This window comes from Hippoglossus hippoglossus, chromosome 22, assembly GCF_009819705.1.
Source record: "Hippoglossus hippoglossus isolate fHipHip1 chromosome 22, fHipHip1.pri, whole genome shotgun sequence".
In the NCBI taxonomy this organism is placed as follows: domain Eukaryota; kingdom Metazoa; phylum Chordata; class Actinopteri; order Pleuronectiformes; family Pleuronectidae; genus Hippoglossus; species Hippoglossus hippoglossus.
In genome coordinates, this window is record NC_047172.1 from 7,682,137 (window position 1) to 7,800,890 (window position 118,754).

Here is a 118,754-nt window from a genome sequence, read left to right on the forward strand (position 1 = left end):
TCTGGTTTTTTTTCACCTCGGGAAGTTTGCAGCTGATCACTTGCACGTTGCAGAGGGACTCGATAAGTGTTGTGTTCGTCATTATTTGTCATGATAACGGCCGGTTACAGTTTACAGCAGATGTCCTTTGGGTCAGTCAGGAACAACAGATCCACTTGTGGCTAACAAGCAGCTGCTTTGTAATCAAATGTGAATGTTTCTAATTTCAAGATTTAACTGAAAACACTTTGAGGTCGTCTGGCTCCACGTCTCCGTGCGACAGTAATCTGCTACAAACCTCCGCCCTTGTAAGGTGTCGGCTATGGCTCAGGAGGTAGAGCGAGTGGTCCACTAACCAGAGGGTTTGTGGTTCGATCGCCGGTCATCCTCTAGTCTGCATGCGGAAATGTCCTTGGGCAACATAGTGAAGCCCAAATTGCCCCTGACAACAACAGTGTGAATGATGTTGAACCCATTTTCTACTGGTCAAAAACTCACTTATACCTCCTGACATCTGGCTTCTGTCTGCAGTGGGAATGGGCACAATCGGCATTGAGTCCCGTGATGGAAACGAGAAACCCGGGTGAATGCGTTAATTTGCCAAGACAGATAAGTGAGAGAGAGCCTCAGTTTTTGTTGCGTCTGTGACATCAAACATGAAGCACTAGGGGAAAAAATCTGAAAGACGGAGTCGACCTCCTTTTGTTTAGAGAGTTAACTCGCGTTGATAAAAACTTGCGTATACCCGCTAATTTTGGGGTCAAACAGGTATAAGCCTTTTTCCATCCATCTATTATCCTTTGAGGGACGCAGGGGGAGCTAGAGCCAACTTTGCTTATTGCGTATCGTAGGACCAACGTACAGAGACAAACAACCATTTACCCTCAGATTGAGAGTCCAATTAACCTATAATCCCAATCGGCAGGGCAGTACCTGGAGAAAACGCACACACAGACATGGGGAGAACATACAAACTCCACACAGAAAAACACCAGCCAAACCGGGATTGGAACCGGGAACCTTCTGCGAGGCTTTATAAATACAGTTCATTTATCATGTGAGCAGGACCAGCTGCATAAAGGGGAGATGTCATATACTTTTTCACCAACTAGCATCATTACACTGACAACAGCTTAAGATCCTTGATAAATACGTCTGTAATCCACAAAAAAACAACAACATCAGACTTGGACATTGGCACAACAATAATCAAATGTGGATGTTCCTTATTTTTCTCCGGCCCTTGAAGCTTCATCTGGATCATATTACAGCTTGTCTGGCTCAGTGAGTCCACGCTGCAGCGAGCTGCTCAACCATCTGCTGCAGCATGTGGAAATAGTTCAATTGAAGAATTTAGATTTGAAAAATGTTTGCCGAGTCTTCTGAGACGTTTACCTCCAGACAATCCGCTTTGATATCCACATGCAGGCTCTTCTGCTGTGTGTGTGTGTGGAGATTTGGATGTGAAGGGGGATGTTTTGCTGCTTTGGCTCGGGGGGGCCACGGGGACCGAGCTGCACTCTCTAGACCGTGGCACTGTAGAAGTAATGAACTGTATATCTGTGCTCCCCTGCACGAGCAAACACTTTCACAGTAATGAGTCACTTTTTCCAGGTGGAGGGGAAAAGAGCAGAATGCCGAAGGGGGAAAAATGATGCATTACACACTTACACACACACACACATACACACATGTGCAAACACAGAGTGATGCACACCAGCAGAGAGGGTTAAAAGGGCATTAGCTGTTTCCTGCCGGTGCGTTTGGGATTTCAGGCAGTTGAGTCTCTCCAGGGAAACGCTGGCTGATGATTTGTTCCGATGACAGAGGCGAAACACTGAACCACGTCCGGGTTTTGTATTTGTATGGCACCGCCAGTCTCAGTCTGCCGAATGAGCGGCCAGCAAACACGTTGAAAGCTTGCACACAGCTTATTGCTCAATCCAGTCCTGAGGTTGGGCTCTGGATCCATGACACACCGCAGAGACGGAAACATCCTCCAGGTTTTGCTCTTGTGGCCTGAAGTTTCCGAGATGTGTTATAGGATTGGAATCTTTGGGAACGGCGGGGGGAAAGTAACCAATCGCGGCTCTCCTTGTGGATTGGTTTGAATATTCTATGCAGTGGTCATATGGTCTCACTGTGCTAGGTTTTTTTTAACACCACGCCAAATTTACAGAATGGTTGAGCTACTCCTTTAATTCTCTGGAGCACCTTTGTTTCCCATGACCCTGAGCACACGTCATTATGAAAAATGTATCTTCCAATTGTTCCCTTTTGAGTTTCCATTAGCTTGTTTTTAAAAAATTTAATAATAATGCACTTTGATATCATGTGTACCTGCTTGTGGCAGTGTATAGAAAGATGGACGACATGACGGCTCCTCAATAGTGAAGCCAAAACGTATAGGACGCCATCTGCTGGCCGGCTGCAGTATAGGTCATAAATCCTGCCTCCTCCATGTTAATGGATGGGCGATGGACCAAACTAAAATATCAAATTGGTCTTGAATGATTCCATGTTTTTTAATCTGTTACTTTAGTCTTTTCCTCTGTCTTTTTCTCTTGCATAGTTTTTGATTCTATCGTTGCACTACTTCCTGTTGTTGTTGTTCTTTTCCTGATTGACTCAACTCCCTGTGTTTTTAAATTGCTCTATATTTATAAACGACTTGATGGAAAATCATACATCCCTTTCCCTTTATACAGGTTTCAATTCTGTTTTAGGTATTTGGCATTATTTAAAACCTTTGAATCATGTCGGGAATCTAAAAAGCATCTGTAGGATTGAAGGGTTAATCAGTGACTTCTCTCTGAGTCCATCACTGAAGCACTCCCACAGAAAGCAGGAGCTCTACCTGGTGTTTCATCCCCTTTTCCTCCCTCTCTCTGGGCGCCCTCTCTATCCCTCATCCGAAAAATCCTGGAAAACATAAACATCCTTCCTGCCTGTGACATCACTCACGGAGCAGTGCGCGCTGGCTGGATTAGGGAGAAGGAGTTGCCTCAGTCCCCGTGGCGAGCAGGGTAAACATGGAGATCTGACGATGGAAGAATGGAACGGTGCGAGGGACCCTTTGCTCGGAACCACCAGCTGCCTCTCATCTCCCCCAAATGGCCAGATGGCCGCCATACACTCACACACCCAACACACTTCATCGCCACTTTTTTCCCCCTCCGACTCTCTGCTGCACTTATCAAACATTGCATTCATGTGGTTTGATATTTACTCTTCACAGTGTGAGGCATGAAACACACACACATCACACACTGGTTATACAGAGCTGCACTGGGGAGAAAAACATGTCTTTTTATGGTGGAGCTGACATGCATACATTACTTCAAAAAGGGACTGTGTGTGTGTGTGTGTGTGTGTGTGTGTGTGTGTGTGTGTGTGTGTGTGTGTGTGTGTGTTGTTGCATGTTTTTATTTGAGATTTCATTGCAAGTCTGTCTGTGTTCCAAGTGGGGAAAATCAAACAGTACGTGTTTGATTTTCTCTCATCGGTTTGTGTGTGTTCGTGGTTTCTCGGTAACTTCGTGGAACTCGGCACATTCAGGGAGGTGGGAGTGTGTTTATATGAGGAGGGGGCAGTTGCGGATCTTGGATTTTTCTAAATAAGGGGCCATACAGGGCCCCTCTGTGTAAATCCACAATTTACATATGTCCAACATCGATACACGATTCCTTGTTTTCTGTTAGATCTATAGCAAAGCCTCACATCATTGAATATATTGTGAAATTTCTAATTATTTCATGAAAAAGCTTAGAAAATAAATAATCTTTTTTGTTCATATTTATTGTTTGTATTGTTAGTAAGTGACTTGTTTATTATATTTAAAAAAGACTGCTGGGAGGAGAGGGGCACTCTAGGGGTCAATCAGATTTTAGCTGGGGCCGGTGCCCCCTGGCCCCACCCCTGGTTTGGCCCCTGGGAGGAGGTCATTTGAAACCAATCCTTTCAGGTTCACTTGTCAAGTAAGAGGATCAGAGTGTGTGTGTGTGTGACGACCCTCTCATTCTGCCTGCCGGTGTGCCTTGCTCTGTGCTGGTGGGTGGAGCTACTGCCACCTACCTGCCCATAGGGGTGGGCCTTTCCAGAATGCATATAAGTCTGCTCTTCTGGGAGTGTCTCTCTCTCTCAGCAGGGCCTGCTGCACCAGCCTGAACCTGGATCCTTTGTTTGGTTTGCTGCACTAACAAACACGCATCACGCATCTGTGTGTGATCTCCCTTTTTGTTGCCAGCCTTGAGGTGTGTGTGTGTGTGTGTGTGTGTGTGTGTGTGTGTGTGTGTGTGTGTGTGTGTGTGTGTGTGTGTGTGTGTGTGTGTGTGTGTGTGTGTGTGTGTGTGTGTGTGTGTGTGTGTGTGTGTGTGTGTGTGTGTGTGTGTGTGTGTGTGTGTGTGTGCGCGCATTTCACATTATCGAACCAGGTCAAGTGTAACAATCCACTTTGATAATATTTGAGAGGCGTAAAAACAGAAAAATCAAATACCTCAGATCTGGTATTGATTTCACTTGCAAGTGTCCTGATAGAATATCTCTCACATGAGGCCACTAAACGATCCTGTTAGATTCACCAGAAGCTGAATAAATGACATTTTCCTGCAATACTGAATCTCACCTATTCCTCATGTTCAATTAGCTTTCCTCGCCTGAATGCGTTTTGGTTTAAATCCTCTGCTAATCAGCCTCAGTTGGGATGCACTTGCAGAAATCATTTTTCTTTTTTTCAAGCAGAATTGGGTTCAGTGTAGCACGGAAATACAAATAAGATCTCTCTCTTGAGCAGAACCAGTTTTCACGGCCATTTTCTGAAGCCATATCTGCATTTATTTTTTACAGTGAGTGACTCTGGGTCAATAGTCGTAACAAGGATTCATCTGATTAGTCCAGATGATCTGTCACATGATGGGAATCATGCACATGACCTATGAGACACTGCTGGAGCAGAGGCACCTGTCGTTTCTTTTAAAAACATCTTTTCCTAACTGCGCACATGGACATGGCTTTTGAAACCTTTTCAAGTGTGGATTTAGGGATCCGTCATTGGAATATTTCTGTGCCAGCAGCAGCCACTTTAATTGTCTTTGAAGCAAATATTAACCATCCATCATGTGAACGCCAGCCAGCCTCAAGTAACCGCTTTCATACTCGGATCAATCATAGCTGCTTTGACACTTCAGAAAATATGGCAAAGAAAGTTGTTCTGAGTCCCAGTCAGTTTTTGAATTGTGCATTAGTAATAGAGATTGTTGTTCAGCCGGTGACGTATTTAGTTTTAATATGTATACAAAAATAAATATTTAATCACATTCAGGCGGCTGGTTTATGAGGGAAAGAGGGAGGTATCGCTAACACAACAATATTATTCTGTTTACCTGATCTGGTTGGACAGGTTTTTGTCTTTTTCTTGAAGTAAACCATCTCAAAAATGTAACTTCTTCTCTCCCACTCTAACCTGGTCGAAGTTTTTCCTATTAATTGTGATCTCAGGACTCAACTACTGTGACTCATTTTTTTTTCTCTGGCATAAATCAAGTCACGCTCTCGCCTCCAACTAGTTCAGAGCGCAGCAGCTCGGCTTCTTACTGGTTTTAATCGACAAAGTCACATCACACCAATCCTGGCTTCTCTCAATCGTTGGCTCCCTGCTCGGTTTGGAATTGATTTTAAGATTTTACTGATCACTTTCTAAGCCCACCTGGTCTGCCCCCAAACTACACAGCAGAGATGCTGAGGCCCCAGATCAGAGCCTTGTAAGGTGGGAGCCTTCTGGTCGTCCCACAGTCGGGACTTAAGTCTAAAGGTGAGCGTCCATCAGGGTCCCTCAGTCTTTTAAATCACTTATTAAAAACCTTTTTTACAGACTTGCCTAAATGTGATGTCATCTTTTAAACTTTTTATCGTTTTATTGCTTTTATTCTTTTTATTTGTACTTAATTACTTTTATATAATGTCAACTTTTTATTGTTTTTGCGTGATACTGACTTCTAATTGCTTATATTTCTTAACAGTTTTCATTAGTGTGACTTTTAATTCCCTCTGTCTGCTTTGTCTGTCTAAGCACTTTTTCTGATTTCACATATCAGATTGTCACAGTATGAAATCGGTGCCAATGCAGTTAACACAACGTCAATACAACTGATTGTAAGTGATCATTCTCTACATCTGGGGTGTTATGAAAAGGACATTTTTGAAGTGAAAATGGTAAATACATAAACCCTCGTATTGTAAGCCCTACATCTGTTTCACTACAGAGTACAAAGGGAAATACCAAGTGGAATACAAAACAGTGAGATGTGTCTCTCAGTCTGACTTCTCTGTTTCCTCCTCGCCTGCTGTTACGCATCATGCCAACACTGGAGAAACATTTAATCTCACTGCTCCCACAGGCGGCAGCTTATACGCTTTCGGGAGTGAAAACAGGATTTTCAGAGGGAAAAACCCGTCCTGAATCAGAGTGAATACTCTGGGGTGTGCTGAAGTCAGATTTCTGAGCAACTCTCCGGGTAGAAGACTCTGTAATGGAGCCACACGCCATTAAACACCTCAAACTATATCCATCTCCATCGTGGCAGTCAGACAGCTGAATGATAGATGTGTGGGGGAGTGGGTGGTTGTGTGTGGGGCATTTCTCAATGTACCAAGTCACCTCTGTTACTATAGAGGGTTCAGACCCCATGTCTCAGTTATATTGAAGAATACGACCCCTTCACTTTCTTCAGCTTCAGTGGTCGATGACTGATTGAAAATGTCGGGACCTTGTTGGGAAACAGGTGCTATTTCCATGCATCAGTCAGTGTTGGTTATAACCTTTGAGGATTCATCCATCTATCCATCCACCCATCCACCCATCCACCCGTCCATCCATCCACCCATACATCCATCCATGCCTTGCCTATACCACTAATCCATTTGAGGGTCACGTGGGCAGCTGGGCATTGACAAACAGCGAGAGTATCACAGGGTTCACATTCACACCTACGGTCAGTTTAGAGTCTCCAGTTTACCCAGCCCCAATCTACGTCATTGGACTGTGGGAGGAACCCGGAGTTCCTGGTGGAAACCTGCATTCAGACACAGAAAGACCGCAGCAAGTCGTGTCTCCACCATCCTCTCTCTCCTGTCTCTGCTGCTCTGCCAGTAAACCCACTCCCTCTCCCCCCTTTTTATCCTTTTGTTGGCAGATGACAGTCAAAAGCACCTAATTTGGCCGATCGATGAACAGGGCCCCTCTGGGTAACACAAAAAGCCAAGAATCCAATTTTATTTGCGAGTTCAATTTGGCCTTTTTACTGTCGCCGGACAAGCGGTGTCACTCGGAGACAATGTCACACTCGTAACACCGCAGAGCTGCACACAGGGGGCTCGGAGAGTTTGAGATTAACACAGACCTGTTTCTTATTAAGTCTGGGAACAATTTGAGGCAAACGTAATAAAAGCAAATGGATGAAACTGAAGACGAAGGCGCCAATGAGGTCCTGATATGTGGTGAGGCTTGTGGATCCACAGGGATCAATTTATAAGCAGCTGAATTATCTGAGTATCTGCCACGGAGCCGGCTTAATTGAAAGTTGCCCCTGGTGTCCCATTTGAGCCTCTGTTTGCTCTTTATTTCCTCTTTTTAAACCTGGATTCCATATTGACTTTTGCCATGTTATGATTTGGATGAAATATCTTCCCTGGATTTGTTTCCTTCTTTTAGGAAAACTCAGCAGATTGATGCTCCCATCGTGCACCAGGCAAAGACAGGTTCCTTAACCACCACGTAAAGCAAACGACAAAGTAACCTGACACTTTGTCTGTTTGTCTTCCAAAACAACGTCAGGCCTCGAAATTGCATTAACTCCGCAGAAAAACTGGATTTTGCCAAACACAACAGGTTTTAGTGAGTGATGCAAATTACCCAATTTTGTGCAACAGTGCTTAAAGCCAGAGATCCCCCCCGCGGGAGAAGTGCATTACTTTAGAAGACTCCACAGCAAATAGCCCGAGAGAAGATTCAACTTGAATTTGTTATGTGAGCTGGAATACACAACATCTGTAGCACAACACACTCACAAACGCCTGTGTGCTTATACTAGCGTATGTATGCATGACCGTGCAATTCTTGCGTGCTGCACAAAGTGATGATCTTAGCATCTTGGCTCACAACAGTCCCATCTCATCTCTTTAAACACCATGTGACATGACCTCATCAGCTGAGAGGACACCCTGCGGATCGGCTCGGAGACTTTAATGACATGCTTAGAATTTCTGCAGCGGCACGCGTGATGTCCCAGACGGTACGGCAAGACTAACAGAGCGCATGACCTCAGGCTTCCACGTACACTCCAGATGCAGCGGCGCAGAATGTTGTTTATAGATTCAACTGTTTCAGGTTTCATACGAAGAGAAGAACACACGTGAGGGATCGTCTCTGCAGAAGATGTAGATGGAGTCAGGGAGAAAAAACGTCATGACGATAACTTGTTTGTAAACTGTTCTTCCTGAAATAGAAACTAAAAGCTCTTGACCTGTTACATCTGTTAACAAATGTCACTGACATGACTTAATTAATGGTTAAATTGGACATGATTTTCTGGGCGTATTAAACTGTTGTTCTAGGCTTTGAACCAAAGAGAACTTTTTCTTTTTTTTTTTTTACCAGATCCATGATTTCCTGGAGCCTTCAGGCTCAGTTTAGCAGCTCCAGAGTAGAACTGATGACATCAAGATAAGAGTCTTGGCTCTCGTCCGTGTTCAGCCCAGACTGAGCCTTTTCCACTGAAACATATTTAAACCGAACCGTCGGAGATGATGAGAAGAACATATGTGAGGTTTTTTAAGGTAGAATTTGCTGGGAAAACAAAGAGGTCAAACACAGATTCTACGTAGGGAAGGGACTGTAAATCATCATAACGATTACTTTTTGCTTTTTATGGCAAATAAACACTTTTAATATCTGAGTAAGAATCCAAAATGGTTTGACTTGCAAAACTCTCATGAGGGGATGAATGCAGCAAACACATCCAGCTACTTAGTAATTAAAGTGTTTTCCATTTGCTATTGATTACAAACCAAAATATCCAAGGCTCTCAATTATGCTGAGAAGAATTTTTACTTTGAAAAGTTAAATTATGGCTTTTGATTAAAGTAGATATATTGGAGCGTTTCTTGCAACCAAAGTAAATTAAAGAGAAACAGGGAAGCAAAACCTCTCAAGACTAAAGGTCTGCATCAAGTGGTAACCATGACCTCACTCACTGGTTTGTGAACAGCCGCTTTGAAGCCTCCAGTTTGACATTTTGTCCAGCAGCCACTCTTGGCTAATCTGAACCAGGAGTAATCATATGGGAGCTGAACCTGACTGAAAGCTGCACGTCCCCTACAGCTGCACCCATTGGGTGGTACGAGCTGTCAATCATACGGTATCCACGACTCAATGCATATGGAGCTTTATCGTCTGTTTGACTCTAAACAGGACCATAATTTACTAAATGAACATCATGTTGTGTTGAAGAAGACTTGAAACTAGCGATTGAGACCATAAACTTTTAATGAAGATGTTTACCAATGTTATAAATCAAGTGAGAAGTAGTTTTCACAGAGACATAGACTTCTATAGAAACTGACGTCTTTTTTTTGCAACCAATGGAGTCGCCCTCTGCTGGTCAATGGAGATAATACAGGTTTCAGGCACATTGGCTTCACATTTCACACGAGTCTAAGTCCATTTATATAAATATATATATATACAGTCTGTAATATACAGTCTCCATCCATTACAGCGTCAAGATACTTTGAGCTAAATGCTAACAGGAGGACGCTTAAACGTTCCCGATGCTAACATGACTTGAAGGACAAAAAGTTTATAATGCTCACAATTTTTGTTTAGCATGCTAGTACGCTCACAATCGCTTATTAGTAAATTACAACTGAGGCTGACGTGAATGTCTGGAGAAGACAAAGGAGCGTCACAGTCATTTAAAGTCATCTTGAGAGGAACATCTCTGCATCAAATGTCGTGAAGATCTAATAATTGTTGAGAGATTTCACACATAACCTCATGGTGGCACTAGAGAAAATTACATTTAACATCAGGGGACCATGGATGTAATTTAAAAAGAAATCTGGTGGCGATCCATCGAGCAGTTGTTGAGATATTTCAGTCTGGAGCAAAGCGGTGGAGGGACGGACAGACCAACATGGGCGTCCCCAGAGAAACCTGTAAGATCTCATCTCTTTCTGTCATCGTGACAGCAGCTGCTTTCACCTGCAGCCGCCACGAAGTGAACTCTGAAAATTACCTCCTGACAGTTGGTGACAGTGGAGAGAGAGAGAATGTCTTTTAAAAAGCAGTTGTTCCTCGACAAGGTCAAAACGTCTGAAGGGAATAAGAGTGAGATTCTTCAAGCAAAATTTCAATCTGCACTTCAGCTGCCGTGTCTGACATCGTCTTTAAAACTCCACTCACTGCAGGAGAGAGAATGTGAGAGAGAGACAATACCAGTGACTGTACTGGTGGTGAACGTCAGGAATGATGCTATCAATGTTCCCCTGAATCTGAATGATGCCATTTGTTTACCCAGGAAGTTGCAGTTGAATGGTTCCCGGCACTTTGCTCCTTGTCCTGTGCAACATCTTTCATGTTTTCACTTCCTGCATTTTAATTGTTTGTGAGCAGTACAGTCTGCATCAGGTCTCCTCCCACATTTTCACATCAAAGCCTCCGTCCGGCTCCGTCCTCCAGAGGTCTCTGAGGAATTCCTCGTCACTAGGTGGGGCTAGAGTCCCTCAGAAATATGTGCTGTACAGGGAGCATTAAAAGAGGTTTTAAAGGAACAGTATAGCAGCTTTTCAAAATCATTTTGATGGTTCACTGACTTGGAATCAGGAGAATGGTGACGCTCCTCACCCTGAACACCTGCTCTCGCTCTATGTAACAGCTCAGATTCCAGGAATCAGGCCCAAGTTCAAGAGTGACGTCGAACAGTAGATAAGTCAAAAAGTCTTAAAGTCTTAAATCTATAAAATCCAGTGTCTATGTCCTTCTTTAAAATATGAAGAACTCTGACCAGACTTTGTTGGATTTGTTGCAGTGGCAGCTCCTCTGGTTCATGGGTAATGTCCACTGGTTAGTTGTGTTTCAGCTGAGTGAGTGTTACTGGGCAGTCAGAGCTCCAGTCAAAGGTTGATAGGCTTTGTCTTTTCTCCACATGAAATCCACTATTTCGTACTACATGGTTTTTAACCAGATTTTCGACAAATTTTGGAACTCGCTGACAAAAGGAGCCAAGTCTGTGTTTAGTTTCGATAACAGAAACATGTAATCTCTTCAAGATGCTCGCCGACACATTTCCTCTTCCGACTGATATCCAAAGTCTAAATATATGAACAAATTGGCCAATCAGAGCAGACCGGACATACCAGTAGAGGGTTTCTCCTGATGAAGATAACAAGTTGTTAAGTTATTCGCTCGGACACAGAGCATCAATCACCACGTGGGGCTGCAGAGGGCGCTGTTGCTCTGTAAGAGTGTTGCTTTAATATTGTGGCTGACGGGTGAACAGGGGACCTCGTTCGAAAGCTTCCTTGAAAGTTACTCCTGTCAAACACAACAGTGTAAGTGTTGTACTGAGACCCGTCTTCAGGAAGAAGAGGATGTTGTTGCAGAGCTCAGCTTCATCGCTCCCACTGCGCCGCTCATCTGATCTCAGACGTGACTGGAAGCTGCAGAAATCTGTGTGTCAGCTGTAACTGAAACAATACTTAGAAACTGATAAATCTAAATATTAGATGCACAATAGAAGAGTGGACATTCACATGTTCCAGCAAAGACTGTTGGGTTCTTACTGCACCAACAAGAGAGAAGAGCTATTGTTCTTTAATGCAGAGACACTAATGTCTTTTCTAAATGACACTGCAGTGGACATCAGGGGGTGGAAGCAGCCACCTCTATACCCCAGCTGCTCAGCAGGGGACAGCACTAATATGTGCCACGTCAACTGTATGTATGTGTGTGTGTGTGTGTGTGTGTGTGTGTGTGTGTGTGTGTGTGTGTGTGTGAGTGGGGGGGTCTGCGAATAGACAGCCTGTCTGCAGGCGGCTCTGATCTAATCTCCTCCTCAATCTGCCGCTCGGTCGGTGCTGGGACTTCAGGTAAACATGTCAGATCTGGAGAAGTTTGGACAGCAGTGAGGATGAGGCCTCAGAGGGAGAGAGCACAGGGGAGGAAGGTTGTTGCACACTGCCCTCTGATGGACAAACATCACCAGTGCACACGCTATAGATATATACATGTTGCAATAGATCTTCAGTTTGCCATTTTTAAACTAAAAGATTTCAGACTGATCTCTACACAAGGTCTAGCTCCTCTCTGATATCTGTAACTGTTTGGTGTAATTTCTCTAAACTACCATAGTTTCAGTTTCTTGATCCAACTTTGATGCATTTTACTACAACTTTGCACAAATTGATGGAGCAAGACTTGTCACCAGCTGCACTTGCTCAGTTTTTTATATCCTGGCGCTCCTGTGTGGATTTAAAAAGTGGATTATACCTCATCTGACAGCTGGTAGTGGTACGTAGACGTAACAGAAACCGAGGTGCAGCCGATTGTAAATCTCAACCCAATATGAAGCTAATTTAGATATTTAAGCATATTTTACAGGGAGTGTCAGATATCACCCAGTGGTGGTAACTGAACGTGGCTTAAAGTGCATAATCAAGGCCAGATCACACCGAGTTTAAATAAAAATTACTTTATTATTTTTTAAAATAAATGCATTTTTACAGTCAAAAAACAGAGCAGCAGGACATGCACTGCTGCTCCCGACACTGGAGGCAAACAAACACATCAGACAACAAAGACGAGGCTTGATTTTCCTCCCAACTTCATTTTTTGCTGATTTGTCTCAAACTCCAAGGTCTAAGCAATGTGGGTCTCCTTCATATGGACAATTATTAAATGGCACACTTCGGTTGTGACACAATATCAGACGAATAGGTGAAGTACTTCAACAACAAAAAAAAAAAGGCACAGAGCAAATTAAATTTGCAGCGAAAAATGCACGTAAAGTTTCACCGTCAGTCGAAAGAATGAGCGTAAAATGCGACTCTGGGCCGCAGGTGGCAGAAGAGAAAGCAAAAAATCAATAAAATTAAGCAGTAATACAAGAAAACAAAGAACACATTGAAAAGGCATACGTATCTGTATTTTAGAAAAAAATATATATATGTACTCGACAAACATCTTCATCAAATCTGGAGTTTGAGACTAGTGTTATCTTCATATATAATCATATATATCTTCATCTGAAAACCCGGTAAGACCACAACATGAGCAGGCACGGTTCTGAATACTACACGTTGACAGATGACACCCCACTCTTTTTTTTTTTTTTTTTTCCTGAAAGGAAATACTTCCAACCCCCCCCCAAAAAAAGCAGAAAAAAAACTGTACAATTTCTATAAAATGTTTGTGTTTTTACATTAGTTACAAAAAAATAATACTTTACTGACTGATCCTTCATAACTGAGAACAGAAGAAAAGAAAAAACATTTTGCATATTCATTCTTCAAACTCAGTGACCTTTTGCTGGTGTGTAATGATAAAAATAAGAATAACAACAATATTAATACTATACGGTGTGAGAGACAGAAAGGCGAGAAGAGGAAAAAGGTGGCAGAAGGGAGCGATGATCCCTCGTGTTATGTAGTGTCAATGCACAGAGCAATGAGATGTCAGGGCTTTTAAATGTAATCGAAAGCATGATAATGTGATTTCCTTCATTTTCAAATGCAGCCAAAAACACACACGTCTGGATAAATGTTAATGCACATTACTTATAAATCTGCACTTTCAGGTCAGGAGAGGAAAGAATGTGGTCTAAGAGACGAGCTTAAGGTTGGAGAACGGGCACTTTCCAGGTCACATGATGATGAAAGAACATTCTAAACTTTGGGAAACGTAGTGGACATGTTGACAAATCATTTAGCTTCTTGAGTGTTTAAATATTAAAAAAACAAGGATAAAACCTGTCGATGGGATGAGACACTTTAAACACACACTGACAACTTGTGACATTATTGATTAGTGTTTATAAAACGTGTTTTGAGAAAACACTAAATGTTGCGAACATGAGAATTAATGACTTTTTAGACTGAGCTATTTTTGCTGTTAGGTCGACTCGTGGAGGTCCAAAACGGTCTTGATCGCCCCCTGGTGGTTGGCGGCAGTGTAAGGTCCCTGCCTCCTCTGTGTTAGTGGATGGGACATGGATAAAAATAGGTCATTTTAGGTAGTTCTTATCACACATGCTTGTTGAAGTGTTTTAATGAGTTATTTGATGCTATAAAAATGGGGTGAAACTTCATGATTGGTTGCGCGCGTGCATCGGCAGGACCTCATAACAACTACTACTGCCCAGACTCCGGCTCCAAATCAAGTCAAAAGTGCAAGATGGCCGCATTTTAGATATTTGAGCTTCATGTTTGTACAACAGGAGGAAGCGGCGATGTCCATCTTTATTTTCCGGTCTATGGTTTGAACCCAGATTTCCGAACAAACGGGACGCTCGTTACAGTGCACTGAGCTGTAGTGTGTTTGCAGACATGCTCACTATCAGCAGTCCGTTAAATACAAAAACTAAACTGAGGCTCTCAGTGTCGCACCTGTCAGAGAATACGATGAAAGTTCATAGGAGGGACTAGACTGTCTCCGGTTGTGGAGACACAGACATCGAAAGAAAAAAAGGACACTTAAAAAAAAAAAAACAGCTTATTCAAAAACAGGACTGTGTAGTGTAGAAGTGCTTACACGTGACTTCATAGAGATTAAACCCTTCATAGAGCGGATAGGATGTACACTGCTGTTTACAGATCCCCCCCTTTCCATCAGACTCTGAGGAGGTCCGTGTTTTAGGATAAATAATTAGATGACTGTGGGTATCTGTGGCACTAAATCACAACATGTTTCAACGACAGTTGGACATCAGCTCTTTAGTCCGGTTCTAGAAGAGAAAAAGGAAAAGACAAAAGAGTGAAGAGGAAAAAAGAAAATCAAAGGATCTTTGGGATTAAATTTGGTGTTTGATTGGTGTTTAAAGGGAAGTCATGGACGTTAAGTTGATGGCCGTCGGTCCAGGAGGAGGAGGAGGAGGCGGCGGGTGGTCATAGTTAAACAGGCTTCTGCTCAACCACAGGAGTTTAAGTTCAAAGTTCGTCTGAACTGATTCAACCACAATTTAGTGTTAGAACAAGTGACCTCGTCGGCAAAACAACAGAGAACACGGTTGTCGGCATGGCAACGGTTGCTGCTCTGGACTCTTCAGCACAGCTCAAAAAAAACTTTAAAAGACTGAGAAAAGTAGAATAAAATAAACCCATACAACGTGGTTCCACTCCCACCGCTCCCCTCCTGGCCCCCCCGGCCCACAATCGTTGACCCCTGGCTTGTTCGGGGGGGTGGTGGTGCAGCTCAGACCCAGCCGCTGGTCAGCTTATAGAACATCTCCTCGTCTAGAGACTCGTTCTGGTCCTTGGCGCGCGTGGACAGGAAGATGTAGCCGCCGATGAACTCGTGGACGACCTTACAGTCCACCTCGGCGCAGATGAACGACAGGCTTGGCTCGTCGGCGAATTCCACCGTCACCTGCGCGCACAGAGCGGAGCGTGTCACATCAGACATTCCTTGTCAAATCCTCACAGATATTAATGATACGTGTCGTGCTGATTTGGAAAAGCTAATCCACCACATTGTCACTTTTTATATGTTCCTACCATCTTGATCTCCCAGTTGACATTCCACTGCTTCATGTTGCTAAAGCGCCAGGTCTTGATGGCATCTCCGGTGCCGCCGTCCATCCGGATCAAACGGTTGTAGGTGATGCCGATCAGCTCCTCCCTCTTTCCTCCCTGGAACCTGCAGAGAAGAAGTTGGAAAAGAAGTTGGCGAATGAAAATGTGAAATGACCCAATGAGTCGGTGTCAGGACGTAAAACTGAATGTGTGCTTAAAGGAGATTAAAGTATAAAGCAAATGAGCTATTTATTGAACTTACTTTGCGAGGAAATGAGTCATTCCAAACTCGGGGAGCGACTGCCACGCCTGGATGAAACGCATCTTGGCCTCGATGAGACTCATCTGTGCCACGTTCTGGTGGGCTTCCAGGATCCGTCCTGAAATCTGACAAGCACACAATCATACACATTACATCCACAATATCTCGGTGTGTTCCCACCATCTGAGTCACCAGAAACACTGAGACATTCCCCAAAGTAAACAAATGTTTCCCATCACCACAACATCGCCACATTTGAAACCCAATACACCCACATCGTCACACCCGCTGTATAAACAAGCTGAGGCCAACTGCACAGAGCCATCAGCGCACACAGTGACAACAGATAACCAGAGAGGTGTCACAAGTCTACACACAGCTAGAAAACACACACACACACACTTATGAATTCATGAGCACCTGGGGAGCCAGACTACGGTTAAAAAGCAAAGAGAAGTGTTTAGTCTGTGTGCGTGTGCATGCATGTGTGTATTCATGTCCTTAAATCCTTTTCTTTTGTCCTTAACTAATTCAAGTTATACTTCACGCAACATGAGGATTTTGACTTCTCTGTCTAGAGACACACTGCTGATTACTTTCTAAATCAAATTAAAGTTATGCATGAGAACGTAGCTTTCCTTTCTCGAGTTGAGCTCAACATTTAAGTTTAACAACATTCCAATCAAATAATTAAAGTAATTACTGAGCTTCACTGTGACGGATCACTTACCTTCAGCAAGTGTCTAGTCTCTGCTTTTTATATTAAAACGAATGAATTAAAATCCGTATCAGCCTTCAGGGTAAGAAACTTTCCAAAACACATTAAAACTATGTAATAACCTGTGGTGTGGTTTGATAAACGGTCGGTGGAAATGAATATATCATGTACCATCACTACTTGTCCCTTCCATGTAATGTAATAAGACATAAAAACACAACAGTGATGCCCCCTGATGTCACATCAATAGAGTTAAATGTAATTTTTCTGTCTTATGTCACCCTGAAAACTTGAGAAGATACAGTAAACTATTAAGAAGGTTTCTAATTATTCTACTATATCGGCCACTATGATGACTACGTCCAATGTTTCCCACACAGACTTTACTTGGGCTGAATGCACAGGTGTATCAATGGCTGTCAAATGTATTTGGTGACACATCTTGGTAGTTTTCTTTCATTTCTATCCAACGGAAGAATGTGATCAGTTAATTCATGGAAACCCTCCCCTCGCTCTAACCCTCCTGTACAAGCAAGGACAGAGCAGGTAAAGCAAAAGTTTTTCTCCTTATTGTGTAATTATGTTCTCAGACATTAGTAACAACAATACTCTGCATTGCTGGCTTCAAGACTCAAGAGTCTATTCAGTGCACAAATCTGTACCTTGGCTTTCAATCTGCAGCAGCGCCGCTTAATCTATGTCTCCTTTGTCAACCTGGTGATGGATTTTATCTTTCTTTCAGCGCCAAATATTTTGCATCTCATTTTTGTATAGTTAAATTAAAGCCAAGCATCTGTTTTTCGTCTGTTTATTCAAATACTGACGGCAGAAACAGACTGAGGAACACCTGGCTGCTTGTCTGTGGATATCAATGAATGGACGAGCACTAGATGTATTCACATACGCACAAACACTGGAGCTCTTGTTTGAAAAACCCAGAAAGACAGAGTTTTATATTCTTAGTTTTCATGTGGGTAAATGGAGGGGAGGGTTCGGTTATTCTGGATCTGTGAATTTAAATTATTTTAATTTAAATATATATTCAGTGCATTTTAAAATGTGAAAGGTCACACTTATTTCCAGTTTGTCCCATGTTGAACACCATTTTCTCATATTCACCAGCTACCAACACAAGTATAGTTCTGACCTGTGGGAAACACTGATTTCCTACAACTACTTCTCTGGTAAAGTGAAGAGCTCAGAGCTGAGACAATCATGCACATATCTAAGGTTTGCTCGGCACCCAGTGGACACACAGCTCAACTTACCAGGTCCCTGATATAGCCTGGCTGAGGAGGGAGAGGTGGGGATGGAAGGAAGATGCAGAGGAATGAAGGAGATGCATAGAGAAAAAGACAGAGTGGATAAAGAGAACAAGCAGATAAGATAAATGTTGAGCGAGGAAAAAGACAAAATAACAAGTAGACAATAACTGTAATAAAAAAGAAAATAAGAAGTTGGAAGAGAAGGGTTTGGCATGTCATGCAGTGTTTGGCCACAAGAGGGGTGTATAGCAGCAATAACACAGTGTATCATTTTGAGATTTTTTTTAAAGGGAGAAAGTTGAACAACATTTGTGTATATATTTCAGGTCTAGATAGTGTCTGTTTATTCTTTATAGACTTTCACATTGGGTCATGGTAGGAATCACACATGTTCTCTGCAATTCCTCTATCATCCACAAGATGGTGATATATACCAAGCAACACACTTCGGAAGCACCAGTGTGAAGGAGTGCCATGTCTCCAAGATCCAGGAGTTTATCATTGTGCCTTTATCATTCGTTTTCTCTCATGTAAATGTATAGATCTGATCATCATGGTGAAGTGTACAGTGTGTGTGTGTGTGTGTGTGTGTGTGTGTGTGTGTGTGTGTGTGTGTGTGTGTGTGTGTGTGTGTGTATCCGCTGGGAGCTGCAGCCCGGAAGTCTCCTCGGACAAATCTTACCACAGGAAGTCCAGTTTGAGGGAGGTGGGGAGGGGTCACAGCTGACTGAGAGCTCACGGGCTTTTCCCAGACACTCCCGCGCAGCACTCCCAGGAAGGGCTCATTTCCTGCTGCCTCACACTAACTGCATGAGTATGTGTGTACATACACATACTGTACATAATGCCACCATACTTTCATGTTGAGCCTGGGGACACCCGCTATTAGACTGGGGTTTGAAGAAGCGATTGGACCTGAGCCAGAAAGAACCACAGACACACACCCTGCTGGGGTCATTCTCTCGTCCACGTCCTGCCTCCTGTTCAATCTGGCCTTGGGTTCCAGGCACTGAATTAAGCCAAAGAGGTTTATTTTCCTTATTTGTCGTAGTGAAAAACACTGAAATATGAAACTGGAGTCTTCTTTACAAAACTGGGTCAGTAAACAGTGAACTGTGATATTTGAGCAGCTTATCGTTGTAAGGAATTTGTTAGTTTTCAACAATAACAACTCCCATTACGGTTTGATAGAACGCATATGGTTCACGGGAGCTTTAACTCTTAAATGCTCCCAAATATAGTATTCCTTCATCTCACTGAAGTGATGAGCTCCTGAAATATTCGATCAGGAAATCTATATATAAGGTTTCAGCTTTTCAGTGGGAAAAAAGCACTAATGATTCAAAAAAATCTATATTTATGGAACACATTGGCTCCAACTATATTTAAGGGGTTGTCTAAAAGGAGACATACAGAAAGAGTGAGAACTGAAGCCACAGTTGGTATTTGGATAATTCAAACTTTTAACTTTAACACGTTTCCTGTATGACAAAGTATCAAAGAAATGAGAAACAACACTGGTGTTTTACTCGTCTACTATCGAAGGTGTCTGCTGGAATCGTCTTTCTCCTGTATTATCAGTCACTGGTTTTGTATATAAAACACACGCCTAGATCCTTGTGGTGCATCATTTCTCAATCTTTTTCCATTCCCCTCTAATCTTTCCTCACTTTCTGGACAATCATTATAATTCTGACCATTTCTGAGTCATTACCTAACATGTACCAACATCTCTCCAACCCCCTTGCACCGTTCTACTTTTCTACTATGACTTAAATAAAACCAGGCTGGGTGAGTAAGCTAATGCGAGCAGACCCCTCCCTCTCTTCCTCATCTAACACTGCCATGGCGTTCGTGTACTCAGCTGTTCCAGTGCACACACACCAGCCTATTGCTTGCATGCAAATCTGCTGGGCACATCGTAGAATTTACCTAACGCCTACAAAGATTCATTGTCAGTGTTTGAATGTTACACCTGGTTATTAGGATGTTTGCTACTGACAGCTACTTATAGTCGCTTCTACCTTAAAAAGACAAATAAATTGAATTGTCTCGTCTTGGGATCTCTTCGCTATAAGCCCTTTTGTCTACAAGCACAAAGACTGGGAGCTGAGCTTAAGTATCTGTTTCAGTCTGACATGAGCAGCTCCACTGTGTGCAGCCCTGAGTGGTTTGGATGACTGCTGTCCTGGTTTCCCCTCGGACAGAGAGGGGTGGGGAGGAGGAACCGAAGGAAGAGGAGGAGGAAATGTAAAGGAGGGGGAGTAGAGGAGAGGTTGCATTCCATCGCAAGACAACCCTGATGCCAGGAGGCGCCCATCTGGGAAGCATCAAACGCTGCTCGGTCTAACCCCACAAGCAACTCATCAAACAAGTAAAGAGCTTCGCAGAAAACACACATGACCACAGATAAGATGTTGTCTTCTTTCTGTCTCTTTCCGACAACACACTTAACTTTGCTCAGAGTTGTAATATGGAAATTGTGTGACAGCTCCCGACAGAAACGCTTACCTGCTTGTTCTTGTACTTCTTCAGGTAGCGCGGCGACACCAGGCATTCTGGGTTGATGTCGGTGGTGATCGGCTCAATGAACTGAGGGTCGGGGTTCATGTGCTGCATCTTGAGGAAGGACAGAATGTTCTGGACTTCCAGGTTGTAAGAGCTGTCAGCCATGGTCTTCCCTTTGGAGGCCAAACGACACGCGGCCATCCAGTGGGCGTACTGCTTCTCCTGAAGATGAAAATCAAACAAAGCTAATAATCAAAAACCCGTCAAACCACGAGAAACTGTAGTGAACGGTGGATCAATGTCAAGTCTTACTGTGTCACACCGAAGCCAGATCTCGTTCATGCCATCAGCCACAGGGATTAGCAGCTTGATGTTGAATTTCTGACCCGAGATGTTAACATCTGGAGTTACCTCACAACCTACACATGTGAAGCCATAGTGCAGAGAGGAAAAATGGGTCAAAGGTGCAAAGAATGCATACTTGCAGTCGAAAAATAAAGCATTAAATTCTTGTATGGGTGTGAAGTGATTTAAGCTGCTTTCAGACATGCAGTGAATTCTGGATAATCTCCTGTTATTCTCCTGAGGGGCTGTAAGTGAGAACGCAAACGTCCGAGTGAGAGGCTCCGGACTTTCTCTCCTGCCAGCCCTCAAGTAAAAACTCTGGATAATGTCCGAATGAGCCCTTGTAAGAATAAAGCAGGAGATCACCGCAAGCGAATGAAGGTATTGATGACGTTTCTAATACGTGACGGATGCAAAAATGAAAAATAACAAAATTAAGACAAATATCTCAGGAGGAAAAAGGGTGTCAAGAGAACATTTTGGTGATAAGGGCGAGCGCTGGTGACGACTATTGATCTATTTGCGCCACCTCTCGCCTAAACACTCCAGAGATTTATCGGAGAATCTCCTGCTCCTTCTTATATATATATGGAAGGCAAACTCTGGAGAAAGTCCGGACCCCATTGTGCCGACATTCTCTGGAGTGTCTGAAAACAGCTTTTATTTTGGTGTTTCTATGTAAATTGTATGAGGGTCTGCACCTCTTAGATTCATTTGTAGAGCAGGTGTCCCGTGCGCCTCCTCTTTACTCTTGTAACAGGAAACTGTGATATCCTTGAATGTGCACCAGTACTGCTTATAGCCCTTCAGCGTCAGTTTCTTGGGTCTGGAAAATATGTAAGACACAGAGGGAAACATGTCATACTTCAGATGGAAAAAACAACAACTTTTTCTTATTATTAATGGGGGAGGGGAGATCATAAGTGAGTACAAAGAGGGAGGAGGAGTGGGAGGAAGGGGCTGTTCTCCAGTGCAAAGTCAGCGAGGTGAACAGGAAAGGAACCAGCGTTGGACATGAACATTAACGGAAAACCATTAAAGAGGAAATGCCTCTCGATATCGTCCCCCCCCCCGCCTTGATGGTTTAGACATTTTATGAGACAACCACCCCAGGGGCCACCTGCCTGTCAGCAAAGACCTACAGCCAAAAATTATTGTGGTTCAAAATATGCTTGGTCCAACTGTAATCACTTAGAAAAAGAAAAGAACGAAACTGCAAGCTCAGCCTGCAAATGTCCTCTGGCAAACAACCTGGTCTATTACACTGATGCAAAACAGGCAAGGGCGCTCGTATTTAGCCAGAAGATGCTATTTCCTCTAATAGATTCAACATCTTTTTGACAAACTAAATCATTGCACAAGCACTCATACACAGTTGTTACACGCAGGTTTTTTTTTTATAACATTGAAAGTGAATGTGGACTTACTTGAAAACTTTCACGTAGTCAGCTAGCTCAGGAATAGATGTGATATCACCCTGGAAGGAAAGGAGACATTTTAGTAAAAACACAGAACATGAGAGAGTGGTTGAAATCAAAACAATGACTCAAGGATCAACGTTGTTCATTTTCAATGTCATTAGTCATTGGAATATTCTAAAGAAAACACTTGTTGCGTAATATCTCAGAGCTCAGTTTCCTCTGATAAGCTGTATAAACTTAATTCTCACAGTGAATGTCATTGTTAATTCCCCCCCCGGTCAGTGTGCAGTGTTTACGTAGGTTTATGCTCCTGTTTAATGTGACGTATGAAAGGAGACTTCATCAGACTGAAGTAGAGAAACAAAGTGAAAAAAAAGCCCAGTGCAATTAATCCATAGAGGCTATTTCCTCCAGTGCATGTGATGATGTGGCAGTGTCGTCGTACCAGTGTGTTGGACGTCTTCCCTCCTTCCAACGTGATCTCCAGGTCTGACAGGGCTGCATCCACCTCGTCCACCTCCTTCTCACTGTTGTTCATGTGGTTGTCTGAAGCCATGATTGACAGTTTGTTGATGTGGTACTGACGGAAAAGAGAAAATACACCAGTTACACCAGTTTTCTGCATTAAACCAGGGTTTCTAACATTTTTAGGACAATCCATGATATTTTCAGAAATTCCACATATGAAAAAATGTCACAGTACAATGGACTGACAAACATGAAATATTATAACAAGTGACGGTGATATTCTACAATTTTACACTCAGACTTGCACATGAACCAGTCACATACAGAGAAATGTAAGAATATTTATTACAGACTTCCTTTCAGACACACGTGTGCAATATGTACTTCACTGGAGGTTTAGGATCAGAGGCGAGTTGTAGCAAAAGTCTGAAGTACTATGGAAAATGGTTTCACATTTATTATCCTCACAGCACAACTAAAACCTAAACTCTTCCAGTTACAAAAGGTTTCTATCCAGCAGATAAATGGAAGCCTTCCAGAAGAAAAAGAAAAACAGCCTCAGTCAGAGACGGACTTTAAGTAAAATAAGAGTAAGTTGCAGAAACACTTTACTAGCAAATGTGAGCTACTCCAACACCTTTGTCAACAGTTTTGATTTCCTGCAATGTGTGCGACTGGTGCACAAATACTAAAACTTTGCATTATAAAAGGGAACTGGTCTCGGCTAATTACCATTTCAATAGTGAAAGGCTTTGTTTGCATTTATGTTAGCAAATAATGCCACTGCGCAGCATTGAGTTCAGCAGTGATGGGACAATGTCCTTAAAGATGAGAAGACTAGTTTCAGGAAGAGGGGAGAATAAAGTGCTTGGTGGTGATGATTCACTGAGAGAAATAGTTTAGACGATTTAGACAATGTGTTCTCAGCAACTATAACAGCCTCGTGAATCGTTTTTTTACTGGGAACACATGTGCAACTGGGCCAATGGGATGTGATAAGAGACAGTGTGCTCTTGTAACAATGGAGACAGCAATTCATCAAGATGGGACTCATTTCTGAAAAACCCGCCTGTGGCTTCCTCTTACTGTGAGTCACAGATACTAAATACAACTTGTTGACAAATGGTATTTATAATGTCAACCCATCACCAACCCCCCACCAATATATGAATGAACAGCTGTCGAGCAGATGAGAGAAACAGAGACAAGAGTTTGACAGAGATATGTGAGGCTTTAGTCAGCTAAGGTTACAGAATGTGGGACAAAGGGCCCTCGATAACCCTCCATGCTTTCACAGTGAGGGGCTTGCTTCCTGTTTGTGTGTATAAATGGCTGAACCCAACTGTTTATCTACTGAGATACAAAGTACAACCCGTGCCCTAAGTTTCTCCTGTGGGCAGCGTGACTCTGAGGTCGATTACTGTTCTCGACTAATGATCACCTCACGTCTATGTTCTGCCAAAGGGACACTTCCAGGTGATGGCACAGTAGCACAGGCCAGCAACATGCTGGAAGTGGACAATCATTGCTCTTAATTTAGACCCTGTGTATCCACTCTCAACGATGAAACATTAGCCCACGCCACCCAACTGAAACATAGTGGTAGCTCCCCAAAGTGCTAACAGACAGGTAGCAACAGTGTAGTAGATTAGCATCTCTCTCAGGAAATGAAACAAGAAACTAGTTAAGTGTAATTATAACCAGCCTGATGAGACACACCTAACACCTCAGAGTGTAAAAGGGCTTTTAGAGGCATGTGAGCAGATCTGTCTGGGAGACAGTGTCATGATGGGGTGGGTGGTCTGGGCTGCAGCGCTGGGTCCCGGGACCAAGATGCTCTATAATTACCCTGGGGGTGCGGACAGGATGGCGTCCTCAGGTCTTGGCACCCACAGTTTATGAGGGTCAGAAATAGCAGGGGCACCAACCCCAGATTGAAGGGGGCATCCTGAGGGGGGCAAAGGTGCTCACATCTGTATATCACTTCCACTGATCCCCTTTAAAGCCACTTGTTGTCATTTCACTTTCATCTGATCGTCCTTTAAACTTGTCTCATAAGAGAAAGTTTGTCTGATGCCACGATTGTCCAGGGCAGAGCAACTCAGTGTGAGTGGCTATAGCAAGAGGCCCCGAGGTTGGCAGAAATGACTTGGTCACATGAAGCTAAAAGCCTCGGCAGAGAATACAGTGAAGAATACAGCTCTGTTGTTACTTACTAGATACCAACAAGGATGCTAATGAAAATAAGAATACTCCTGTTATTATTCACTCTGTTGAGCTAAGTACGGAAAGTCCATTAAAGTTACTTGTAATTAATTATTCATAAAGGATTTTCGGTTTAAAAGCCTAATGACTCATTTTTCCATTGACTAAGTCAGATATAAATGGAATTGATTGATATCAAAGCATAGTGATGAGTCCATTGGGAATCTGTGCGATAATACCCCTATTGACTCCTTCTGCAAGACTGTGAAATAGCCAAGTTTTAGTATGCATGCTGCAGCAGAGCTGGCAGCCATATGGCTCAGCTCTGGGCTGGAAGCCCATTCCGTTTATTAGCTTGCGGTTGAGAAGGAAATGTGCCCATTGGCCGATGAAGAGAAGTGTACAGATCTTCAAATTTCAGACCCTGACTAAACATTGCTGAAACAGGAAAAAAATAGGATCAGGGAAGGACACAAACATGCTGAGTCCTCTTACCTGCAGGGCAGCAAACATCATCATTTCCTCCTCCGTGCACTCGATTTCCTCCAACAGGATGGCCCACTTGGACTGTTCATAGAGCTGGTTCACTCGGATGGCATCATACTGTGGACAGGCACAAACAAACAGTAAACAAACTAACGCTGTCTCACAGTCCAATACACACAGGACATCAGTAAATCTGGTGATGCAATATTTAAAAGGTTGTATGTGTTATATTCTACCCTGATTTTTGTTGTCATAAAAATATTAGGTCAGTTGAACTTCAAATGTCATAGATGGTCAGGGTCAGTATGATGTAATATATACTGCAAACTACACAGGTTAAAACTTCAGGTTAAAAAATGAAATGTTTTCAACAGACTGTAAGGTTAAGTTGTTGTGCTTTGTCTGTGGGATGTACCTTAGGGTTGAGGTCAAAGAAACTGTGGTATTTGAACCTCAGCAGCAGCACCTCATTCTCCTTTACATCCTGCTCCATCAGAGACCTGGATGAGTCCAACCACCTGTAAAGAGACAGTGAATGAGCTGCTTAGAATTTGTCTTTTAAAACAATCTTTCTGGAAGAGATGCGGCCTCTTGCAACTGTTTTGTTCAATTGAAAAACTTAAACCAGTTTAACCAAAGGGCCAAACCACTGAGCAGAGTTCATCTCACCCCTGGTTGATTTTGGCTTTGTCCAACAGAGACTGGGGCTTGTACATTTTCGCCAGGATGTCTGGTGAGGAGATTGGCTGGCTGACGGCGAGGATGCTGGGATTGCCTTCGGACAAGGGGCTGTCCCCGAACCAGGCAGAGGTGGGCGACAGCGGACTTCCGTCCCTGGAGTCGTAGGTGGGGGTCATTGTCTTACTGTACAAGCCTGGACTGGAGTAGATGCTCCCTGGAAACACAGAGCCATCAATCAGTTCTTGTAGTGCAAAGAATACACACAAAGTACTTATTAAATAAACATAATTTTGACATTTTGCTTTAGACAATCCAATTAGGTGCACAATCACAAATAGATCATTAAAAACAGCTATGGGGTAAAATGGTGAACGCCTTCCAAAAAGCACACACACACTTGCAGCCTATAGCCAGGCCAGCTAGCAGTCAACAACAACCATGTGACTACGCGCCCACACTTTGCAGATGAGTGACTTCAACCATCCATGTCCTCCTGCTGATGGTGGGATTGATGTGGATCAGCATGCAGATGATGCACTACATGATCGGGGTCACCCGCTTACTCACAGTCAAAAAACCTGCAGGAATGCACCGCACACAGCAAACAACTGCACAACGTGCTGCAGAGAGGAGAGGAGGAACGCAAAGATGTGGGAGGAGGATGCCTGGATTACAATAAGATGTAACTGTAAATTCAAATCCTCATGAAATTGTCTAAATATTTTGAATGTTGTTTTTCCAATAGATTTGAGGTTTAGTTTATCCATTTGTTTTTTAACCTTGGCTTTTGGCTCCAAACAAAAGCAGGACACCAATGAGAAGTTATCTGCATTTCCTGTTGGCTGCGCCTTGTGGAGTATTTTTGGCCCCACACCCCTCCGTTCCCTCTCTCCCTCTGTAGGGCTCAGGTCAAGAAGCAACACTGGCTAAACCACTAAATCCCTTCTGAAATCAGGAAGTGGGCTTGGCTTGTGTCTGTGAGTGTGTACATGTGTGTTTGTGTTTGCAAGCTGAGGTCATGAGAACAGGGTGCCGGCTATGGCCACCCATCCCTTGCGGGGGAAGGCTTTATTCAGTGACTCTATAAAGGGTTTTCCCCCTGATGCTGAGTTCATCGGGTCAGGGAGAGTACTCCCATCTCCCGTAGGGGTTCCTCAGGAATCCCAAATATTCAGAGACACCATGTATAAGGTGAAAGCTGGCATCCCACTGAACAACAAAACTGGTCCTCCTCCATCCTGTTTACTGACTCTCCAATACAAACGAAACTACACAAAGAATGTCAACATGACTTGACTTCCTAATGCTCCCACACTGGGGATTTGTAGAGGGCTTATATGGAAGGAGCTGGACCACCATGGGCTGTTAAGACGAGAAGTAAACCAAGAGAGGGTTGAAAAATAATGAGATGCGTCTCTGGTGGTTTTGATTTTTATAAGAAAGTTTTTGTGTGGGCTGCACTAACGAATGTACAGTAGTGGACCAATATGAATCTTGGACTAAATGTATAGCAAAAACCATACTGTATATAAGGATGGACAACGGGTCTCAGCTTCCTCTGCTATACAAGAATGTAACTAATATGTCCTAAATGAGGGTGTGGTCATGTTGCTCTTTCGACGTCGTTTGGAGCCAGAAGCTGCGCAGTAGTGATCATAGCATAGAGCAGCGTTAAAAGGTCCCATCAAAACACGAGCTTGACCAATCGTGAGTAGGGTTTGGTACCAAAATCTGGTGCCAATTACGCACCAGTTTCTATACGGCAAGTACATATCGGATTGAATCCCACTGCAAATTTTGGTGCATCATTTTGGTGCCTGAGCTCTGTACTGAAGTAGTTTCCCATGACTCTGGCAGCATGTGAAGTTAGCCTACAGTCAGCTAGCAGCTACCACAACAAAATATGCCTAAAGCTAAATGGTATAAAGTGTGGCTGTGAGCAGACCTGGAGTAGCTGTAATGAAAAAAGTGAGCTTTGAGCCAATTTCTAAGGAGAGGCAAAGTGTTTACATCATGTGACCTTTCAAACCAGCTGACTTCCTCTCGAGGAGCGGTCAGGTGACTCGGCCGCTAGTCCCAAAGGTTACAGATGTCATGTGACCTCAACACTCTGGCTGTGGGAGGGGGGTGGAGGGTAGATAGGAAGGGGTGAGGAAGCAGTGTTGAAGAGTAAAAGGACAGAGGAAGAGGAAAGCTTACCTTTGACAGGTCCGATGTATACTATCTCAGAGGCTAGGATGGAAAGAGAAAGAGTAAGAGAAAGGAGGACAGGAAAGGAAGCAGAGGGACGAAAAAGGAATGGAAAAAAAACATCAAGTGGACAGATTTGAGACAAACTGGGCGGTGAGGACACAGAGGAGAAAAGACAAAAAAAAATAGAGAAATAGAAGAATGCCAACTGCTAGCCTCAGAGCGGATGACTCAGTTTACCCTCTCTACAGAGGGAGAACACCCTGGCATGACTAGCGAGGTTCTGTCGTTTTCCATCCACACGTTCATTACCATCCAGCGCAACTGATTGAAAGACCAAGCAAGACGTTGGTCAGTGTGACCCAGCCCTGCACGTATTAACTGCAGCACAAATATAAAGTGCTGGGAGACATAGTGGGTCTCAGGCTGAGTCAAAACAACAGCTGAGGATTAGTAACATGGCTTTTTCTACCAAAATGAACAGTTCTGTGGGCACTTGACACGAGCGTGCAGACAGACAAGGGACACAGAGTTTCCAAAATGGTACTTTTAAAGACAGAGATTGAGGTTATGGAAAATAATTGCCAGTCTTAAAGTGGAAATAATTAGTCACCATCTATATAAAGTTGCACATACTCTATACTGTATGTTTCCGAGCTGTGAAATGGTAATTTATCAGTTTTAACAGAAATGCCAGTTCCACAGTTTTGGGTTGTGGGAGAAAATGAAGTAGAAAATATTATTACCTCCACCAAGGAGGGAACAAATCAGGCACATTTGGGGACAGATATCCGAGTGTGCTCAGTATAGTATTTACTTAACGCCATGGCAAGCTACAGTGAGCTCTCCTCTCTTTGTCCCCAAAGTGGTGTGGACTATACATGAGCCTTTAGCTGCACAGGAGAGCACCGGGATTCTGATTGCATCGCTGCCTGTGTGAAAAACCTTGTGATTCCTATCAAGAGACCCGAGCTGAGAGGTCAGCCCTTCCCCACAAGCGACAAAACAACGCCTTTCAACTTGGCCAGGAAATACACCTTCTGACTGCAGCATGTGACTGATCTGATGGATAGGATGACAGGAAGTGTGTGGGTGAAGTGACATTGAACAAATTCTGCACATTCCTGATGGAACTGTTATTTTTGCACCACCTAGTATTGTGACCACAGTTGCCCAATGGGAAAAAAATGTATCCACAATAGAGGCATCAACACAGCACACCCATGAAATGTAATGGTGCAACTTTGGGTGTGACTTTCATGAGCTGTGTCCATAAAAATGAACTGTAAAAGAAAAAGAGTGAATAAGTGTACTTCTTTTAAGCCTTTTCTGTCACTCATATTTCTATACATGGGCAGTGAATCAATTCTGCACATCAGCATTATCAGCCTTTCTTTACTGCAGGGAATTGTGAGGGTTCACCAAGTTCGCAGTAACAGTTCAGGCCTTTTTCCACTCACATGAGTGTCTATATGCATGTTGAGCCGGGTCTGAGGAGAAAGAAGACAGACTCGACGGCCAGAGCAGAGCGTACAAAGAGTCCCATTCACCCTGTCTCATAGAGTTTGCAGTTTTGCTCAATGCTAACTCTGTGACAGCGGTGTACCCTGTTTTGTTCTGCCCCTCTCTGCTCACATGGTCGTAACCCTCCCATCAGTGGCAGAAGGAGGGAGGCGTGGCTGGTGTAGATGCAGTCGTGCAGCCTGGTTTGGGTTTAAAATGGCAGCGTGACCAACTATGCGTGGAATCTCAACCATTCTTCGTCCTCCCTGCCAAGGAGCAGGAAGCCTAGGCTGCAGATCACATGCAGGCCTCAAACTTACACATTCATATTTGGTCATTAGAGGCAGGCTGCAGAAATCTGGAGTTATCTTAGCGGGTTGTTTTGAACCACAAGTGCAATCAAACTAAAAAAAGAATGGAAGATGCTCTGTAGCAGCCAGTGGAACCTGTTATTCAACCCTGCTGCTTGAGGGAAATTAGATTATTGTTTTTCAAAATATACAAAAATGAAACCTATAATTATTTCACAGTAGATCTGAACCTAAAGACCTGATTCCTCTGACTTACATTTGTATAAATTCACCATTTTCATCTCAGCAGAACTGGCACTTGTCTCATATTTTCCTTTTCTGCTAAATAATCTTTAAATTCTATTCCTCCTTCCTCATATTCAGCTGGAAAATACTGTAGCAAGTGGTTTGAAGCCATACGTGCTTCATCTCCACATTAGTGTCGGAGTTACTGTCCATCAACACACCTGATCCGGGGGTTAACAGTGGACCCTCCAGCTCAAGATCATCCTCCTCTGCCTCCTCCAGCTTTTTCTTCTTCTTCTTAGGATCACGGGGCTTACGCAGTAGAGAAAGCTCCTCTGGGTGGCGAATATCTGGAGAGGGAGAGAGAAAGAAAGTTCATTTGATGTTACATAAAAATAACCTTGAATAACAATGAAGCAAAAGCAATGTGGACACCAGGATGGGCAGGTTTTAATGTTAGAATCCTACTAAAAGCATACACTTATTTATATGTTGTTCAACTACAGGCCTCATATAAACCACACAACCTCTTGCATGGGCTATAAATGCATAGACCTAGTCTTATATGTGAAAATAAAGATGCTAAAGAAACTTGAACTGAAATGAGTTGAGAGGCAAAAAAGGGAGAAGGAGTAAGAGAAAGCAAAGGGATGGAGGAGATGAGCAAGAAAAGAGCTGAGCACAAGAGGGGTGGAAAATTGCAAATCCCTTCTCTCTGGGCCACAACAAATCTTTCTTTAACTGTATCCAATCTCCAACTGAGACACATGCCAGACACAACCTGGATCATTCTCCTCACACACATGAAACCAGAACCAGGAGGAAGAGAGCGCAGCTTTCACAAATACAGAACAAAACTGATGGTCCTCGGATAGGATAAATTAAATAAACACCCACGACTTAACTCTGCGTGCGTAAAGAGTTGTGTGCAAGATCCCGATCAGAAAATGAGATACCGCACTGAAGATAATGACTAAAACAGAGTAGCCTCTCTCCCCCGACCTCTCTCCCCCGACTTCTCTCCCCTCTTTTCCCTCCTACCCTTGAGCTTGGAGGCCAGGGAGCCATCACTCAGCGGCGGCAATGACGTTTTAAGATGAGTTTGGGTTGGTTCTGATCTAGTGGGTGAGACAGTCAGAAAGTGTCAGAACCAGGAGACATGCGGCTATAGTCTATATAGCTATAGAAGCTTTAGGAACATCTGGATCCTCAGCTGGATTTGGTTTTGTCAAAGATTCCATATGAATTAAGGAGTGAGCCGATATCCGAGAATCTTATTTCATTATTTTCACTTTGTTTTAGACAAGAATGTTAAAAAAAGAAAAGGTTTTCTCCAAGGTCAGTTGAAATAAACCTCTCTTGATTTTCCAAAGATGAAGAATTGACAAGGTGTTGCACACTAATTAAAAAAAAGTTGCTGAGGGCCGGTGGGGGAAAAGCTAAAACGTGTGAGGGGAGAGAGCGAACGTCTTGGCTTGGTGAGAGATCTTGTTTGGTTTGTGTAACTAAAGCAAAAGCATTCCAGGAGTTTTAAGAACTACCAGATGGGAGCTCACCCTCTCTCTTCGTCTCTCGCTGACTCCCTCTTCCCTCCTCCCTCATTCTTGCTCTGCTGCAGTGGTGGAGTGCAATCCCTGTGCCCTTATACAGCCATGTGAGTTGCAGGCGTGCTGCCGAGCTTCAGCCCCGCGGAGCTGTGCAAGCAGCCTAATACACACAGTGGAGTGTGTATCAAATTGTGTATGTACACAGGGCTCCTGTCTTTTGTTGAGGCATTACAGAGGCATGTGGTATTCTACTACAAAGTTGCTTTAATTGTTCATACATATGACCTCATTGTCCACACAGGAAGTACAGTATGAGCCATCTACAGAACAAGCTGACCAGTGTAATAAGTGATAATAACAGGGTTTCTGCCGCTTTCAACAAGTTAAATTTAAGGGTATTTAATACCATAATGAATTAAATTTAAGGCCTATGTCAAGTATGACAGATATGAAGGAATATGGAAGTCCCAGAATTACTTAGACTTCCACATAATTGAGGTTAAGGTGAAGTTGCTGAGTTTAGAATAACACTCGAAATGCCACGTTAACTTGGACACTAGAGGCAGAGACATGGGTTTTCATAATCTTTCCCTTAACTAAGACGACAGTTCCACGTTTGTCTTGGTTGTAGTTAAATTATGGCGTGTCAATATCTGTATCTAAAATGTAAGCCTAGAATTCAGATTACTGAATTTTAGAATGTTTTTAGACCCTGTGTAAATAAATGTTATACATAGAAATAGAAAGTATTTCAATGATACTGTAGCTTCCTAACATTGACGAATATTATAACCATCTATAGATGAAACGTGTGGCTCAAAAGCATGGATTTTGGTCACAAAGACGTTTTAACCAATTACTCAGTGTGATGAAAAAAAAGCCCATTATCAGAGGAGAAAATTAATATACTAATGTTCCTGTAAAATCAATATTTTAGACCCATTTACTAGATTGCTGTGCCCCAGTGTGTGGGAAAGAGGGAAGATGCGGTAAATAAATTGACAGATGTACTTATCACTCCTATGAAAGGAGTGGAGGTGTAACGGATGTGTCCTGAAGCACAAACACCATCCAAAATATAAAGAAGACAAAAACTATATAAAAACACTCCACTAGACAGGAAACAGTCAGTTTCTGCTGACATACCCAGACGAGTTCTGAATTGTATGTTTATAGAGACAATTTAGGGAAATCGTGAACTGGTGGGAAAGACTGCTCCTGCACAAACTGCATACTTGTGGCCAGTGTCAGGACGAGGAGGAGGAGTGAGTGATGGTTTGAGTGCTTACAAAAGCTTGGTCGACTTCCATTAGCAGAAATGACACCTTTGACAATAAGACCCCCCCCCCAATCCTCCATCCTGCAGACTCCAGGCCGGGAGCCAGAGGAGAGGGGGGTTGAACTGGAGCCAGCTGGGCTCGCAGGACCTACTCCTTGGAACACATGATTCACTGCAGTGAGTAAGGCCAGCCGCAGAAGAATCACAAACACCGTCACAGTCTAATTTTACAGCACTAAGGTTTACAGTACAAACAGATGGAGACCCTACATGGACAAAAAAATTATAGAGGAGTGATTTCACCAACTATTTCCCCCTTTGCACATTTCTTACTGATTCGAAGAGGCACTCGCTGGAATGATCAATACTGTGGAACAATAAATTTGTCATTTGTTCCAGGGAAGACACAATAAAACCAGGGCTAAGAAAGGACTGACACATTCTGGGTCTAAACGGAAACAGACAACATGATGTGGATTTTTTTACATTTAAGGAATTCAGCTTGTGATAAAGTGCAGTGAGGTCAGATGTTTGGCATCTGAGCTGAGTCAAGTGATGCTTTGATTTAATACAATAACATGAGACAGACGTCACAGACCAGTTTTAGTGTTTTTCAGTCCAACTTTAAGGACAAACGATAACAGGAATTGGCGTCTGAGGAGTCCTTCACTTATCAGACAGGAGACTGAAAAGGTGCTAAAAGGCCATTCAGAAAGAACAATAATGCACTTTCATTTAGGAACCGGAGCCGAGGCCACACCGCACTCCTCCTGTGTTATGACAACAGTGGCTTGGGCCAGTCAAGCAGACCACAGGCTGATGTGCCACAAATCTGTTGGACCAAGACGATGGAGCAGCAGTGCCACACATTGAGAAAGGTTTCTGGAGGACAGTGCGCAGTGAGCAAACACTTCTCAACTCATCCTCCTGTGCCCTCTATGTTCATCCCTGCTACCTCCACTTGCAGAGAAGTTACAGTAGCGTTGCTGCCCCTTTCCATTTTCCACCGAACGCTTTGGTGCCTCAGGTTTCCAACAAATGGTAGCAAAGCAGTTCTTACCAAAAAACACACAGTGCTTAAGTGGAACAGCCTGATTCCTGTTACCCTGAAGTGGTGCTTCGGAGAGAGCAGCGGCCTCATTTTGTACCGCCTCGAGTCCCAGGTCCACAGTCATGTGTTAGTCAGTTTGTGAAGAGTACATTTTGTGTGCTGGCCCACAGGAAGAGTAAAAAAACAGCCTCCTGTTAGAGGGAGGACGTGTGTGCGAGTGTGGAAGTGAGTCCAGGTTGTCTAGACAGGAGAAGCTTATGTCTGACTATGAGTCTTCACTTGGCAAATCATTGTTTAGAAAAGCCAGGATATCCAATTCATTGCAGACCTAACTTTATATAATTCATTTTGCAAATTATTAGTTGATTATTTGATTTTTTGACAAAGATCATTATATTTGTACATTCTGACTTTTTTTAATGTGAGTATCCATGGCTGATCTCTATTTTAGAAAATTGTCAAATAAGAATTAGGGGTTTACAGCCATTGAGACAAAACAAGCCATCTTAATATCTGATTGCTGACATGCACTGAACTCCGGATATCTTCTTGAGTTACCCCAGACATTTTCCAGAACTTTTCCTGCCAGTCACCTAGTAAAATGTCAGGTAAAAGTCAGAGTGAGCCCATGTGAGAATACAGCAGGAAAAGGTAAGCAAGTTGATGGCGTTTATAACTAAACAAAAAAACTAAAAGAATACAAATATCTCAGGATGAAAAAGAGGTGCCATACACGTAGAAGATGCAGACGAACATGTCAACTTGAAAAACCCTACAGCATTTCTACAGGGTTTCAAGTGGCACCATTGTGCAACAAATTCAGAAACATCTGAAGGCACAAAAATATGCAGAGAATTCTCTGAATTGTCAGAGTTCATTCGTTATCATAATGTTATCTTGCAACTATAAATGGAAAAGCCCAAATTCCTTAACCGTAACTATCTTGTAAGCAGAGCAGCACAGGACGTAGGAGCTGCCTAATGGAAACAGAGGTCAGAACAGGAGTGAAACTGATTTTCATCTGTTACAGTACATCGACCTTTCGCACAGTCCTCCTCATTCCCAGCCGGGCCAGATGGACTGTGTCTCTGTCAGGACCCAGCTGCTATGGACATGGGAGAAGTACAGCAGTGATAATTGGTTTTATGCTTTTAACTTGGTAGTGTTATGTTGATTTTATATGCTTTGGTCCTGTATGGGAAGCTCACTTACATAATCTAAGTTGTGCTAAAGAGAAAATAGAAAGTTTGTTGTTTGTTTATACAAATTGTTTATATTTTAAAATAGCAGAGTGTTGATGGCTTAATATTAATCTTAAATTGTAGAGCATAATAGGAAAAAATCCACCATGAAGAGGGCGGGGATAAAAAAACTGCCAAATACTTCACTGGAGGACTGAAATCCAAACTTATTTTGGAAGAGGAAATAGCTTCTGTGTTACCAATTGACTGGACTTGCCAGAGCAAAAGAAATTGAAAACAATTTAGAAACAATCCCCACTGTCTTTCCAGGATCTCTGCCACTCCCTTTCTGCTGTCTGGAGTGAAGGCCAGTTGGAAAAGGCTTGGTCTCTTCCTGTCCCCTCCGATTCTCTGTGCTGTGCAGTTCACAGGCAGTCAGCAGAAAATATGTCCAGGAAATTGTAAATCTCAAAAGTTGCCCAGATAACAAAATTAACCAATTCCAAGCCAGACCAGCTGTAAATCAGCTAAGTCAGTTGTCATACCCTCTTTAACAGTGTAGAGCTTCCCGCTGTCCGCTAACTTAAATTCTGCTTTTTACAAGCTATAATACACAGTGATTCAAAGAGTAGAAGCACATCTCACTGTGGGGCCCTTTACAGCCACCATACTTGTTGCAATGTTCTGGCACACAACAAAGTCAGCCAAAAGCAATTTGTCCTGAAATAGATTTATTAGAGAAGCAACAGACATATTTCTCATCAGGCCTGGCTGAGAACAAGACTGCAGGCCGGTTTCTCCCCCGTGCCCCAGCAAAACAACCTCTTTGTATTTACACAAAGAGGTGTAATGTGCTATTTGTTCTTGATCAATCATTTAAATGTTCCATTCGTACCAAAGTAAAAACAAGGTTAAACCCTAGAAGCCAATAAAAACAGGAGAGCAACACTGCAGCTCCTGATCCTGACTGCTCGAGATGACCCTGCCTGATAGAAGGATTTTGATGTGTGGGTGTTGTCCAAACCTGCAGTCCGCACTGCAGACACCGACTACGAGTCAGGGGCAAGTGGGCGAGAGCTGAGCCAAGGAAAAGTGGGTGTTAGCAAGTCAGGGGGTCCGCAGGGTCCAGGGTGTGACCTCTGACATGTCTCTGACTGGACACCGGGGTGCCCATGATAGAAGCTATATACATGTGAGCCCCTCGGTATTACTTACGCCATGTGGGACAGTTAAATTTGGAAATGTTATTAGTGCAAGAGATGGTAGGTAGGTAAGTCAGACAGTGAGAAGGAGTTATTTACATGTGCATGAATAAGTCTGTTGGTGTGCGTCTGTGTTATGATCCAGAGACGGATTCATAATCTCCGTTTACTAAACATTAGTGTAAAACAGATGGAGCCCAGGTTCCAAGGACAAGACGCCACAGTTGAACGGCGGACTGCCAGTCAGGAGAAGTGACTCTGGTGCACGGTGCACAGAGCTCAGAGCGTGTTTAATAAACACAACAAATTGGTGGAGATGAAAACAGTTAGAGGAAGAACATGATTAGCTCTGTTTGCTTTAGATAATGTCCAAAAACTTTCCAAAAATAGTATAACTGGGGGAAGTTGAGGTTGAGCCCGGTGGACACCTTCAGTAAGACTGAACTCCACATCACCACCAAATATATGAACACTGCCTCGCCTGCTGTTCTCTAAATGATTCCTGCATTCGCTCCACTTACTGAAAGTTTTGCAGATGTCAGACACAGCCTTGAAGACGCGGTCCGAGAAGTTGACCTTGACCTTCATGTGCTTCATGTTGGGCAGCTGGAGGCGCAGAAGTTTGTGCTGCGGCGTGAAGAGCAGCCTGGCATCAGCTTGGATGCCGTACTTGTCCAATGTCCAGTGGGTTTTCAACAGCCATGTCTTTTTCTTCTCCCACCACAGAGCATGGTCTGACCAGTCCTTCTTCACATCTGTACAGAGGAATAAAAAAAATAGAGTGGATTAGTTTTAATAAGAACTGCAGGGATGAAAATAAAAACAGAAACACATCATATCTCATAACAAGGCAATGGCTACATCAATACTACTACATTTTAGTTTGGAAACCCTGGCTCCTATCGATAACATGACCCCCTTCCAGAGGAAAACAACCGGCATTAGCCTCGACTACCAGTGTAGGACGCAACATGGATAATCAATTGCAAGTGTTGCTAACCCTGTTGTCGTTGCTAACAGCCGCTGCTACAAATGCTTACATGCATAGAAGACAAGCAATTCTCGTGTACACTGGCATGTGCCTGCCCAGTGCACTTGAGAGGTCACGTGATATGCGTTTTCAAGTGTGTTAGTATGGACGGGGATTAATACTGATATGGAGCCAAAATGCTTGTGTGGACAGAGATTGTTTTATTTTGAAAAAGCTGTTTTCAAACTACATGTAGTAGTATGGATGTAGACTATATTGGTGGTGACCATTTGTGTGTCACTTGTGTCACCAAGGTAAAGATATTGTAGGCAGAGGGAAGGTGTAACTAGAGCGCTCAGGCTGTATCCCTCTCACTGTACTGACCTAAGCTCACCAAATTTGTCCCTTCAGGGGGCAGGGGGTCACATTCAGGATGAAGGGGGGGGTGGCAAGAAAAGGTTTGCACGGGGGCGGTGAAGTCAAAGTGAAAGGGAGGAGACAACTGAGTGCGTGAAAGACGTGGCTGTTTGTATGACACTGTGGGGATATCAGTTTCATACCTCCCTTTTTGTTCTATAGTCACACTATGATCCCTCCAAAGCAGACACAAGCCACCCAAAACCCCACATAGCTCCCAGGCTTTTGCTCCGCAGGGGCTCAGAACAATGGGGACGGACCTGTGGTCTCATGATGTGTGTCTGACTTGTGAAAACAGCAGGGATTTAAGGGAACTCGAAGCAGCTGGTTTTCAGGATCACCTTGCTCTGGTTTCTGTACGAACAGCTAGTTATGGGCTGAGGTTGGGGTTTGAGCTGCAGTTCACTTCAAAGCTAAAAGGTAAAAAACGCAGTAGTCCCAAACTCAAGGAGAGCATTTGTTCCTCTGCTTCCAAGTCATATTTATTTAACCCTCTAATGGCAGGCGGCATCTGTGGCTAAGGAGGTAGAGCGGGTCGACTACTAACCAGAAGGTTGGTGGTTCTGGGCCGCTCCACATGCGGAAGTGTCCTACGGCCGGATACTGAGCCCTAAATTACCCCTGACGGCTGTATGTGAATGGTGATGGTTAAAGAGCAGCATATAGTAGCGCTGTATGAAATAAGAGCATGAATGGGTGAATGTGGCTTGTACTGTAAAGCCCTTGAATGGTTGAGAAGACTAGAAAAGCACTGTTTACCTTCACTGAATAGCTAAGTATGCTAGGCTGCAGGTCCAAATGAATTGCAGGTTAGCTGGCACAAGAACAGAAGTCTTGGCTGTTTACGTGTTCCCCACGTCATGCATGTTGCCTTGTGCAGATTATGATAGATAAGAATGAGTGAACAGGCCGATAGTTTTGAAGCTAATTGTACTTCCAGATATCCCCCTGAACATTGAGGTCATTACTCTAGCATTAGTCCAGGAAGGCACTTCCTAGAACAGTGTCTCATTTCCTCCACCCACACACCCCTTCATCGCTTCTCCAGCCTTACTGCATCTTACTCTGGGTTTCTTTTTCTCTCTCTCTTTCTCTCTCTCCTCTCAATGAGTCAGTGTCCAGACACAGACGTTGGTTTCCTTAGTCATCGTTTAATCAAAACATTTAATCTGAACTGTGTTAGGTCTTTAAATCTGCTGTGTCAGTAGTTCTGATAAGGGGGAAAAACCTGATCGAGGAGAAAATGTTGTCATGTATTGTCACAGCCAATGTTTAATATCACAAGAAACATTCATCCTAAAAATTTGACTTTGAAACACATCACTAGAATGTGAACCTGTCCTTTAAGTGAATAATGTATCACTGCATAATACAATAGTTATATTACATACATTTTTCATGTCAGGTAGCCTTGCACAGTGCTATAGGGCCACAATCAGCCCCATCACAAGCTTTGAGAACTCAAGGTCACATTATCAAACAGTCCACAATCTGAAAATATTCCCTTTACAATTATATAAAAGACAGAACAGCAGAAAAGTCTCACATTTAGGATGTTTAAACCGGCACATATTTGGTATTTTTCCTGAATAAATAATAATAGTTATCAGACTTGTTGGAGTTTCTTTCAATCGACAAACATATGAATCTATTTATTGTTTCAGCCGTACCATTGTAATGAGTAAAGCTGGGTGATAGGAATTTAAATCACTATTGCGATTATTTAAAACTTTTACCACGATAACTTTAAGCCACCCCGCCCCCCCCCCCCATCCCCCAGATCGTGATCTGCCATAGTAATGAATACATAACAGTGAGTCAAAAATAAGAATGCTTTAGGTCAAGGAATCCCAGCTCCATTTTGATCCCCATGAGGAAACATCTATTTGTGTTCAAGGCTGGTGGCCCATTAGCTAAATGTGGTATATATACACACACTACAAGAGGAAGACCACAGCTACAAATGGACAAACTGAAACCATAATGCACTACTAATACATAGCGTAGTGAGCAAACAGCAGTTACAGCAGGGCCTGAGTGGAGTCTTTCAATTTAAGCTTCGGCTGTTGCAATGGTCATTCATGTCCAATAAGAAATAGTAATGCAACATTATTTGTAAGAGTTGGACAAATTACCTGCAAGATGTAAGAAACAGCTGATCTGTAACTCCTAAAATGTCCAAGTTTTTCTATTACGAGTAAATGCAACCTACATGCGTCATAAGTATGATGCTGATGTTACCCTCTGGTGATCTCCTCTGTCTGTCAATCAGGCTGCTTGGTGCCATGGAAACCTAAACCTTGAGTGGCCTTCCGTTTTCCACCAGTTGCTATTGTTTTTCCTGACCTTAACTTTACATAGGGGCATTCGTATGCATTGTTGACACTCTCCTGCTGATCCAGTTTATAAAGCGGAGTGAATGGGATTAGCGGTTGAATTGGTGAAACAACAGATTGGCTGCTTTGACCCAGGAAACATGACGGCTGCGACGAGGGGGAGATTACACTGGTGATTGAGATGGGGAGGAAAGTTTGAGAAGAAGAGTGGCCGACAGCATCTCAATGCACATGTCACTGTGAAGGCCTTGTGTGAACTGCATTGGGTTGTTTGTCAAGCTGTTGGGTTTTATACTGTTTACTCCGATAGGCTGACACTTGGGTGTTTCACTCAAGAGAAAACATTCCAAGCTTTCTTTGACCCTCTGTGAGTTGCTCTAGCAGCATGGGGTCTAGCTGTCATCGCTCCATCCTCATGCCTCAGCTGTGCAGAACACAGCTTCATTGCCACCGTCGGGAAAAACTGTTCCCTTAAGTATACAGCCGCTATTAAAGGCTGAAATAATAAGAGGGGAAAAAGGAAGGGGGAAATTGAAAATAGAGCTGCGTGTATTTTTATAACTCTTCTCACTGTTTTTCCTCTCACAAACTTATAATTTCTGGTGTCTGGGAGAAATGCTAAACAGCTAGCATTAACATTTGGCACTCCAGTATTCACCACAGACGTTCTATAGCAGCGTCTTCATACTCAGCATGCATGACCACCATACAGTCTGTGGCAAGGCATGAATGCACATCTTGGCGGGTCTCAGTTACCCTCAACACACTCCCACTGGCCCCTGCTCCACTGTGTCTCTGTCACTGCTCACCACCAAAACCTCACTGGACATATTCTCTCCTACTGCTTCCTACACGGTGGTTCGAGGTGCTGTGATTGGACAAGGGCAGCTGGGAAAGGCGTCCATTGGGTTCTTTCAGCAACAAGGTGGAAACTCAATCCACCGAGAAGGAGGGAGAGAGGGCCAATGGCATCTCCCAGCTAAAAATACAGCCTGCCAAGCCTGACGTAATGCAGCAGCCAGAAGAGCGGGAGTGGGGGGTGGCTTAAGTAATTGGTTGCATTAAATGTGGACCCACAGACCCCGAGTGGACTGATGCATGCGTGTATGTGGGTGTGTGCACGAGGAGGGCCTGAGAGACAAGGGGAGGGGAAACAGAATGACAAAGACATGTTTTATGACCTCTGCAGGACGTGAAAGATGATACGGAGTGTGTGTGTGTGTGTGTTATGCGTGCAGAAGTGTGTGCAGGTTTGTCGGAGGGAGGGTGTTCTTATCCATCCATTAACGGCATTAGCTCTGTGTGTTTGTACGTGTGTGTGCTTTAACAAGCTAAATTAATCCATAAATTCTGTCAAACAGTTATTTTCATTCAGCGCCATCAACGCCGCAGCTCTTGACCCAGACGTCTTCCTCTGGTTTGTGCACCCGATGACACAAATAGAGATGCTGCTTCCAAAACACATGGATTAATACTGTAATATTCTAAGTAGCATTTTAACAAGATAAAGGAAAAATCAAAACATTTAAACTGAGATTAAAAGCACTGTTGGCACCAAAAAAAAAAGGAAACTGAACTGTCCCTCTCCTTCCAACCACTTTATTCGCAACGTCCCTCCCCTCCTACTCGAAGTGGCAGCTATGTTTGTAGAAGCCTGTCTGTGAGGGGGAGGGGACAGGACAAAATTGGAGAGGATGAGACAGAAGGAATGAGAGAAAGGGCATGGAAAGGAGAGAAGAGGAGGATGAGCAGAGGACAGGGAGGAGCTCAAACCGGGGACGAAACAATATCAGAGGGAGTCGGAGCAAGTCGAAGAGAAAAAACTGCTGTATTTAATTCAATACTAGAATTTTTAGTTTGTGTACATTTCATACAACATATAAAACAATATCCATAATTATCGCACAATAATTTTCATCAATAGCAACAAAGAAATAATGTGACATTTATCTTGACAATTATCCAAATTGACTGATGTTGACATGTTTTATCTTGATATCCATTTCGTCCAGCCCAAATTTCCAAACATTACTTCCTGAGGGATTGATGACAAAGCCAAAAAAAAGTGATGGTGGTTAGAAAGTGATCCTGGATCTGCCTCTTTACCTGCATATGCAACAAAAATGTTCATTGCTTCTTTCCTGACTCATCCCTCCACCAAGTTTGGTGCAAATCTTTTCAGACGAACATTTAGTTTTTCTCCTTACAAGGTTTTGTCTCGAAAAGCTGTGATAGTCAGCTGACGCCTAAAGCAACACGCAGGCTCATTTCTAGCATCACTGATGGAGGCGATTTGAGAGGAGACACAATTTGTGTCAGGACCTTTCACTGTGTTTGCATAGTGAGCGCTTTTATAATAATGTTTTTCACAAGAGGTCAGAGCAAAGCTGTTGTTGTCAGTGATAACCAGTGGAAGGCTTTGTCATTTTCCACCATCAGCTGATAAAAACATTACAAGGGGGTGAGGCTGGTCTCACTGTTTCCTTGGTGACTCCTGGCTGACGCCCCAGGTGCAATGGTGCATGGCGACAATGTGTTTTTATATATAACAAAGCACACACAGCAGCAGGTTTTTGTCTCTCACACACACACACACACACACACACACACACACACACACACACACACACACACACACACACACACACACACACACACACACACACACACACACACACACACACACACACACACACACACACACACTTCATCCCTCTTTACAACATCAAAGCCCTTCTCTTTCTAAATATATTCCACGTCTGATGCAGGGTGAAGGTTGCTATTGACAAGCTAAGATACAGGAAGCAAGTGTTCTGTCCCTTCCTCAAATTAGATCTGTAACTGTAAATGGCCTTTAGGCAGCCGCTCGCTCGTGCAGTCACGCCAGATTATATCGCCATCAGATACACAACATGTATACAACAGGTTCGATAGAGACAGGCGATGATGTTATCTGTCTCGCAGACATGAGATAGTGGCACATTTACAATGGGAGATTGAAGTGATACAGGAAATTCAACAACCATTGGACCAGAAACAACCAGCATTTGTCGACTCCGCTCCATCTGAGGAGCAGACAAACGCGTTTCTGGACTTGTGACAAAGAGATGGAAAGATCATCTCACTCATCTTTTTCAGTGCATCTGTATCATCTATTGACACAGCTGGCTACACGTCTTGTTGCCAGACTCCAGACACCAGCAAAGGTGAAATCATTGACTAAAGTGTTGATGTATTTCAGTCAAGTCCCTCGTGTATTCACTAACCAATACCACTTAAACCCAAGTGCTTTCCGTTTACAGGCCCAGTTGACTGAGGTTAGCTGAGCATATTTCAGTCAGTTATTATACAACAGCTCAGCTTTCTGCCAACAGTCAATAAAATTCAAAACAGGCCATTTATCACAGGCATTACTATGCAAGACACATTGTATTCAGACGGAGATTTTGCAAACAGGCTTTTCAAGCAGGTTAATCCTTACGTGACAAAGCATTTGGACAAACAGAAAGACGCTGGTGTTCAAGCTTCTTCAGATGCAGAAATGGGAAACAAAAGTTCATCATGGTTGTGCCCTGTGTCAGTGATACACACACAGCTCATGTCATCTTGAAGATTTCACTGCTGGTTGATTTTGCAACAGCTCTATTTAGTGGTGGTAACAGCGAATAAGGTTTAATATTAGAGGTTAGGTTTGGAGGGAGTAAAACAAACGATTGCTTTAAGAAAGAAGTCCGTCATTCTGTAAGCAACTGTGATCTGATTTCTTTCTGCACACGGCATGAGTTTGGAAACAGCAGGACACAGTGAAAGGAGTTGGTTACCTCACAGGAAAATCTGAGGTGTGCAGGCCCTCGTCTGCAGCTCTTCATCTAACCACTCACTATGGCTGCTCCTCCCTGATCCATTACTTTCTTTTGATCGACTGTCAAATACAGCAGAAAATGACTGCTGTCTTGTTTTGTAGATGCAGTTTTAATGAACAACAGCAGTTAGTGCTTAGATCTCTGAAAAAACACACTGCAATTCCTGTGGTTTCTTCATAATAAAATTAAACATGTATTTCACCTGTTAAATGCTTTTATTGTGAAGCTGTGGAGACAGGAATCTTTTTTGGGGGATTGGCAGCAATTAAACAAAGTTGTTTCTGGGAATGTCACCATGGACACAGTTTACAACACAATTCAAAATACTATACAATACTACAAATACTAAAATATTGCAATACTTGCTTCAGTGGGCCATACACCTCATTCAGATAGTGAAAAATGTAGTTTTTTCCACACAGAGACACAATCCGGTCTAAAACTACATAACTTGTTGTATATATTTTCAGAATGCAACATTCTGCCGGATTACACAACACACACATGTACTCTCACACACCTATAGGCTAAAGAATGTAAGATGAGCCTGGGCTATGCTTCAGGATAAGCCTTGTAAACAAGCTGTTAACACTTGGGCTTCAGACCAGATCTCTGGTGCACCAAGGTTCACATCTTAGCTCATCTGAGATCTCCAGAGGATGAGATGAAACCGTTTTGCTAGAGCTCAGGTCGACAGAAGAGCTGGGACAAAACACAGAGGCCTTCAGGTGAAGATGTGGAGGCCAACTGATTGATAGAAAACAGATATTTTCCTGTGTGAGTGTAGTGAAGCAGAAATCTTAAAAGGAAATTTAGGAGCATCCATTGAGAGCAACAGTGCTGGCTCTGATGTATTAGTAGAGGCCTGGACGGCCATTAGAAGAAACCTCCTTGGAGACATATAGTTTGTATCCATTTGTGTCATAATCCAAACACATCCAAACAGAGGGAGTACTCCCCTCCGCCCTGACACAGCTTTACACAATTAAGCGTTCAGGGACCCGCTGGAATAATGACATTACAAACTCTGTGCCTGAGATCAATGGTGCAGTTAGACAATATTCATCTCTCCTTGTACCCATGTACACATCCTGCCAGACAACCCCTCAGGACTGTGATAAGCCATCCCAGTGATGCATCTACGAGGTCAACAGGAAGCTCAGTCGCTCGACAGATTCTTGCTGCACATTTCTAGAAAACCTCATCAGAGTTTGCACGTTAATGCGACACTTTGGAATATTCGAGGCCACTAAGTGTGATTGGTTTCAGGTTTAATATCTGGAAAAACTGCAGCAATGCAGAAATATAAAAATTATGAATATAGAATAGTAAAGTATCAAGTAGTAAATGAGAAAGACTTTGATAATAAATCAAATATTTACTAGTTACAGCTTTTTAATTGTGAAAAATGTGCTGCTTTTCTATAATTTGTGACAGGACAAACATTCACAATGTCGAGCAAAGACAATTGCCGCTTCTCAGGCTTTGAAGGAGCAGAAATTAAGGATGGCCACTGCTTATAGAGGTTAATCATTACTTTAAATATTCAAACATAGTTTTAAAATAAGAAAGACTTAGGGTAAAAGCACAATCTAGTTAAAGGTATAAAAAGAAGTGTAAAATAGAGACAATGTCATGTATTAACTTAAGAGTGACAGAACTGTAGAGCAAACTCCACTAAAAGAGGATTTGAACACAACCTCCTGCTGCTTTGCTCTGTGAAGAGGGCGAGTACAGAGAGAGGCTGCGAGGCGGGAACAGGTTTAAATGAATGAAATGGGCTTATAGCCTCAACAAAAACTCCAGCTCAGTTTACTCCATTGACACACAGGTGTGGTGTTACAACAACAATGTGCTCCTCTAACATTTCCTTCCACTGGAGCCACTGGGCTGCCGGCCGCTACAGGAACTAAAAAGCAACAGACTTCAGATTCCCCAGAGGAGCCATGAAAGTTTGTTCCACTGCATGTTAGCAAGCACAGTGAGCTTCCACAAAAACTGGACAAACAGTGAAAAGCTACAGATATTTGATCATGCTGTGTTTTTCATCGATAAATTTGTAAAATGGCAAAATAGTCCAGAGCTGACTGCCTCGTTCAGATGAATGCATCTTGTGATATTTGGAGCACGAAGCAGCTGATACTGTTCCCACATGACTCTTCATCAAGGGAGTGAAAACCACCAGCTGTCAAAGTCAAGTTTGGTTTAGTTTAAAGTCATGTGAAAGTAGCACTTACTTACAAACTGAGTAGCACGGCGCAAATTACAGCTGGTTCTCTTACTTGACATGATCTCTTTAAGATGCCCGATTAGAGCGATTTGTTCAGGGGAAAAAAACGTAAAAGGCCCTTTTCCACTGGTCAAAAAACCCACCAACACTCACCAACATCTGGCTTGTGTGTGCAACGAGAAGGGAAACAATCTGCATTCACTCCGGGGTCAAATAATTTAGCTGTGGACACAGTTTTTTTATTTTAAAATCAGTTTCAGGTCCTATCGACAGTGATGGAAATATTTTGTCTTCTTCTTTATTTTGGAAGTCTAAGTGCTGATGCTGAACCTTTTCCACCACAACGTTATGTCGCGCATCGAACTTCCGGACATTGGCACGCAAACAGCCAAAAACATTTGAGTACTTATTGTTTTATACACAACAGGCTGCGGCATCTTTTTCTTTGTATCGCACAAGATGCAACACTGGCAAGGCAGCAAGTTTCCGACTTGTTCATGGCTGAACTGAAATGCAAACTCCTCTAATGGCAATGGAGAAGGAGTCATTGCCTTTTGCAGCAGGTTTACCCACTTTTGGTGTAAAAGAGGTATTAGTCAAGCTCTATATGGTGTCTTCGTCTCATTAATGTGCTTGCCAAGTCTGGTTTCTTTACAGATTAACGGCTGATTATTATATTGATTAAATGTTGGGGTTATAAAATGTAAGAAAGTGGGGGGAAATAAAATTGGTAAACCCAGTTTTGTGTGATCTACTAATGAATTCATCAACTGATAGTTACACTCAAACTTTTTTAGTCAATCCAAAGTTGTAGCTGCATTGTGGATCAGAACATGAAAGTAAACAAAAATAGATCTACTTTGCTTGGATGCCAAAATAAACAAACTCTATGAGAAACAATGAGTATGCATGGAAATGTATAGGACAAGGAGTCTCAGTATGATTACATATGTGGACGTCTGATTACAGAACAGCACAATCACTGCAGCATCTTGGAGTGAAACAGGAAAGCTCTGGCCTGGGCAGGACTGCTACTTAGGCTAACTACTTCCTGTCAGAGAGATTAGAGAGCAGGACGATCACACAGGCTGCCAGGACATTTCACACTTCATAATGCCAAGCCTTTAGGATGGCTCCACAGTAACGGTTTATTATGGCAAGATTATGAGCAGAGGGAAATTGGACTTGGCCAAAAAATACTCCTCTCCCCTGATTTGTGATATTGGAGGACAAGATTCATCTTACTCTCTGCAAAATCATGTCCCTTAAAAAACTTGAACACACTGAGGGGCAGGAAGGTGGGAATGTAGGGAAGGCAGAAGGGAGAACGCGTACAAAAAAAGCCAAGAGGAAGTTCAGCATCCTGTGTTGAATCGTGTCTGTTTCCTAATGAAATCTGTGCTCCATTGTCAAAAGCAACAACTGGCCACCACAACTTCAGCAGACGGCCTCTTAGCATGTTAAAAAGAACACGGAATTTTCAAATAGTTGGCGGGAAAAAAAGAGTAATATCATGAAAACAGGAAACATTAAAGTCATTCTTAGTTGAACGTTAAAACAATAACTGGATTTTAGTTTCCTGATGTTTTGTCAGGGGTTCTGAACAGAGGTGTAGAAATGAAAAAACTAATACTAGTACAGTTCCTGCATGATTCAATGCAACAATTGAAATAAATGTGGGATGATGAAATTCAATATGTGGGTTATCTCAAATGAAATTTAAAAAAAAAAACATTTTCTCTGACAGGCAGGGAAAGTTCTGTGGCTAACTGGTGCTACAGCAGCCAAAAAACGTGAGGCCCCTCACTGGAAACAAGCACATGGACTATCAGAGTCAGACCAGAGCAATTAGTTTGCTCATGTTCTATTTAAGGAACAATGAACAGTCACTGTATATGAATCTGGTTCTGAAATCATGACAAAGTGAACAATGTGAACTTTCCTATTGATAGTAAGGCCTCGCTACGTGGCTGGAGCAGTATATGGTGTCAAAATACTAAGCCATGGCTGCAAATGCCTAGAAGAAGTGAAACTAAATCATAAAAATAGTTTCCACAACATATATTTAGAAGAAGAAGGACTAATAAAAGAGAGAACGCGGGAGAAAGGAAAAGAGGGAGGGCTGACAGGGAGAGAGAGAGGGAGTAGGGGCGTGTGTGAAGTAGTCAGCAGAGAATCCAGCAATGACGACAGTGACCAGAGAACAACATGCCAAACCCTGGAAGTCATTTCCTGCTCCATCGAAGACTTTTATGGAATTCTAGCAGCATGGCTAACGTCACAACGAAAGAGAGGGACAGAGGAGAAGAGAGCAGGGCAGCCCTCACTCCACACGCCTCACTCCTCCCCCTCTCTCTGTTTCCCTCCCTTTTTCTTCTCCATCCCGTCCCTCTCCCCTCAGCTGTCTTGGTGAGGATAAGCAGAGCCTGCAGGAGAGCAACTGAAATATCAGTCTCTCCCCATTTCCCAACACGCTACTCATTCCAAGATTGCCTCTACCGCAGTTTTCACAATTAGCTAAAATGCAATCTCGTCCATAGGCTAAACAGCATCCTTGACATTTAGCCCAGGCTGCACTTAAAAAGCTCTTGTCCACCTGAAGCATTTGCAAAGTGGCGATGTATTTGTGTGAAACAGATACTCCAAACACTTACTGCAAGCCGAGGTCCTGAAAGCTATGTAACTTGGGAAAAACCCCTTTAAATCCAATAAAATTTCCGCTAGCTAATGTTGTTTGTGATTTATTTGCTTTCCCTCTGTAATGGAGCAATGTTTGCGATCAGAGAGGGCGGCAGAGCTTTTAGAAAACATCAACTAAGGCAGAAAAAGCAACGATGATGGAAACCAGCAGAGGGATGAAATGATTACTGGAGCTGGGGACCAGAGGGTGGTCAATCAGTTTGCTTTAAATACTCCCCTTCAAGGGTTTGCAGGGGAAATGGAGGCAACGTTCACTGCCGTGATCAATAGCTAAGTGCCTTCCTGGCATTTGTCTATTTAATCCATTATCGAAGGCCATCTGAGCCTGCGATGTGGACGGGAGACCTGCGGCCGACAGGAAGAGCCGAACGAGGGAAGCAGGATACATGTGGAGGATACACACCCACCGACCCACACAGCTATGTTCACATGTGGAAACACGTGCACTAATACTACTAATGTGAACACTGGTAGTTGCGCAGACGAGAGCTGACGTCAACACACATCCACACAATTGTGAAAGCTACAGACATAAATTTTCACTGGACAAAGAAAAGTATCAAGGAACAAATGTTGACCATAGAACAAAAATGGCAGGGTCAGCCAATTTCTGAACACAAGAGGTCCTTCATTTTGAAGTGTAAGAGACTGAGAGACGGAAAGAGAGGTGGCTGGGAAGGACAGAGAGAGATTTGTCATTGCACAAGGATGTCCTTTCGATGCGAGAGTGACGCACTGCCTTCCAAAACTCAGCGGTATCTACGTGACCCTTCTCACAGCACTGTGGAGGTGGATACAAGTGCATACGCACAAATACAGTATCTATGTATAACTACCACATCTGGATATGTGCATGAACAAGGTGTTCAGTGAGGACTGTGCCGCACTGTCACATTGAGAACAGAACAAATTGTGCAGCATTCTTCTTTTTAACTAATACCTTTTAGCTTGCACAAATAGCTTTATCTCAACTTAAAGTTTGTACATGAAAGAAAAATCACATTTAAGATGTTGCGGTTTTTCTTTAGGACTATAAAAAACATATCTGCACTGGCTGTTTCAAGCACAAATTATCATGTCTCACACCAACAGTGCATAGTTACAAGCTGCGTGTGACCATGTGGAAAACCCATGTTGTGGGATGGTTAATGATTACAATGCAATAACAACCTGTTGGCCCAGGGTAGCAGGGACATGGCAGGCAAATTAAATGTTACTTTTTTACGACCAGTCAACGGATTCAAATACAAACGTAGATATTCACAGAGCTGTTAATACCGCTTCAAGCGTTTTGCTTCTCAGTAAGAGGCTCTATTACATGGTGGTGGTAGTTTGATGATGCAGACTGAAATATGTTTAAGAATACTGACCCATGCAGGCTGGAGTTATAGTATTGTTTTGATAGGACGGCAGCACAAACAACTGTGCACACCCATGTCGTATTATTTCACTTGGGCAAGTCAACAACAGATCATGGTAAACAAATCCCCCAAAGATTTTTAGTGTGCATGTGAGGAAATCAAAACGCCAGAATCCTGAAGAGATAAAAAAAAGGGCATCATCAGCAAAATAGCAGCATCCTTAAGACAAGGAAAACTAGACAGTGACAACAAAAGGTCACTGCACTGTTATCCCTTTTGTATCCGACTGTTATGACAAACCAACCAATGTCACCAGACTTTCCTCTCACTACACCACAGTAAAGGTTTCACGTTCAGGAAAGGCATACCCTTCAAAAAGACCTTAACACACAACGCGAACACACCTCAAACAAAGGATAAGGCCGGGCCTTGAGTGGAGTCGGGGAGGACCAATGAATTCATGACGTCCCACTTCCGGCAGTCAACAGTGCACTCGCCTTGCATAGATGCTGCTCAGCACAGACGACCACAGAGAACAAAGACCTCAATTATGTGGAGGCTCTAACAGGAGAGCTAAAAACGGGACCATGGGCAGGGAATAAAACCTTGGGAGCGCTGCAGGAATGCCGAGCATTCGAGCGCCAACGACACACACAACACACTGTCACTCCCGAATTGCACTGCCGCCATCAGCACTGACCTTTCTCCAGCCCGCATGAAACAGGACAGTGTTCAAGTGACTGGAACAGAGGACTCTTATGCTTACTTGTACCCAAACTTGTCAAGTGCATGGCTGCAGAACAGTGCATGATACGGTGGGGGGAGGGCAGTGTCTAAGGCCTCTTTATACCTTGGGTAACTGACCCATATTCACCGCAGGGTAACAAAGAGGAACATTTACCTCAGTTGGTTATCAAAGACAACAAAACTCAACACTCATATGTTCTTGTAAATATCCTGCACTGTTATAAAAGTAGCAAACAAACAGGTTCCCGTTCTTCTCCTTAAACAACATGTCTTGTACACAAGCAGATCCTCAGCCTGTGATTTTGTACGTTTTCCCTCAGTGTCCCAGACATAATTCTTACTTTTGAGTTCCGAGCCATGAGAAGGCAGGTCTGTTTTTCACTTTGCCAGTGTTCCGAAACAGCTTAATACTTAGTGGAATCTCACATCTCGGAAATGGTAACTATTCGCAAATAGAAAGGTATTTATTGCCCAAGAAATATTAACAGATAACACAAGTCAGCCACTGACACACACACAGAACTAGCTATAGGAGCATGGTGCAGGGTAAGAGGTCAAAGGCAAGAGCTGCCAACCTGACCCATTTCCACTTTATTGCAAATAATATGGATGTTAAATCTGCAGAACTCATGCTCATCCATGTTCAAGCATGTTAATCTTCAGATAAGAAGCTTAGAAAGCGTTACCTAGTTTCTCCACAAGTTTGAGCATGACTCCGCCGATGTGGATTTCCCCAGTGACCCTCAGCGACACGTCCCGGTGGAGGTCGGTGACATGCATCTTCAGTTCCCACGTCCCGTCGGCATAGCAGCCATCGGGCATCCGGATCCCGTCCAGCGCCATCCTGCCGAACAAACCCACAAACCGGAGAGAAAAGGTCCAGTTAAACTTCTGTCCCACTGGGGTGTAAAGAAACATTTGGACCTGCTGGAGAGGAATAAGCCAGGCATGCTTCTTGGAAAGGAATTGTACAGTAGATATTCCAAACAGACACTAGGCTGATATCTCTAAATTGTTATTTGCAGGGGTGGAAGTCGGCACACATTTCTGAATGTATAAAGTACTAATCGTGAATATTTTCTTTTTCAAAAGCTTTCTCTCCAGTACATTGGTGGGATTTTGTACATTTACTTCACTGCCCTGACAGCTGTGCTTGCTAGTTACTTTGCAAATTAAGAGTTTACATTATCGCTCTTGCAAGTCCACCAGCTTCATGGAAGTGCAACACAAAACCTCAGCAGTGTAGAAGGAAGGTCACTGTAGGAAAGGCTGCAAGTCATAGTGTTGAGAATTTACTATGATCTCTTGACTTGTCAGACATGAAATACACTGGATAGACAAAAAAACAACTACTAAGATTTCCATTTGGTTATTGAATCCATAGACCACATTCAACTGATCCAATGTATATGTTTTTATATACCAATATTATTATATACAGTACATATATTTTCTACTTATATTCCCCACTTATGAAAAGTTTCATCCTTCATTTGAAGACATTTCACTCACAATTTGTCCCATTCTGATTACGACATTGAAGACGTTTCTTGACATCAATATCACTGTCAATGTCAAAACCCTAACATTTTATTTTGGTGACTGAATCCATCCACCACATTTAATAGATTGTCCATGTACTTGTACTTTCTCTTTTACTTATGTTCTCGAGCCCTGACACGATTCATAATTCATTGGGGGGGGGGGGAGGTCACTTTCCTCCATTCTGAATCTGTCATTGTGTTGAAGGTGTCAAAGTGGGACACTGCTGTGGCAACAGGCTTCAGAAGGTAACTTAGCTCAATCAGGAGCATTTAACCCTGGGACGTGATTTAGAAAAAGATGGAGGAGAACAAATCCTGATAGAAAAAAAAACATTTTACACTGAATCCCTGCGTGTGTTTCCTGCTGAATAAGACGAATATGACGTGAAGTCGCCGGGAAAGAAAAAGTTGCATTGTAGCCTTATAGCTGTCATCCTGTGATATGAATGGAGGCTCACGCGGATCATCCAGGCGATCAAAACAGCTAATAATCGATCGACGGGAGCGAACAAAGGCTGCAGCCCCAAGACTACAAGTTCACCCCGGGTGTTCGTCAGCGTTTCTCTCCGCTGAAGTCCCGGTTCACCTGTTAAAAGTAACGGTAAAGGCCTCTGAGACAAATAGACCCGAGGGGGCACATTATGTAAGCTCAGCCCGGGACGAGGACCACACTCCCCGGCTTCATGCACACACTCGCCTCGGTGGGTTTTTGTGTGTGTGTAGTAAAAACCCACAAGCCGAGAGAAAAAGTGCATCTACAAGCGAACCAGCCGCTAAAATGTCGGGAAAGTTTGTGCGTGGAAACGAGTTGAAGGCGAAAAGCGACGGAGAAAGAGGGAGAATCGACGTTTCCATATTTCCCAGCGGCGGAGGAACACTGAAGTGTGTGTGTGTGTGTGTAAGTAACTCACCTTCACGAAGAGAAAAACACTCTGAACCCGTCGAATGCAACTTCCACCTTCTTTAAACCATGTATGAGTCCGAGTCCCGCGAGGAAAACACAGAGAAATCCCCGAAGAAGAAGAAGAAGAAGAGAGAGGCGAAGAGTCCCGAACACTTTCCCTCACACTAATGGAGTCCAGCCTCTCTCTCTCTCTCTCTACTCCCCTCTCTCTCTCTCTCTCTCTCTCTCTCTCTACCCCTCTCTCTCTCTGCCTCTCTCTCTCTACCTCTCTCTACCCCTCTCTCTCTCTCTCTACCTCTCTCTCTCTCTCTCTCTACCTCTCTCTCTCTCTTTCTCTCTCTCTACCCCTCTCTCTCTCTCTCTCTCTCTCTCTCTACCTCTCTCTCTCTCTTTCTCTCTCTCTACCCCTCTACCCCTCTCTCTCTACCCCTCTCTCTCTCTCTCTCTCTCTCTCTCTCTCCCTCTCTGCTTCTCTACCCCTCTCTCTCTTTCTCTCTCTCTCTCTCTCTCTCTGACTCTCTACCTCTCTCTCTCTCTCTCCAGCAGATAACGTCACCATCCACCATCCTACTTTTCCTTTCGCACACACACACACACACACACACACACACACACACACACACACACACACACACACACACACACACACACTTGTACTTCTATCTTAATGAGGACACTCTGGCTCAAAGCCCCTCACTCTAACTACATGTCTAACTCTAACCTGAGTCTATATTTTACTACCCTATAGTGTCTGACCTGGTTTTATTCTATAGCACATATTTCCACATTTATATTGTAAAGTTCACATGTGTTTGATATCTTAGCACTTTATCTTCAAGTACTTTACTTTACTTACTCACTTATTGTACTTTTTATTATTTTATTGTCCAATTTCATTATTTATTGTTCATTACATTTATTTTGTCTGTGATTTATTGTAATTTATTCCTGAGAGACTAAGATTTGGTATGTAGGTGGGAAATGGTGCATTAGTATACACACAAATACACACACACACACACACACACACACACACACACAACCTTGTATACTCATTGGCATGATGCACTCCCAAGGCCCTAACCCAAATCTGCAGCACTTGTTTTCTGTGCTTTATCTGTTTGTATACACATGTATATATCCTAGCACTTATTCTTCACTCACTTGTGGTCTTAATCGTTCGTTTTTGTAATTGTATTATTTATTACTCAATAGATTTATTGTTGCTCTGATTTATTGTTATAAAATATCCTCACTCTGTCCCTTTTTAATGACTTATTACTTTATCTGTTTTATGGTGGGAATCGTGAGGATCCACATCTTAAAAATTCCCATCTTAACCCTAACCTACACCAGGATCTCAGAAATGATGTTTGGCCTCATTAGGACTGGGCTTTGGTCCCCATGAGGTCTACTGGTCCTGACAAGATCAGTGTTTATGCTGGAAAAAGTCCCTACAGAGGCCACAAACACAAGTACACACACACACACACATTGATAATTCTGCAGCAGAACAAGTCAGAGCAGGTAAATTACAAACTACATTAACCTCTGACATAATTTCAGTTTAATATCTGGCCAATTATCCACTTCTGTAATTTATAAAGATAAAAAAAACAATCCACACATGTGAAGTTCTGAGTCAAATCCCCTGTGGGCTCAGTTAAATACCAATAAATATAAAAGATGACTCTCAGATGAATGTAAATGAGAACACATTAAGTGACGCTTGTATTTGTTAATGTGTTTTATTGTAGATTTTGGCAAAGTGCAACCGTCCACAGTACAAACGTCAACAGTTTGTGACAGGGATAATGGACATGCAGTTCAAATCTCAAGCTACCTTTTATGGCAATAATAGTGCAGAGGCCTGCAGCAGCACACAGGGACCTTCGGGTCTTTGGTCCCGGGAATAACAGCAGAACACAAGAGGAAGAATTTTTTGTTTTGTCACTTTAGTTAAAGTAAAATTAAATTGTTGCCTCGTTAATGCTCCAGTGGAAAACTGATGCATATACTTCCTGACTCATCCCATATATTCACGCAGTTTTACTGAATACCAGACGAATTTACATACTATAACGTATTTAAAGTAAAATAATCAAGGGTGTATTTTTATTTCTTTATATGATACGTCAGCACTGAGTACTGCACTTTTTATCACTTTATTATTGTGGCTACTTGTCATACTCCAAAATCAGATAAACTTATGAAAAAATATTTTCTTAAACTTTTTACGTAAATGTATCTAGTAGCATCACTTTTGTGGAAACTTATATTACTATGAAACTCACACTTTTCTCCAACACGTACAAACTATTTGACTCTCACACAAGTTCGGTCATCGTGCTTCATCGGACAGTCAATAAATTACAGAAACTCGAACAGTTTTTACTTTGATTTACTAATAAAATTGAACACATGGAAAACTATCTGCAGAAGTGTCTCATGCTGACAATAAGCCATGGGGTTCACATCTTCACCGCTTCAGATGACAAATAGCATTTTATACGAGCATTCAATCAAATGATCACACAAACGACTCGTTTGAGGGGTTAGATGCTGTTTCCATTCTCCCCACAGCAGCAGCAGCACAATGCACACTCCAACCCACACTCTCCAAGTGGTCTGCAGGGAAGGACACATGAATCATCTGCGTTTCTGGCTCGGTCCCCTGGTGAACTCGCTCCAGCTCGTCCTCCAGCTCAGGAATCTGGGCCTTCAGACGACAGGGCTGCATCAAAGCGATTTATAACCTCTCTCTCCCTCTCTCTCCCTCTCCCTCCTGCAGCTCTGACCCCCTCGTCAGTGTCTGGCGGCCGACCCATTGCCTTTTATAGGCCGTGTTTTAATTGCAGGGTAAACATTTGAGTCAGGCAGATGCGGAGCTGGCTTGGCTGCTGATGTTGCTGATGTGGATCAGGAGGGAGGAGATGAAGGAGACTGAGGCAGAGAGGTGGAGGATGTGAGGGGAGACCAGGAGGTTTACACCATCTCCACGGCTAAAAAATTACTTGGGGAGGCAGCTTCTGGGTTGTATTTTGTGCAATATTTACATTTTATGTATATTATGCTTATTTAACATCATATCTTAGGAACTTAAATTAGAAATAAGAGCATTAGCAACTGTCTAAATTACTTAAAGGCAATAAATGGAAAAAGGTTAAGAGAGCACAAAACCTTTGTTCATGTTTTAACTGAGAGATGGCTGACCTCTTCTGGCCAAACAAAGAACAGCAGGGCTTAATCCATTATTTATGAGAATAACCCAATAACCCCTGTGCTAACTGGTCCCATCTGTGAGTCTCGCTCTGCAGATGTTACTAAACTGCATTAAAAAACCCTCAGTAATTCATCTGGAAGCCGTGAGGATCACAATGAAGCCCATTTATGATCTATAATTCAGCTTTGATGTTCTCGTGAGGGGTCCCTTGGAAGGAATCTGACCCGGTTCAGAAGAACAAACAGTTCTATTGTCCAAAAAAACATGGAAACGAGCAGCGGGACTATCTTCCTCTGATGATTTGCAACCTTCTCCTACGCAGCAGCTACAGTCAACATTTCCCTGGTGATTGTCTCGGACATATGGCAGACAAAGGAAGTAGTCATTGTATCCAAAAAGGAAAAGAAATACTTTAATAAAAGGAAATAAATACAATGCTTTGGATGGCAGTTAGAATCCATTACAGGCATGGGTTATTGCACAGCTCTAGGGACAGACAAAAAAAAAAAAAACGTTTCCAGACATCCATTCAAAGTTAACAGTGGTAACTGACAAACAATTTTCATTCAAAAACACAATACGTTTCAATGTGCAGTTCTCTTCCTCACCCAGTGTGTGATGACATATGGCTGCAGGCCCTTCTTTGATTAGCTTTTGAATATTTTAAAGACTGACAACACACCCGTGACAGCACTTGATCATTTGAAGGAATAATGGCTTCGAACTGGAATCAACACTTAAATCTACAAAAATGTATAGTAGACTTTTCCCTGATGCTTGTACCTTTGACAAAAAAAATAGAGTAAACGGTCATCATTCAAAATGTTGTGCATAAAATGCTCATGAAGTCAAAAGTACAATGTACATTGACAAAACTATCTTTCATTCTCTCCAGTTTAGTTGTTTATTTATTGATTTCTCATGCAGAGTGAGCACAGTTTAAAATCTGTGTCGAATCAAGAATTGCTCTGATGGAAAATGTGCAAATTTCACTTAAATCGTGGAAACTTGGAGCCAAATCACAAACCTTGTCGTGATTGTTATGAGGGCCTGTACACACTCCTACAATACGTATTTGCAAGTGTGATTTTTCAGGTGCAGAGGCAACAATGGAAGTGTTCTATATATTCTGCATTGCACACCTAAGGTTTCCAAGGTAAATAGCATTCCTGCTGTCCGGGAAACACCTTCAAATTTCTATTGCTGCAATGTAACACATGCAAACAAGAATAAATAAAATCATTAATTATCGGGCTGTTTCCTACATCCTTTCTGTGCAACTCATAGCTGATGAATGTGCAAGATCCACCAGGTCAAATGTAGAAATTCTTCCATATCATACTCCCTTCTATTTTGTCCATGCTATACTATCTGGTCAATTAAAAGGCAGCCTGGTTTCAGTCATTAGGCCTTTGCGGACATAACAGACACACAACACCGATAAATTGATCCCAAACAGCCTGTGACGGTGTTGACGTAAAAGCAGCAGCTCGCACAGTCGCTAATTAAAATAAGCTCTTTGATATTATAACATGGAAAATTTGACACAGACGGCAACACGCTCTGTCACATGTGTATCTGAGGGTCGTTCCATTTCTTCATCCACTGCGGTTGTGTTACAAATGATTTAATTAGACATCCATTAACAATCATAAGAGATTTTCTACTTAATAAAGACATCAACACAGTTCATTAGATGTGTGTTGGCACTCTCTGCAATGTCTTTCTTCTTCCAGCATCCATTTACTATTTTTTACGACACCACGTAAAGTGAGTGAGCTTTTCTCATTTCTGCATAAATGCTACTGGCTGTGTTGTTAAAGGACCATATTAAGAAAAGACATCTACACAAGTCATGATAAGCAGAAACTTTTTTTTAGAAAACATGGTCATGATTTGCTTTTGCTTATTGTCCATATTGTTTTCTCTCTTTAGAAAACACAGGTTTGTAAGTGTGAAGGAGCCCATCTTTTAAACAAATAAAAAGACAGGCTGCAACATATTAATTTCTCAAAGTGTGAACCAGTCACCAATTCACAAAAAAGGCCAATAAGATACAATTAACTTTTGTGTGCACTGGCCACAAAATGAAAATAGAAGCTACTTTTACCTTAGGCCAATTACGTTTTCATGGAGTATGAATTAGCCTTTGCACCACTAAAGCCGAGCGTAGCAAGCTAGACACGTCATTTGGCCACAGGTTTGAGTCCCACTTTCCCGAGATGAGAACCATGTTCATGCCCACAAGAGCCTGAAAATCGCTAGGAAAAATATATGTATATATATGCAAGTTTGAATGAATACGATTGTTTTGAGTTCAGCAAAAGACTTTGTGAGAGTTTTAGACTACGATCTGGATTCATAAACTGTGTGTAAGAAGATAAATACACATGCTCAATGCTTTGTCGATAAAGTATAAGTATCATGATACAAGCCTTATGTGGTTGTAAACATTTGTGGAAAACGATGTCCTGATAAAATGTGACTGCTGTAATAAGAGGCATTTTATCCCCAAAACTGTTTAGTTAATGGAAACTCAACATTGAATGATTAACTGCGTGTGGTATAAAAGTAGTGGTTTGCTCATGTTTGATTTAGTGCATATGGTGTCTGATTTAGGACTGAATGTTAAAAAAAGAGGTGATCATGGCATAGAATAAGAAAAACAAACATATACGTTTGTTATGTTTCTCTTCATGCTTCCCAAACATTGTTAAAGGGATAATGCCCTCAGGTTCTGTAAAAAAAAATTTAAAATAAAAAAAAAAAGAACTTAACAGAGATACCTATTCATACGTATAACAGACAACACATTCTTCATGTGTAACATTGTTTGGCTAATTTTGAAAGGCATACAATTTGCTTATTAGCATCAGAGATAAAGTAGAGATAAAGATGTTAAAGGTTAGAAATGTTTTAAGGATAAAACTATTTTTGACAGCTCTATTTCTTTCTCCTCGATGTCAAAGAAAACTTTAATCTGAAAGCCTCAGTGACCGAGGGTCAGGCATGTGTGTCACAAGGCTCCAGACTGAGTCACTGGAAAGGAGGCTGGGCAGAAGCATTAATCAACCGTAAACTTATGGACACTTCACCAACAGGATGCTGCTGTTGTCGGGGACGAAGTTAAGTCTTTTCCACTTGGTGCATCAAACTCATTCAGCTCTTATTTCATGTTTATAAGCAACTTCTGCTCATACTAGTAAAAGGGGCACCTCCTTAGGGGTTCCTGATCCAACACTGTCACCCGTAGGGTGCACAATTGTGTACAAGATAAACAAAAAGAGACATTAAATGCACATCCTGGAGTTACATCAGTTAGTCTGTGTTGATTTCCAAGATTCCAAAAAGCTGGATCACAGGGAGATAAAGGAAAGAGATAAGTGTACTTAATCAGTTTGTGCGCATAAAAATAAATGGATGAAGTCTATTTCCGTGTCTCGCCAACCCTTTTAGAGTTGTCAGACACTATTCAAGAGTGTGTTGTGTAATGTGCAGACTCTGGCTCTGGAGCGTCTTCTGCTAAGTCAGAGGTCGTCTTCTGCTTGTATATGAAAGTCAACAGGAAGAGTGCGATGTCATGTGAGCACCAGTAGGCTGTGTGGGAGGTAACTGCTGACCAATAGCGACTCTCCACCAGACCTTCTCTGAGCTCAAAGTCGACGCGCCGCTCCAGCTCCACTGTGAGAAACAAGAGTTGTACAAACATTTGTGAGTTAATAAATAATACCTTCCCATCACACTTCAAAGGCAAAAAATAACTATTAACTCTGGTAAGGAGACTTCCTCGAGGATTGTGTGGCGTGGACAATAAACTGTAAATAAAGATGGAAGACATGACGGCTCATCAAAAAAGAAGCCCAAGCAACTTGATCGCCTCCTCCATGTTCGCAGAAGGGACATGGGCCAGACCACAAGTTCAAAGTACACGTCAAATAATTATTTATCAAAAGATGGTTTCTGTCATTTTAGGTAGTTCCTATCACACTGATGTATGTTCAAGTGTTCTGATTGATTGACAGCTGAGACTGACTCGTGATTGGTCGAAAGCATGTCTCAGCGGGACCTCCCTACCTGCCACAATGACTATAGCACGGACTCTGGCTCCAAATGATGTCATCAGAACAAGATGGCAGCGTATATTTGGCTTCATTTCTGGATATTTACAGTCTTTAGTGTGGACAGGTAAGTAAACTTACATGATGTGTCAACGATGGGTGAGGTGGGCCGGATCATGGTGGAGAGGCCGTATGCTGACTGGCTCTCTGCCCGCTTCTGCTCCTCCTCCTCGGTGTTTGTCCCTCCCTCCAGTCCTAAAGACACTGAAGGCTGGCTGTTGGAGCGCGAGAAACGAGAGAAGAGGATGCCTCCGATACCTTTCCCTATGTTCGCCGCTCCTGCATTGAGGCAGTGAAAAAGAGAAAGAGCTGGTGAGATGTGGTCAAGAGCAAAAACGAAAAATGGTGGAAATGTATTTTCCTTTAACGTTTCTTTAATTAACTCTATTTAAAACTGCAGGGGGAGAAAAGTGTACGAGCCCACTCTCCATCTCTCCACATGATGGCACTGTTGATGTAGTACTGTAGTCAAACTGAGCATCTCACATTACTTCAAATATTGAACAGCAGAGAATTGATTTTACCTATAGAATATGGATACATCTACAGAGTAAACTCTAATTTGCTCTGCTCTTTCTCTGGGGCTCGTGTTACTGTCCGAGTTCATATTAGTCACCTCCGCCAGTTTCAAAACAGGAATAAAAAGAATATTTTACATGTTGCATATGCAAACCAGACACTTTAGAGAAAAGTAGTCCATCCTTACGCAACTACAAAAAGTTAAATATAGATTATTTTAGTTTCATTTTCAGCAGTTATATAAATATTCTGGACTTATACATATACAATAACAGTAATAAACATATAAATCATACACAGAAAAGTGTTTTACGATCCTAAATACTGTTTGGAAATGTATTCTCTACCATGAGGCTGATTTAGTATGTTTAAAAGAATGTTAACAAATTTTCCAGTCATGCATGCTATTACAGATATACAGAATTAGAAAAGTGATGGTTCGTGTTGTACCTAGTATACTGGCCTTGCCCAGGTTAGTGATGGATTCTCCATAGTGCCTGCGGGGGAGGACAGGGGAGGTGCTTGGGCTGGGAATGCTCTCGGTGTCAGATGTTGGGTCTTTGACTGGGTTGAGGAAGGTTGGCCGGACCTCTTCGTAGGATGTGGGGTTTGTGGCGCTACACCTGATCCAGAAAAAAAATAACAGCAACTCAGAGCAGTTATACTGCAAAAAACATAATTTGTGTGTACAAAGAATATCAAGTGTTACAAGATGTTCGAGTCAAGGACTTACCAGTGTATCTGAACAGGTGCGATATTGCTATAATGTTTAAGGATGAGGGGCTCCAGTCTGTAGGCCTGCAGAGAGCAATACACTTTAGTTACCTTATATGTCAGAACATTTTTCATTTGCATATCTGAGTAAGTTGCAAATTGCACTTTTCTGGCTTCTACATATAAAGACAGCACAGTGTGGCATTTCTTAAAAAACAGCAAATTTCTTCTAACAAATACCCTAATCATGTGCTGACTAAGAAAAAAAGAAATAAGAAAAGCTAAAGAGACGATAATAAGCAGCAGAGTAAGAAAATAATCTTTAGAGAGTGGGGTAAAAGAAAGACAGACCACAGGGTCTGTGGGATGGAAGACGTTGAAGAGCCTGCTGCAGATGGGAGTGGGCAGGATGTGGTCCTGATGGCAGCTGGTACCAGGGCGGATGCCTCTCAGGGCCAAGAACACCGCCAGAGGAGAACCCACGCAGAAAAAGTTCTCCACCTGTGAAAAAGAAAAACGATAGGTCCTAAATGTGTGCACTTCTATGTGCTTCTAAATAATAGACACATGAAAACAATATACACAAACACATTATTACATTAGTATGATAAATATTCACAGGAGGAAGCCAACAGTTACAGAAAGTTAAGCCTTGGCATTTGTTTTTTCTAGCATATCTTTACAACAAAAACTACCGAAATCAATATTTATTTAAACAGAGTAATTTGATACTGGAATGGTAAACGTACAGTACATTTACGCATCTTACCTTAAATTTGAGGGCTGGAGGTGCGGAGGGTTTAGAGGCTTCCAGTGTGAGGAGCTGAGTTTCCAGCTCTCGCAACCTGTTAGAAAGCAAAAAGCACAGTGACTATAAAATAGAAAATAAACTTAAATATTTAATGGTATTCTAATTCCCCTTATACATTCACGTATTACTATTACCTCCAGGTACCTACCCACCCATTCACTCACACATTCATCATCTGCAGACCTTCTATTCTTAAGTCAGGTTTCTATCTCAGATCAACCTTTGCTCCAGCTGTTTGTTGTTACGCGAAGGTAATGGTGCACACATTCAATTATATTGCACAAACAGAATGATAAGATATAATAAAAAACCTCTTCCCTTCCAATTCACTGCCCCAAGCAGGAAGCACAACTTGGTGCCTGACTGTTATAGAATGAAGTATACGAAGAGCAGACGCTGTATTATGTGTATAAAAAAACAAAAAAAAAGTTCAGTTTGATGTTGAATTTAAATGAGAGAATAGTGGAAAAGGTATTAGAAGTTATCCAACTAGTTTATTGTTATATTCTGCTGTGAGCCTACAGAAAACAGATCAAAAGTTGTACCTCAGGCCTCTCAAAAGATCTCTGTAACTGATAACTGATCCTACACATGCAGCTACACATACAACCCCTGAGATCTACATCAGTAAACCCTACCTAGTCCTCGTGAGCCGTAGCTGTTCTAAAATGTGCCTCTCTTGGTACGATATCCAGCGCAGGTCCAGCTCCTCTTCCACAGCGTGATCCTCTTGTAGGCAGAAGCGCACGGGATCCCAGCCCGTCATGATGTCGTAGGTGATGACGCAGCCGAGGGAGTGAGACACTATGGACACTTTTCCTCCCCTTTCCTCGAACTCAGGATTCCGGGAGCAGAAGAGTGTGTAAAGCCTGTTAAGCTCCTGCGTTAGGCCCTTGGTAATCTGGGGGGGACAGGAAGTGGAGGAGTTTAATGGACGTACAGTGTTTGACAAAGTCAGAGAGTTTCTCAAAGTGGGTGACGCTCACCTCGTCCCTGTAAAGGGGGCTGTTGTAGTACATGATGTCCATCGCACTGCTGTTGAGGAGATCTCTCAGTCCTCTCACTTTGTCTGGTGTGATTGAGTCTACTGTGTCTACAGAAACATACAAACGATATCACAGAAAGTTATTTATTGACCAATGATTTTGGCAGGAGGTTAGATACATGGACAGCAGATCAACAGATGCCGACAGCTCTGCTTCATTCGCTTTCCTTGTTGGGAGAGGATCTAGTGACAGATGGGAACAACAAAACTCTCTTCAACTGCTCACACTTAAAGCACAAACGAAAAAAAAGAGGAATAAACGTGCATACAGTCACATAGATGATCACTTTCACAGAACACACGCTAACCTCCATCCAGTGAGAGTTTGGAGCGCCACTCGACCGGCAGGAAATCCACATGCTCCTCACTGATTTCTGAAAAGTGCTTCTCCTCCATCTTCCTCACACCCTCCCTCAGCCTGAATGACCACATGACAATGAAGAACAAACAATAGATCAGGACAACAGTAAAGTGTGTAGAGTGTATTTGGGTATCACATTGTTTGGGCAGCAGTGCAGTATAGTCATTACAGGTTCTGAGTGGATGTCTGGCCCTGATACAACGGAGTCTGTTGTGATGAGAATAACGATTTCCATTTTCCTGCTCACTGATGCAGCCGCTTCCCTCATATGCGCGCGCGCACACGCACACACACACACACACACACACACACACACACACACACACACACACACACACCGCTGCTAGTCCTATATGGGGCAGCATTAGCTCGCAGGAGAGAGAGGGTGAGGTGCGGTGTTGATATGAGTAAATAGAGGCTGAGAGTGGCTTTTAGACGACTTGGCTCTGATGGGGCATCTTATAATGCAGGTTTGGACCGGACCATCTAATGCAGGGGTATTCAACTAAAATTTAAAGAGGTCCAGTTCGAGAAAATTTCTTGAAGCAAAGGTCCGGAAGATCATAATGTCTAACTATTTAGTGTGATATATATTTAAGTAGCCTAGTAGTTCTATCAACATCTGCATGTACTAAATACCTGACTGTCAAATCAAATGAATTCAGTACGATTCAAAAACTTTTTGACAATATTTATTGTCACGTAACATAGAACTGAACATATATGTATGATTGCAGATATGTATAATGTTCTCTCATTAACTAAATAAAAGTAGGGCTGCATTTCAAAATAAGAGAAAATAAATAAAATGTGAAAATTGTGCATGTTCAAATAAAGGGCTTAACTTCAGAAAAATAAAGGGAGCAAAAGCTTGAATTTCCCTTTTTCTGTTTCACATCTTGACTCAAAAGTCTCAACCAATTTTACAGATAATAAATCTCAACACATCTTAACAATTGAACAGTTTTAGAATCACTTTGTTCCCCTCTTATATCCCACTCCCCCACTTTGTTCATCTGTTTCTCTCCCTTTCTCCGTCTCACTCCTGTTTCTCAACTTTCTCCGTCTCACTCCTGTTTCTCCACTTTCTCCGTCTGACTCCTGTTTCTCAACTTTCTCCGTCTCACTCCTGTTTCTCCACTTTCTCCGTCTCACTCCTGTTTCTCAACTTTCTCCGTCTCACTCCTGTTTCTCCACTTTCTCCGTCTGACTCCTGTTTCTCAACTTTCTCCGTCTCACTCCTGTTTCTCCACTTTCTCACTCCTGTTTCTCTCCCTTTCTCCATCTCACTCCTCTGTATCTCTCCCTGTATCTCTATCTTTCTTTTTCTTTCTACCGTCTTCTCATGTGTAACTTGCCTCTAACTCTCTCATCTGTCTGCACTGTAGAGTCGCAATGTTTACCGCCTGGAATGCACAGACTTGATTGGCTGAGTAGTATCACGTGGGATGTCTTAACTCGCATGCAATTGGTCTGTGCGTTTCTCATCCGCTAAACCACTACCGTAAAGACTACAAAAGCTGCGCTGATTACAAATAGAAGCGCCCCGTCAGGTTTTAAATCATAACCTTCTGTTTTGGCTGTAGGTCCGGGTCCGTACGGGACGGCTTCTGGGTCCGGACCCGGACTGCGGTCCGCCTGTTAGTGACCTCTGATCTAGTGTGTCTGCAGGGGAACTCACATTTTAAAGAGACGCCCTAAACCACCACTGCTTCCTCCATCATCACTGCTGATGATATAATGTAACATTGAAAGGCACAAGGCTGAACTTAATTCAGGTTCAACATAAATAAAGCATAAACAATGAAAAGGCCAGACAGGCTGATCTTTACTCTTGGCTGAGGAAAGTGTTTATGTTATAATCCACGAGGAGCTGGGAGTGAGGCTTATGGAGCTCTGCAGCTTGACTTGGTCTACTTTACCTGCTTAGCTGACCTAAGCCACGGCCGGTGGCCCGACACAAACTCTGTGACACACAGACACACATGGCACTGTTCCTCTGTTCTACTGCTTGCAGTAGTACTGGGAGGGCACCAAGGTCAATACAATGGTGCAATTGTAACTTCCTACAAACATCTACTATTGATAGAGTTCCAACATGAAGCCTTTGAAAGACAAAAAGATCTCAGCAGGCTGATTAAACTGATTAAATCTTTTTCTGAAGGTTGAGCAACCACCCAAACAAAATGGAAGTAAATGAGATTACATTTTTTGCTACTCAAGCCTTCCAAGAATTACATTTGAGCCGTCTGGACACAGGCTTGAAAATGATATTATTGTCATATCCTTCAATGAGTTTATGTTTTCACCCCTGTGAGTTTGACCTGGATTTTTATCCAGTATTATAATTTGTAAAGTCTTTAGTGTTTCCTGCAGCAGTTTCATTATGTTGCTGCAGATGCATCGCAAGCATTTTCCACAGTTTCTGTTTTGTCTAGTGTTGCAATGCATTTCCCTATTCTGTTGTTTCCTCGGTTCTCAGTGTGTAGCGCTTTCTTGGCACAGTAACGATAGAAGGACAAACTTTAGAGAACAGCAGGAGAAGACAACGAGAGTGAGAAAGATGGAGGGAGGAGGGGAAGAGAACAAAAAACAAAGGCTGCAGGTGCAGTGGTATCGAGAGAAATGCTGGAAATAACTTCCTCTACTGTGACTATGAGAGGCTTTGGATGAATGAAGCAGAGGGTAAAACAGAATTAGTTAATGCAGTACTATCCCACTGATAGTCACTGTATTTACAATTGTATAATCATGTTTAAAAACAGCTGTTAACATGAACAGTGATGAGCAGTACCTTCATTTTCTGCAAGCACTTTAGCTGTGCAATCAATAGATGGACTAGTTACATAAATGACCATGTCTGGAATCACAAGAACCTGTCAGACAGGTTGATATCTGAAACCCCTCATCCGCTACTAAAAAACACAATGTGCAATAGAAGCTTAGTGAGGAGGCCAGGGCACTGAACACACAGAATCTGCTCTAATACACTTCATCATTTCAAAGAACCAGATAATATCAGGCTTTTGTGCCTGTGTCGTGACAGACAGAGCGACAGAGTAAAGAGGGAAGAAGAGGACAGTCATCATAAAAGCCACAGGAAAAACAGAACGACAGAACGAGAAGTGTGAGGGACAGATTGTGGCTGAAAAGAGAAGAGGAACAGAGAGCAAACAAACTTCGGGGTTTTTCAAACATCATCCCGGGGAGATTTTCTCTCTCACCACCTACATGACTTAACTTACATTGGATATAGAAAGTGTGTAAATTCCAAAGATAGACAGGTGGAAGATGTCCTTTTAAATCCAATGGGATAAAACGGAAAATATTGGGCACCTGCTAAAACAAGCAAATACTCAATTGAATCATCTTATTTAATACCGCAACTCACATTCCAGTGTTTTTAATAATGCGTCCCTGGTCCATCTTTTGTCCAATCCCATGGACCACAAAGACGATGTGTGTAGTCTGAGGGGGTCTGTCCTCAGGTGAGGCCTCCTCAACGAAGCCCCGGTGGAGCCGTGTACCACTGCTTGAGGCTGGAAGGGGAAAGATGACAGGGTGGGATCATTATGAAATCATTATTTACAGCATTTTTATCCCGCACTGCTAAATAAACACATTTTCAGTCTGTTCACTAGTAGGCTATTAATACATCTTGTTGACGGTTAAGTAATGTGTTGTTCTGACTCCAAAGAGGCCAGTAGGTGAGACACAAAGTTCTGCTGGCACCGTGTCCCAATGCTCCGTGACAACACTGGTGGTGTATCTGGAGGATCAAGTGTGGGTCCTTATTTAGAATCTATAGTCTCGTCCATTCATGTGCTGTGCGGCAAGGTGACAGGAGCCAATGGCATTGGTTGCTGTCTGGATAGCACTAAGGAGATTTCCCCTTACTAAGCATTTGTGTGTATGGGGAGATGGAGATAAATAGGGCCCGCTCCTCCTCTTATAGAGATGAAAATGTACCGTAGAGCTGGGAGTCTCTCGGATTCTTTACAGATCAAACATCACACAGTGGGTTAAAGTGCAGTCGCCATCTTTACAGTTGCTTAAGCCATTTCATCGAAAACTAACCCCTCATAACAGCAGATGGACACAGTGATTATCTGGGCTAATCCATTTAAGAGACTGAACTGGACCCAGACATGTTTAAGCAAGTTGCAAAAGGTCATTGATGCAAGAAAATGATTGTGCTCTGAAATTACAGACGTAAGAATGTAATTGTAACCCTAACCCTAACCCCTAACCCTAACCCATCAGATGGAGACAGAATTGGGTAGAGGTGTTTGGTTTCACACAACTTATAACCAGAGCTTTAGCAAAAGCGATCAACTGTTTATATTTGGGAAGCCAGGCTAGCGCTTCTGTACTGCACTGCACAATGGCGCTTTGAGCTAAATGCTAATGTCAACCACAAGGGTGATGCTAGAGGAAAAGTTAGGGGGCTATTAAATATCTGGAAAAAGACGATGACAGTGGGTGATTACAAACCTTTGGAGAAACCCAGTTTCTGAGTCACGGTGCGAGCAATTTTGGAAGTGGTGGCGTCGCTGTAGAGGTAGACCTCATCCACGCTGTGCCAATCCACGTGGGTCCGGCTCAGCTTCAGACTGTGGATGGCTGTGGGAGGGTGGCAGAGAGAGGAGTTATTGAATGAATGGAAAGAGGAAAGAGAGGAGGGCATTGCCAGACAGAGTGGGAAATTAGGCAAAGAGAAGGGAAAAACCAGGGAAACGGACGAAGGAAAAAGGTTCACCGATACAAAGTGTTTTGAGTGCAAAGAGTGAGAGACTGAATACAGCACCAGAATAACACAGAGTTACAATCGCCTTGAATGCAAGTAGGAAAAAAAAGGGAAATTTCTAGAATCATCTGAACAGCCCAATCAAATGCAGTCTGGAGCATTGATCTGCATGTAGAAAGAAAATACATCAAACTACCACACACCATGATTGCATATTTCAGCTCTTGCTTGTCCGTCCTGCATGTGCATCCTCAACATTTAGGCAATACATATTTATTGTTTTCAATATATTTTATGACTAGTCACTCTTACGGTTTATTTTTCTCCAAGTTGTCGAAGTATAATGCAGCGACTGGAGCAACTGAGAGCAGAGGTATGGCTCGACACTATTTACTACAGAAGCTAGGAGCGATAAATAAAACTGGTAGACTGGAGAGAGATCTATTTATGTCCCTGCAGCAGCATGTCCCTTAGATGTCCTGTGCAGTCAAGTTCATCTCGAGATTGGTGGAAGGCTTTGGCGTAGGTCCAGTGCACAGTCATGGCTCTTTGTACTGCTCGGAACCAATCTAGGGATTAAAACCCTTAAGAGCTGGAGAAACGCAATGCTTTTGTTTGAGCTCAAAACAGTATTGACAGTATTATTATTGTATTATTTTTTTATGTCTTTTGTACATGCTCTTTGTAGAAGAGTAGACTAGGGAATCATTTATGTCTTGTGTCAGATCGTTGCATCCTCTCAAGAGGTTTTTTACCTCCTCATTAATCTTTTAATATCTTTCCATTCCTTGATAATTCACCAGCCAGGTCTACATGGCAGAAATAAGTAAATTACTTTTTGTCAAGAAACTATAAAAAATGTGTCCGTCTCTCTTTCCAATTCCCACGCGAATCAATAAAACAATCCATACTGCATAGGAACTATCTGTGTGTGTCACATGGTGGGGTTAAGCTGGGCCTCTGTTGACTGGCAGGCTAATGTCTTCATTGGACAAGCATGACTTGTGGGTCATGGGACACCGAGCAATTATCGTACCTTAACTGAGACCTGTTCACTCTGAGTGCAGCCAGTGTGAAAATTAATGACTGCCTCTACAGGAGAAGGACAAGCAGGGTCCCGAAGAAGAAGATGACAAGAAACCTTTGTTGGACAGAAGAAGGGCCTTAATCGAACTTTGAATTAAAAAGAAAACTAACCCCAGATATAAAATAATAAAGCTGATGTCCTGAGAAACGTGAGGTGAGCGATTGAGTTTCTTCTCTCACGCGGTTCCATTTATTCCAAAAGGAAGCGGATGCTTAACCTCTACCACCGCACAGTTTAAAGTGGCCCCGTTCTTATCTGTACCTCACAGGTGAAGACTCGGAGGAGTAAGCTGATCTGTGAGATGAGACCTACAACTGTTACACAAGGAGGGCCACTTCAGACTGTTGAGCCTTATTGTTAGCCAAGTCCACTGTAAGACAGGAAGTCTTTGAGGTCAGCTACAACATGCATATTTCTGCAGTTTTTTATTTCATATTTTATTAATATCAAATGTGAAAGTTGATGAGACTTAAGAGGGGAAATGTTGCCAGTAAGGGGGAGAGGTGTTTATGGGCTGTACAAGAAGACTTCCTGTTTTACAATGAAGGCCAATGCATCAGAAAGGAAAGGGAAAGGAGGAGGGGGATGGAGGTTGACTGAGGAGCTGGCAGTCAACCAACACAAGGTTAAAGAGTTTACTGAGCTTGCTCTCTGATGGTTGTGGAGATCTACTGAGGGTGAGGGAGGATTTCACAGTACGGAGTGAGGGGCAAAGTACATGACTGTGGGAACAGGCTGGATAAGCTGTTGAAGTAAACAGGGGAATTTGTGAGACAATTTAGGAGAGATGCAAGAAGCAATGAGCAGAGAACAGAGGGGTTGAAAGAGATGAAAAGGAGGGGCTCCTTGAATTAATCATAAATATGATGTAGTCTGGGGCTGTGACAGTTGTTTTCTAAGGATCCATTTTTTCTTTGCTATGGTTCTCTACGATATACGAGTGCTACTTGCAAAACTATAATACTCTTAATTCAAGGTCTCTGTTGATTTCTACTTAGGACACTAGATTTTAGGTCAACAGCCGCTTGGATTTACTATATGATGTGGGGACAGACCCGGAGAGGGTCAATGCACCTAGAACTAGGACGGTGATGGACCTCTAAGAGGCCGACTCCACACAGCTTGTTTGGGGGCTATAGTAAACGGCCACAATGGATCCTCTGTGTAGCTCATCACTTGTGCAAGGGCTCTTAACAGAGCGCTTTGTTCATTGCCCCGAGCACGGGAGCAAGTGATAGCAGTTCATTAATGATGCTCAAACTGCCGGGGGGGGGGGGGGTGAGAAAAAGAAAGCAATGAGAGAGAAAGTGGGAGACAGGGTTGGAGAGATAAACATAGGTAAAGGGGGTTTTGTGAGGACCAGCTTATTCATTCTAGATCCACTGGTTTAAGGGGTGTTGCCCTAGTAGATGACTGAACCACGTTACTATCCCAGCAAGGAGATGAGGGATAGATCAATAGGTTCCCTCATCAAGCACCATCAGCTACAGCAGAAGTACCAAACTCTGGGTCACAGCACAGAAGGAGACGCTCTAGCAACTAGGCCCAGTTATGGCTGCAATAGAGGGAGAGCAGCCTTAATCAATTGAATACAACCAATTCTAACTGAGCCTAGGTCTAGCTCTATCTATTAGATTCCAAAAGGTCTGAACCATGAACAAAAGGGAAATCTGGCTCCAAGGAGACCTATAGGTTCTACGAGGAGAGAGGATTCAAGGTAGCAGATCTAATACAGCAGAGGTAAAAATAAAACAAAACAAAGAACTTGGTATTTTACAGTACCTTGACAGCGTTTGCGCTTGTGACATGTAGTTTTAGCACTCGTCTGATATCCACTCCATTTGAACAGAAAAGGGAGGTAGAAAGGGGGCAGGTGGGAGAGAACTAACAACCGACAGAGTGAGTCACGGCCATAACCCTGGCATCAGTCACACAAGCTACCACTGTCATCGCTGTTGAACAGGCCGATCTATCAAGTAGCGCTGCTATCAGGTTACCCACATACAGAGCCTGTACTGGTTACTGACAGGGCCTGGTGGCTGCAGGTAGATATCACGAAAAAATAAGCTGGAGAAAAAAGCCTTAGTTATAGGCTGAGGTATATAAGAGTCTACAGCCCAAATGCAGCGCTTCTTGACATACGCCCAAGATGACTGAGGTAGACTCTGAAATACACTTAATACAGAAATCAACAGTCCTCACTGTGAAACATAAAAGCAACATACTATTAAGCATAATTTCTCTAAAATCTTCAACTTTTGTGTTTTTGTATTACAATGGTAAGTTTATGAAAAAGAAAGCGTTAATGAAAATTTGGTTGCTCAGTACTTTGGGGGAAAATAGTTAACAACACAGATCATGACAAAATTAAAAGAAAGTATAAAAAAAAGGCACAAAGTTATCGAACTTTTTAAAAAAAAAAGCGAGACACAAATGAAAGCACACTTTCTAAACACTAAGCATTTATGTTTCGATTTTTGTTAATGAAAACTTAAAACTTATTGAAAACAGAATCCAACTCAGAGCCATAGACATATACCGGCTATAACCATACAAAGAGAAAGAGGTTTGGACATCTGTGATAGAATTCTGTAATATGAAAATCACACGCCATCAAGGAAAACAGGGAAGTTTCTTTGGGGAAAATGATGTAAATAAGTAGTTATGATGCTGCAAATGTTTTACCTGAGCCAAATTCAGATGTGCCTGAAATTGTAGTATTTTGTTATTTCTAATGATGTTCATGTTCTGTAAGTGGAGTCATTAATGTTAGCATTGGTCTTTACGTGAAACAATGGCCGATAAATCATTTTTCCACAGTAACACACATCACTCTATACATAAAACTGAAATAATAATTTGGCAATTGAGTGAATAATTCCATTTAAAACCCTTCACTGACACAAGTGGTTAAAGGTTTTAAGGTTAAGATTTGATAAAAAACCAAATCTAATTTCATTTTCCTTGTGAGAAAAACCCCCCACAATAACCATATAATTTGTGGTGATTTACTTGTTAAAAATGTGCCGGTTAACACTAATGGTTAGAAACTAATAATAGGTTGGTAAAAATTAGCTGGATTTAGATTATAAATTAAATTCATGTATGCTAATCTTGTACAGCTACACTCAAAGCTGAAGCTCAATCAAACCATGCTCTATTAACTTTAAATCACTGAATCAGTGTGTTGCTTGATCTGATGTTTAAAAAAAATTTAAAAAAGGATTTCTCAGCATCTATTAATCAAATCAGCAAAGTCCACAAATCCCAGGGCTTCGCTCACTCAGTGAATCAGACTTGCAAATGTCAGCAGTGTGTCCCTCAGCTGAGGTGAAAGTCTGAGGAGGAAGACCTGCTGAGTACACAGGATGTGTATTTGCTAAGCTATCAGTGAAGTCCATTTGCCCATCGCAGCACTGATGGGTCCATCCATAAATAGTTGTTGCCTAATGACTGGGGTATTCACCAGGCACACAGTCTTCCTCATAAGGAACACATAACCTTCAGTTGTGCCATAGATTATAGTGCGTGACAGGAAACACATGACTTTTATGTCACCCGAGGGGAAAACTGGACGGCCAACAATCATTTCTCAATCACACCAAACAAGACTATATGTTGTTGTTACAACGAGCAGAGAGGTCAGACCCTCTCAGAGCCTCGTAATGTTTTAATCTCACAGCTATCCAGATTAAGGCAAATGAAACATTAAAGATTAAAAGGTTATTAGGTGAAAAATGTATGTCCAGTTCTTTTAAACCTGTGTCATCAGTCACAGAGTGTATTCTCAGCCTCATGGGCATAAATATGTAGCTAAATATGTAGCGTACACAGACTTTTGCTCAGCCGGCAGCATGCTGGCTTTATTTCTCGTTGACATCTGAGAAGCCTGACCGACTGGGAAACACCCTCTAGTTTCCATTATAGGATTACTCTTCAATACATACACGCACACTGGAAAATCCTAAAATAAATGGACAGGAAATGTTTAGTTATTTTTTTTCTGTTGCGTATTCACCTCAACTTGGAAACTGACACCGGCAGCATCTACACTAAGAATTCTCCCCGGATCAAAGATGGGCAAATGGAAAATAAAACATTGACACACAATTAATAAAACCCATGAACTGCAATCCCCTCGTGGACATTTTTGGCTCCAATAACTGAATTAAGAGCCGTGGCTTCCTCTCTGATGCCACAAGCTCACCATCTGTCACCACTGCCAACTTTTCTGCGGCAACAGTCATTCTTCCCAGAAAACCGACTGTGACTGGCTGACTACACGATTCATGGAGAGAACATATACGCAGAAAAGTACATTTGGATCGTGAGAGGCCAGGACGATTTGCAGCAGTTGTCATGTTATGCCTGCATAGCACCCTGATATGCAGATCATGTCTTCTGCTTCACTAACCTTTAGTCTCAGCTACTCACTGAGGCACAAGGGGAGGGGCAGAAAAAGGAGAGAGGTGATAAGGAGAGGGAGAGAGCGAGAGATAGCACGGGAAATTTACGTACTGCGGTAATGTCTGAACCCAGCCGGCTCTCTTTATGATCCTTAATAAATAGAAGTGTTGGTGTGGAAATAAGACAATTGCTTAAGATAAGAACCCAATTATAAGTGTATAATATAGTGACAGAAGTAATATACTACATTTACCCTTGCTAGACAAACTAAGATCATAAGATATGATCTGTGTGTTTTGCATTAGTCAGAGGACTCAAAGTGTTGGAAAACCAATCTGTGTGTGCCCTTGTGCAATTTGTCACACACCTTACAGATAATTCTGTCTGTGATCCCTCTGTCCGTGACTGTTTGTGTCCCTACGTGCGCGCACAGATATTTTAGTGTCCGTGTGTACATGTACACCTCTGCTCGTGGAACAGGAGTGGCCTTCCAGTTTTTTCTCTTTAAGCTTATGTGACGTAATATGAAGGAAGACCCAAAGGGTGACGATGAAAGTGACTTTGCTCTGCTCTGTTGATAGTTTTATTTACAGGGCTTCATTTATTCTAAGCAGGGAGCAGCGATAGTTCCGTGCACCATAGCGGTCAAGTGACGACACAAAAGACATGAGGCAGGCCAAAACAAAACTTAAGCTTTGTTTGATTCACAGGAATTTAACAGTGACTCATTATGCAGTTATTGTTATTCAGATAAAATTAATAACGCTGCTTTCAGATATGCTCTGGAACTTTGGATATGTTTTAGAAAATCTACTGGAGGGGCTGTTTGTGAGAGCACAAATGTCCGAGTCAGTTGCTCCGGATATTTTCCAGAACTGTCTGGTAAATGTCAGAGTGAGCCCATCTGAGAATACATCAGGAGAATCTCTGGGAAATTCACAGGAAGCGAGTGGGCACATAGATGAAATATCTAATATGTGACGGACGTAAAACTGTAAAAGTGATTACAAATACTTCCAGATGAAAAACAGGTGCCACACACGTAGAAGACGCCGACGAAGATGTCAACTTGGAAAGGCAATGACATGCAAGAGCCTTTGGCGCTAAGGGACGACACTGTTGTCGATGGGCTTTAAACAAACACTTGATTTCCACAGCAGTAGTATTGCGTCATGTCCTGCCTCCTGTATGCTTTACTCAGGCAGCACCCTCGACTGAACCTTCCAGATAATTCTCCTGTTGTTGTGAAAGTATCTGACCCAGACAATATCCTGCTGTGTTCTTTATATGAGAAAGGCACGTCGGAAAATGACTCCAGTGTTGCAGGAACTAAGAGTAATTGAATAATATTACAGATTCTAAGTATTCTTCCATTCAGTAGTTTAGTATTCATGTTATTTTATGTTTCAGGTTGCTGTTTCAGGGCGTTGCTTTGATACACGTCTGTGTTTCTCTCACTCGTATCCGCTCAGTTGTAACAATGCGGACTAAACAGTTCCTCACTCCCTCCGACAGTTGCTGCTTCTTCTCTCTGCTTTGCTCTGTTTATCTGCCACATTCACGCACACCCACACATTCATCACCACAGAAGGTCCCGCAGATCTGGCTGCCTTAAGGACACCGCTGAATCAAAGAGCCTCTTTCTTATTGCTCTTCACAGCTAAAGCCTACGACGTGTTCGCCTGAGCCAGCCCTGCCAGACGGACGTGCCAGAATGAAGGATGCCACAAATCTGCACCTGCTGTACACCGCGAGGATGACATGACAAAAATCTACACACTCGCACAAGAATGCACCTGCTCCGTTCATTTCTCTCGACTGTGCTTCGATTCTACAACAGGCAGGGCTGCCACATAATTCACCGTTTATGACTATGACAATGTGTTTCTTCGGGCTTTATTGTGAAGATGACTTTACTTTTAAATGGGATTCATAACTAAAATGCCAGTGGGGGTGTTTCGTCACATCACTGCCATAACAAAGCAAAATGGAGGTGTTGTTTTTACAAGATGCTGCCTGACTGGTTTTAAAAACACTGCACAGTCAGTGAATCCACCAGAAAATGGATGTATTCATTTCAAGTTGCTGGTTTACAATAATGTGTTTTTTTTGTTTCAACTATGACTCCATGACAACTGATTTTATTTATTCAAACCTCAGCTAAAAGAATGATGCTGTTTAAAATTCAGATTTCCAGATTCAGAACATTCAGCTGCACTTAATATATCAAACATATCATCCTTATTCTTCTGCCTGTGTCCTTCCCGTTCTCTCACCATCTTTGCTATCGACGGTCTTCACCACCAGGTCGGACTCGAACGTGTCCTGCATCTGTTGCCCGCGGAAATGGCGTAGGTGCTCCTGCTCGATGAGGTCACTCTCCTCCTCCTCCAATGGGAGCCAGGTACCGTCAATAAACCACTGGCCTCTCATCACCGAAATGTGATCTTGTTCTGCAAGACAGTAAAACATAGCAGAGATTTAGTCTCGGATGAAACACTATAACTTAGATGTTAGGATGCACATTTTGGAGCCGGTCCTCTGTATCCAGGAGGCTTGACTTTTTTGGGTGGGGTCAAATTATAAATAAGGTACAGTTCCATTTTGTTTTGCTCTGTATATTTTAAGCAGAAATTCTCCAGAGTAACAGTGTTGCCACAGTCACTCTCCAGGAACTGACTCATTTTAAATGTGTGATTTGAATGATATAGACTCATTTTCATCTAACTCAACAAGTCTCTCTGCTAATTCCAGAGAGGCCAAGTCTCAGTGGCCTCTGCAGCGAGGCCAGCTTTGGTTACAGTACCGAGCGACATTATTAACTGCTTCTCCGGTGGTGAAAGTGAGTGTAGAAGCTGAACTGAATGTAGGCACACTTTGCAAAGTACAGGAACCTTTTCCATACACAATGACACAGCACATGTGGACATATCAGCAGGCTCTTATTTAAGTGTTTGAAAGACACACTGAGGCTCAGAGTATAGTGCAGTCACTCATTATTAGGGTGGTTCATATCTGGTCAGAGAAGATAAGCTTCACACACGTGATGTTTCAAGTTCCTGTGAAATGATTATGTAACTTCTTTTCACCGTATTTGCAAAGTTTTGATATTAGGACAAAAATATGTCTATATATTTTAAATCAGAGTATCTGGAGGGCTTATTGGATTAACTCTCCTCCACATCTCACAGCTGAAATACTTTTAATTAATTTCTATATAACCTTCTTGTACATAGGGTTACAGGCTGAGCTGAAACATCACAGTAAGAGCATGAACTGTCTGCAAAGGACTCACATCCCACAGCATGAACATTCAGGAGAAAATAACTGGCTTCTCTAAATGTCACATGGCGTTAACCTTCAAAAGAACCAGCAACCCATGAACCCTTTCATTGGGGGGGGGGGGGGGGGGGGGGGGGGGGGTCGGCTCTTCCAACCTCCTCTATGTAGCGACTGCCTTCATTTGTTCCCTGCCTTTTCCTGGAAATGTCCATGAATTAGTTAGTGCAGATCAGCTGAGACCAATAGACCGACTTCCTGGGTTGTGTAGATGATCCCAACAGATAAAGGCTAAGTAATTACAGAGCCAGTGAAACAACAATACTGATACAAACCATGCAGGAGTCAGCGATCGACTAAGATGAATGAGGAATCATCTGCTACGTTTGTGGGTTTTCTTAGAGATCTGTTATGGGAGTAGGGATGGAAGTTGCAATGCACCGAGTCTCTGATTGAGCAGCAGAATTGTGAGTGGATGTGGGTCATTAATCTGAATGCTGTCAGCCATTATACTGCAGAATGTACAGTATATACATTATTTATATGTGCAAAGAAGGCATTAGTGCCTTGGATGCTCAATCAGTGATGCTGCAGAGATCTGGAGCAACACAACCTGTGACTGGTGCAGAACAAAAAGATGACTTTATAGTTGTATACTCACGCTTCCAGTAGACGGGGTTGCACTCCCTCTCCTTAATGTCCACCTCGTAGAGCCCTCCCCGGACGCACACGGGCTCTACGTTGATCTCAAAGCAGTCAGGGTCTCTCTCCTCTGAGGACACGGTGGATATGTCCAGGGACCCCGGGCCTCCGTGCACGCTGCTGGTCCTGGTCTCCACGGGAACCGCACCGTTCAGCCCTTTGCCCTCACCACCACCACAGCTCTCCTGCTCCTTCTCCTTCTCCCCCCCGCTGCTGCCGCTGCCCCGGGAGTCCGCCACACTGGGGATCAGCTCGGAGTATTTCCGAAACATGAGCTCGATGTTGAGCGAGTCATGCCCGACGAAGGCTTTCCATGTCTTCTTGTCCTCTTTGTAAAACCACCGCACCTCCTCGGGTCCCAGCTCCGTCACCACCTCGTTGAAGCGATGCCTGGAGCTGTTGGACCTCGACCTCTTCCTCTTCTCGAACAGCGGCCCGGCGTTGCTCCCGCCGCCGTTGCTGTACCCTAGTGGCCCGCTGTCGATGTAGCCTCCGGGGGAAGTCAGGTCCAGGAGCAAGCCGCCCTCCGGGCTGCGGTGCCCGGCGTGTAGAAAGGGCAGGTGCCCGTCATGTCCCGACTGGACCGATGACATCCCCGCCTGCACCGTCTCGTCCATGGGACTCATCTCGTGGCAGCAAGGGAACCCATCGCTCCCCACGGCCCACTCCTTGTTGTTGTTGTTGGTGGTGGTGGTGACGCCGAGCGGTGAGCCCTGACTGTCGGTGCCCAAAGAGGAGCTCAACGTGGAGGTGTCGGTTCTGATGTTGAAACTGCTCATAACTCTCCGAGCAGCCCAGCCTCCTCCTCCTCCTCCTGCCTCCTCGTCTGCCGCCGCTCCTCCTCGTCAAAGCTGCCACCACTTCACCAACAACATGTCATAGTGGTTAATTATTTAAAAGAACATCAGTTTCAGCCAAATCACGGAGCTCCAGACGAGCTGCCGGCGCATTTCCTCCCGTGCGCCGCGGCTACATCAGCCTGTTAGCATGCTAGGCGGCTAAGCTAATGGTGCTGGATGTAGAACTAGCGTCTTACTAACGTTACAACCGGAAACCTCATCAAACCCTCACGGACACGGGTCAAACTAATTCCCCCCGTCGCCGCGTCGCTTCAGTCCGGCTCCGCGGGAGTCGGTACCCGGTCTCCGCACTTCGAGTTGTCCGCTGGTCCCGGAGGAATATCACGTTCAGTCGGTTTGTCCAAACAAACCTCAGCTCGGAGACAATACTGTAGTATGCGTGCGTGCGGCTTGACAGCTGACGCGCACGGATCACTCGTGAGCGCGCACGTAGACGTTTACGCGACCGTGACCACCGGACATGCAGTACTCATGTTGGCCACTATACTGAGACAAGTAAATTTAGTTAGTCAAGATGCGAATTTTTTTCTATTTTTAACAATCTATTCATCTAATCGTGCTTCTGTACCTTTGTTTACTAACGCACTGCAAATTAAGAAAACATATGCACTTCGAAAAAACACGTGAAAACTAAGAAAACACATGCACATAGAAAAAAAACACGTCAAAACGACACTGGAAATGTTTCCAGGGGGATCCCAAAAAGTGATGGACCTGGCTGTAGTTCAGTGCTGTGTGAAGTCACTGAAGTCTGCTACTCTTCGGTGGCGATCGAGCTTGAGCTAATCAACTTTAATAATCTATATACAATTTTTTTTTTTTTAATTCACAAACAGAAATGTAAAAAATCGCTTCCTAAATTTTCACCATTTAATCCGGAACGTAAATCATTTTTTAAATCACGTGATTTATCAGACAACAAATAGAGTATTAAACTGGTGAGTATCTACACTACTCACTAATTAATCCTTCTTGTACACATGTCTGCTAAAAGTGTAAATACACTTTTATTTGCTTCATTTCATTTAATTGTGTGTTATCTGTTTTGTTTGTTTGTTTCTATTCTTATTTTATAGCCTTTATTTCTTCGAATGTGATCCCTTGCAGTAGTTAGAAAACAAAAGGAGGCATCACTGGACTTTACAAAGACCAACATCCCAAATTAAAATCAATAATTTTAAAAACAAACAAGGATAAACATGTCACTTCCTGCGTCCGTCACGCGGCGCTGGTCCACTCCCACTTATCACATATTACGGTCCACGTCATCAAGTGGAGACCACATGGTGAACATTGTATGTAAATCGAATTAAAGTTGTAAAACAAGGCTTACCTCCTTTTGGCAGTAGGTGGTGCTATCACTATAACTACATACAGACTAATAGATCTGTTCAGGTCAAAAACACTCTTGTGTCTCGTCAGATCGTATAAATCGTTCACCTTTGCAACAGTCTAAGACATCAAAGTATCTATCACCACTGACACTGTGACATTGAAGAAAACTGACAACAATGAATTCTCTGCTTAATGAATCCTTTGAAGTGTTCTTAAAAAGTAAGTCACAAACAAGTGTTATTCTTTCAGCTTAACCCTTTGGTACACAACATGGGTCAAAAGTGACCCGGCTCAGTTTTTATTTTGTGGTCAGGGCTCTCCACACTGATTTGACATTCATTCAGTTGAGACCAATGTGCTGCTTAAAAGCACAAACTCTGATTATATCCTTTCCTGTATCAAGGTGGCCCCACCTGGCCCCCCTTAGCAGCACCACTATACTGAGGCACATTACTCTGCAAGTAAACAAGTGACTCTGCTCCTCTGACGTTTTCTAATCACTCACTTTATAAAAACCTGCTGAGTTCGACTTTATGTTCGCTTCTTCTGCAACAATGAAGTTAACAGCGTTGAGTCATAATCTGCGGGAAGAACTTTTGTCTGCAGGAGTGTGTGTGTGCTCAGAATACGTACTTTTTCACCAGGCCTGACGCGCTCCCAAAATTTTGTGATTTTTTGAGAATGTTAAAGCCGTCAAAAATGTGATTTATTTGCCTGAATAATCAAACGAAAAGCCCTGTCGGTGCTCAGGCCCTAATTACTAACAATAACAATAATTAACCAAAATGAGACAAGAAGACAGAAGGGAAATAAAAAGAGGGAGATGGAAGAAAAAAAAAAAAAAGTCTATTCTATTGTATTCTATTTGTACATTTACTATAAAAGCACTAGATGGAGACAAAAGCTCATTTATAGTTACAGACCTTGCCCTAATAGCTCGTGTAACATGCAATGCCATGATCTGCCACTAGAGAGCAGCAGCGGCTTGCTCATTGAAAAAGCTGGTTTGTTGCTTTTAAAAAGACTGGACTCAGTTTACTTCCTAAAAACATTGCTACACACTACTTCAAAGTTTCTAGTCACGAGGGTAGAAAATAACTGATAACTGAACATTTCAAATGTCACTAAACAAACATGAACTAATCCTTCCTGTAGACTGTTTTCCACGAGTATATTCTTAATATATTATGACTAACAGAGTCACAGGATGAGATACACTCTATATAGACATAGTCCACCTCTATAATGAAAATCAAAATGAAGCAAGTGGCCACAAAGCGCTCGCCTCTCTGTTCACACAAGTTCAGCCCTCGTGTCATTGAACTGCAAAATCTATTTGTAATGTATCTGCTCTAGTGGCAACCAGTGTGTTTACATCCTCGTGTGTGTGTGCATGCCTGCAGTGTGAGTTTGTGTGTTTGCATCTGTGTACATACTGCGTGCATGTATGCATGTGCCCGTTTGTTTGTTTATGCGAGTGCATATGTTTGCATAATGTGTGTTTTGTGTGGCGCTATTTCTGTGTGTGTGTGTGTGTGTGTGTGTGTGTGTGTGTGTGTGTGTGTGTGTGTGTGTGTGTGTGTGTGTGTGTGTGTGTGTGTGTGTGTGTGTGTGTGTGTGTGTGTGTGTGTGTGTGTGTGTACTGCTGGTCCAGGTGATCGTGGGGCCGTGGTGTGGTCTGTGGGGGGAGAGGGAGAGGGATAGGAGAGAGAGAGAGAGAGGCCCAGGCAGCTGTATTTGGAATAAACAGAAATTATCCTGCTGTGTTCTAATTTACTGCAGAGTGGGAATTAAACTTTAAACTCGTCCCGCCCCTCTGCAGTCCAATGCTGCACGCTTCACCAACCCACTTGCATAATGTGCGTTATTTAAGTGTAACCCCATCAAAAATCGGACTTTTTAGTATCAATTCACATCCCCCTGTAGGCTTTGTCAGGCAGATGAATAAAAGGAAAAGTTGTTTTCTGGGAGAGCTTGTATTTTTTTGGGCAATAGTACAATGTCTGGAAGCTGTAGATGGTTTTCTGAAAAGTGGATTGTTCTGCACAAGTGGTTTGAGGTGCTTCTGTTGAAAGTTTGAGTATTTGCCAACCCTGAAAACTCACAGAATTCAAGCTGTGCAAAGCGCCGTTATTCCTGATAAGTTATTACCTTTGCCAAAGAGGTTATGTTTTCACCCCTGTCAGGTAAGTTTGATTGTTTGTATGCAAGATTACATAGAAACAACTGAAAGGTTTTCCATTAAACCTGGTGGAAGGATGTGGTATGGCGGAAGAACCCATAAAATGTTTCTGCAGATCCAGATCAGGGGGCGGATCCAGTTTTTTTTCCACTTACTTTAACATTGCGAGGGCGTTTTTCAACATTTTGACAGTTTTCCCAGGGAATAATTCAAGGCTCTTGATGAAAACAATCAGGCACATTTAGGGAACTGATATCTATGAGTGTGTGAAATTCGGTGCATGAATTGAGGGGGACTGTTGGACCTTGGCGAAGGTTTGCGCTCTACTGAGTGAACCTTCTAGTTCAGTAAGTTTCTGTGTGGAATATGAATAATCTGCAGTCCCAGTCAACTGAACAAGAATGTTCCGATACTCTTATTTTCCAGATGACAGTCATTAAAAATGAAGTAATTATGAGCACAAGACAAATTTTCATTGCAGCAATATCTAATGTGCAGGATCAGAATAATTACTGGGTTAAATATGCACTGCGATCGTTCCAAGAGCTTTCTCTCGTTGCAGGTTTACACTCGAGGATGACATGTGGCTTTCATATAGGAATTAGTCAAATTCCTCATTTCTGGCAAACTCAAACAGGTTGGCCTCTCTCTCTCTCTCTTTCCTTCCCTCTCTCTCTCTCTGTTTCTCTCTCTGCCCTGATGTTTTGCAACCACCAGGCTCACCACCTGGATGAGTGGATGACAAACAAACTGCAAATTTTCCTTCCAGTAACTGACCAAATAGATATTTATAACCAGCTGGTCACCTCCCCCAGCCCGACCGGGCCCCCCTCTCCACGGCCGCGGCTGTGAGAGCTCCCTTTTAAGATCAGTTGTGTCACTTCTGGCTTTGTTCTTAAACAAAGAGAACTGCCCCTCATCTGTCCGTAATTGGGCCGACTCTTGGAATGTGCTTGATGTCTCCGCGAGGGCCACTGCTGCTGCAGAGGACAGGCGAGAGGGCTGCCAGGACATGGGAGATGAAAAAGTGAAATGCATGCACCCTTCCCAACTCTACTCCTGTTTTCTTTTGCTGCCATTTTTCTTTTTTTTCCCACTCCTTCTAGGACACCAATTTTCTCAACATTGAGGACCCCCCCGCCCCATTAAAATAAAGAAACCCCACACTCACGGTAAATGTAACAATCTGCTGATCGCCTCCACTGACTCTGGACTCTGTTTGGTCTCTTGGAGCCGCACCACCTCGCTACAAGGTGGGACGGTTGGATGCACTACAAGGCCGAGCAGCGGCACATGTCATTAGCAGTTACCGAGGTGATGTTGACCATGGGCAGATGGTTGAAAGGGGGATTGGAGGGTGTTTACTGCATTGTTACTAAAGGGAAGCAATTTAGAGAGTTCAAATTCCACTTGCAAGGAAGGGGGGAAATGTTGAAACAGTAGTTGGCGGGCTACCAAAAGCCTGAGCCCCTAATTGTTTTCATTAATAGCAAATAATCTGAAAGTGCTTACTCTGTATTCTGGGAAACATTACGGTGTTATATTCAGGACACGTACGTCTGGGAAGTCTCCGAGGATTAGTTTGAAAGTTTGTCTGTAGCAATCACGCCGACCCTAGGTGAAATGTTTTAGGACTTTTACGCTCCGATGGCAGACATGTCAGTGTCTCTGAGGAGGTGTTGTATACCTTTTGGTGTTCAAGCAACCTTGTCCCCCACAACCCAGCCCCTTTGGTTTTGGTCATGAGTCATTTACTCCTGAATCTTTCACCTTTCACCCCCAGCTCCACTCTCCATGTCGCGCGCTTGCTACCCTGGATAAGTAAATACATGATGTAATATGTGGTTTTCGCCTCCCGCCCACCTCCACCCTCATCCAGCGGTGATTAAGCCAGAGCCCAGGCAGTTTTAGGTGGGGATTTGGTGGGGTGTGGTCTCCGGGGTCCTGAAGGAGAGGAGGAGCTGGTAATAGATGAAGGCAAAAGGAGGGGGAATTTTCAAAAAGGCTGGGCAAACGTGATGGAATGGAGCGGCACAGGTCACCGACAAGGCGGGACTTGGAGCAAGAGACATCACAGCCCTGGAGGATCTGTCTGGGGCTGGGGCTCCTCCGTCCCTGCAGCCCCGTAGCCGATGTCAGGCCAGCGGCTCCACCTCCCCCCCGGCTGTCTGGGCCCCAGGTTCCAGGTGGGTGATTGGGGCTGTTGACTCCAGCACACAGAAGCCGCTGCCTGGTCCCGCTGCCCATAACGATCTCCTCTAGGGCTACCAGACCCATTGTCATTCAGACTCCCCCCCCCCAACAATTCACAAGTCTGACAACCCTCCGCACTGGAGCCTGGCTTGGGATGGGCTGCCTGACTTGCTGTCACCGCTTTTTGTTTGTGTGTGACAATGTGAGCTTTTCAGGAATAATTTGAATAAATATGTGGTGGTATTTCAATCACAATGTGTCCTTAGGGGCCAAATAATCAACTCCTCAGTTTGTTCACGTGTCTGTGTGTCTGTCTCTCGTTTTCTGACCTGAAAAACAAAAAGACTTCAAATTTAAGTGGGTAAAAGCAGGTTAACGGAATAGTGCAACATTTTGGTAAGTGCAGTACACTTCTTGTGCTTTCTTGCCAATATTTAGATGCGATGATTGGCCACTTTCGTGTCTGCGCATTCGATTGGAAGTTGGAAAATTTACTTTAGCTCAGTATAAAGACTAGAAAGAGGAAAACATTGTGTATCTTGTTTGTTTGATGCATTAAAAAATTTAGTGTAAGATAAACAAGTCGAAATTATTTTCCCAAAATGTCAAACAATTCCTTTGACACATCACCAGAAATGGAGCGACGCCGGCGAGCTAGTTCTGGCAGGCAACTCGAGCTGCGCTGTTTCAATCATGTGACACACATCATGTGACATACATCATGTGACATACTTCACTCGCCACTACCATCTACAGTACTCATCCACCTCATTAGGCGGTCTATTTAAGCAGAGGGAATTCCCATCCCTCTCTCTGCTTCCTAACCGCTACGCAGTATCACAGACAATTGTCTCAGCCCCTCCACCACCCCAGCATCCACCTGTAGGCTCCGACGGGGGGTTACAGTATTAGCTCATCACTCCCATCATTCCTGTGTATCATATGGGGGAGTGATTAAGTCGGAGCCTAGACGCCAAACACTAAACCTGTTATACTGTTGAATAAACATTCAAACGTGAGTTGTCTGACTGAACTGCTTCCTTGAGGGATTTCCTCTCCACATGATCGACAGAACAAAAGGATATCTTGAATATCTTTTAATAAACTGCACAAATCAGACAGAACTTGTTCACTCTAAAGCGGCTCTCCTAAAAGTATCTGGAGGGGCTGTATGTGAGAACACAAATGTCAGAGTCAGTTGTTCCGGACATTTTCCAGAACTTTACCCGTCCGCCCCCTCGTAAGATGTCAGGAAAGCGAGTGGGTGTGTTGATGACGTTTGTTACACGCAACAGACACATAACAAAAATACCAAATACCTCAATTTCAAAAAAGAGGATCCATAAATGTAGAAGACGCAGGCGAAGATGTCAACTTGGACAGACAACGAGACGCGAGAGCTTTTGACGATAAGGACCAACGCTGGCATTGATGTGCTATAAACAAACATGTGATTTCTGCGACAGAATCGATAGGTCATGTCCTGCCTCCTTCATGTTCTACCCATGTTCCGGACATTTTCCTATTGTTGTAAACGCGTCTGAACTAAACAATCTGCTGCTGTGTTCTTCACGTGTGAAAGTAATACTCTAGAAAATATCCGGACCCGATTTGGAGTCCACGGTTAAATTATTCACCTTCAGTCAATTACACTCTTTAGGAAAACTCAGTGACTGTGTTGTGTTGTGTTCTCCTTAGCTCTCCTCAGTCTTCAAGGTGCCGGCTGAAAGAGTGTGTGTCCAAACATTTTGAGAACTCCATTTAAAGAGACAAGATCAATGCAGAGGGCATGAAAGAGTTCAGAAAACAGATCAGTGTGTAAATCACAAACTGTGTAAATTATTACTTGTTGGTGACGCTGAACATTTTGCGTTGTACGGCGGCCGTTTGGGCATCAGTCAATTTCACCTCCACGTAAAAGTAAACTTGCCGGTGAAACGGACAGCCGCGGAGTGGAAAGTGCCAGGAAGATTAACGAGGTGTGTCTTTCCTCTCTCTCACACGATCCTTCTCTTTATCCCTGTGTTTGTCTGTGCTGGCTGTGGGTCAGTGTGTGCGGGGGTCCGTGCGGGGGGGGGGGGGGGTCCGTGCGGTGTGGCCCAACGGAGAAACATGCTGAGGTAAACAAGGAGAGGAGACAGCAGGGGGATGTTCCTCTCACTCTGCTTTATACAAATCCACCAGGGAGCAGGTGTTAGCTTGTTTAGACTAACACCTTTTATAGCTCATTTTCTCCTCACATTTCTCCTGCAAGACACTTCCATCTACAAACTCACCGCCTGACTTGCTTCGTCGCCAGTAAAGGAAATATTTGTCATTTTGCTTTCTTGCCAAAGGTTAAAATGCAAATATTGAAACCACTCTCACCCTGACCCGGAGTTTGCTTTTCACATATGAAGACAGCAGCAGGGGATCGTCCAGGTCAGTGCCCGGGTAGAGTATGAAGGAGGCAGAGCATAACGTATAAATACTGCTGTGGAAATCATACCCATACCGGCGTCGGCCCTTATCGTCAAAAACTCTCGGATCTTGTTGTCTTTCCAAGTTGACAACTTCGTCAGCATCTTCTACGCGTATGGCCTTTTTCTGCTGTATTGTCACAGGGGCTCACTTGGACATTTTCTGGATATTTTACTAGGGGGGGCGGTATGGCAGGAAATGTTCCAGAAAATGTCCGAAGCAACATTTGCATTCTCACATACAGGCTCTCCGGAAAATTTAAGGAAAATGTCCAGAGTTCAGTGCATGTCTGAAAGCAGCTTATGTCTGTTAAACTGGCTGCTGATCAGTTATAAGGTCTAACTCTTCAGTGTGTTTGTGCACACATGCAAGGATTAGTCATTTCTTTGTTACTGTCTATATCTCTGCTTTATTTGTCCTTACAGGAAAGATGGCAGTTCCCGTATAAGCACAAAGGTGCTGCCTAATGCATCGTCTGTGAGTAAACTCTTTTAGATCCGCCTGTCGTTTACAAGGTGAGTGCTCTGCCCTTAGGACCTCTGAGGAGACCTACATGTGTTGGGCTGATCTTCAGTGTTTTCAGATGATGTTTCACACTGTCAGGGTTGACTTATCTGAGCGGGGAAAAAGTTCCCGGGGAACAGAACAGACATATCTCATAGACAGCTTTGGAATGTTTTTACAGAAAGGCCTGGGGACCTTCAAAGACAGCCACACTCCAGACTGAGTATATATAGCATATAGAGTATAAAGAAAGAAATCTGAGTAGTTGAGTCACTTGTGCAAAATAAAATCACATAGGTACGTCTGGGTTCTGTCTTTCTATAACAGCCTTCATGGCCTGTAACTGAACATCACTTGGAGGTAAAATAGTTAAATAGACAATCAGAAAAGACTAATAAAAAAAAGCAATATATACATATTTATGTTCTTTATCACGTCAACTTACAGATATGTAGAATTTCCGAATGCGATAAGTTCATTTGGGATTTATATCATTTGGGGAAATATATGTAATGTGTGTATAATGCATAATGTGTGTATGCATATATTGTTCTTTATTAGTCTTTTAGGATTATTGTCGATTTCATTATTATGCCATCATGTCAAGTCATGTCACAAAAGGACATCATGTGTTCTGAACATTTATTAATCAATTGTTGAATTGATTGGATCGTCGAATTAAAGATAAAATCTAAAACTCTAAATTAAAATGACTATGTTATGTATTTAGTTGATTTGTGTACATTATCCCAAATCTGTCTAACAACAGTCACTCGGGATGGAGCACGATTGTTCATTGCTGCGTAAAGTAACGACACAAAAGTACACAGGGTCACATCAGGTAGATTTTCATTAGCAATGGTGGTTGAAAAAAACATCTCCCATGATCCCACACTGCTCCATTACATCATCAAACGTAGCTCTTGTTATTGTTTTAAATGAGAGACCTCTAGTGGCTGAAAATATTGCAGGTTTAAGAGAGATGAAGTCTCACTGGGAGGCAAATATGCAAAAAAATTTAAATAAAGTCCTCCCTCAGGTTTCTGCAAATTTTTAACATTTTATTACACAAGCTCTTTAATTAAAAAAATCACATGTTGTGGTTGGTTTCCCACCTAGAGGAGAAAAAGCACACACTGTGGCCCAAGTGTGGACCTATTTATAGTTGTCAGAAATATCCCCTTCTTTCAATTTCTCTTGTCCTCCCCCTTCCCTTCTTTTCTCTTCTAGCTGAGGACCGCAAGTCCCCTCAGAGGCTCGGTTCTCCATCAGTATCCTTAATGGATGTCAGATGTTTGTGAGAGGAGACCGTAGCGTGAGTGTGTTTCATGTTAGTTCTCAGCGTGATGAGCAGGGAAGCAGCTGGAGATGAACAGAAACTGCTCCGCCCCCCCTCTCACAATACCTCCATTTTTTTATCCCCACTTCAGTCTTTCTAAGTAATGCTCTCCTGCCTTTTTTTCCCAGTGTAATATATTGGTATTAATAAAGGCAAACAAAGGCAAACATTCTGTAATGGGAGAGGAGCGGAAGATGTTGCGGTTTCCTGGAGAACCAGACAGCAGCTTCTTACTTCTTCTCACTATAAATCTTGTGGCAGTTTCAATGGCTGGACGGCCATGCTCTGTGTGAAAGGTTCCCCGAGTTGATTATAAAGAAGTTCAAGGCAAACTGCTCTGTTGTTGCTCACAGCCATTGTACCTAATAGTTTGCTACAGGGGTGCACTTCAATCGCACGCGCTGTCATACAATATCAATTTGGACCTCTACAGGAATTTTTTATTCATCAAAGCGATCAGTGCATGGAGATGGTACTTTACTGTAAGTGGGTAAACACAACTGGCCCATCCCCCCTTCTGGCAACGCAACTCCCATCCCAATTGCTTAATAGGAATTTGAGTTTCCCACAAACGTCTTTGTCGGAACCAGCATCCTTTTACCACAAGCATTAACTGCAGCAGCTCACATTTCTTCTGCCTCCTCTATAACATTTTATTTGTATCACTGCAGGGTTTTACTTTGCATTATTGCTCCTCTGGGAGAGCTGGGATGATGTGGACAGCTCTGGGTTGCTAAGCGTAATGAGTGAATAATACAGCGCAACGACGCACAGTATACGATGTCGAGTCAGTTTTATAAGGTGATAGGAAATAAAGAAGTCCAGGTGTTTCACGAAGGAGAACCAAACTAATGCGTGAGTCAAAGTGAGTATTTCCTTCTCGTAGACAAACAGAACTGTGAGTAAGGCCGGGCTGGCAGGGGGTGTGTGTGTGTGTATGTGTGTGTAGGGGGTGATGATGTGTGGGCCAGGCCACTAAGAGGAGAAAAATTCATGTGAGAATGCAAATGTTCGAACCAGTCGCGCCAGGAATTAAACTAACTTGACCCTGCCAGCTCAGAAAGTCCTGGTAATGTTCGCTTGAGCCCAAGTGTGAATAAAGTTGGTCATTGCCTTGATAAAACACAGCAGCAGTGGCGGATTTAGATACATATGCGAAATGGGCTGCCAAGCAGGGTGGCATTTTGCTGGGGAAGGCCCGTCTGCATTGGGGCGACATTCACAGTCGCGTCAATTAAGGGGGTTCGCATACGAGCTAGAACCTCCGCTGCATAGCAACAGGTGGGATGTTCAAAGTGACACAAAAGAAGAACACAGATATCCAAGGGTGAAGAGGAAGCGTCATTACACGATTTCTGCAGTGTAATATTTGTGACATGTTTCGCCTCCAGCATGACACCCCTTGGTAAGACTGTGTCTGACAGGGATAATCTCCCGCTGTGTGGTAGAAAGGGCAAAACTGGATTATATTAGGACCTGATTCTCCGAACATTGTGAGGAGTTCATAAGAGAAAACTGCTTGGGAGAGATGACTGTGCCTGTATCAAGCAGGCCATGTCCAAAAACAGCATTCACATGTATTTTCAGCAAGAATTCCATAGAAGAAGGAAAATGAGACAAACTCATTGGCTTTGTCCTGGGTGGTGTGGAGTGGAGTGGGAAAGACAGTCCCGCCTTCTGCCCTGTACCGTTCTGCTTCCACCTGTGTTCTCACATAATAAAACAAGATTAAAAAAGGATTTGATTTGAATTGTGCATTCAGTTTTCGAAATGCTCCCAAATGCTTGTTTGTCAAAATCTCCTTCCACATTGATTTGTGTTTCATGTGACCTAAGGTCAAATTTGTCCCTAACCCCAAACAGTGTTTTTGTGTGATGCATAAACTCAAACTAACCAAACTATAACTGCAGGAAGTTACCTCAAATAGCAGTGGTACAGAAAACACAGAGGAGACTTTTTTTTTTAAAGGCTTCGTGTTGAGGAAAGGCCAAAGGCGGAAAAAAGTGGCTTTTCCACTTTAATGCATCTATTGAGATCATAATTCAACATTCCCCAAAAGAAAGAGGTGAGAATAAATAGAGAGAGACGCAAAGTAACAGGACATTTTATTTGCGAGGGAGCTGAGAGCAACGGGAGCAGGTTGGCAGATCGTTGGGGAATTCGAGCGGGCAGCCGGTTGGTCGGCTTCCCTTTGCTCTGCAGGACGGGGGTGGTGGGCCTCATTATATCTCTTTCCATGTCGGGCCCTTAAGTCCATCTCCTCAGCGCCTGTTCTGTTTGTTTAGAGAGCCAGAGCCTTTTTAAGCTACGTTTGGCCTAATGAGCCCATTATCTGCCAATGATCCACAAAGAGGCCCTCCTCTCGCTCGCTCGCTCCCGCTCCCTCCCCGTGTAGTAGCTCGCCCTCGCCCCCCTCTTGCTCTCCCCTTCCCCACCTCTCACCCTGTTTTTCTGTCACTTTCCCCTCTTTTTTCTTGTGCACAACCCCCCCCCCCCCTCTTTCACTCTCCATCCACCTTGTTTAGCTCATTTTCTCCTTCCCGCTGCTCTGCATCCCCCCCCACCAAACCTGTCACATACTGTGCTCATTTCTTTCCCTCAGGACAGCGGCGCAGCCTCCTTCCTTTAAAAAAAAAAACCCCGCCTCCATCTCCTTTGAGGCGGTGCGTTTTATGTCGTTGTTGGGAACCACTCGTGGTCTGGTTTTAACTGCCTCACACCTGCAGACGTTGTTGCCTCTCTTCATCACAGTTGACAGTATGAGTTAACAGTAGCGATGGAGGACAGTTGTCTTCAGCAGAGGGCTGAGGAAGATTTGCGAGGACCCCGGTAGGGGCATGGCACCTGCAGGATACGGACCTCCACTTTGGGAATAAAAACTATGCGTTTGGCTGCGTTTTTATGTTCATCCGTGTCGGCTCACATGTCCATGAGTCTTATTGCAGGTGTTACAGGTGGGCATTTGGGAGTAGATTCTCAGACATCTCCATGTACTCAGCATGTGGGATCCCCCCCCCCTCCGCTCTTCTGCTAGTAGCCACAGGAAGCTGGTGAGGATCAGCCCTCTGTTCGGGCCTGGTTGACCCGTTAACAACGAGGGCTTAATTATGGTGATCTGGTAATAGCGGAGAAAATGGAAGGAATGCCGTCCTCATGGCCGTACTCGCAGCAGGATTAACTGCACGAGCTGCACTCTCCAACCTCCACAAGCTCGACAACCCCTTGCACAGCTGCGTTTGTCTTGCGCTCCAGAGGAGGAGGGTGTGAGGAGGAGGAGGAGGAGGGAGGAGAGGAAGAAAAGAGGGGAAAAAGACAAAGAAAATGAATCTGCAGGGTGCAGGATCTTAATTCGATTTAATGAAGGGAGCTTGAAGTCTGAGAGGCTTTGCGGTCGCACACCTCCACAGACACGTACACATGCACACACACCCCCTCATGTAGGTCCTATTGATCTGTTGGAACAAACCCTATTATGGGCAATTATGTTATTCACCAGCCATGGCAAATCCATTTCTTTGCTTTCATTACTTGCTAATACAAGGAGAGGAAATCTATTAAGCTTGAACGTGATGCCTCCTGTTAGCACTGAGTGTGAGATCGGAAATCTTTGTTTCCGTCTCGCCGTAATGCTTTTGTCTCACATCTCTTTGAATCGGATTCTCAAGGGGAAAAAAAGGACTTCAAAAGAAAAATAGCTCCACATTACTTCTTGTTTTTCTTACCTATAATTGACCCAGAGAGGATTCGACTGGGTGCGAATCGAACCCTTCCACAACCAGTGTAATTTCAACTTCTCTCATTTTTGTGGGTGTATTTGTTGTATCCCAGGTTAAACTGAATAGCAGTGCACCAGACTTTGCCATAAAAGCAAAACAATCACAAAAGAAGGCCTCTTCTTGCACCCCCTTATTGCCCCTTTCTTTTCTTTAAAAAAAAAAGAACAAGCAAAACCAGTCTCTCCATCTCTCCACCAGTGCAGGAGAAGCCCATTACTATGTTCATCTTCTCAGCGTTTGACAGGTGGAAGTAGAACTTTGGGGTTTATGTTTTAATTATAAAGAATTCCAGATGTGGAGGGAGGCTCATAAATTAGAAGCAGAGCTACTCAAATGTCTTTTTTCAAAGGGACCAAGCAGGTCAGCATCTGCTTCTCATTGTAGCCAATGTTATTAAGGGCCCTGACTACAGAACGGCCCAAGTCCCCCGTCTGGCCCCACAATAATTGACACTATTAAATGTGCCTAAACAGATTTAGAGCGTCCAGAAAAGTTACATTTGTCTTGCAGAATGACTCTAATCATCAATTTTAGATTGAAGGGACCTAAAGAGGAGGAACCAACCACCTAATCTGATGCATGATAGAGAGGGAGCTGGGGAAGAAAAGAGCCAAAGCAGAAAGCAGGGGAAGCTGAAAAATGCACAAGTACAAACAAATTAGGCCAGAATGGCTCTGTGTAGGAATGTCAGGGAGGGCGGGAGGGAAACGACAGAGAGGAGGAGAGAGGTCTGAGCTGTGTTACCACACTCCAGACCATGCTGCTCGGGCTGGAGCGGGCTGAGCTGAATGCACATGGCCGGCTTTACAAAAGCACCAGTCATGAAAGACCATCTGCTCCACTCCTCTGGTGATCTTTTAAACCCACATTAATGCCGTTCTTTTTCTCTTCCTGGAATGATGTGATACATTGAGTGATTTTCTCTTTTCTCTGGAGCTCAATTCATTTTCTTGGCCAGTGTTTAGGAGAGGATGTATTTAACAAGGTATGAGTTTGATTTCTGATACAGACCATTACTCTGGACGGGCATGTTTGAAGCTCGTCCACCGCTACAGCATCAGGAGCAGGGGCAGAGGGAGGTCCCGCAAGCGGATTGGCTGCGGAACCGGTGTTTGTAGTCGGACTTTTGGCCAGCGGGTGCAACTGGGGGAGGGCGTAGTAGTGGGTCATAAGATTGTGCTTGGGTTGGTGTGAGGGTGCGATGTTTCTCTACAGTGCGGGGCCCAAAAAAAAAGAAAGGAAAAAAAAAAGAAACAACTCCTCCATCCAAAAAGTGGAGCCAGATCGGCAGAAGTAAAGTGGGACAGGAACTCTCAGGGGTGTGATTGAAAGGGTGAGAAGTTAATTTGGCAGCTTTTCCTCCTCGCTTTGCTAATGTTTCCTCTCAGGACTAAACACCCTCAGCACCCCCTCCGCCACCTCACCACTCCAAACTCTCTAACCCCCTAAACACCCGCTATACCCCACCGTCCAATCACCCAACTTCCACTTTGAAGACCCCTCACACACAGGTTAGCGTAGTTATCCATATTAGGACTTTGAATTGACTTCCATTCATTGTGGACAGCCAAACCAAAACCTTATCCCAAAACCTTACACTTTAACCCTAACCTTAATCAAGACTAACCATAGCCTAACCCTAACCTGACCACAGTTCACATCTTATCGCTAACCTTATCCAGGACCTCAGAATTCAAGTTTTGCCTCATTAGGACAGAGCTTTGGTCCCCAGGAGGTCTACTGGTCCTGACAAGGGCAGGAGATGTGCAACTACACACGCGCACACACACACATACACACACACACACACACACACAGTTGTGTCTGTGTGACTCCAGATGACATTACATTAGCTTAAATTTCCTGCAGACTATAACCTTAACCATAGTAACTACTTGCCTTACCCTTATCTTAACCTAACCTTACCTTAACCTAAACCTTAAAACACGTCTTCACCTTAACATTTAATGATTCATTCCATGTTTATTAAATGTACTTGCTTTTAGTCCCCATAAGAAAGACACATCTCCATAATGTGACTGAGAAAAAGGATTTAGGTCCTCACAACATGAGTAATACCTGGACCACACACACACACACACACACACACACACTCCTGCCACCCTACCCATGCCACGGTTTGCTTCCTCAAACATCCCCAAGCCTTGTTTCTACTTCTCCCTGCCCCTCCTCTTCTCCATTCTCCCTCTCACCATAAGCCCCCCCCCCCCCCCCCCCACACCCGCGGGAAAAAGCACCCTCTATCACAGCAGTGCACGCTGACCCGAGACAAACCTTTTCTCCCCAGGAAACATCCTGCTCTGAAACACTTTGGCTCAAGTGTGTTTTCTCCTGGGACGTGGAGAGGAGGGCGGGTGAGGGTGTCTGAGGTGATGGTGGTGTGGTACTTGAGTTAAATGGAGACCATGTTGGTGTATCTTCACGGCCTGTCAATCAGGAGCCCACTGATGTGTAGGGGAACTCTGCTACAGCTCAGGAGAGGATGAAGGGTCATGTGGGGCAGTTGCAGTGGTGGTGGTGGTGGGTAATGGGGTGTGTGTGTGTGTGTGTGTGTGTGTGTGTGTGTGTGTGTGTGTGTGTGTGTGTGTGTGTGTGTGTGTGTGTGTGTGTGTGTGTGTGTGTGTGTGTGTGTGTGTGTGTGTGTTACACAGGAGAGAACCACATGGTGTCCTTGCACTCCTCACTCACCACATGCAGGATCACTCCCATCAACAGAAGAGTGTTGCTGGGAGGGGAGTGTTGCTGGTTACACAGAGGAAAGGGTGGGGGTGGGTGGGTAGGGGGGTGCCAGGCCCTGGTTTGCTGTTTAAAATACTTATTTTTCTGTGCTTGTGGGTTTCAAAGACTTTTCAATGCAAAGTGGAAATGTTTGAAAACTCCAGTTAATCCTCACCAACGTGGTTAAATTCCTTCCTCAGGAATGTTGCGAATCCCAGTTTGACTTCTACACTCTCTGTAAAGCTGCTTTCAAACATGCACCGAACCTGGAGATCCTCCACAGTTTCTCCGGAAGACGTGGGTGTGTGAACGCAAACGTCCAAGTTTCTGTGGAGTTTCTCCGACTGCCCCCCCGAGTATAAAGTCCTTAAAAGGTCCGGAAGCTCTCACCCGGACATTTGCGTTCACACATGCATGTTGTCGATGTGTGAACATAGCAGGGGATCCCTGCAGGATTCACAGCGAGCGAGTGTGTGTGTGTGTGTGTGTGTGTGAGGGGGGGGGGGGGGTTGATGACGCTTCTAACACGTGAAAGACGCAAAAATGAAAAAAAGAAAACGAAAACTAATATCTCTGGGTGAAAAAGCAGAGCCATACACATAGAAGACACCGACAAAGATGTCAAGATAGTTTGTGGTGATAAGACACGCCGGTGTCAATGTGCTGTCAACAAAATCACATGATCCTTGAGCAGAATTAATATGTTACATCCTGCCCGCTGCACCACCTCTCGCCTGAAACATGTGGAGAATTCGTACATGTCGAAGATGCAGACAAAATGTCAACTTAGAAAGACAACGGGATTCAAGAGCTTTTGTCGATAAGAGCCGACGCCAGATTTTATGTTCACAAAACCAAAACACTGCTTTCCACAGCAGAATCTATACATCATATATAACATATATTTGTTTGACGACCCAATTAGGGATCGGAACAGGACATTTAATATGCAGTGATTCTACACAATGATTTACAAACACCCTTCTGGTCAGAGGTCAGGACATTTATGTTATATAGTTGTGGTTGTGCTAAGAAGATGGAACAGATTGTCTTAATTCTAAACCAGTGGTGCTCTCCTCAACTTATTAGAGACCCACTTCCATAAGCCAAACATCTCCAGTCATTAGACGGAGGAAAAGAGGAGGGTTTACGACTGGGATGAGAGACAAGTCCATATTAAAGGTATAAATGTTCCATGTAATGAACATGCTCATGGCCTCTATGAGTCATACACAACATAAAACTTTATAGTTGCACCTAAAGCTCCCAAAAGATAATAGCCAGGGTCAGATGTATAGCATTAGTTGGACACTGACACTGAATTTTACTGAAATATTTCTTATAGTTTATTATGTGAAATACCATTAGTTTGACATTTTTTAGAGAACACCACTTTAGCTTTTTTAAAACACTGTGACATAGTGGCCCCCTGGTGTAGGTGCGCCAAGCCTTCAGCATGGAGGGTGGAGCTGTACTGTTGGGTTCCAATGGTACTGACATCACCTCGTAGCTGTAACTCATTTTGCTACAGCGGACCCTGTTGAATGTAGTGGAACACTAATCAAACATAGTTGTCGGCTGAGGCGAGTCGCTTGCACATACGCCCATGATCTCAGCCATGCACCTATAGTCACATGTGCACACTATGCACACAATCTCAAACATCGCATGATCTCACACATGCACATGCACACACGCTCACATAGGCAACTTCCCGTAAGTTTCTAGTCGCCTCCATGCCCATAAGTACCACTGGGGTCCCCATTGCGTGAGCAGCCCCTTTTAGCTGCATTATATCTCGACATTCCCAGACAATGTGTACGGAGGGATCGCAGGAATCTCCCCATGAGGTAATCTGATATCACACGCTAGCTGCAAGCGTGAAGAGTGTTGTTATCCATGTCTGATACTAAAGCAACATGTAACATCAGAGAGATGGTGTGAACACATACATATGTACAATGTTTGCAATGTTGCAGAATATGTTATTTCTCTGTATACCTGCATAATTGCATTAAAATAATTCTTGTGTTAACTAGCAGGGTATCAGTTGGTAGCATCTACACATCTAAGCTACCAGGATTGAGTGTGTGTGTGAGAGATTATACAACAGCAGGCTTGTGCTTCTCCACATGTGTGTATGTGAGTGTATGCATATGCCTTCTCTCTCCCCAAGGCCGGCGGTGGGTGCTGGATCGGAGCACACGCGGCTAACACACTGCAGGTTGCAGTGTGAGACAGGCCAGGTCGGCTGGTGACAGTGTGCAGCCCCTCTCCTGCCTCATTTATCTGCTATGGCAGCGGACAGAATGCAATTTCCTGCGAGGGGGAGGCCAGGGGGATGGAACGGTGAGGGGGCTGGGGGGATGCAGAGAACATCAGAGGGCCCTGAAAGCTATCAGGAACTTGAGTGCTGCCAGCGCTGCGTGCCAACTCGCCAGCCCTTGCTCACCCTGTGGTGCACCCGGACATCAGCTACGGCTATATGCACCATTCCTAGTGTTTGCTAATATGTGTGAGTGTGTGTGTGTGAGAGTGTGTGTGTGTGTGAGGAGGATAAAAATACCCCTCCATTTAGAGGCTCAGACACCTTGAGCTAGGGCACTCAGGGCGGCCATTAGGCATGTTGCAGTATGAGGGGAAGGTCACAGTTTATCACCCCTGCCACCCCACCTCTCCAACACAAACACCCGCTCGCTCCGCTCTCCGTCCCTCCCCCCCCCACCTCTCGGCCTCGGTGCGGCCGCCTCGCCGAGCGTCCTCCAGCTGCTATCAGCAGAGGTGAGCGGACGGGGCAGAGCAGGGAGGTTCGATTAGGACCATTTGGTGTTGTGCGTGTGCGAGCGCGCCGCAGAAGAAAGTCTAAATGAGAAGCAGATTGGCTCAGTATGCTGCGGTTGTGTGTTTGTGTATATTAGTACATGTGTTTGGCTTCTGTGCCCATGCGGCTTCTCAGTATCCCAGTTTAAATGCTGTATTCTCAGCACTGACAAGAAAGCCTTGCAAGTTCTTGCTTGCTGCTTGTTATATTGGCTATAGATGAACAACTATGTAAGTGAGTATGTCTGTGTGTTTATTTTCACCTACAAGGAGGATTTTATCTGTTTATCAAACGGTCTTATTTTAATAGTGTTTCCTCTTTATGACCTACAACAGCAAATGAGAAAATCGGGGAGAAAATTGGCTTTTTCTATAAACTATTCTAAATGTCTGTTCCCGAGATGGATTATCTGCGAATTCAGAGCAAAGATTTATGGCAGTCAGGCTGGAAAAGCCTCTAGATGTTTAGGTGGAGGGAAGCGAGCCGGGCTACACGCTAGGCTAAAGGCTAACCCGTACAGACCAGTGTTTTCCTCGCCAACTCCGCGTGTCTTACAAACAAGACGGATGAGGTCAGAATGAGAATTACGATATATTACCTCATCGCTATGCATCCTGCAAACAGCTGTGTGTAATGGTGTGGTTTGATTCCAGTCAACTTGGGAAGTATGGATTTCTTGTATCTGTATAAATGTATTTAATACTCGATGGTTATGTTAAATCAGTTCTAATATTGTGAGAAGATTGTCTTTATTTTTATATGAGTGTTTTGCAGAGATAGAGACAGTGGTTTGAGAAGAGGATGTAAACTGATGCAGTCCCTGTTTCATGTTATATCATTACAGTAAAAACAATATAAAGAGAGCTGCGGTGTCGTGGTGTTTTCTTGGTGTGTGTCTGAACTCGCTACATGTCTTTTTCACTCCCTCTAAAACAAATGCACATGCTGTCTGGACCCTGGTTTTTACGACAGTGGAAACATTACTGCTTTTGTCCACAGAGGCACCAAAATCAAGAAAAATGAAACGTTTCTTGTAGGACCTTTTAAATCTATACAAATTCACATTTGTGTGTATATTTGAAGGAGTTACTGTCATGTTGTCTTTTAGAGAGAAGGGATGATGTATAGATATGATAGCGGATATGACAGGAAGTAGTAAGGCTTCGCTGCTGGATTCCACCTCTTCCTTGGCCTCCGAACTTCTTTTTTATGTGGTGTTAAACTTGCCCTGTCTACAGAGCAGAGGAAACAGTCCATCCATGTTGTCACACACTGCAGGGTTCATATGACAGCACCTGTATCATCTATGTAGAATTTTCTAAAACTTGAAGATGAGCTAGTCTTACCAATCTCTGCATAATCCTCTGCAAACTTCAACAAAGCGAAAGCATATCAGGTGGAACTTTACCAATACTTTTCCTGTCGTAAAATATTCATTGATTTTACAGTGTGATAGCAGCTGGCAGCTGGTTAAACAGTCAACAGCACTGACCTCTGTACATCCAAAATATCTGCATTCATGTGAGTGGGGCCGGGCCTCAGACAAACACAACTTTCTCTGCATACACACCAGCCAGCTGCACAGAGTAGAGTCCTATATAGACCCTATCTTGAGCCTGTCACTAACAGGACGGCTGGTATTGCGTTTGGAATGTTTTTGTCTTGGTTTGTCCATTACTGTGTGTGTGGGAGGTCATAAGTGACCTCCGCTCGTTACCTTCCGCTTTCACTCAGCCTGCTACATTTGAGCATTTCAGCACGAGACCACCTTACTTTGTCTTTCAGTACCAGCTCTTGGAGAGACGTTTAATCAAGTTACTTGAAAGGCTTGGGGCTGGAGGTCTGGTTGAGGCTGGAGGGGTTGGACACTGGGGGTGGGATATCTTATCATGGCCATCAGAAATGCCTTGTCGGCAGCCATTCATTGGGCTTGGGGAAAATAAACCAAACTGCCCCCCACCCCCAAACACGCACACACACACACACACACACACACCACCATCACCATGCACCCAAATGGCTGAATTAGACAGATAACAGCAGACCACGGGGGTCCCCTCTCCCCTTTCCCCACCCGTCTATCACTCTCGCTCCCTCGTCTCTCCCTCTCTCTCTCTTTCTCCTGCACTCGGGCTAGATTTTATTGGAGAGGAAACAGAAAACAGAAAGCCTCAGTGTGGGAAGCCACTTGTTATCTGAGAGTCTTGGGAATCGAGGCCTCGGCAGAGGCTTCACTCAGCGCACTAATGAAAGCAGGACAATTTGGCCGCTTTCGTTCCCAACATAGTTATACCTCCACATCCCCATCCCAATCTCAGCACAGGTACTCCTCCTGCTTCCATTTGCCTCCCATCCTCAGCTCCCTTCTTCTTCTTTGACGTCTGCAAATCGTGACCCCTAGTTCCCTTTTGGGGCAAAGCAACCCAGAAATAATTTAAATTGCTTCTGATTGGCAAATCTTTTGGAAATGCTTGTATTTCGTTCTAATGCCAGTACAACCTGTTGTTCTAAAGGCACTAACCCACCTGAATTTCATGATAAGCAAGATGAGCAGGGCGTTCACCTAAAACCAGGAGGTTACATGTTCATTGTTTTTCTTTGTGAATGATTTGCTCAATATCAGTTCAAGAGACAGAGGCCTAAAAGTGTAGTGACAGTGCACTTGCTGAAAATTTAATTTGACTGCCTCAGAACAGATCCTAGGATTGTGTGCAGCCTGTTTGTTGGGCCTGCCTCTATAGAAAGCATGATGGACAGGTTTTCAAAAGTCACACATGGCCCCTTGAACCATAGAAAATCCTCCCTATTCAACCGTTCATTAAGGCTCGAAGATTTAAGTTTCCACAACTTAACAATGCAGCAGAGATCCACTAAGTTCACCTTTGTCTGCCACATAGCTGAGGTTTACCAACCCCAGGTGAGCGACTGAGAGCTCCTCTCTGTTGTGATTCCCTCCGTGCTGCGGCTCTCCCAGTGGAGCCCGGGCAGGGAGGCAGCAGGGCCATGTGAACACTGTATAGTAAGGTAAGACTATGCCGCCGGGCATCCGGAGAGAGGGCTCAGCTCCCTTTGTGGTGGATCCCTGACAGGTTGGGGCGATGCACAGACCAACCCCTCCCATCCACTTTCACCTGTGATATTGTCCCAGGTGGAGGGGTGGAGGAGGCGGAGACAGAGGGAAGGGTGGAGGGGTTGCAGAAGAGGCACTGAGATGTCCCCATAGGGCATGGCTTCTGTGTAGCTCGATATCCCAGCGGGCTTTGCCGGCCTCCAGAGAGAGGTTAAATGAAGCCAGGGCTGTCTGACGGACAAAGGCCGCAGGTCAGCACCCAGCCCTTTGATCCGTTCCTGCCCTCTTCAGACCACAGAGCCAGACCTTTTTGTTTCACCTTGCTTTTCTATCCCTAGGGGTAGCCCCCTTTTTTCCTCTCAATCTGCCCCCGACAATGGAGTCACTTACAAAGCTCTGAGCGTTGTATGGTCTGCCAGTCACCAGAGGGGAAGGTTTCAAAGGGAAGGTAGTGGGGCTCAGTGTCTCCCAGGTCCCCAGCGAGGAGATAGATACTGACCCTTTCAGTCCCCAGCACTGGGCCAGAGCCGCACAGCTGCACCCGGCACTTTAGAGGCCGTATCCAACAAAGACACAGCGAGGGAAGCTCATATATGGGGGTAAACAGAAGAGAAGGGAGAGGGGGAATTTGTTGACACATGCTTGACTCCATCTCTGCACCTACAATGAGATGATGTGTAATATTTCACTTTTGTCAAATCTTTCAAAACAGGTTTAAGTTTATAATAATGACAAGCAGACTCAGGTTAAATACACAAAAGTATTTAGATGGTTGTAAATTTGAAATAGCTTGCTGAAATATGACTTTCTCTCTGTAATGGTCAAAAGGGGGAGGAAAGGATTTATCTTGCAGCTGCGCATTGCTCTTCGGCAGATGTAGAAAAGACAGAGCGGGTCAAACATGTTCTGAGTTTGTGTCCAACCTGTTCTCCCGCCAAAACACTGGGGGAGCCCTGTTTAGAGCCCACACTCATATAAAAGTAACTGACATGTCCCCCCCCCCTCTGCCTGTCCCACTGTGCCTACAGACCTTGAAGTGTCAGGGCATCACCGCCTCATTGAAATGATAAACCTTCATGTTGGCCGGGGCCCATCAAAAAGGAAAAGTGAGTTCTTTCTGAATCGTACCTTTCAGAAATCTGGACAACCAAAGTTTCTGCATGACGTATTTTGATTTTCTCAGCTGTATTTCACCACATACCAGTGGTGACAGGTTGACCTATTAATCCACTGATGATGTGCTGGGTTGTACCGAGAGATAACAGATACCTGACAACAGCATATAAACTGTATTTATGAAAAAACTTAACTCGCCAAAACAAAGATCCAAGACTAGATGGTTTGAACTATTTTTGACGAAGGATAACTGGCTATCAAAGCACACTTTATTTGGATTAACAGTATTAAAACAATGACTGTAGCTGGATCCTGTCGTCTAACTTGGAGATAACCAATACAATGGATATTCTGATAGATAAATACCAGGCAATTACATTTTTGCACTTGATTGACATTAGAGTTGTTCCTCATATGTGTGGTTGGATATCCGCATTATTATCCCATCTAAATAGATATGGGCGTGTGTGTGACCGTGTGTTTGTGTGTTGGGGGCCCTCAGTTAGGGCCACAGGGGCAGGAATGTAAAGGCTGCATTGGGGGCCTCTGTGGTGCTAATGGATTAACAGGCCAGCTTGGCATGCTAATGGAGATTGTCTGTGATGTAATGAGCTTCTAATTAGGTCACCTCTGAGCTTGACCCTCTTGTAATGAGGGGGGCAGAAGGGAGGGGAGGGGCCGGGGCTGGTGATAGCACCCTGACCTGCAGGTGTGAACCGGCCCAGGCTGTAAACAGGGCTGGACATTCCTGGCATTCTCAGCTCAGCATCCCCTCCCGAACCACCCCCCCCCCCCCCCCCTCCCCTCCCCTCCTCCTGCCTGCCAATAACCCTGCTGCAGCGCTATGGGTGGATACACAGAGAAACAATTGGAGCCACATTTCATGCTCCAAGGTGCTTCCCGGTTTGGCTGAAAGGGAAAAAAAATTCCCTCGGGTTCCGCTGTTCTTCGATTGTCTATTTTTCCCGACGATGTCCCAGGGTGTCGCAGCATTAAGCTGTAACCTCGATTCAAATGCTAAAGGGATCTGCAGGAGGGGAACTATCTAATTAAATGTGTTAGATTATAATCATCCAGTCTTATTGTGGCTTCGTCTGACTACCTGTCTGACTGCCCTCTGCTTGCGGGACTGTCAGTAATCGTCCACGCTTGACAACCTTTCTTCCTCAAACTGTCTCACATGCTTCTCACTTTCATTTTCTACGCCTTGGCACAAAGTGGCGCAGTGATACCACCCCAAAGCCCTTCTTTCACAGAACAAAACTCCTCTTTATTTCCAAGAGGGTGACTAACACCCAGCGTGCCTCCGAGCAAGGGAAGAAGTAGAGACCCGTCCATCTGCAGTCATTAGAAGTGCCCTGTGAAAGGATTCCAGGACTTCTGCCAACACTTTTATTGCACCATTTATGGGTATTGCATTATTATAAGTATTGCATGATTAGTCTGACAGGGATTTTACAATGTGGTCTGGAGTATGATGTTGGATAAAGTGTAAATGAGCAACGCTTTCTGTTTTCTTTTCTCCGTCACCCCCCCGATCTTCTTGTTGAATGAAGCTGAATTATTCTCAAAACATTTCACTAAGGAGCATCTGGTTTTAATTAGATGAAACATCATGGAGGTGTGTGGCTTTAATTATGTGTGTTTGTGCATCTAAATACTTGTGCACTCTTACCACAGGTGGGTCCACACGCATGCAGTCATGTGTACACTTAAAAAGAGCTGGTGTCAAGATGTGGCATTTGTTGTTCTCAGAGGGACAGATAGGATCAGTGTGGGTTATCAGTCATGGTGGGCGGCGACCAGGATGCATGGTGCTTGAGGGGGAGCGGTATGTCGAATGACCTATAGGAGCTTATCGCTCTGTTTGTACTGCAGGACTTATCAGATGCTGAGGGCCCATCCAACCCCACTTGGTTGGAGTTCAGTTTTTGCCTCTCGGGCGAAAAAAAAGTGTGAGCCGTTGGGCCAGCCCTGTTGAGAATGATTAAGTAAAAATTAACGAGTAGTAACTTCAAACAAGACGTCAAAATTCAATTGCAGGATCTGTTGCACCAGGTTAAGAAAGCAATCAGTGGTTTGGATATACATTCGTGATCAGGGAACAGTGTAACCCAAGTAGCACGTTTATCTTACTCCTTAATCGTATCAAAGGTCATGGGGAGGGGGGTCGAGCACATTCCAACGTACTGTACGCTGGGGTAAAACGGAAGTACCGTGGAGTCACATTCACACTTGTGGCATCAGTCCACAATCCTCAGGATTCTTTGAAATAAGGGATTCAACACCGGGGACTGTAAATAAAAACCTGAAACACTTCTAGCGGAGGTACAGACAAATATTTTAGGACAAATAAATTGACTTTTGGTTTGATGAAATAAAATGTCTTAACTCAGACTATGCTCTTTTTTAGATTGGTCTCCTGAACCATGTGACATTTTTACTTTTGGACCTGGTTGTTGTGATAAAAAAAAAAAAAAAAGTCCTCTGAGGGCAGGGAGGTGCAGAGACATGAACCCCAAAGTCGTAAGTGGACACTCTCTTTATCAGTCCCTCGTTCCCTCTCTTCTTTTAGTGGCCTAGACTCATTAAGCCGTCTATAAATGGTCCGGTCTTAATGAGGAGGCTTTTATTGGGCTCTCCCTGGGCCTCCAGGGCATAATCAGACTCCAGTAGGAAGTCGTCTGTCTTGATAGCCTGCTCCTTTTCTCAGCGGTGGTCCGACCAGATCTAGCCCCAAACCAGTCACACCATAATTCTATATCCATCTCAATTTCTCTCTCTCGCTTACAATCTCGCTCTCTCTCCGCTTCCTTCTCTCTTTGCCATCACCCTTGCATCTAGTTATTTCACGACACGATAAAAGTCAGCTGGTGCCCAACACTAAAGCCACTTGCGGCTCTTGTAATTGCCTCCTTCCTCCCCCTCGGCCTAGCCGGCTGCGGCTCTTTTTATGAGGCCCAGGCCCCGGACCCACCGGCTGCTGCTCGCCCTTTCAAGGGTCTTCCTTCTCTCCCAAGGCATGTCCTTCTGTATCCTGAGGCACCAAGACTCCGATTGTCTCCGCTTGCAGATGATACTAATAGAACTGCATATACATGTGGACCATGTTTGGCGGCAAGATTGAGGACAGATAGACTCGCTAGTTTGTGGTTAGAAGTGACGAAGAGGAGTCGTAGGAATTTCAGTTTCAGTCGTCACCCCCTCAATCTGATTTGATGTTCAAGACTCAGAGTTTGTGTAAACCCTTCATGGATTAGAGACTTCATAGTTAACTAATCACAGGCTCAGAACGTCCATTTCGTTTGTGTCAATAAAGCTCGCTCGTGAAGCTTTACTTGTGTCTCTGGTTCTCACAAGACAGCAGTGTTTACTTATTTGCTTAAGTAGATAATGAAGATTCATTTTATGTGTTGCTTTTGGTGATTAAAAGCGTATTCATCAATGTAACGTCAGACGGTGCTCAAATGAGGGTGAAAGCCTATCCCTGAACACATGTTTACCACAAAGGTCAGAGAGCATGCTGTGTTTACATCACAGGGTTTAGGACGGACATGTTTAGATTTGGAAATGCTGCTGTAGGCAACGACTTTAATCAAATTACTCTCTTTTCCTTTCCCCATCCTCTCCCATCGCTCTATCGCTGCTTTTAAGAACTTTCTTTTTGTCTTACAAGATTCAAAACAACTGCTGTCCAGCGTCATTGAGCGTATGTCACTTCCTGCCTTAGGGTGAGTGTGGCCTCTCCACTTCCTCCCTTATTCATTCCAGAGGAGGGCTCTGAAGCGATGCTCCATCTGAGCGAGGAGAGGGCCTCGTTGTGGAGCCTCCGGGCTCTCTAAAAGGCATGCAGTTCGTGATTTGGAATAAGATATGTAAATCTGGAATGGCCTTTAGTATGTTTCGAGGAGGAAAGCTACTCAGCAGCTGCTTTTTGTAACTGTGTCTAAAGTCATGCCTTTTAATTCTTGGCAAGAGATACAAAGAGGGGCTGAGAGGAGAGAAGGGAGAGGCAAGGCTTATGGGAAATGGAATGATAGCTCAGACCAAAACAAATTGTTTCTGGTTTCACTTGGGCCCGACCCTATTATCAGGCTGAGTGTCAGATCAGACAACTGCTGGAGCAGAGACAGTCCAGATGGGGGAGCGAAGAAAATCACCACTTGGAGACACTTTGCACTTGTGTAAATGGTAATGCTGTTTTAAATTTCAAATGGCGAAACGTGTAGTCTCTGTGTGTGTTTGTGTGTGTGTGCTGTGAAAGGCCAGTAGGTTGAAGGTGAGGTCGGTCCTCGCAGGGGGGGAGGGGGGTCATTACCTTCGAGTTGCGGACATGAGGGAAAAGTGAAATCCACTCTCACATCCTAATGATGTTTTCTTTTGGAGTGAAAAATCTAAACATGTCCATTGCTCAGTAATGTGACCCGACGAGGGGTCGGAGTCTGGTCACTGCAGGAAAGGCTTGTGTTTCAATGACATGAGAGTGTGTACACAGAGAGGTGAGGGTGACTCAAGATGCCTCTTCGTAAATTCACAGGCTACATCCATGCAAATACTTTTTCATTTAAAAACTAAAATGATTTCCGTCCTTACTGGCGGTGGTTTGCTCAAGCTGCCTTCAGACATATGCAGGTAAGTCCAGACATTTTCCTGAAAGTTTCTGGAGGCGCTGCATGTGAGAATGCTAATGTCAGATTCAGTTGTTCCAGACATTTTGCAGAACTTTTCCTGCCAGCCCCCTGGTAAAATGTCCGGATAACACAGCAAGAAAATTACCTGAAAATTTGCAGCAAGCAAGTGGGCATGTGGATGAAAAATATGAACCGTGCATGTAGAAGACACAGACGAAGATGTCGACATAGAAAGACTTTCCGCTGTAAGGGCTGTAAACAAAAACACTGAGCTTTCTGCCGCGGGAATTAAGCTCCTTAAATGTGACTCAGACGGTGTCCTGCTGCGTTCTTCACACGTGAAAGGTAAACTGTCCAGAAAATAGGTAATGTCTGAAAACAGCTTTAGTTACAGAAAATACTACGAAAGAAAAACAACTGTGGTGAAAAGTACCAAGAGGGATTTGTTTCTAAGAGTTTTCAGACTAATATAAACTCTGGAGTGGTGTAAACAATGATGCGTTTTAAAACAAAAACTTATGGATGTAGCTAAACGTTAGAATAGTTTCCCTATAAGCTTGAGGTATTACACTCTTTTGAAAGAAGCTAAAAATACATCTGTTCAGACAGTTATTTCGGTAACTTAAATCTTATTTAGTGTCTTAATCTATTTTTCTTACACTGTATATTTAACGTGGTACCTTGTGTGTTTCTCTTTTGTTCTTATCTCACTCTTTTTTAGATTTTCACGAAGCACAGCACAGTGACAATTGTGACCGCGAAAAGGTGCTTCATGAATAAACCTTGCTTGCTTACAGTAAAGAAATACAGAAAACCTAACGAGTGCATGTGTCCAAGTTCAGTGTCTGACTCTCTTCCAGCGCGTCTGGTGCAGGTGAAAAGAGTAGCTGTGTTTATGGGGATGGGTGGGGCCAACAAGCATTAAGTCATGTCACACACCAGCCAATGATCATAATTTATAGCGTTTTCATTGAGGGGTTGAGCGAGTGTGTGGGATCCCTCTCCAGAAAAAAACCCTTGTGGTTGTAATTAAGTCATTTCTCCAACGAGAAAAGGAACCACGTGAGATTAGTTTTTTTCCATCTCGCTCGTATTCCTCCCCTCCTCTTGTTTTACTCCTGTAATTGCATCATGGCTCCGTGTCCTCACTTCCTTCTCCTCGGTTCTCTGGTGACACCCCGGCTTGACTCACAGTGATACCTGTGCGGTGTTATTATGGCTACTGAGTGGAGCATTTGGGTGAGGCCTGCTCTTTGTTGTTGACAGGATAGCGGTGATTAACGTGCCTTCTCCTGACCCCAGCTGCAGCCTGCTCCCTCGGCCCCCCCCTCCTCGGTCCCTGCTGCTCCTGATGCCTGAACCCACGGCCCTGGAGACAGCCTCCTCTGTGTGTGTGTGTGTGTGTGTGTGTGTGTGTGTGTGTGTGTGTGTGTGTGTGTGTGTGTGTGTGTGTGTGTGTGTGTATATGTGTTTGTACGCACATGTGCACGTCTTTGTATGTTTGGGAGGCAGTAATGATGTGTGAGAACAGTGGGGGGGTTTGTTTAGGTTGCTTAATTATCAGCTAATCGCTTCCTATAACTTTATAGTGTTTCCACTGTTTTATAGAGAATAACTTGAGCCCTTTTTTTTTTCTTTCTTTCATATGGAATTTGCCTAAATGGTGTGATGTCACCCTTCCCCACTCCCATCCAACCCGCCTCAGGGCACCACAGACAAGGAAAATTAGAGGGGAACTTTCACATAAAAGACGAAGGCTTGGCTGGTTTCAAACTAAGTCAGGTGATGCGAAGGGAAACAGGTACTCAGCGGCCATTTTCGTTTCTGCTGCTCGCTTGTGACAAATTCATTTTTAATCCCGAAAAAACCCCCGAACATCCTGGAAGTCATTTGATTTTCCAGCCAGCCGCTGTAATCAATTCCTCTTCAGCGTGGCCTTCAGGAATGTGAGTTGACCACAAAGCCTGCTAGTTAGTTAACCGCATTAAAGTTACTCTGTTGAGAGATGCTGAATTAAAGAACAGGGCTCGGGAGGGAACGGGGGGGGGGGGGGTCCCATACTGGCCCTGAAACCACCCACTGTTCCTCGTGTGGTTCAACCGTATGTGGGCTGAGATGTGGATGCAAGGTGTGCCTGCGTTTGTGCGAGCGCACGTGCATGGAAGCAGACATTTCTTAACACGAAACGTCTGCATCGGTGCATGCACGCTCGCGCAAAACCGCCACTGCCCAGGACGAACCTCCGAACTCGCCACGACAGGCTGCGAGCTCGACTTGCCGTTTCACCGGCTCCTCTCCTCACACTGTTTGCCCGAACACAAACCTGATCTTTATTTTAACGGCAGAAAACAAATATTAAGTGAATGTCTCCCAGCTTTACCTCGGCTACTGTGTATCTGCCTGCCTCACGCTCGCTTCTGTTCCTTCACGTCCCAGATATAATTATAGCCGTCCGAGGGATGATTATATGTTTACTCTGGAAGCTGGCCGACTGCCTGTCCCCAGTCCCTGAGGAGCTGCCTCTCAAAGGGGTTCCTCTTGAAAAGCGCCACAAAAGTGGCTTCAGCAGCGCTCAAACGCATCAGGGATCAGATAGAAGGACTCAAGACAGAAAAGGACGAAACAGCAAGAGACAGAATGAGACAGACAGCGAGAGAGAGAGAGAGAGAGGCATGGCGTCCAAGTTATAATATCTATTTATATATTTCTATCCACCACACTAGCTTGGTTGCCTCTCTCTGGAGCAGGCTGGTGAGCAGAGTCTGGCCAGCAAGCAGCACACGCAGGGTGGAAGGGAGGTTTTGGGAGAAATGAACGCCTCTGGCAGATGACAATAAATTTGTAGTTATACAGACATCAGTCTGTGTTATTGTTAGCTTGAGGCTAAGCGGGAAAACAATGAACACAAGCTTCAACAATACTCTTCAGCCTCTGTCATCCTTGCATTGTTTAACATTGTCAGCAAAGTGGAAGAAGCCAAGAGCAACAAGTATACAAACCCATTGGAATCACTTACTTTGGGAAACCTGGCACAAAATGAACGAAGGTAGTTTTTATGGGTTAAATCCTAGCTTTACAGTCCACATCTGAGCACTGCACGTGGTTTTGGCGATGGAATGACAAAATGAAGTGGTTTTAATGATATGAGGCAGAATGTGCAGACCGCTCGTTCATGTTGCCCGGCAATATCTATTAATCTCTCCGTGGCTGCTATGCATAAAAGGTCCCTTTAGGCCAGGCAAAGGTCATCATTCCACACCTAATTAACACTTCCCACACTCCACACACATGCACACACTGCAAAAATGTAAAAGTTAGGTAAACTCAAAACTTCAAGGCAACATTATTACATTAGATTTTTGAATTTTGAGGCCAACTCAATCTACTATGTTTTGAATAAAATAAAATATAATAAAGATAGAAATATTATGAGTTCTAAATTCGACACATTTATTTTGGGATATTTGGGCCACAATCGCTATTTTACAAGTGGGCAACTTTAGGCTCATATGGTTTTGTTTCGGGCCACAAGGCCAGAAGTGCTGCACCATCATTGCCTGAAGTTTTCCACATGTGTCTGCTACCTGGGTGAGGTTTCATTGTGTTGTCCAAGGGAACTTCAGCAGGCCGGAGGAACCACTTACATTCTGGTCAGTGGACGACCCGCTCTCCCTCCGGGGCCACAGCCACCCAGGAAATGGTTGTTTCCCTTGAGGAGAGAGAGAGAGACACGGAAATGCAGAAATGAACAGTAGACTCTATTATTACTAGTATTGAGGGCAACTTTACAAATGAAAGTTAAAAAGTTTATTTCGTTAAAGAAAATACATAAAATATTCTTTGTTCACTTCACTTAATAATCAAAGTGGGCCTAGCAATTTTCAAGTTTTCGTTTTACAGTGCTGACACCTCATTTCCAACGTACAGTTTCTTTAAATAAAACCACACAGCAGCTTGTTGGAGGGTACAGTAGAATGCAGGCTTGCAGTGGAGCCGGACCAAAACATGTGCTTATGTCAGGCTTTGACTTGCTTACAGTTTGGTATTTCTGAAGGCAGGCAGGGCTGACCTGTAACTGTTAGTTAACTGGTAATCCTCGGGAATTTGCCACAGCTAATCACCCCAGCTCTCTCTCTCTCTCTCGTACACGCTCAGAACTGCGGGCCAGTGTGACAGGAATGAGAGCAGCAGCAAACAAAAAAAAAAAAGAAAGAAAATTGCACACAAAGAAGCAAAAGCAGGAAATTCAGCGTCTGCTATCGAGTCTTTTCCAACATTGTATAAACAAGTTTGTTGCCGGGCACTGAGAGGACGGAAGGACAAGCCAATAGCTGACTTTGCAACATTATTTTTGTTGAGCTGTGATCATCAACATAATGTTTGCCGGAGGGGTCCACAGAGTACATGTTGGCCCCGGTAAGGTTAAGAGTGGGATGTGCACAGCTTGTATATTTGTGGATGTTTGGTTTTAAACTGCTGTTGGTTTTCAGTTACCTAATTTCCTGAATGAGAACAAATAATTAAATACACACTTGCATACAGAGACTTTAGACGGTGAAGCACACTCCGGTTCTATCGCCATAATTCTCCCTCTCCTGACTCCTTTTTTTAGTGACCACACATCAGAGCATGGACTAGCACACACACACACACAGACACTCCTTTTAGCTGCAGACATGCCGAAGCCCACGCATCCAGGCTCGCCTCAGTGCTGTCCTTGTAATGGCTGGTATCAGTGCCCCGTGAGCCCTGAGACGGACGATAAAAGCCAGGATAGCAGGGTTTTTATCTGTTGCTGAAAGTCAGCCATTGACACCATGCACTTTAGAGGAAGTATCACTCAGTAGGAGGACCCATCCATCCTCTCATCTCCTCAGTGACAGCTAGTCGCCCTTTCTGGGGCAGGACTGGAATCGTACTCATTCAGCCAGTTTATACAGACACACACATTAGATACAATGGCTTTATTAAATAAATCACCATCGCTACAAATTTCAATGTTCAGAATCAAAACGGATTGTGGACATTTGGAATTTAAATTTGTTCTGTCCGACAGATGCTGGTTTCATCCAACCTGGGTCGTATTTTTGTAATTTTTCTCATCGTTCCTGTTGATAATATGACTGAAGTAATGCTTGGAATGCAATACCTGCAATAAAGTAACCAAAAAAAGATTGTAGTAATCATGTTATTAAGAAAAAGAAGAACAAGAAATACAAGGGTAAGAAAGACTACTATCAGATATTCATGCAACCATCAGTAAAATCACCCTTTTTGGGATTAAAAATGAAGGGAAATGTTGAAATGGTCAAATTTGAATAATTTTTGATTTTAATTGGACTGCTTTTCTGGTTCAAATGTGAATTTCGACACTCACTTCAGCTGTTTGTGCAGTTTTCCCGCGTAATGAGAGATTAGCACCAACACTTCAGGGGCACTGACCCTTGAGCTACTATCAGACAAGCACTGAAGTCAGGATATTTTCCTGAAATCTTCCAGAGGGACTGTGGAGTCTGTCATTTTCTGTGGACATTTCCCTGATCTTTTCCTGCTAGCCCCCTATTATAATGTCTGGAATATATCGGAGTGGGGCCCATGTGAAATATCCAGAAAACTTACAGCGAGCAAGTGGACCTGTTGATGACCTTTGTATCATGTAACACAAAAAAAGTGTAAACTTGGAAAAACAACAGGATTGGAGAGCTTTTGGTGATTGGGACTGACGCTGGAGTCGATGTGCTGTCAACAAACACGTGTGAGAATAAAATCCAAAATATCCAAGTTTTATTAAATCACCTCCATTGACAGAGCAACTGAAAATTACAGAAAATCCAGTGAGGTTGAATTCCTCTCTGACAGGACAGAGTGTGAAGGCCCGTCTTATCTGTGGCGTCCACTCTCACTCACTTATAGCCGACAAAGGCTCAGTGTCTCCCAGTTTGGCTCTTTATCCACCTAAACTGGTTGTTTTTGTTGGCATTGTAGTGAATTCAATTCTTTCGCAATCACCCACTTCACCAACGGCAACCTCGACAAAAAAAGTCAATCACGGGCAGCGCCTATTTTTGCCGACGGACAAAAGGAACAAAACCGGAGTAGGTGGGTTCGCCTACCATAATTTGATTGCTGACAAGTGAGGGGAGAAAGGTCTGTCAGCTTAGCGACGATACCCAACAAAGGGCAATCTCATTGTAAACGTTGTAGCGCTCAATTGCTGGATGATGGGGTGCTGGACAATGGAACAACAGGCAGCGCTGGGCAGGGCGAGGGCCCTCCCCGCGGCTCTCCACTGCAGTAATGACAGCCTAAGTGCCAACAGCAGGTGTCTTCCATTCAAGGCCGGGCAGGTTAATAAAATTCCCCCCCAAAAGTCAATAAACAAGAGCTTGTTCACACACTGGCTAATTGTGCTCATTCTTGTTCTTGCTCTCTCTCTCTCCCTCTCTCTATCTTAGACCACTCCGAGTCGCTGTGTCTCGTCCTCTCTCGGCAGTTTGCATGGAAAGTAAAGACATGATAGACGACAGCAGCAGAGAGATCTGTTCTAACAGTAAATTAAAATGCTAATTCAAAATCAGTTTTTATTTATATTTTATTCCCTAAGTTTGTCTATGGTATATCCAAAAATGTATATTTCACATTAACATATATTTAATAGGTCGGTTTCAAAGACTTTCACAAACATATTCTGACACTCTCGTCTCTCTTGAAGGTTGAGCGGGTTATCCACTAACCAGGAGGTCAGTGGTTCGATCCCCGGCTCCTCCAGTGTGCATGCTGAAGTGTCCTTGGGCAAGACACTGAACCTCCAAAAATGGCCCCTGATGGCTCTGCCAGCAGTGTATCAATGATGTGTGATAGAAGAGTGTGTGCATGTGACTTTGATTTGAATGGTCGATATCACTAGAAAAGCAAAATATAAATACAGTCAATTTACTATTTCATTTTCTCTTTCACTGGAATACTGCCCAGGATTCCTAGAAATTAAATGTTCATACTGGGTGAAATTACGATTTGCGTCTCGGGTCAACATTCAGTGACAGTGCTGGAAGTAGAGTCCCCCTTTATGTAGCCGAGCGGAAAGCATAAGTGTGGCAGATGTGCATGCAATACATCATGTGACAGACCTTCAGCTGGTGGTTTTATCCCTATAAATCACAACCATGATCTTTTCTTGACCTAACATTAATCATAGTTTACCTGCAACAGCCACAGTCTTTGCCTGACCTTGAACAAGCCCTATAGGTTCCATGTGCAGATATCGTAGAGAGGAGTGGTTTTCCAAATACGGACATGATGGATGCTAAGTATCATCGATATGGAAAGAAATCTGGGTTTGTGCATCATCATCTGATGTCAGCATTCTGTGGACGGCAGAGATTTATTCAGTGACAATGACGATAGTGTAAGGGGATCAGCAGAGATGAGGGAGAAACAGTTCGGGCGCCATTAAAGGTTATCATTCTGACAAAGTTCTCTAATGTGTTGGAAAAAAATGGAATGGAATGGAATGGATGTGAGACCCCTAACCCTAACGACTATAGAATTCTCCATGCATTGTCATTGAACATTCACAAATGTGAGGGGCTTAATTGTCCAGGATGCTGTTGCTTCACGGATTATTTCTGTTGCTGGGAAATCAATTGGTTTTTTCAATTATTGTACAGGATGGAAAATGATAAATAACACAGAATTTCCAAAATAAAATCCCTATTTACTTCCTCTAAAGTAAAACCTGTCAATTATTGTTGTAATCCCCTTTTGTGCCCCTATTGTGATATCTGTCACATGCACGTGCACGTCGTTGCCGCTCTTTCTTTCACTGCATCACTTTAACTCACTCAAGTCTCTGAGGCTTGTGTTCCATCTTTGACCGGAGCCAAGTAAACAACTCCTTATGTTAAAGACAAAAAAAAGAAATGCCTGGAGCAGCCGGGAATGTCAGTGGAAAAGCTTTCAGAAAAAAAGAAAGAAAGAAAAAGAGAAAAAAGGAAGAGTGGACAAAGCAAAAAAAACAGAGAGTGGGAAACAGAAACTCCCACACCACAACCATGCAGCAAATTGGTTCAGTGCAGTGAACCTGTGTTCTGCGTTGGGGCAGGCAATAGCAAAATGGGGGAACATGAAATGATATCTCAGCGCATTTATCTTGATACGGGCGGAGGATGTTGAGGCGTAATAGGAACAACATGGCTGGTAATGAGAGGAACAAGGCATGATGGAGGAGTAGACATGGATTACCAGCATTCCTCCTCCTGATGGGGTTTTATGGAGGTAAAAAAAAAAAAGAATAAGGGCTCCCTCGTTTATTTGATTTTAGAGGCTGTGGTTTGGGGCGAAGAAAAAAGAAAAAGCAAGATAAATGCATGTTTCATCATGGCTAAATATTTCCACCCTGTGAAAAATGCCGGAAAGCAAACACAAGCCAGATTGCGGAGCGGTGGTGGGACGATTGTGGGTATTTGTTTACGTGTTGCCGTGTGTGCGAGTGCGTGTGTGTGGAGTGCCTTCGAAAATAAATACCAAGGCTAACCGCGCTCCATGGCATAGCAGGTGCCTCCAAAACAATGGTAGCTTCATGTTGCTGTTTACCGAAGCTGCTTCCCTTGTTTTTACTGTGAAGTGATGAACAAATAGAAGAGAAAGAGAGAGAGAAAAGAGGAGGGATGGAGCGGGGGAACAGGGGATTGATTAGAAGTGAAGAGCCAGGGTGGATTGTTCGAGCCTGACCTGAACGCATTCGTCGTTGACAGATTTGTTTAAAGGCTTCTACTAAACTGTAACATTTCTTCATCATCATCCCTGTTTCTTCACATGCCAAAAAAAATGTGGACCGCCCTGCATTCTTTTTACTTTTCTTTGGTCTCGTAACTGCAGATGATCAAGGAAACCTCTGCTCCTTCTGTGTTTCTCATGTCAGAATCGCTTCTCTTTCACTTCCAGCATCATCTTTGCATCAGATACGAAAATATTCAAGTGTGTGTGTGTGTGTGTGTGTGTGTGTGTGTGTGTGTGTGTGTGTGTGTGTGTGTGTGAGTGTGTGAGTGTGTGTGTGTGTGAGAGGTCAGGCACATGGATGCAGCCCAGTGGTGTGTTCCCAGTTCCCGGTGTTGGGTTCAGTCAATCTCCTGTTGTATCCACAAAGAGAAGCAGCTCCCTCGCATTTCTGGAATGACTCACATTTCTCTCTCTTCACCCTCTCTCTCTCTCTCTCTCTCTCCTCTCTTTTAATTATTGCTCATCTACTCGCAGAGCCAAGATACCCCCCCCCCCGGCTTCCCTCCTTCCCTCCCCCCTGACAAGTCCTTTCTGCCGTGTCACCGTCGGAAACAGAGGTGAGATCAAGAGAAAGCGAATCCACCGAGCGGGCGGTGAAGAATCCTCCCTGCTCGAGTCATCTGGACTCCATTTTGTTTCCTTTAGATGTTATCTTTTTAGTCGTTCTGCTTTGCAATCAAACAATGAAGTGACAAGAGGAGGAGAACAAAAAAATGTGATGTGAGTGGATTAAAGTGTTTCAAATAAACAGGAGTTGTAAGATGAGAACTGTTAATTTTCTCAACGCTGCATCATCGCTGCCAAGTCTATTATTTCATAAACAAGATTAAATGCTGCTTGATGTCATCACTAACACATGTTTTTCCCATGCCCTCTGACAGCAGCGCTGGTATACAAAAACAGATTCATGTCCCGAAACCGGAAAAGACGAGATTTTATCCCACTGCTCCTCTGAGAACAGAAGCAGTTTGTTAATTGAGATGTGTTTAAAGATGAAAACTGGTGACTAGAACAGCAAATGTGGGAAAACGAGGAAAGTTTCCATTTCAGTTTGTTTTGTATAAAAATATTTTATGAGTACATTTACAAGACTTGGTGGAAGTTCATTTAAATCTAGTTATGATTTGAATCTTGTTTTGTGGTCTTGGCATCATAAGTTGTGTTGGTTGTTTTTTATGAAGTGGCCAATAAGAAGCACAATGCAGAATAACAACCTCGTGAATGAGAAGTTCTCAGAAGCCTTGAAAGTTTGAAAATGTTTGTCCGGTGACGACTGAGCAACCGCAATGAGGAAGCTTGTGATGTCATCAAAAACTTTCAGAACAATCTGGTCAAACCATAGAAGGTAAACAAAGATGGAGGATGTGTCTCAACTCCCTTCCAACTATCCAGAAATGAAGCCAAAATATATATGAACGCTGCGGATGACGTTCTTTGGAGCCGGAGTCTGAACAGTAGTGATTGGGGGAATGGAGCCGTGGAAAAATGAACACTTGAAAAAACATCAGTGTGATAAGACCTACCCTAAATGACAACCATCCACTAACATGGAGGAGGCAGGATGTATGACCCATGCTGCAGTCGTCCATCTTTATATACACTCTTTGGCTAAGCCCATGCAGGAAGAAAGTTTGGTCCAATGACCCAAATTATAATAATCCTTGATTCTCCCTCATTTGTAATTTTCTACATTTGTTGCAACAACTATATGACATCACCATAATGACATCTTGCTGCTGTGGCGCATTGTGTTCAAGTCGACCATCGTCCATTACCAGGCGAGAGCTGCTGATGTGAGTATCTCAGCTGATGGAAGAACGTGTCGTCCGCAGCAGAGGCTGGAATCTCACCAGCCGATGTATTTTCTGGGACCTGAAAAAGAGACGACGGAAAGTAACCCAGTACTTCCCCCACATTATCCTCATCACCTAAGACACAGTTAAATCCCCAATGCCATGTTTTCCTAATTTGCCACCTTCATCAGGTCCCTCTCACTTCCTGCCCACCCTCACCCTCACCCTCACCCCTCTTTCTCTGTGGCTCCCCCTCGTTGCATTTTTCTCCCGCTCTCCTCTTTTTTCCTTGATTTCCTTCAGTCTGCCCCACGGAGAGTGAGCCAGAGCACCTGCAAGTGCTCACTTTGAAAGATGTTGCAGGCCCAAGAATGCGCGCAGTAAACACACGAGAGCTGTATTTATAATAAATCAGCTTTATAGCCCTCTGATGGAGGTGATATCTGTGAAATTTATGCCGAG

General features: G+C 43.6%; 2 protein-coding genes and 1 long non-coding RNA gene across 7 annotated transcripts; 1 reads left to right on the forward strand and 2 right to left on the reverse strand.

Annotated features, from left to right (window-relative positions):
• The first annotated feature begins 14,220 nt into the window (after positions 1-14,220).
• LOC117755577 lies at positions 14,221-15,304 on the forward strand. Its single transcript, XR_004612620.1, has 2 exons — positions 14,221-14,418; positions 14,550-15,304. It is a non-coding gene; the product is annotated as an uncharacterized LOC117755577 (long non-coding RNA).
• Positions 14,832-53,877, reverse strand: fermt2 (fermitin family member 2). Of its 4 annotated transcripts, XM_034575481.1 has the most exons (17): positions 53,690-53,877; positions 51,921-52,078; positions 37,132-37,365; positions 30,572-30,700; positions 28,321-28,353; positions 26,110-26,335; positions 25,856-25,958; positions 25,450-25,557; positions 22,727-22,861; positions 22,288-22,337; positions 21,562-21,686; positions 20,828-20,934; positions 20,519-20,737; positions 18,011-18,031; positions 16,025-16,149; positions 15,745-15,886; positions 14,832-15,616 (listed from the first exon to the last, which is right to left on the reverse strand). In XM_034575481.1, the coding sequence occupies exons 2-17, from the start codon at positions 52,075-52,077 to the stop codon at positions 15,443-15,445; spliced, it is 2,088 nt and encodes a 695-aa protein (XP_034431372.1). In that variant the 5' UTR covers position 52,078; positions 53,690-53,877; the 3' UTR covers positions 14,832-15,442. The 4 variants fall into 4 exon arrangements, with proteins under 4 accessions (XP_034431372.1, XP_034431376.1, XP_034431373.1 ...); XM_034575485.1 differs by lacking the exon at positions 28,321-28,353; XM_034575482.1 differs by lacking the exon at positions 18,011-18,031.
• A 3,409-nt stretch (positions 53,878-57,286) lies between these two features.
• On the reverse strand, positions 57,287-79,964 carry ddhd1a (DDHD domain containing 1a). 2 transcript variants are annotated; one of them, XM_034575479.1, is made up of 14 exons: positions 78,655-79,964; positions 76,991-77,167; positions 72,090-72,191; positions 68,968-69,096; positions 67,865-68,012; positions 64,421-64,530; positions 64,054-64,160; positions 63,706-63,968; positions 63,026-63,101; positions 62,608-62,757; positions 62,276-62,340; positions 61,993-62,165; positions 61,105-61,302; positions 57,287-60,586 (listed from the first exon to the last, which is right to left on the reverse strand). In XM_034575479.1, the coding sequence occupies exons 1-14, from the start codon at positions 79,472-79,474 to the stop codon at positions 60,378-60,380; spliced, it is 2,727 nt and encodes a 908-aa protein (XP_034431370.1). In that variant the 5' UTR covers positions 79,475-79,964; the 3' UTR covers positions 57,287-60,377. The 2 variants fall into 2 exon arrangements, with proteins under 2 accessions (XP_034431370.1, XP_034431371.1); XM_034575480.1 differs by lacking the exon at positions 72,090-72,191 and having other exon boundaries at positions 78,655-79,963.
• Positions 79,965-118,754: the final 38,790 nt, after the last annotated feature.

What these genes read in the sequence shown, in the direction of transcription:
- ddhd1a (XM_034575479.1), bottom strand. Translation starts at nt 79,474, where the DNA reads ATGAGCAGTTTCAACATCAGAACCGACACCTCCACGTTGAGCTCCTCT. An exon ending in GACCGTCGATAGCAAAGATG is followed by an intron (nt 72,192 to 76,990) that starts GTGAGAGAACGG and finishes GTCGGTTGTTAG; the next exon opens with TTCTCTCCCACCTGCCCCCT. An exon ending in TCCATCCCACAGACCCTGTG is followed by an intron (nt 62,341 to 62,607) that starts GTCTGTCTTTCT and finishes TGCTCTCTGCAG; the next exon opens with GCCTACAGACTGGAGCCCCT.
- fermt2 (XM_034575481.1), bottom strand. Translation starts at nt 52,077, where the DNA reads ATGGCGCTGGACGGGATCCGGATGCCCGATGGCTGCTATGCCGACGGG. An exon ending in CAAACTTGTGGAGAAACTAG is followed by an intron (nt 37,366 to 51,920) that starts GTAACGCTTTCT and finishes TCCTCTGTACAG; the next exon opens with ATGTGAAGAAGGACTGGTCA. An exon ending in AAAGCCAAAATCAACCAGGG is followed by an intron (nt 25,959 to 26,109) that starts GTGAGATGAACT and finishes GTCTCTTTACAG; the next exon opens with GTGGTTGGACTCATCCAGGT.